Source organism: Pinus tabuliformis, chromosome 1_1, assembly GCF_031772625.1.
Source record: "Pinus tabuliformis cultivar Carrire ecotype Pingquan chromosome 1_1, CPIR1, whole genome shotgun sequence".
Taxonomy (NCBI): Eukaryota; Viridiplantae; Streptophyta; class Pinopsida; order Pinales; family Pinaceae; genus Pinus; species Pinus tabuliformis.
Window position 1 is genome coordinate 179,541,381 of NC_142297.1, and position 144,179 is coordinate 179,685,559.

At 35.2% G+C, this 144,179-nt stretch overlaps 1 protein-coding gene across 2 annotated transcripts; it reads right to left on the reverse strand.

Annotated features, from left to right (window-relative positions):
- Positions 1-33,161: 33,161 nt before the first annotated feature.
- Positions 33,162-91,941, reverse strand: LOC149212138 (homeobox protein knotted-1-like 7). 2 transcript variants are annotated; one of them, XM_089391731.1, is made up of 6 exons: positions 90,844-91,938; positions 86,649-86,769; positions 37,011-37,207; positions 36,779-36,910; positions 33,621-33,757; positions 33,162-33,493 (listed from the first exon to the last, which is right to left on the reverse strand). In XM_089391731.1, the coding sequence occupies exons 1-6, from the start codon at positions 91,441-91,443 to the stop codon at positions 33,490-33,492; spliced, it is 1,191 nt and encodes a 396-aa protein (XP_089247857.1). In that variant the 5' UTR covers positions 91,444-91,938; the 3' UTR covers positions 33,162-33,489. The 2 variants fall into 2 exon arrangements, with proteins under 2 accessions (XP_089247857.1, XP_089247858.1); XM_089391732.1 differs by lacking the exon at positions 33,162-33,493 and having other exon boundaries at positions 33,617-33,757; positions 90,844-91,941.
- Positions 91,942-144,179: the final 52,238 nt, after the last annotated feature.

The window sequence follows — 144,179 nt, forward strand, 5'->3', positions numbered from 1 at the left end:
AAGGTCAGCGTGTTGCAGATTTTCACCTCCAAGATGCCCTATTATGCCACCTCGGTCACCTTTGTGTTCCTTCAAGCGAGCGTGCCAAGATGATTTGGGAAGCACACTACAGTCGGGCTGCTGGGCATTTCGGGGTCGAGAAAACAGTGGCAGTACTGCAAAATTATTTCTATTGGCCGAATCTTCGACGGGATGTTGGGAAGTACATCAGATCATGTACTGTCTGTGCCATTGCCAAACCGACCATTAAGAAGCACGGCCTCTATACCCCATTGCCTACCCCTAGTCGACCTTGGGAATCCATCTCCATGGATTACATGTCAGGCCTTCCTTCCACTAAGCATGGAAATGACTGTGTTTTTTTGGTCATCGACAGGTTCTCGAAGATGGCCATTATGGTGGCCTGCAAGAAGAATATCACAGCAGAAGCCACTGCTAAAATCTTCTTTGAATGAGTGTGGGTGCACTTTGGGATCCCACAGACTATCATCTCAGATCGGGGCAGTCGGTTTCTCAGCGCATTTTGGTCCAGTCTCTGGTCAATGCTGGACACCAAACTCACGAAGTCCACAACCTTCCATCCTCAAACTGATGGCCAGACAAAGGTTGTCAATAGGATGATTGTGCACATTCTGCGCATGTATAACTCAAAGCATCCACGCACATGGGACGAGAGCCTCTCCTATGTTCAGCACAGCTACAACCAAGCTCTTCACAGCTCCACTAGCCATAGCCCTTTTCAGGTGGGTTTGGGATTCCAGCCACTATGCCCCACTGATGTGGCCATGCCACTTGCAGCTACTCACATGAATTCAGCTCATGTCCAGTCCAAAACAGATAAGGCCACTAGCTTCATTGAGTGCATCCAACATATTCGCCAGCAGGTCCACGACATTCTTGAGAAATCAAATGCAAAGTACAAGCAGCGACATGATCAACATCGGGTGCCACACAAGTTTCAGGTGGGCGACAAAGTCTGGTTTCATTTGCAAAAGGAATGCCTTACTGGAGCCTATCGGAAATTGAGACCACTCCGATATGGTCCTTACACCATTACTAAGGCTATGGGAGACAATGCATTTGAGCTCAGCATTCCCCCATTCCTTGGCCTGCACCCAGTGTTCAATGTGGACTGCCTTCGGCCATACTTTCCACCATTGCTAGACACATCCGACATTGCAGAACAGCTCAAACCCACAGAATTAAATCCAGATTTCATGGAACAAGCTGCAACTGATCGGATCATGGACACACAGATCAAGAACACTCGCCAATAGTATATCTGACTGTATCGAGTTGTCAAAGTCGGCCAACTCCTTCAGCAGGGCAAGTGGCTCACCAGGGAACAGGTTCAGCAAAAGTTTCCTCATCTCATGGAGGAGCTCAACGCAATGGGGACCATTGCTTCCTAAGGGGGGAGGAATGATCCAGGTGGATATTGGTGGCCACTTGCCAAGTCCACCTAGACCCCCACCATTGTCTTTCTCAGCATTTTTAGTTTCCTTAATTGTAGCACAACTTACTATTTTTAGCAGTTTTTCGGGTCCTGAACTTCCGGAGCCGTTTTGAGGCCCTAAACGACGTTTTTTGGGGAATCCGGGGGCAACATGGGTTGGACCGATGTTGCCCGTTCCAACAATGGTAGTACTCAGATAGATCTTTCTAATGAGCTGTTGTATGAGTCAAACGGAGATCATATGCCAAAGTTACGACCCCGGGAAGTTGATGTACCAATTTACCCCAAATGGGGCCCACAGTTTGGTGTTTCATCTCCTAGGGTTAGGTTTTGGAATGTTAAGGGTTTTTCATTGTTTCTCAACAATAAATAGGCCTTCGAGCCTCATTGTAACACAGTTCAGAGGCATGTAGCCATCACATCTCTTCTCAGAGATAAGCTACCATCGCCCTAGCTAGTTTATTTCCATTTCTGGTTGTAAGCATATTTCAGTATTTTCCATTAATGAAATGAAGTATTATTTCCGCTGCGTCTTTGTGTATATGGTTATCTTTGTAATTTGTTGCATTCCTGTTTAAATCCGGATCAGCACTGCAGTTCATCCATATATAGGAGAAATCTCAATGATAATATGGTTAGTTCTCTTCATGTGTTGAGGAAGTGTGATAGTGGATAAGAGTGTGAAAATTGTGAGAATTGTGTGACGCATAATTTTTTATTCAGTTTACAGGTGTTCAAAAAAATAACTTGAGTATGTTTCAACTAACATATTATGTAGAGAGAGAGGAGGTGAACTAATGCTTGGTTGCAGTTTTATTGGAGATTGGTAGTAGCTAGTGTTTGTTGCTTGTATGCGGTAGTTGTTTGTGAATATATTGATTATTGCAGAGAGGGTTTTTCTAATGTATTTTAGATATTAATTTATGCATCGTTGTTGTTGTTCATTTTATTTCAGTCTCTTTGTTTGTGTTCTTTGAAGAGATTTTTGATGTGGTATTCATGTTGAGCAGATTGGGAGCCCAGTTTGAAAGCATGTGAAATGGGGTTCACATGGAAGAAGTTAAGGCATGGAGGTTTCAGAGTAGACAATGATTTGGCAGATTCAGTACAAGGAATAGATTTCTTCATCCAAGAGGAGTAGGATAGTCCAATGGGAGTTGGTCGAGGATCATTAGTCGTGGGGGCTTCCAATGGATAGATTCCCATATATTTGTGAGAGAAAAAGAATTCCTAGCTTATAAGTGCCAACATATCGTAAAGGAAGCCAAGCCTTATGTCTTATTGTTGTAAGCTAATCCATGTATAATTTTTTCAACAGGTTAATAAAATATATTAAGCAACGCAACAAGAAGGGTGGTTTTTGACCCAGGAGGAGGGTTTTCCACTAGAAATATTTGGGTCTCTTGTGTTGAATGCTTGCATAGTATTACTTGTGTTTGATGCTCTAATCATTGATTATGTGTTTTAGTTCATGCATGCTTTAAAGAATAATCAATTGGAGAAAAAGTGTAAAATTTTATAAGTGCCTTTACCACTGATTCACCCCCTTCCCCTCTCAGTAGTGATCTAGTTTCCAACAAATTGCTTTTTGTAATTTACAATAGTAATAATACTAATTTAAAATAGAGTTATACTTTAATTAGTTTTTATGATTTTTTTTAATTTAAGCAACATGAGATGTATCAAAAAGTAAGTGTTTTGATGTTTATTATGGGTTGATGCCTATGGGAATTTACCGACTACTTAATTTATATGGTTGCACTAGTGGAATAGGGTTTCCAAAATTTTAATTTATTTATCAATAATTATTATGTGGACGGTATGGATTTAACTTCCATGGAATATTCTAAAATAATCATAATAGTATACACAAAATAATAATTGAAATTTATCTCCAAAGTAGTTATGCCCTTTTTACTCTTTTGATTAAACAAATTAATTTAAAAAAAAATCCATATGAATAAGTGTCATATAAGTGAGCTATCATTTTTAGGGAATGTGGTATTGATAAACCATTGTATTGTAACAAACCTTATTTACAAATGAATAATATCCATGTTAAAGTCGAGCTAAATCTCCATGGTTAAATGTTGTTCCTTGTTTTTCTAAATGTGTATGTGTGTGTTATTTTTATAATTAATAATAGTTTAAAATAAAGTTACAATTTAGTTAGTTTTATGATTTCCTTAATTTTAGTAACATGAGATATATCATGAAGTAAGTGTTTCGATATTATTATGAATTGTTGTATATCCACATTTACTAACCATTTAATTTATATAATTGCAGTACTCATAGATTTAGTCTATATTTGACTCATGGTATCAACAAAGAAGACTACACGTCATAAGTTGAAGATTATATGCTATGAAATATACAAATCAATAAGCATATTGGTATACATCATTTATCTTGGATCTTTCTTTATAAGTAATCATTATATAATATGGATTTGAACGAGTTAACTTAACTTATTGTTATCAATGTTTCTAGGCATTTGATTAGTTTTGTATCTATAAGTATCTAATTTAAATCCCCTTAATTAGACATACTAATCCAATCTAATCTATGCCAATTAATTTACTAAATATTTCACCCATAGTACTTTTATTGAAACACTATTGATAATACGATCAATACAATTTTTCTCTAATCATAAACATACTCTACTTTAAAATATTAAAATTCAATATCCAATATTTTTTTTACGACTAGCAAGAACCCTTAGAATTCAATATAATGATTGATGTCTATAATTTCCATTCAAAGATATCATTTCTCTCTATATTCAGTTTCCAAGTTGACTAATAGCTACATACAACAAACAAATTAAATAGCCTTCATTTTAGTAAAAAAAATTAGATTTGTAAAATGAAATGGAATCTTTAAGTTTATTATCGTATAATGAATGATAAGTCCTTAAATATAATTAAATAAATATTTTGATAAAATTAATTAAATTTTATTTATATATGAAAATAAAATAAATAAATAATTTGATATTTTATTATAATGTTTTCTTTAAGTTAGGTATTTTGTATTACATCAAATGAGGATTATATAGACCAATTTTTTTGTCATTGGTTTACCTGAAGGGAAACTACACCAGTAACATAAGTTCATAGTCTTAAGGTTGCTAAAACCTTGTCTAACTAAAGCATCTTGTCCATATAAACTAAGACCTTTTTTAACTAGAGTATCTTGTGCATAAAAACTTATAAAAACAGGGTAGTTGTGTCAGACCGTGACATACATTGAATTGAGAAGACCAAAGAACCAAATAGTGTTGCAAGAAAAAACTAGTGTGTTATATTCTTTCCATGACTAGTCCACGTAGTTAACCAGGGGGTTAGAGAGGGTGTGGAGGCCCCCCCTTCCTTGCGCCGATTGCAAAGTAGGGGGGTCATAGGGGGTTTGAGGGGTGCAGGTAACCCCCCTCTATGGGGTTCGGGGCAGTGCCCTGAAAAATTTTGTTTTTTGGACCCTATATTAGGTTGGGCGAACCTACCTATGGTTTTGTGCATGTTTTTCACACATGGTTTTGGATGCGATGGTTTTCGGTCCATGATTTTGGACGCGATGGTTTTCGGTCCATGGTATTGGATGCTTTGGCATGTATAAATATGTATTATAACATTAAAAGGAACATAATGAAAAATCAAGGTGGTAGTCCTGGTTTTGGGATCCACGGGAAAATCTCTGTGTATATGTGTTTTATGTGTTATGCTCTCGCCTTCTTTATTTTTTGTGTTTTAGAATTCGTATGCAGGTAATTTCTGTACATGGTTAAAACCTACATTTGGTATCATAGTTGTTTTTGACTTCAAGGGGACGCCTTTGTTGCTGAGGGGTTTCATTCAGGCTTGTGGTAGACCCTGTTCAGTGGGATATTTGCGAGATCGATTCTGGTGGTGAAAGAAGATGGCAAGCAGTGCAAAGATAGAGATCAATGAATTTAATGGTCAGAGTTTTGAGTTGTGGAAACTAAAGATGGAGGATATATAAAGATCAATCGATCGCGGTAGATCCTGGTACTAAACCAACAGGAGTGTCCAAAGAATGGAAGAAGTTGGATCAAAAGGCAAAGAGCACAATACGATTGTGTATCTTAGATTCAGTATTACTGAATGTATCAAGGGAAGCTACGGCGAAGGCTTTGTGGGACAGGTTAGGGACTTTGTACCAATCTAAGTCTCTAGTGAATAAACTGTTCCTGTGGAAAAAGTTGTATAACCTGAGGATGAAAGATGGAGACTTGGTGACAAAGCATCTAAACGTATTTAATATTGTGGTAAGTCAGTTATTATCTATTAATATTAAAATTTCAGATGAAGAAAAGTGCATCAATTTGTTGTGTTCTCTACCCAATTCATGGGATAGCCTGGTTATTGCAATAGGTAGCAATACAACTGCCTTGCAGTTTGATGAAATAGTCTCATCCTTGCTAATGGAAGAGATGAGATGGAAAAATATGGAAAGCCAGTATGGTGATGCCTTGTTTGTACGATGACGATCCAAGAACAGAAACAAAAATAAGTCATCGAGAGGGAGATCTAAATCTAGAGGGATATCTAAATCTCTAAGAAAACTTGTAAAGGTGGTGTGCTGGAAATGTGGAAAGGAAGGGCACTACAAAAGGGATTGTAAAACTAAAGCTCCTGATAAAGGAAAGGGATATGATGATGCTCCTTCTACAGAGGCAAAAACCACCTCAGATGAAGGTCAGGATTTGTATTTGGCTTCTTCAAGTACACATGTAGATCATGAGGCATGGTTGATTGACTCAGGCGCATCCTTTCACTTCACTCCCCATAGAGAGTGGTTCTACGAGTATGAGAAATAAAATGGTGATGGTGTCTTCTTAGGGGATGATAGGAAGGCTAGAATCATTGGTCACGAAAAAGTAAAGTTGAAGTTGCAAGGTGGAAGTGTTAAAACACTTTTGGGTGTTCTACATATTCCTGCATTGGCCAGAAACCTGATTTTTGTAATCAAATTGGATGATGCAGGTGTAAAAACAGTGTTCAAGAAGGATACCTGCAAGATGGTTTGGGGAGCACTGGTATTGATGTGGGGAATTTAGATTGGAACTCTGTAGAAGCTGCAAGGTAGCACTGTTATTGATGGGTGCAACAGCGCTGTGGTTCTTCAAAAAGGAGCAGAAAATCTAGTGGTCTCTATAGAAAAGACCATGATGTGGCATCAAAGGCTTGGACATATTGGAGAGAAGGGCCTTCGAATACTTCATGGTAAAGGTATGGTAGAAGGTATGAGTAATAGCTCTCTGGATTTTGATTTCTATGAAAATTGTGTATATGGGAAGCAGAATCAGGTGAGTTTCCCCTCTGGTGGTAAGAGGGCAAAACAAATATTAGAGCTTGTGCACGGTGATGTGTTTGGACTTGTGAAGGTTCCATCACTAGAAAATTCTATGTACTATGTATCATTTATAGATAACTTCTCAAGGAATACATGGATTTATTTCCTTAAGAAGAAATATGAAGTCTTTGATAGGTTTAAATAATTTAAGGCTCTGGTGGAAAACTAGACAGAGAAGAAGATAAAGGTGTTGAGGATAGATAATAGTGGAGAGTTTTGCAGTAAGGAATTTGAAGAATTCTATAAGAAGTGTGGTATAGCACAGCAGAAGAAAACTCCATACACACCTGAGCAAAATGGAGTTGCAGAAACAATGAACAAGACGTTGATGGAAAGGGAAAGAAGTATGCTCAATGGTGCCAGGTTAAGATAGGAATTCTGGGTAGAGGTAGTGGAGATAGCATGTTACCTAGTCAACAGATAACCTTCATTAGCATTGGAGGATAAGACTCCACAAGAGGGTTATAAGATTTGGAACCCAGTAACAAGGAAGGTTATGTACAGCCAAGATGTGGTATTCAGAGAGGCGAAATATGTTATTAAACATGAAGTCCAACCAAAGGAACCTAACAAGGTAGAGTTTCAGCTTAAGGAGGAAGAATCATACTCTGCAGTAGAGGAGGAATTGAGAGACGAAGAGCCACAAACTATGGGTGTGAGAAGATCAGTTCGAGATAGAAGGCAGCCAGAAAGGTATAGTCCATCTGCTTTTTTTTTCAAATTTTGCTTTATCTGTTACTAATGATGATCCTAGAACTGTGAAGGAAGCAATAGATTTAGAGGATGGAAAACTATGGAAAGAGGCCATGGTTGATGAAATGGCATCTTTGCACAAAAATGAGGCATGGGATCTGGTGGAGTTGTCGGCTGGAAGGAAACCCATTGGCACCAAATGGGTGTTCAAGAAGAAGACAAATGTAGAAGGAAAGGTGGAGAAATACAAAGCTTGGTTGGTAGAAAAAGGTTATTCCTGGGTGCCAGGAATTGATTTTGGTGATATTTTTTCTCCTGTTGCCAAGGTAGCTTCTATATATTACTTTTATCTATTGTTGTTGCTTTTGATTTTGAGGTAGAATAGATGGGTGTGAAGGAAATATTTCTTCATGGGGATTTTGAAGACGAGATCAACATGAAGCAACCTGAAGGTTCTAGAGTGAAGAGTAAGAAAGAAATGGTATGCAAGTTAAATAATTCTCTGTATGGGTTAAAACAATCACCAAGGATGTGGTATCAGAAATTTGATACATTTAAACGGGGACTTGGCTTCACCAAAAGCAAAGCAGATCACTGTGTGTATTTTAAATTAATTGGTGACTATGTTATTTATCTGGTCTTGTATGTGGATGATATGTTGTTGGTTGGAAGTGACAAAGAAATTATCCAGGGTTTGAAGACCCAATTTTCCTCCAAATTTGACATGAAAGATCTTAGTGCTGCAAACTTGTTTTGGGCATGGAAATTAAAAGAGAATGGGAAAAGAGGAAGCTCTGGTTAAACCAGAGGAAGTATGTTGAGACAATACTGCAAAGGTTTAATATGCAGGATAGTAAATCGATAAAGGTTCCTATTCCTATAGGTGTGAGGTTATCTGCTAAACAGTGTCCCAAGACACAAGAAGAGGAAGAGGACATGTCCCATGTCCCATATGTAAGTGCAGTCGGTAGCCTGATGTATGAAATGGTCTGTACTAGACCAGACATTGCACATGCAATGGGAGTATTTAGCAGCTTTATGTCAAAACCAGGGAAGGAGCACTGGACAGCAGTGAAGCAGGTTTTCAAGTATTCATGTGGCACTAGTGATAATGGTTTGTGCTACCAAGGAAGACCAGGATTGGATGGAGTGTTGGATATTCGCAGCTTTGTTGATGCAGACTGGGTTGGAGATCTAGATTAGAGAAGATCTACAAGTGGTTATGTGTTTAACCTATTTGGAGGTGCAGTCAGTTGGATGAGTAAGAAACAATCTGTAGTGGCAATATCAACTACAGAGGCAGAATACATGGTAGCCACTCATGTAAGCAAGGAAACAGTTTGGTTGCAAAGATTGTGTTCAAGTATGGGGTTAGTATAGGGAGCTATAAGGATAGACTGTGTTAGCCAAAGTGCAATTTTCTTAGCAAAGAACCCTACATATCATTCAAAGACAAAGCACATTGATGTTTTGTATCACTTTGTGAGGGATATCATAGAAGACCAAAAGGTGTTGCCGGTAAAGGTGGACACTTTGAAGAATATTGCAGATGCATTGACAAAATCTGTGAGCTCTGAGAAGTTCCCTTGGTGTAGAGAAACAATGGGCATTGTGGGGCTGGATAAATGACTAAGCTCTCTTGTGTCCCCCTATGGAAAGAAAATAATAAGTGGGAGAATGTTGGGTTATGTTATATTCTTTCCACGACTAGCCCACGTAGTTAACTGGGGGGTTAGAGGGGGGGTGGAGGCCCCCCTTCGTTGCGCTAATTGTGTAGTGGGGGGGTCAGAGGGGGTTTGAGGGGAGTAGGTAGCCCCCCTCTATGGGGTTCGGGGCAGCGCCCTGGAAAATTTTGTTTTTTGGACCCTATATTAGGTTAGGCAGACCTACCTATGGTTTTGTGCATGTTTTTTTGCTCATGGTTTTGGACGCGATGGTTTTTGGTCCATGGTTTTGGATGATTCAGCATGTATAAATATGTATTGTAACATTGAAAGGAACATAATGAAAAATCAAGTTGGTAGTCCCGGTTTTGGGATCCAGGGGAAAATCTCTGTGTATATGTGTTTTATGTGTAATGCTCTCGCATTGTTTATTTTCTGTGTTTTAGAATTCGTATGCAGGTAATTTCTGTACAGGGTTAAAACCTACAGTGCTCACTACCATATTTTAAGGAGAAGGAGATGTTCATTGATCTCCCAGTTAGAATGGTCAGCTTGTGGTCTATATCGTCAATTTTTTCCTCTAGCTTTGCTAATCTCATAGAATTCTCTTATTGAGTTATCATGTACCTCCTTATGTGGCTTGAAATATTCAAATGACATTGAATCTTATGCCAATTTTTTGTCATCATCGATGAAGTGATGATATTGCATGCAATGTGACAAGTATAATGGAAGTCCTAGCCCCCTTTCATTGGAGATGGCATCATATTAAGCACACTCCTAAGCACTCTCCTTGATAGTGTGTGTGTGTGTGTGTAGTAAGCAGGTGGGACCAACCATGGGGTATTTGAAGGGGTGACCTATGAAAAGGAGTGTCTTAGTAGTGCACCTATTCATACTCAATCCAAATCCCCATGGGTTATTTTATATATTGTATTAATAGCACCTTTACTTATATTAAAAAAGAAGAGCAAACAAATTATTATATTAAAGTTTTAGATCTTTTATTTATTTATTTCTACTACTAAATGGAAACATCTTTTATGTATGATTTTTTTTTGTTATTTTATTCTTTTAATAACAATTATTTATATAATTGAAATCCATTAGGTTTTTTCTTTAATCCATAAAACAATTGTTCTACTTTTTGGAGGTTTTTCTCACACGTTTTTCAATCAAATATCTATATGGTTAAAAATTGTTGGAATCACAAGCTTGATATGTAAACTCTACACAACCCGAGTGTCCCAGATGTTTTTGAAGGTGTTGAATCCATTTATATATCCAAAAATAGATAGTCATATATTCAAAAATGGATTCTAAACAATAAAAAAACTTGATGTGGCCAAAAATTGCTTAACCTGATTGTAGCCATAAACTCTAAAACATAGAATAGGTAGAAAATGTCTTTTTAGTACTCTTATCAATTCATTTTCATGATTTTCTCATTATCAATTTTAAAATAATATAAGATTTTAGATATGAAAGAATAACTTTTGTATTCATTTATTTCAATGCTTTATTATAGTTCAATAAAAAACCATAAAATTAATTAATGTATTATGGGCTTCTCTAAATATAAATATCTTTTTTTCTATTAATTCTTAAATTTATTAAGTTCATTTATATACATAAACATATTTTTTTTAACTATTAACCTTTAAATTTATTAATTATGAAAACCCATTTACACGGTGGTAGGTGTAGGAGGTGTTTTAGACAAATATAATTATGTTAGTCATGGAGTGTGGGCAAAGTTTAAACAACAAGGTGAACTATATAACCTCCTTTTGATGAACCATTTTGGACAAAAACTTTTTCTCAACTCCCCTGTTATAATGAGGTACTCTAAAAATACAATATATAAAAAATTCTTCGAAATTCCCCCTTAGAGTACAAAATAAACTCCCTCTACAAGAGAATTATGGAAAATTTATCCTCCTTTTCAAAAATCCAAGTCAAATGTTTGCTTAGGGAATTAAAATACCCCGATGGATATGTTGGTTAATCATGCAATATCAGCTGACATAATAAGAGTTAATGGAGCCATGAGGGAAGAAATAAACCCCTAATTCAAAGAAATGGAATTTGAAAATAATATTAAATCTATGAAAATCTCTACTTGTTTGAAAGATGGTAAGCAACCATCATGTTAAAGAATTGGTGAGCCACATGAGCCATCATGGAAGTGTCTGTAGTAATAAATTGATCTGAATTGGATAATTGTATTATTTTTCATCCATATCGATGCATTTGGAGTGGAAAAGGTGGAGGAATAAACTCACGAGACTATTTTTACCGACGGGACCCAGTTTGGCAAAACGAGGTCTGAAACATTCCGAGAGCATTTTGAGGCATCTGTTGGGTCCCTATAATACTAGTGATTACCCCATTACTATTATATCTATACCCCTTATTAATATTGTTGTGCCCCTATTGCCTCCATATTGTTATTATTGTGCCCCATAGAATCCCTCTATTGTTATTTTTGTGGCTTTATATTATTATTGTTAAGTCGGCTAGATTATTTTGTGACTCCTTAGACTCCTATATATAGAAAGGAGGTTTTGTCATTTGAATCATCCAAGAATTGTTCAGTTATGTAATTTAAAGGAGGTTGCCCCCTCGAAGAGGCTGAATTCTAAGGCGTTGATCTATCTTTTCTATCTTTTCTTGAGCTCGTTTCATAACATTTGGTGTCAGAGCTTTGGATTCTAGGGTTTCGCTGCTCCAAACAGGTCATCGTCGAATTTTCGCTATAAATTTTTTTCTGTGACGTTTCAGAAGTCGCAAAAACAACCCATTTGAGACGAAATCGCGTTGAACCTTGGGACCAAATTTCAGAGCTTTTTGCCTGATATTTGTGGAGATATGATCTGAGGAAGTTGGTCTTTTTGCAGACTCCTGAATTACATTCAAAACAGGTGACCTGGGGAAAATCGTCATAACTTTCTCTCTGGGGATCGGATTGAAATTTCGTAAGAAGGTACAAAAAGAGGACGGACTTTAGTTTCATGTATGAATTTTTCAGATCCACAGGTCGAAACAGTGACTCGTGGAATGTCGTACAAGTTCGCTCTACTAAACTAGTCTATAATCAAGTCACTGTGGGAGATTTCGCATAATTCTTCCTTGGAGAATCCAATTTGGGTCAGACTTGTGGCATTGGAAAGAGGCCATAGAAGGCTACTATAGGTCACAATTTCAGAATTGTAGGATATTTAATTACAGAGATACATCAGATTCAATATCAGGATTCTACAAAGTGAAAAAAGGTGTGTAGTTTTTTTTTTTTTTTTTGTGTAAGCTGGGTTTGAAGGAATTCAAAGGGCATAGTAAAGAATTATTATCGGTAACTGATGCCCCGAGGAAAGAAAATGCAAACACTTAGTAAGGAACTTGAAAGCTCTAGCATGACTCATGAAGAAGAGGAAGAAATGCTACATGATATATCAAAATTACAAGAACAAGTGCAACAAATGTCACGCTCACAAAAGCTAACAGAAGCTAAGATAAATGGCACGGAATCTAAGATAAAGGGCGTGGAAGCTAAGATGGATGATTGAAAGACAGACATGGAATAATTAAAGATAGATTTGAACACAAACTTGAAGACAGGCATGACAGATATGAAGACAGATTTGACAAATTTTCTACAAGAAATACTTACTAATGGTGAAAAGGTAGTAAAGGAAACTCATGATGCGAACAAAAGAAATGTTAATCATGATATCATAGACTCTAATGTTGGATTGAAGACCCACCATATTCCAAAAATCGATATGAGAAAGTTTGATGGCAAGGATCCTGCAACATGGATATTACAGATGGAGAAATTTTTCGATCTCAATAATGTGCAAAACACACAAAAGGTACGTATGGAAACTTTATATTTGGAACCAAATCAGTTTGTATGGTATCAATGGCTTTGCTCTCATAAACAATTTATCACTTGGGCAATTTTTACGGAAGAATTGATAGCACATTATGAGGATACAAAAAGCAACACTTTTTTTAGCCAATTGATAAGTCTCAAACAAAAGGGTTCAATAATGGAGCACATTGAGGAGTTCCAAAAATTGAACATAAGGGTAAAAGATATTCCAGAGGAGCATAGGATTGATGTGTTCATAGGGTCTTTAAAGGATAATATCCAACATGATGTTCACCTTTGGGAACCTAATTCATTAGAGAAGGCATTCAGGTTAGCAAGAAAAATGGAAAGCAAAATTATGGCAACCAGGAAGCATACCACTCACAACTATAAAGACGGAAGTGTTGTTGCCCATAGTCTTCCACAACATATAAGGTTGACACCACAACAATTGGAAGAAAAAAGAGCAAAAGGGCTTTGTTACAGTTGTAATAGCAAATACACTAAAGGTCATAAGTATGCTCAGAAGAAATTATTCTACATAGATTGTGAAGAGGAAGAAGAAAAGGAGCAAGAAAGGTCAAAAGAAGAGGATATACTCCAGGAACAAAGCCTAGATGAAGAACAAATAAATCTGACCATATCTTGTAATGCATTGGCGGGAATTACCACTCCTCAAACCATCAAGATAGAAGGACAAATCAAGAAGAAAAAGGTAATAGTGTTGATTGATTCAGGAAGCACCCACAATTTTATTCATTGTAAGGTAGCAAAAGAATTGAATTGCTTCCTATATCCAGCACTAGAGTGTCAAGTGATGGTTGCAAATGGAGGAACAATAAATTTCTCTGGAAAGTGCCATAATATCAAGCTATCCATGGGAGAATATGTATTGACTAGCCCAATGCTTTCTATTCCAATGGGAGGTGCTGATGTTGTACTAAGAGTCCAATGGGTACAATAGCTTTTAATTTTCAAGAACTTTTCATCAAATTTTCTATGAAAGGAAAGGAAGTTGAATTAAGGGGTATTGCAGGGAAACCAGGAAAGATAATTAGCTCTAATAGTATGACAAAGCTCCTAAAAAAGGAGCAAAGAGGTGTAATTGCACAATTATGTTCACTAGATGTTTCCACATCGGAATCATCTATTTCTCCAGATCTCCAAAAAGTCCTGGACAATCATTCCAAGGTATTTGAGACTCCCAAAGGTCTCCCACCTATGCGTGATCATGATAATGCTATTCATCTAATTCCAGGAAGTGTTCCTCCAAACATCAGACCATACAGATATCCCTATGTCCAAAAGAGTGAAATTGAACTTATGGTTGCAGAAATGCTAGAGGCGGGTATAATTCAACCAAGTCAAAGTTCTTTCTCTGCTCCAGTAGTATTGGTGCACAAGAAGGATGGATCATGGCGCATGTGTCCAGATTATAGGGAGCTCAACAAGCTCACTATTAAGATAAGTTCCCCATTCCTGTCATTGATGAATTACTAGATGAATTGCATGGATCAATTTACTTCACCAAGTTGGATCTTCGTTCAGGATATCATCAAATCAGAATGAAGATTGAAGACATTCCGAAAACAGCATTTAGAACTCATGAGGGTCATTATGAATTTTTGGTCATGCCTTTTGGCCTTACCAATGCACCTTCAACATTTCAAGGTTTGATGAATTCAATTTTCAAACCATTCCTTAGAAAATTTGTGTTAGTATTTTTTGATGATATACTAATCTACAGCAAGTCTTGGAAGGATCATGTTGAACATGTTGACAGGGTGCTACAACTATTGGAGGAGAAACAATTATATGCAAAAAGATCCAAATGTTTCTTTGGAGTCCAGGAGGTGGAATATTTGGGTCATATTGTATCTCATGAAGGGGTTAAGGTAGACCCTAGCAAAATTAAAGCCATTAAGGAATGGAAAATCCCCACATCCATAAATCATCTATGAGGATTTCTTGGGTTGACAGGGTATTATCGCAAGTTTGTTAAGAATTATGGGAGAATAGCAGCACCTCTAACAACATTATTGAAGAAAGATGCATTTTCATGGACTCCGGAAGCAAAAAAGGCCTTTGAACATCTTAAAGAGGCAATGTGCCAAGCACCGGTCTTAGCTACACCAGACTTCACAAAAACCTTTATTGTGGAATGTGATGCTTCAGGAAATGGAATTGGTGTTGTTCTAATGCAAGATGAAAGACCCGTTGCTTTTGAAATTCGTCCAATGAAGGGAAAGTTTTTAAGCAAAGCTATTTATGAGAAGGAAAAGTTGGCAATACTCCATGCACTTAAGAAATGGCGACCCTACCTAATGGGAAGGCACTTCAAGGTAAAAACAGATCATGATAGCCTTAAATACTTTTTAGAACAAATATTATCCTCTGAAGAGCAACAAAAGTGGGTCACAAAGATGTTGGGTTATGACTTTGAAATCATCTACAAAAAAGGGAAGCAAAATGTGGTGGCAGATGCACTCTCAAGAGAGGATGAGGATGTGGAAGCATTGTTGTGCGCCATTTCTATTATCCAACCAGATTGGATAAACGAAGCAAGGGAGGAATGGAAGAATGACGAAGAAGTGTGGGCACTTATTCGAAAGCTACAACAAGATTCCAGTACGTTTGATACATTTAGCTAGAAAAATGATTCGTTATGGTACAAAGATCGCTTATACCTCTGTAAGAATTCCCAGCTAAAACAAAATATTCTTATGGAATTTCACACTTCTCCCTTAGGAGGGCACTTAGGATTTCTAAAAACTTACCACAGGGTTAAGAAGGAATTTTTTTGGGATGGCCTTAAATCAGATATTCAAAAGTTTGTGGCGGAATGTTTGGTTTGCCAACAAAATAAAGTTGAAACAATTAAGACACCGGGTCTATTACAACCTTTATCCATTCCAAGCCAACGTTGGGAGGAGGTTTCAATGGATTTTATCACAGATTTACCCAAGTCTGAGGGAAAAAGTGTCATCATGGTGGTAGTTGACAGACTTACCAAGTATGCACACTTTTGTGCATTATCACATCCATTTAAATCTAGTACAACTTCTACTGCATTTATGGAAACAATTCAAAAGCTACATGGAAACCCAAAGATTATTGTATGTGACAGAGATCCCATTTTCACTGGAAATTTTTGGACAGAATTATTTTCTTGTCTTGGTACTCAGTTAGCTCATAGCTCATCTTATCATCCTCAATCTGATGGGAAAACTGAGATAGTAAACAAATGTTTGGAAGGATATCTTCGTTGCTTTGTATCTGATAAACAGACACAATGGGTCAAATGGTTGCCTCTGGCTGAATGGTGGTATAACACTTCCTTCCATACAGCAACAAAAATGACCCCATTTATGGCACTTTATGGGTATCAACCACCATCCATCACATCATATTTAAGAGAAAATTCTAAGGTTCAGGCAGTGGAACATCACATCGAACATCAACAACAAGTCCTCCAACTCTTAAAGGATAACCTCGTGTTGGCACAGAATAGAATGAAACAATAGGTAGATCAACATCGCAGTGAAAGAAGTTTTGATGTAGGTGATTGGGTATTCCTACGGCTACAACCATATAAGCAAATGTCCCTCAAGCAAGCTAAGAAGGATAATAAATTATCACCAAAGTATTATGGTCCGTACAAGGTGTTGCAAAAGATTGGTACTATGGCATACAAATTGGAGCTTCCTACAGCCTCTCAATTGCGCCTAGTTTTCCATGTTTCATGTTTAAAGAAGGTTATAGACGACAAGATCCCAGTTCAAACAATATTGCCAGAACTTGATGAGGAAGGAAAAATTATATTGGAATCGGAAGCAGTCATAGAAACAAGAACTCGACAGCTACGAAATCGATCAATTTCAGAGTACCTTATCAAGTGGAAGAACTTATCTGTTGAAGATTCCAGATGGGAGGATGAGAATTTTATGCAGAAGTATCCAGAACTACTCAAGCGTTGAGGACAACACTTTTTTGAAGGTGAGGGGCATGTTGGGTCCCTATAATACTAGTGATTACCCCATTACAATTGTAGTTATACCCCTTATTAATATTGTTGTGCCCCTATTTCCCCCATTTTATTATTATTGTGCCCCATAGAATCCCTCTATTGTTATTTTTGTGGCTTTATATTATTATTGTTAGGTCGGCTAGATTATTTTGTGACTCCTTAGACTCCTATATATAGAAAGGAGGTTTTGTCATTTGAATCATTTAAGAATTGTTCATTATGTAATGTAAAGGAGGTTTCCCCCTCGAAGAGGCTGAATTCTAAGGCGTTGATCTATCTTTTCTATCTTTTCTTGAGTTGGTTTCATAACAGCATCAAACGATGTTTTTTTGGGGTAAATATTTGTCACTCTAATGCCACACATTTTCATGCTTTTCTACACACATATACATTTCCAACGACACAAGAAGCATGTTAATCAAAGTTCGTATGCAAAAGTTATGTCACTTAGAAGTTGACCTTCTTGTTTTCACACCTATAGTTCAAGAGGATGTCGCGTCAGCCCCCATTATTCATGGAAAAGGGGCTCTCAAAGAAAAGTGATCCAGGTGGATGTTGGTGGCCACCCGCCTATCTCACTTGGACCCCCACAACTGTCTCTTTGAGGTTTTTAGTTTCCTTAATTATAGCATAATTTACTAGTTTTGGTAGTTTTTTGGGTCTTGAACTTCCGCAGCTGTTTCGAGGCCCTAAACGATGTTTTTTGGGAAAATCGGGAGCAACATGGGTTTTAGTTTGATGTTTCCCACTCAAAAGTTGTAGTCCTCGAATATATATTTCTAACGAGGTATTGTGCGCATTAAACGAAGATTGTATGCCAAAGTTATGACCTTGGGAAGTTGGTGTACCAATTTACCCAAACAGGGCCCATAGTTTGGCGCTTTATCTCCTAGGGTTACATTTTTGTCTGTTTATGGTTTTCCATTATTTCTCAACAATAAATAGGCCTTTGAGCCTCATTTTAACACAGTTCACAGGCATGTAGCCGCCACATCTATTCTCAAAGATAAGCTACCATCGTCCAACCTAGTTTATTTATATTTTTATTTGTAAGCATATTTTATTGTTTCACGTTAATGAAATGAAGTATTATTTCTACTGCATCTCTGTATTTATGGTTATTTATGTAATTTGTTGCATTCCTGTTTAAATCCAGATCAGTGGTATCAAAACAGTCTGCTCTTTCTTTGTTTTTCTTTGCATGTCCCCTACGAGGTCAAGATATAAGGAGTTAGGGCTTGAACTAGTCAAATCTTTGCAAGACTAGCCTCGCAAATACTAACGGCCTCCCATAGTGGATGAAAAGAAAGACAAGGGGGCAAGATATCCTATCAAAATCTTGCTCGAAGAAGCCCTCAAGTGAAAAAGGAATGCGATGATTGAAAACTTTACCCAGATCCTTCAGCGACTACCCAAGGGTAGCACATCTACTTCTAGCAGCTACTCTGGAAGCACCACACCATTTAAGGTACAAGTTAACTTTGAAATTCCCATATTTGAGGGTCAGATAGATGCAGATGTCGTAGATAAATGGTTAAATTTGCTAGAAGGGTATTTTTTTGTTCATGATTTTTCCAGCAGGAAAAGATTACTTTTGCTCTTCTCAAAATTGCCCCCCACGTCGAGGATTGGTGAGAAACATACTGCGAGCATAAGGATGAGAGTACGGTCTCATTGTTTTCAGCCACACCCACTTGGAATTCATTCCGGGATGCCATCAAGGAGCAGTACTACCTTGTAGGGAGCTATGAGGGCAAATTTATAAAGTGGACCATGCTACGGCAAGGAAGGGACCAAGAAATGCTAGAGTTTACTAATATTTTTCATAACCTTCACACAAAGTTAGGTATCAAGGATTCTGAGCAGCATTTGGTACTCAAATACCACAGCTGCCCACATAGGTACATCCACGATGAGATGGAGTTCCTAGACATCTCCTCGCTCGGCATAGGATATCGATACTCTGTCAAGATCGAGCAGAAGTTTAAAAAGAAGAAGTGAGACTTTGGATCCGCGAATCCGAAGCAAGGTAAAGGCTTCCCCAAAGCGCAAAACCAAGGATAAATCCAAGAAGGTGTGACCCAAGACAACCCATTAAAGCCGCAAGAAAAAAATAACACCACAAAGTCAAAGAATGACACGAGAAAGTGGTGTGAGTTCCATAAGAGCCCCACTCACAACACAAGTGAGTGTCAGACCAAGCAGTCACTGGTGGCTGAGTTGAAGACTTCAGAATTAGATGCATGTTCCGACCTTGAGTCAGAACCCGACAAGAGGAATGACAAAGGCAAGTAGATCATTGATGCAGAGCCCATCGTCATTGTTGCCACCACCAATATCCAAAATAATGAGCCAAAAGATCTAGAGGAGGGGGAGCATCTTTTCCACTCACAAATGTGGGTGAAGGGTTCGCCACTACAATTCATTGTCGACAATGGTAGCCAAAGGAACCTCATTTCAGCAGAGGTCATTGTTATAGCTCCAAATCTCACCCTTGATATTTGTGATGCTGCATTTATGGCCTAAGGCAACCCCTCCTTTTAGACCTAGTCCAAATACTTAAAAAACAGTGTTTTACTCCCTATATACGACATTGCCTTGAGCTAAATGCGTGTGTATGCGGGTCTGAGTATACCCAACCCACGTATCTGTCTTAAAACACTTAAAAAGATTAAATCTCCTTAATTTCGGGCGGAGATCATCGGCTTTACCTGTTGATTACCTATTAGTGCTTGTGGCCCAAATGTTCCCAACGAATTCCCAACTAAAAAGCTACTTTTGTAGAAGTATAAAAAGGTTTCAATGGGAAGGCCAAAGGGAGGAGAGAATAGAGAGAATTACTCTGCTGAGATTATCCCTGATTAGGTCTGAAGATCCTTGTGCTTCAAGCGCTGCCCCCACTACAGGAAACCGTTGTTTCCTTGAGTTATGATGTCAGTTCACTTGTTGAGATATCCTTGTGTGAGTCATGGAAGGAGCTTTTTGAAGACTTGGGGTTAGACGGACTCGAAGGATGGCTCCGCTTGCAGCCAGCAAGAGGAAGATTCAGGTGATATCATTCCTTGCTTTATTTTAGTTATCTACAATAAAGAAACATTTGTCTTGTTCCCGAAATCAATCTTCTTCATGCTTATGATGTTATTGTTATGGTTTTTTTATGTATAGTTATTTCAATATATAACTAACCACCTTTCAATAAGTTATGAAGTTGATTTCTATATGATACTTTGTCTATTCTATGGCTATGCTCCTTTGAATTGGTTTTTTTGTAGGTTCAAAGATCGAGAGGAACTCTAAGAGGGTTTGGACCCCGGCTGGATCTACCCGAACGAAGGACCCCCAGGTGCACCTCTCTTCATGTAGTTTGCTTATTTAAGTATCATGGTTGTGTGGAATGCTTGCTTTTTACTGTAGATAACCCCCACTCTGCTAGGGTATTGACCCAAAACCCTAGCGGAATTTGTCCCTCAATAGTCATGAAGCAGTTGGGCCTATCGACTACACCACACCCACAACCATACAGTATTAGGTGGCTTCACCAAGGATGAGATCTCCAAGTCCACCAGCAGTCTCGCCTTCTCTACAGCATCAAGCCCTTCACAGATGAGGTATTATGTGACGTTGCACCTCTTGATGTTTGTGATGTATTATTAGGCCAACCATACTTGTGGAAGCGACATGCTATGTATGATTCAAGGCCTCGCATTGTTATTATTTCTTTGTGTAATACATTATACAGGATACCGGAGGTAGCCCCATCTAGTGCCACTTCTTTGATCACTGCTAAGAAAGGCAATAAGATCATCTCCTAGACTAGGAAATTTATTTTCTTTCTAGTTCGCTCTCAAAGTAAGGAGAAGATCGTAGCCACATCCATGGCCCTTGGGAAGGGTTCCTCCATGCAACAGAAGCAGGTGGATATGGTCATGAAAGAATACAGGGACATCTTCTCCTCACCCACAGAGGTACCATTGCACTGTTAGGTCAATCATTAATTCTATCTGACTCCCGGAGCACCTCTGCCCAACGGGCCGATATATCGTCGCTCCATTGTGGAAAATTCCAAGTACAAGTAGTAAAATGATAGACATTAGCTGCCACACAAGTTTCTGGTGGGCGATAAAGTCTAGTTACATTTGCATAAAGAACGCCTTACAGGAGTCCATCGAAAACTCAGACAACTCTAATATGGTCCTTACACCATTACCAAGGCTATGGGAAACAATGATTTGGAGAACATAATACCCCCATTCCTTGGCTTGCACTGAGTGTTCAATGTGGATCACCCTCGACCATGATTCCCACCATTACTAGACACATCAGAGATTGCAAAACAGCTCACTAGGGACCAAGTTCAATAGAAGTTTCCCCATCTCATGGAGGCACTCAACACAATGGGGACCATTGCTTCCTAAGGGGGGAGGAATGCTCTAGGTGGATGTTGGTGGCCCTCCACCTAGCCCACTTGGACCCCCACAACTATCTCTTTCAGTTTTTCAGTTTCCTTAATTGTAGCACAATTTACTATTTTTGGCAGTTTTTTGGGTCTTGAACTTCTGGAGCCGTTTTGAGGCCCTAAACAACGTTTTTTGGGAAAACCAGGAGAAATATGGGTCGTTTGCTGATGTTTCTCACTCAAAAGTTGTATTCCTTGTATAGATCTTTCAACAAGGTATTGTGCGCATCAAACAGAAATCGTATGCCAAAGTTATGACCCCAGGAAGTTGATGTACCAATTTACTCAAACAAGACCCATAGTTTGGCGCTTCATCTCCTAAGGTTAGGTTTTTTTATGTTTAGGGTTTTCCATTATTTCTCAACAATAAATAGGTCTTTGAGCTTCATTGTAACACAGTTCAAAGGCATGTAGCCGCTACATCTGTTCTCAGAGATAAGCTACCATCGCCCGAGCTAGTTTATTTCCATTTTTGTTTGTAAGCATATTTCAGTATTTTTCATTAATGAAATGAAGTATTATTTCTATTGATCTATGTATTTATGGTTATTTCTGTAATTTGTTGCATTCATGTTTAAATTTGAATCACAAAGATAGCTAAGAGAGATAGGAGGTAGAGCACACATAGAGGATTTGTGCACTATAGTAGCCCACTGGCCACAAACATTACTTCTTTGTACTTGCAGCCATATTTCCAGACAGAGAAAGAGAGCGAAGCGACCTCACCTTCCAACTTGGTTTTCTCCCAAAAGGGTTTCACAAAGAGCATATCTTGTGTCTTGTGTGTGTGTGTGTGCTTATTTTTTCATTCTCTACTTTTCTGTATAATTTCCATGTTACTACAATCTCTATCTTATTATACTTTCATAATCTCTTTCTTATTTTGTCTTTCTCTACTTTTCTATATAATTACAATGTTATTACAATCTCCATCTTATTACAATCTCTATCTTATTATACCTGTTCATCATTTTATAGTCAAAATACTTTGATTTCTGAAAATTTTAAAAATGTTTTATTAAGTTTGAAAAAAGTAATTATTAAACTAAATATTTTGAAAATAAAAAATAATTTTTGAAATTTGAATTTTTATTTTCTTATTCGTTCATATAGATGAATGACTTAGTTTACGGGGTTATAAATATAATTTGTAAATAAAAATTATTTTAAAAATCAAAAATCAAAAAAATTATATATGTCATAAGTGTCATAATAGTACACACATCAAATCTCAATATTTACGAAAAATAGTACACACATCAAATCTCAATATTTATGAAAAATAGTACACACATCAAATATCAACATTTGTGAAAATTTTATTTCTAAGTAAGAGTGTCAAACTCATGTTTGACTTTTAGTTAATGTATACCTTTTGAAAATAAAGTTTTTGAACAATTTTAACAATCACATTTTACTTATATATAATATTAACATATATAATCTCTTAATATAAGAAAAATATCTAAAATTATTATTTCGCTACATGAATAAAGTATTCCTAAGTTGTAATGGGAAATCTTTAACCAAATCTCTTTTACACATTTGTGATTTTCTATCACTTCCTATATCAATATAAATATGTCTTTGAAAATGCAATCTAAGCTTTTCCTCTAAACTCTAGCTGCATTTGAGTCTCTTCTTACATTAATACAACCTCTTTAAAGAGATGATTGAAATTTGAGTTGAAATATATATATATATATATATATATATATATATATATGAAAAATTATTGTTTACCTTCATAAATTGATTTCTAATTGGAAATGATATTATAGTCTCAATTTTAGTGGGAATTTGGGTAAAGTTGTTATTGTAAGATGGGTCATTTTATGAGCTGGCATTATAAATGTGATTATACACCAATGGTCTTGGCATCTGTTCATAAACTAAAATAAATCCATTCACAGCATTAACTCTTGGCATTTGCCTATCTAATCTATTAATAAGTCAAAGTCTCTCAATATTTATAAATATATTTTTATTGTTTTTTCATAAAAATATAAAATGCGGAAAACTTAACTATTGATTTACTAACAACATATTTCAGAATAATATAATGTATTGAGAAGAAAAACAATGTCCCCTCCATTATAAATCTTTATATCTCTTTGGTACGCCCCTAAGTCAACATGCATTTTCATAATTAATTATGTGTTCCTTTAATATTATATAATGTTTTTCTTTCAAACATTTTTACCTATCTTTAAGAGCTAGATTGATTTTATGATATTAATTTTTTTTTCTTTCAAACAATTTTAGTTACCTTTTGTTATCACTGAATATTCCGTTGCCAAAATTTTTTTAGCCTAGCTTAAAGGACAAGGCGTTTTCGCAGCGCATAAATCCTTTTGGCAGTTTCGCAGCGCAACATGTTTTAGGTGATTTCGTAGCGCATAATTCATACTTTGCACTGGCTGCGCTACGAAATTGGGGATTTGCTCTAATCCATAGTCATTCTTTCCCAGCTGTCATGTTTATCAAAATCCATTGGGTTTGCATCAACAGTTGTCAGTTTATAAGGTTTTTTAGTACCCCAGCAGATGGTGTTTCATTGGGTTTATCTGGAGCACTCTTTCCTTGGAAGAAGCCTTCTGTGGTAATCAGTGGATAAACAAGGGATCAGACTGTGGATATTACATCATTTATTTTGGCACTGTTGCAAGTGCAAGGGAAGCTCTCATGTCAGAGGTTAGAACAGGGGTTCCTTTAAAGGTTTCCTGCAAAGACTTGCATGTGAAGAAAAGAATTGGAAGTGGAAGCTTTGGTGAAGTCAAAAAGATTATCTGGATGGGAGAGAATTTTGCAATGATACATATGTTTACCAATGTGGAAATATTTCTGCATGAGGTCTCTGCAATGTCTAAGCTTCTGCACCCAAATCTTTTGTAGGCATTAAGCTCGTTTGTACATAAAGATAGGCATATTTCTCTGTTTTAAGCAGTCAACTTCCAGGAGGTTTTTAGCGCGGCTGAAAGAATATTTTCGAAAACTGAAAAAGGTTTTTATTCCTAACAGACTGAACTAGAAAGACCTCCTTCAGTTTCCTCAAATCCATTACGAGCTGAGAGAAACGAGTGGCTAAAGGTTGCGCTACGAAACTGCTGTAGATGCAGTTTTTAATTTCCTGTTTTATACATCTTTTTCAAGGATCGATTCTGGGCAGCTGGAGTAGTTTTTCAAAAAACCAAAAGAGGTTTTTGTTAAGAACGGGTTGGTTCACAAAAACCTCCTTTAGTTTTGCCAAATACATTTTCTGTGAGAAGCTATAAGCTCTGTCCCGAGACCCATTTTTCAGGCAGAACAACAGTTTCGTAGCAGCTGGAGCTAAATAATTCAATCTCAAACTAGAATTGAAAACAAAAGATTCAGTGTCTGATGCATATTTGTGGACAGTACCAACCCTTAAGCAAGCAAAGATCATGAGAAAGCTGAACACAAGCCTAAGAGCAGAAAACAAGGCTTTGAAGAAAGAGGTTAGTAGTTTGAAGAAAAAGCTAGGTAAACTAGCTCATTGATCCAAGGAGAAAGTTGCTTTTCAAGTTTTGGTAAATTTTGATTTCCATCATTTTTTAACATTTTAGATCTCTAACACCTGTACAAAGTAGCTGAAGAAATCATGAAGTTAAGTCAACAGTACTTTAAGATTCATATGTTCTGTTTTGATTATCTACAGCAGTTTCGTAGCGCGCTACGAAACTGCTGTAGATGACTGTTTTATGAGAAAAAATGAAATTGATGCTGAGGTCAGAAAATCTTGAAAAGGATGACTCGAGGCCAGTAAGGAGACTATATAAAGCTATCCAGGTATTCAAAGGGTGACAGGTGTGAGTGTTGAAGAAAAAGGTGAAACTTTTTGTTTTTTGCTAAAAGTTTTCCTAAAGTTACTTTATGACCGAATTGTTAGGGTTCTGGTAGGGTTACCGAAATTTTGGGTGGTACACCTGTTCAGTTCACAAAGCGTCCAGATCATGAGGCATATTGGATTATGTGTGGTTATTAAAGGTATTAAATGGCTTGGAGCATAGTCTTTTAGTGCATGAAGACTAATGGGAGGCAGAGACCGTGAAAATAGGGCACAGATCCTTATCAATTGATGAGTCATCCACACAGCAAGTATCCGAAGCTGCTCATTCAGTGAATGTTCCTCCAGCATGTCTTGGCTATTACTGAAATAGTACAGGTGTCAAAGTTCAAGAAAGCATCAATGCACACGACGAGATAAACTTAGAGTTTCAATGGGAATGGGACTCTATGTATTCACAGCGCAATACCTTTGTAATTAATTAGTTTGTTTAGATATGGATAAGGCAATTAATGATAGGATTTCGAGCTCCCTTCATGCTTGTTGAGGAGACTCAAGATAGTAGTAGTTTTGTTTTCCTATATATAGAAATGACTCTGATGTAAAAAAGGGTTGGAGATTTTATACAAAAACAGAGTTTTATTGGGGCCAATGTAAAGACTTATTACAGTAATAGTAAAACAGCTGTTGTTTCTTCTCAAGATTCTCAATGGATTATATTGTTCAAATGTGATGGTGGTTTATTTTCTTAATGTTCTTTTACAGCCTTGTTATAGCATAATCACTCAGAATTCATGTTTAATGCTCTGACTTCCTGTATGCTTGGCAAGTTGTGGTTTATGTAAAGTATGTTTGAACATCTGATGCAAAGAGCCTTGACTTCCATGGAATGACTGTGCTTTTGTTTACTAAATGTGTGAGACTCCATAGCCCAATGAAGACTAATTTGATATGTGTTCAACCAGCTTTGTTTTCATAAATGTGTGAAGAGTTAGCCATCTGTTGTTGTGATTGATTTCTATCAAAAGTCTGTGAGAGAGCCCTCTCTGACTAAGGAGGCTAATCCTTAGTCTAAAGTCTGGTTGAAAGAGTTACATGAAATCTTTCTTGGCTGCAGCCCTTAGTACTGATTTTGTGATAACATTTTGGTGCGTCTGTCGGGAGCCTGATGATTACTCATTCCCGAAGTTTTAAGATTGAATTTTTGAAGGTAGCAGGAGTTCAAAGTGGTTTTCGAGGCTGCAAACCTACCTTGGCGACTCCATTGTTGAAGAATTCAAAGTTCATACATTCATGGTGATTCCACTGGAGTTATGAAGGACCCAGAAGCTGCCATTCTTAGTTCAAGGTATGCATGCATAGATTTCTCAAGAATTCATGGTTTCCCAAATCATTTTCCTAAGGATGCATATTGTCTAAGGAATGGTCCCAAATTCAACGGAGAAGATTTGAGTTTAACCTTGAAGCATATATCAGATTTTTGTGAATTTTTAGAGCTTCTTAGAGTTAAACATGAGGATGTTTGTATAAGGTTATTCTATGATTCACTTCAAGGGAAGTGCAAACAGTGGGTTGAATGCTTTCCTGCCAAATCCATTAAGTCATTTCAAGACCTTTGGCTCATGTTTTTGGAAGAATGGATAGATAGGTCAGAGTTGGTGACAGACTCTCCCTCAGTTGAAGATTTTAAGCAATGGAATAATGATTATATCAAAGAAGAAACAAATGAATATTTCTCTTTGTCCTTGTCCTCATATCTAAAATCCTTTGACTGCAAGGCAGAGGATAAGATGAAATTGTTTGATGAATTTGTCAAAGACATTGAGAAAGATATTGAAGGTTTAGAAGGTCAAATTCAGGCATATAATTTTCATGATCATGATCATTATTTTCAGAAGTTTTCTATGGCAGAACGCAAGGAGAGAATGCTGGTCCCTTTCTCTTTCACGATTGAGGAACTGAACACTGTTGTTGAAGATCAGTTTGCACAGCTGGAAGGATACAAGAAAAATCTAGCTGATCAGATGTTCTGGGATCCTATAGCTGATTACATGGAAGAGTTTTACTCTCCAGTGTTTCAGTTTACTTATAAAGATCAGAGACAATTTCAGTGGCAGCGGTCATCACACCATCATATTGGCTCTGAATTCCGATGCAGTCAAAGGACTCAAATGTCAGATAAGGTAGATGATTGGCTACATTGGAAATTTCATATTGATTGAGCAGAAAGAAGTTGAAATTGTTAGGGTAGGTAGGTATAGGTAAATGCAAATAAGATCAAGGTCAACTGAGCATTTTTTTTTAGTAGATGTAGCTTTCTTTCTCCTACAGTCATGCTTGTCAAGCAAATTTCTGTTTGTCACAAATGGATAAGGCACTGGAGCTGCATGTTCTTAGTGTACCACAAGGGCACACTATCCCAAGTGGAGCCACTGTTATCACTGAATATTCCGTTGCCAAAAAAATTTTAGCCTAGCTTAAAGGACAAGGCGTTTTCGCAGCGCATAAATCCTTTTGGCAGTTTCGCAGCGCAACATGTTTTAGGTGATTTCGTAGCGCATAATTCATACTTTGCACTGGTTGCGCTACGAAATTAGGGATTTGCTCTAATCCATAGTCATTCTTTCCCAGCTGTCATGTTTATCAAAATCCATTGGGTTTGCATCAACAGTTGTCAGTTTATAAGGTTTTTTAGTACCCCAGCAGATGGTGTTTCATTGGGTTTATCTGGAGCACTCTTTCCTTGGAAGAAGCCTTCTGTGGTAATCAGTGGATAAACAAGGGATCAGACTGTGGATATTACATCATTTATTTTGGCACTGTTGCAAGTGCAAGGGAAGCTCTCATGTCAGAGGTTAGAACAGGGGTTCCTTTAAAGGTTTCCTGCAAAGACTTGCATGTGAAGAAAAGAATTGGAAGTGGAAGCTTTGGTGAAGTCAAAAAGATTATCTGGATGGGAGAGAATTTTGCAATGATACATATGTTTACCAATGTGGAAATATTTCTGCATGAGGTCTCTGCAATGTCTAAGCTTCTGCACCCAAATCTTTTGCAGGCATTAAGCTCGTTTGTAGATAAAGACAGGCATATTTCTCTGTTTTAAGCAGTCAGCTTCCAGGAGGTTTTTAGCGCGGCTGAAAGAATATTTTCGAAAACTGAAAAAGGTTTTTATTCCTAACAGACTGAACTAGAAAAACCTCCTTCAGTTTCCTCAAATCCGTTACGAGCTGAGAGAAACGAGTGGCTAAAGGTTGCGCTACGAAACTGCTGTAGATGCAGTTTTTAATTTCCTGTTTTACACATCTTTTTCAAGGATCGACTCTGGGCAGCTGGAGTAGTTTTTCAAAAACCCAAAAGAGGTTTTTGTTAAGAACGGGTTGGTTCACAAAAACCTCCTTTAGTTTTGCCAAATACGTTTTCTGTGAGAAGCTATGAGCTCTGTCCCGAGACCCATTTTTCAGGCAGAACAACAGTTTCGTAGCAGCTGGAGCTAAATAATTCAATCTCAAACTAGAATTGAAAACAAAAGATTCAGTGTCTGATGCATATTTGTGGACAGTACCAGCCCTTAAGCAAGCAAAGATCATGAGAAAGCTGAACACAAGCCTAAGAGCAGAAAACAAGGCTTTGAAGAAAGAGGTTAGTAGTTTGAAGAAAAAGCTAGGTAAACTAGCTCATTGATCCAAGGAGAAAGTTGCTTTTCAAGTTTTGGTAAATTTTGATTTCCATCATTTTGTAACCTTTTAGATCTCTAACACCTGTACAAAGTAGCTGAAGAAATCATGAAGTTAAGTCAACAGTACTTTAAGATTCATATGTTCTGTTTTGATTATCTACAGCAGTTTCGTAGCGCGCTACGAAACTGCTGTAGATGACTGTTTTATGAGAAAAAATGAAATTGATGCTGAGGTCAGCAAATCTTGAAAAGGATGACTCGAGGCCAGTAAGGAGACTATATAAAGCTATCCAGGTATTCAAAGGGTGACAGGTGTGAGTGTTGAAGAAAAAGGTGAAACTTTTTGTTTTTTGCTAAAAGTTTTCCTAAAGTTACTTTATGACCGAATTGTTAGGGTTCTGGTAGGGTTACCGAAATTTTGGGTGGTACACCTGTTCAGTTCACAAAGCGTCCAGATCATGAGGCATATTGGATTATGTGTGGTTATTAAAGGTATTAAATGGCTTGGAGCATAGTCTTTTAGTGCATGAAGACTAATGGGAGGCAGAGACCGTGAAAATAGGGCACAGATCCTTATCAATTGATGAGTCATCCACACAGCAAGTATCCGAAGCTGCTCATTCAGTGAATGTTCCTCCAGCATGTCTTGGCTATTACTGAAATAGTACATGTGTCAAAGTTCAAGAAAGCATCAATGCACACAAGGAGATAAACTTAGAGTTTCAATGGGAATGGGACTCTATGTATTCACAGGCAATACCTTTGTAATTAATTAGTTTGTTTAGATATGGATAAGGCAATTAATGATAGGATTTCGAGCTCCCTTCATGCTTGTTGAGGAGACTCAAGATAGTAGTAGTTTTGTTTTCCTATATATAGAAATGACTCTGATGTAAAAAAGGGTTGGAGATTTTATACAAAAACAGAGTTTTATTGGGGCCAATGTAAAGACTTATTATAGTAATAGTAAAACAGTTGTTGTTTCTTCTCAAGATTCTCAATGGATTATATTGTTCAAATGTGATGGTGGTTTATTTTCTTAATGTTCTTTTACAGCCTTGTTATAGCATAATCACTCAGAATTCATGTTTAATGCTCTGACTTCCTGTATGCTTGGCAAGTTTTGGTTTATGTAAAGTATGTTTGAACATCTGATGTAAAGAGCCTTGACTTCCATGAAATGACTGTGCTTTTGTTTACTAAATGTGTGAGACTCCATAGCCCAATGAAGACTAATTTGATATGTGTCCAACCAGCTTTGTTTTCATAAATGTGTGAAGAGTTAGCCATCTGTTGTTGTGATTGATTTCTATCAAAAGTCTGTGAGAGAGCCCTCTCTGACTAAGGAGGCTAATCCTTAGTCTAAAGTCTGGTTGAAAGAGTTACATGAAATCTTGCTTGGCTGCAGCCCTTAGTACTGATTTTGTGATAACACCTTTAATAGCTAGCTTGATTTTATGGGCAACTTGTGTAAGAGTCATAGAAGGCCTTGATATATCAAGTTGTCAAATGATAAGGTAAAGTCTTATAAGTATTTGTAGATGCATTAGTTATTTAAGAATATAGACAACAAACAAAAGTTAATTGATGCCATTTTTTTGTATAGATTTTTGTTATAAATGATTTTAATGCAAAATAGAAATTTCATTGTTTTAACTAAACACTTACTGAATCTTAACTTGTGTATTCAACTATAAAAATCTCCCTCCTTAAAAACTTTAACAATTTTATTTGTTTTAATATTCTAAAGTAGAAACCTAAATTCAAAAGTTGAAGAAGATCTAAACTATTATAATGTAGCTTACAAAATGGGACTTTGCAAATCATAAGTTTTAATAATTAAAAAACTTTAAGATCTTTATGTATATGCATGGCAAGAATTTTTATACTTCTGTTGTGAATTACTTTACTTTTTGCATAAGAGATAGGTACTAAGCAACAACCCTACATATTATTACTTTACTTTTTGCATAAGAGGTACTTGTTATTTTTATACTAAATTTTTATATTATTTTATAATATATTTTTTCCAAATCTCTTTATTAAATATATATTTATATAAATATCACTTAAATTGCATAGTTTCTTTTTTGTAGGTAAGGCACCCACGGGGATTTGAACCAGTGACCTATGGCAAGGAGTGTCTTAACAGTGCACCAGTGACCTATAGCAAGGAGTGCCTTAACAGTACACCCATTCACCATCAATCCAAAGCCACGTAGGCCACTTAAATTACATAGTTAATTAAGCAAATTATTTCAATTATTAATTAAATAATTAATATTAAAAAAACTTTATTAATTATAAAATAATATGTAATAATGTAATTCAACATATATCTCATATATCAACTAAAAAACCCTTTTATAGAGTAGTAATATTTCAAAGTAAATACTTCCATTTTAACATATCAATTTTCTAGATAACTACTTATCACATTTTAAATAAATCATTATAAAATTTTAAAAACCTTTATTTTAAAGAAAGAAAAAAAATATTTAAAAAAAAGTAATCTTAAAAATTATATACTTATTCAACATATAAAATGCTATTTTTCTTAATCAAACAATATAGATATTTTTTTAAATTAATATTAATAATATTTTATCAACATTATAAATATTTCATTTAATTAATAATATTTTCACCAACATTATAAATATTTCATTAAATTAATAATATTTTTATAGAAAAAATAATTGGAAAAAAAATATAAATAACCATAAAAAAAACCTATCATTTAGGTTATTGATTAATACTTCAACAAAACATATAAAGAAGTGTGAAAAAAACCACTATTCCTAAGATAAGTTCAAATGAAGAAGGTAAATGCCTCTTTCAAAAGGAAGTAAAAGGTTAAAGAACTTAATAAAGTGACAAAGAAATAAGCTTGAACATAATATATACCATGCAGGTTGGCAATTCATCGGACACATGGCTCTTTCAAAGGAGTTCAAAGATAAATGAGTTTAAATAATAATTTCTAAATGCACAAGGAAATGCTTATACATAATATTGTGCATAGGGTGTATTCATTAATCATTATTACATCATTACCCATTATTACATAGATAGCATGATTTGATTCAGGAAACAAAGCCACACTTTTAATAAAATGGTAGGACACAATACATATTATCATTGATATAATCTATTTATTCATTTATTTATGGTTTAATTCACAAAATAAAAATACAATAATTATTAAAAAAATAATTTATATATATAAAATAATTTATTAAGACTATAATTAATTTTTTATATTTATAAATTTTAATATTTTAGAGAATTTTTATTATTATATAAAATATTTAATTTAATTATTTTAAATTAAAACTAAGAGTTTGTTTTTTTCGGAAGTAAAGATATAGGTTAACGAAGTAAAGATTTCAATGTGTATTTGGTAATAGTGAAAATTTATTTCACCTATTTCTTACACGTTAATGTGTAATTGATAAAAATAGAAATCTATCTCACCTATTTCTTTAAGGACCACCAAAAAGTTATTACATGTAATATCAATCTACATTTACAATAACAATCAATAATAATTATCTTCACGATCTCTATTGGTAATATTCATATTATAAAATATTATATAAAACATTAAATCAAAATTCAAATCCCTTATAAATCAAACCAACAAAAAAATATAATAATAAAAAATATTAGAATAATATTTAAATATAAGTATATCAAAATTAATTTATTTTTATATATCAAAAAACTTATTATAAAATTAAAATTAAAATAATATAAATTTAATGATATTTTTTTTATAAAATTTTAACACAAAAATAAAAAAATAAAAGTTTTCATACATATTTTCCTTTTCCTCTGTCCACAGTTATTTTTCCATCGAAATGTTTTATAAATAATAATGAGGGACAAAATTTTTTTGACTCTTCTGCTTGCCAAACTAAAATGTGGAGAAAATTTAGATCTACTCAGATTCTCCATGTGTCACACAGATTGGTTATAGACCAGTATGAAATTCATATGATTAATCAAAAATTATGCATCTGTAAACGAAAATTCACTCATGGAATAAATATATGACTATATACCAAATTTGAAAAAAAACAAAAAAAAGAGACTGAGAATATCAATTGTTACAGGGAAAAAGACTTGGCAGCGAATAAAATAGATGATAAATGCATTGAGGAAGAGCTCAAAATAACTAAAGTCAAGCATTTTCATACTCTTTTATGTATACATCTCAGCTATCTCCTATACTCAGTGCGAATCTCTAAACTTCTCCACGGTTGCAGCGGTGTAATTCTTATAAATCACCTGATCTCTAAGCTGTGAGGTATTAAGAAAGTTTGTGCTGTAGACCTACGATTGGTTAATAATTTGTACAGTAAGCATTATTCCAAATCTGCTATCAGATCTCGCTCTACTTTGTGTGGGGTGTAAGTATATTTATATATCATGTATATCGATTCGATCGCCATTACCTGCACCACAAATCATAATGTTGCGCAGACCTTATTAACCCAAAAAATAAAAGAACAAAAAATTTGATATCATTAACGTAAATCAATTAAATTTTAGAGTGACTGTTCATTTATTAGATTATTTTACCTCTTGCGTTTGGCATTAGAAGCAGAAGATGATGAAGGATTGCTGTGCCAGTTACGTTTCCTTTGATTGATAAACCAATTATTGATTTGCTTCAGCTGAAGGCCTGTTTCCTGGACCAATCTCGTCTTCTCGTCTTCCTGCACATAAACAATATTACACACAACGTTATTTCTCGTGCTCAGAGTGGCATCCATCAGCCTTTTAATTATTGGAAACTGTAATCACTCCAGCGTGTAAGATTTGGTTAAATTTTCACAGTCAGTTAATTGAATCAACTCTAGTGAGTTCAAACTAAGTTATATTTTGAGAAAAATCGAATCAAATTTTTATATGATCAATTTAACAGCAACAACTTGTATTATTGTATGTAAATTAACTTATATTAGTATATGTAAATTGTTTATGTTATTTTATGTATTTTCTTTCTTGATCTTTCCAACATGATCAGGCATCCATGGATTTGGATTTTACCTAAGAAGTGAAGTGCTCTGCAACAATGGTGAAGGAGTCAAACAGCTGAAAGGTGTTTATATAAACATATGCTTTTAAGCGTCTGAGTTGTGCTTTCAAGGTTTTAAATTAATCTAAGTGTAGTGCTCTGCAACGCTGGTGGAGGAGTCAAAGAGATGAAAGGTGTTTATATAAACATATGGGTGTCACCAGTATCACCCTTTTAAGCGTCTCAGTAGTGTTTTCGACGTTTTAAATTAATCTATCTGTGTTTTTTTAAACCAAAAAAACACTGTAGGTATGTTAAGATAAATTTTTCACAGTTAAATTGTGCATTGCCACCACTATTACTAAATTTTTAGGTGCATCATACGTATCACATATGAATTAACTTAATTTCGAGGTGCGACATACAATTTCAAGTATGACATATGGATCATCTCTAGCATATCACACCTGTTATATCTAATGATATCACAGAGCCCAATTATGGCATAAGAGCTGAGGCAGATTTAAACTGGTGATCCACCTTAACCGTATATTTTATTTCCAATTAATCTACACTTCTTAATTATTTTAGAAAAAGAAGACCAACTTTTTCCATTTGTGTTTAAATTTTTATATGAAATTAAGCTTCTTACATTGTAAAGTTGATATAATAAATATAATAAATACTTATATAATATTAATATGTATATAATAAAAAAATATATATAATAAAAAATATGTTGTAAAGTTGATATAATAAATATAATGAATAGTTATATTAATATGTATATAATAAAAATATATATATAAAAAAATATGTTGTCCTGAAATATAAATAAAATTGTTTTTTTGGCTAAGAGTTAGTCTTTTTAGGATATAAAGAAATAAGTTAATTGCTCAAGACCCAAGATCCAGAGGCATTTGGGAGCTAGAGGTGATTACAGGTGTGATGAGTCAACATGCATCTGTGGATAGCAACAAGTCACTGAGTTATGATAGGTTTCCCCATTGTTAATAGACAAAAAAAAATTAAAAAATATTGAAAAATATGTGGACTGGGAGTATGTGCTAAAATTGGTTTTGCTTTTTCAGACATAAGCAAACAGGTTATCTGCCCAAGACCTAACAGCATCTAGCAGGAGTGAAAGTTTACCCCTTTATGGACTACCAGTGAGATAATTCAAGGTGAAACTTTACCCCTTTATGGACTACCAGTGAGATAATTCAAGGTGGTGTAGTTTCTCTTGAATATCAATAATGAATCAACCTCGGATTCATGGATAGCAACCAATAATAATTCTTCCCGCTGCTAATTTTAACAACTGAGTTATAAAAAAAATCCAGTTTTAAAAAATATATAAATAATGTCTCTCAAAAAAAATCTGGAAAAATAATAAAGTTATATTAAACTTTGATTAAGAAATTTCATTTAAAACAGATAGACCAAAGATGAAGAGGCAGAAAATCAAAATGTCCTCAGTAAATGATCCAAATATTTACTTGAAAAAACTAATTATCATCAAAACTGATTGGAAAATAATAACGGTGTTTATCATATTAAATAAAAAGCTAATTATCATCCAAACTGATTGGAAAATAATAACGGTGTTTATCATATTAAATGGAAAAATAAATAATGGTACGTTTTTCTATCCCTGTAACCCTTGAACATATTAAATTTCATATAGATAATAAAAGGCAGAATTCCATGTTAATATGTAAAATTATTGGCATGCTTTACAATGAACTTACCTGCAATTTAAATGCTGAAGTTAGTAAGATTCAGAACGATAATACTGAGGTTGGTAATTCAATCATTTGTTTAATTTTTATTTCTGGCTTATAAGAAATTTGGAATTTTATGAAAATACTGATCTGGATTTCAATTTGCACTGTAAACGGATTTGTTTTGTGGTGTTCTCCTGACTAAATTAAATGCCGTTTAACATATTCAAATTTTAAAGGTTTACCATTTCATCAAAATCCCTAAATTAATTTCAGTAAACATTCCAACAATATTTTAAATGGATGGAGTTTTAGTTTAGTATTTTTTAGGACTGGATTTTCAGAGATGTGGTTTTTCTAACATTTTTTTATTTAAAAGTCTGTTATCATAATAAATTTAGTAATAAATTTCCAATTCAATAACAACATTTTGTTTGATTTTAAATTGTTTGTACTTTATATTGATTTGATAATGTTTTTAAGATTAATTACATCATTATTGGTAAACATTTCCAATCATTTAATATAAAAAATAACCTCATTATATAATTCTAAATACCAATTAACCACTTATATAATGTGATTAATTAGAAAAACTATCGAAAATAACATAGTATTTTAATTAACTAAATAGTCCCCAGCTCCTAAAATAGAATAAATTCCCCAAATGCAATTAAATAGATAATCCCATATTCCCAAAATGCTTATTCCAGAAATGTGGCAGTTAGTCTAACAAAACAATCTATAAATAACAAATAATAAATTTCGATAAAGAATATATCAGTTTTTCCAAAAAAAAATTGAGATATTTTTCATGCTCAAGCTATGAGGGTGGACGCTTTCTCTCTTGAGGTGTTCGAATTGTTTATGTTCAAAGCATTACGAACAAAGCAACACCTACTAGAAATATGATACTGTTTTCCATAAGAATAGAAATTAAGCACAGCAGTGTAAATTGAATATAGAAACTGAAAGCAACCTCCTTCAGAACTTACCGTTGGGTAGGGCCATTTTGAATGTGCCTGCCACCAATTCTTCAATACGGAGGTTGTATCACCAGGTAGTTTGCCTGCCCTGCGCTTTCTAAGGATTTCTTCCCTTATATCTTCGATTCTTGATCTATATCCCTTCATAACAAATCTCCCAACATTCAATATTTCAATTTGTTACGTGTGATTGAACCAACTATACTTGTTCTAACCGTATTAATTTGGAATGAAATCTCACCTGCTTCAGCTCATGTTTGAGCTCTTGCCTCACGCGCTCCATTAAAGAACGTTCATTCTCAGTTGGAATCAATGGCCCAAATGATCCTACAGCGTCCTGTCCATCTAAACCCAAGTCGAATAAATTTGTGTCACTATCTGCTTGGTCATCTTCATCGTCTGACATGGTTGCCCCTGTGCCTTCTCCCGGAGACACTCCTGCAACAATCAATGTTATCAGCCCATTGTGCTACGCAAATAAAATGTATGCATATATGCATCAGGGTGGGAGAAATACCCTGGTATGAAAATAACTGTGAAAAAAGATCATTAAAAGAAACAAAATACTGTTAGAGAAATTTCCATATAAATAGCTCTGAAGTTTATAGAATAAAATTAAAAAATAGAAAAAGTAATTTTTCAGTTTTTTCTTAATCCTTTTTTTAATTGTTATTCAATGTAGGTTAATACACCTACAACTATAAATCAAGTAAAATAACTTTATTTAGATATCAAGAAAACAATTTTTCTTGATCTTTTTTATGTCATTCCATGTAGGTTAATTCAACTACAACTATAAATCAAGTAAAATAATTTTATTTAAATATCAAGAAAACAGTTTTTTCTTAATATTTTTTTTATTGTTATTCAATGTATGTAATTCAACTACACTACAAATCAAGTAAAATAATTTTATTTAAATATGAAGAAAAGAAATTGCATGCTAAAATGTAATGATTTCCCATTGTGAATGAATTTAATGGCATTGTTCAATTTGTCTTTTTACTACAAAGTAACTATTTAAAATCTTTACTTTTGTATTCTAAATACTTGCAAGTCCAATTACACAACACATTCAACAATTTCAAAAATTGAGTATGAAGGTATTTTAAAAGTTGAGTATCAGGGTAAAGAACATTCAAACAAAAATTTATTAGACCTTTCTATGGGAACTTTGAACCTAAGTCCCTAAAGTATGTTTTCAGTTTGGCAAGGAAAGTTGAAAATAAAAATACAGCTACTAAAAGAGTGATCCCTATAGAGAACATCATGTTCTTTCTTCTAACCTCACTAAAAGGACAAGTTTGACATCTTAGCATATGGTTGAAGGAAGAGCAAAAGTACTATGTTTCAATTGTGATAGAAAAATATGTTAAGAAGAAATTATTCTACATAGATCAAGGAGAGGAAGAAGATCGAAATTGGAGTCATCACAAGATCTAGAGCTAGAAGAGATAACTCCAACATTATATTGTCATTCATTGGTTGGAATTAGTACTCCACAAACCCTCGAGATAGAAGGATATACCAAAAAGAAAAAGGAAAAATGTTAATTGGTTCTAATAGTACTCATAATTGTAGAATTTCTTGCAAATTCTCTAGAAATCTACCTCTAAGATCTATGTAGAAAATTTGGCTGTAGATTAACTCGATAATGCAATATACCAAAGCAAAATACAATAATATACTTCTACTATCAAACTTGCGAAAGCTTAATAGATTTGAGCAAGATCAATTGGAACACATATAACCAGAAGAAGAATCAATACACATGAAACATAGAAGAATACTCAGGGGAAAGCCTCAGCTAAAAACCTCGCTATCTGTATTATCATACAAGTGGAAATATCTCAAGATTACTCAAAGCTTTAGCTCTCAAGCTATCCAGCTTTCAATACAATCCCTCACTACTGCTCATAGATAGAATAGACAACACATATGCCTTCCTTCAATCCTCCAAGCTTCCTATTTCCTTGTGCAGGTACCTCAGGATGATCACCTTCACCCAGTATAACACTACTCTCACACACTACTCTAACGCACTATCAGAACTGCACAATCCTCAAGGAACATTTCCTTGACTGCATGGATGAGTTTCCTTTATAGGAAAACTCATGCAACTGATAGTACAATGTCCTTGTCTTTAATCTCAACTGGGTCTTTCTTAGAATAGACATGCACGAGCCATTTATGAGAGAATCTTCAGTTATATGGACTACACTAGTTTGATGCATGCATGCATTAACTGACTGAACTCACAATTAGTGCCTTCAACTGTTTGGAAGTAATTTAACTGGACTTAACTCAGTTAACTGAGCTAACCAATTACAACTCAAATAAAACTCATCCTTATCTCCTTAATTAAGGGATAACTTTCTCAATCAAAGGGATAATTGTTGCATGTCTTCAGAAAGACTTCATGTTTGATTTTCTCCAGCTACTTAACTCAAGATGAATTAATTAATTATTTTTCAAACAGCTGTTGAGACCAAATTCGAATTTTAATTCAGGGACTAATTAAAATTGGAATCTATCCTGAAATGCTATTTATAAGAATGCTATTTTTAGCATTTCTATTTTTTGCTATTTCGAACAGAGTTGGAGTATATCCTAAAATACTATTTATAGCAATCCTACTTTTAGCATTTCTATTTTCATCAGTCCCTCTCAACAAGAAAGGTATTCAACACAAACTCGATCTTGAACCTTTGGAATGTTTTGCATGCAACACTTCTCTCAAGTGTTGTTGCTCCAACAACTCCAAAAACAAAAAAAAATATCCAACCTGAATCAGAATGATGCCTCTGTCATCAAAGTCTCTGACTGTTATTACCTCTGTTGACTAAAAACTCTGCACCTCTGTGCCCTTCAATATTTGACTACTCTAGCCTTTGTCACTTTGATCTCTCACTGCATCAATCACACTTATTCCTCTTGCTGCATCTGTTTTTTTGCTGGTCCTTTCTCCCAGCACTGCATACGCACTGCACCTCATCTCATCATGTTGCATCGTGCTACCCACTGCTACACTACAACTCAGTTACTGAGAAGTAAGTAACTAACCTCCCTATTCGGCTAGAAACACCCTGTCATGCTGAAGCTCCCTCTGCTGCTGACAAGTGCTCCCCGTCTGACCTTTGCGTCGCTGCAACAACTCCCTGCATCTCACATTGTTGCACACCTCTATGTGCCATCTTGCATTGGTGTAACACTCCTGTGCCTCTTGCATTGTTGCAGCTTACTAGCTCTACGTTGTCTTGGGACTCCTACACTGTAGCTCTCTCTGCTACTCCATCTACATCCATCTCTACCCACTCACCCAGTCCTACTACTCCTCGTCGGGGCTCCCATAGCAAGGTCTAATCAAAGAGGCTAGGTACCTCAAGGATCCTGCCCCTATTTCAGCCTTCTTGGGACTATCACTTCACATCGCCCCACCTCACACCTGGAGGTATGGATGCATGTGATCCTTCTGCCCACTTGGCTCGAAATTTCCCCCTACTAGAGGTGCATGAGTGGATGCCTCCACTCGGTTTCCTCTTGGCTTCTCCAATTGTGGTTGCTCCACAACCTCCTGAAGCTGCTTCACCAATTGTGGCTCCTCCACAATTGTCTGAGACTTCTTCTAGCACTACATGTTGAGAGGTAATGTACTCTCCCTCTCAACCACCAAGTCTCCAATAGTTGCCTTGCTCCTCAAGGCTTTGCATGCATCTTGAACCTCAAGAGCATACAGGTTCTTGACTCGTGAACCGATCTGCTTCACTTGTCTCATGGTGATGTGTCTAAGGAAAACCTTTCCCTTACTAAAGACTACATCATAGCCTTTGTCCTCCAACATTGCGATCGATACCAAGTTCTTCTTCTGTCCTGGCACATACCTCACATCTGTCAAGGTGATGTGACCTCCATGCTCCCTCTGAAAAACAACTGTACCTTCACCTGAAACATGGTACTTTCCATCATCACCCATCTCTATGTGCATCTAGAGGTCTTTCTCCTCTAAGGTACTGAACAAATTCTTATTGTCGGCCATGTGGAATGAGGCTCCATTGTCAAGAAACCAACCACAACCCATCATCGATGAAACCATGCATGCGATGAGGGTAAAATCCAATTCGATCTGAGAGGCCAATGCCTCACCTTCAAATCCTTCTAAGGATCCCTTCTTGGATTTCTTTAATGGACAACTAGTTGCATAATGGCCCACCTCATGACAATTAAAGCATCTCACTTTAGATTTGTCAATCTTCTTCCCACCATGAGAAGAACTCAATTTGGGATGAGAATCCTTCTCCTTCCTTTTCCTTGCCTTACTGGCTAAGGCTATATTTTCTTCATCATCCTTGGATGAAGAACCATCTCTGGTGCTCCTCCTGATCTCCTCCTGCATCAGATCCGACCATAGTCATTCCCAATCTAGCAGTTTCTCTCTTCCATTCACTCAGTCCTGGTAGCTATGTCAGCTCTTAGGAAGACTGAGGAGAGAAAGACTCACCATTGCTCCGATATTATGTAGAACTTTTTCTACAAAACCTCGCCTTGATACCATGTAGAATTTCCTGCGCTTTCTCTACAAATCTACCTCTGAGATCTATGTAGAAAAACTGACTATATATCAACTCGATAATGCAATATACAAAAGTAAAATACAATAATCTACTTCTACTATCAAACTTGCTGAAACTTAATAGATTTGAGCAAGATCAAGCAGAACACATATAACCAGAAGAAGAATCAAAGCACATGAAACATAGAAGAATACTTAGGGGAAAGCCTTAGCTAAAAACCTCACTATCTGTATTATCATACAAGTGGAAATATCTCAGGATTACACAAAGCTTTAGCTTTCAAGCTATCCAGATCTCAGTACAATCCCTCACTACTGCTCATAGACAGAATAGAAAACACATATGCCTTCCTTCAGTCCTCTAAGCCTCCTATTTCCTTACGCAGTTACCTCTTGGATGATCACCTTCACCCAGTGTAACATTGCTCTAACACTGTTAGAACTACACAATCCTCAAGGAACCTTTCCTTGACCACATGGATGAGTTTCCTTTATAGGAAAACTCATGCAACTGATAGTACAATGTCCCTGTCTTTAATCTCAACTGGGTCTTTCTCAAAATAGACATGCATGAGTTATTTAGGAGAGAATCTTCAGTTATCTGGAGTACACTAGTTTGATGCATGCATGCATTAACTAACTGAACTCACAATTAGTTCCTCCAACTGTTTGGAACTAATTTAACTGGACTTAACTCAGTTAACTGAGCTAGCTAATTACAACTCATCCTTATCTCCTTAATTAAATGATAACTTCCTCAATCAAAGGGATAACTGTTGCATGTCTTCACAAAGACTTCATGTTTGATTTTCTCCAACTAATTAACTCAAGATGAATTAATTAATTATTTTTCAAACAATTGCTGAGACCAGATTTGATTTTAATTCTCAATTTTAAGGGACTAATTAAAATTGGAATCTATCTCGAAATGCTATTTATAGCAATGCTATTTTTAGAATTTCTATTTTTTGCTATTTTCAACAGAGTTGGATTATATCTTGAAATGCTATTTTTAGCATTTCTATTTTTAACATTTCTTATTGCTATTTTCAACAATAACTCCATCAATTACATATTAGCAAAACTTTTTAGTTGCTTTGTATTTCTAACACAAGAATTTCAAATAATGATTGTAGATTGAGGTATCATAAATTGTTCATAGTATTAAGCTAAATATGGGGGATTATTTATTAGATAGTCCCATGATTGCAATCTAGATGGGTAGTGTTCATTTCGTGTTAGTGGTCGAATGGTTACAATCATTAGAAATAGTTATCCTTAATTTTCAAGATGTTTTCATGGTATTTTCCTTAGAAAGAAATGAAATTGAGCTTAGAGGTATCCAAAGGAAACCATCTAAATTGATAAGTTTTAATAGCATAACAAAAGTATCGAAAAATGGATATCACTGATCCAGGGGATCAAAAATATGCTCAAAAATCAAAGTACTCAAAATTGCTTGAAACCAGTGCCAAATCATATATCTTGTCATTCTAATTCTAACAATGCTTAAATTGCCTCAATCTGACACCATATGTGAAATTTATCTCATACTGAAGTTTTTAGCAAATAACTAAAAAGTCAACTTGCAGGGTTGACTAGGCTGCTAACTAGGCAAGTTGTACATGTGACGTACCACTGAGAGCAACATGTAACTATGTAGCTACAGTAGACAGATGGGCTAATCACGTGTTGACACGTGGCATGACCGTACAGGAATAAATGGCAGAATTTTATTGGATGTTGAGTTTTGTGGTGGACCAATCATGAGGTGTGATGTGGCCTAATGGGAGGGCACCACGTGGCCCTCATTTTTCATGAAAAAGTTTGTTGGGGTCCGACCGACCCAGTAGGGAACCAAACCCATGACCTCACGTCCAAGAACCAACTGTTGAACCATCCAACCAAACATATTGTGCATTATTACTATATGGAAAATTTATATTTAAATTAATACAGTTCACATGTTAGTGGAGAGGGCAGGGCACATGGTCCCAATCCCAAGACATATGGCGTGCAGTGTGACCAAGTGTCGAAGCGAAGGGATCGGGTTGCTATCCTTGGCCCCACGTCTTATTTATATGTCGTGACCACCGGTGGAGGGCTCGAAGGTTGGGGTGGGCGTGGCCCATCTTCATGCCATATGGCACACAACATGAACAGGGATAGAGTGTCGGCGGCCGCATGGCCTCTAGCATGTGCCCCTAGACACATGGACTGCCATATAACCGACACTAAGAGCTAAAGAATCAGCACTTAAGCCTTATTGGCACATTTAACTATCTGACAATTTGCAGCGTTTGTGGTAGAATCAGCTCTTATCCCGAGTGAATTTGTCTCCTAGCGCACTCGCCAAAGGTGAGTTTCATTGCCTGGTTAACCTGTTTGGTCATTTTGCAAGACAAACAATAGAGAAATGGAAAAGGAGGCCTAACTTGGTCATGGTTTAGCCTTTTTGAGCCTAAGAAGAGCCTATACCGGATTTTTTGGGTGTTCTAGACACAATGGCAACATTATTTTTGTGATTTGAGAATTGTATGTTGATTTAATTTACATTTTGAGCTTGTAATATAAAGGGCCAACACTGGAAGTTGGACCTGAAGACATAGGCCAGGAGAAGCAGATTCCATCATCAAATTGTTATTTGTGTGATGTTGCATATTGTTTATTTTTATCTAGTTATTTATGCAAAACTTAAATAAAAACACTAAGTTTACGAGCTTTTGCAACTTGATCCCTTGCCCACAAGACATAATCCAGCTTGCAAAATTTTTCAAGAAACCTTCAATTTTTAATTTCAGATTAGTTTGACATCAGAGAATGGTTGTTTTGAAAGTTTACTATTTTTGCAAGTGTTTTTGAATGTTAACAAGATATAAATTGAAGAGAGAAGGAGTGCTTGAAGAACTAAATCATCAAATTGGTTCAAGGAGGTCACAAACTCCAAGAACTCTACCTCCACTAGTCATGGCACATTAAGAACAACATGAACTGATGTTTGAGGATGAGAGAGATTTTAGAAAGGCTTTCTATGATATGTATGAGATGGCGAAAGTGTTGTAAAATGAAAGGGAAACAATGTTACAAGGAGAAAGTTCAAACCATATAAAAGGTAATGGTGGTGATGGAAGAAAGCCTCTATTCCCTCCACCACCTCCTCATTCACCTCCATCTTCACCCTCATCCTCATCTCCTTCTTCACCTCCTTCTTCACCTAGACATACTCCTCCTAGATCTCCAAAAGGACATGCTAAGTCTCATTTTCTTAAGCTCGATGTCAAGTTTGACTTGCCTATGTATAATGGGGAAGTAAATTATGAAAAGTTGGATAACTGGGTTCATCAAATTGAAGTATATTGCAGGATTAAGGATGATGTTACAAAGATTCATCTTGCTTCTCTTCATTTGGAATGTGCAGCCCTCATCTGGTGGGAGGCCAGAACTCGAGAAGATCTGAAGAAAAGTGGTAAAATTATCTCTTCTTGGAATGATTTAGTAGCTTCATTAAGAAGGAAATTTCATCCATTAGCTTATATGAAAAAATAAATTATGGATTGACAAAATTTTAGACAAGCAAAAGTTTAGAGTGTTCAAAGTTACACACAAGAATTTAGAAAAAAAGCTTTAATCTTGGGTGTAGATTTGTCTTCACAAGACACTCTCCTTAAATACATAGGTATATTACATAGTTATTTGAGACTACTATACTTATGTTTAATCCCACCAATCTAGATGAAGTATGTGTTCAAGCAACTAATTTAGAAGCTAGACGCAAGAATGTTCCTCAAGAGACTAGCAAGAAGCCATTCAAATTTGGAGACAAAGGAAAGGGGAAGTTTAAAAGAAAAATAAAAAAGAATGTTGTAGTCAAGAAAGAGGGAAACAAACTTACCTGTAAACATTGTTGAAAAGAAGGCCATGATGAAGATCATTGTTGGAAACTACATCCAAAAATGAAACCAAAGAAGTTCAATAACAAGGGGAAACAAAAGATTGTTGCAACAACTCAACAAGCTCTAGGATCTGATTCAAATAATGAAACCAAAATCACAACCATAGGAATGAAAGGTAAAGCTTCTAATGCAAGTACTATTTCTTCTAGTAATCCTATTGAGTCTCAAAATGATAAAGAAAGAATCGAGATTTTCCATATCAAGGTCATTACAAAACATACAAAAGTTGATACCTTGTTTGATAGTGGATCCCAAGTTAACCTCAACTTTGAAAAAATTGTCAAGAAACTAAACTTAGAAACTACACCTCATCATAAACCTTACCCTTTGGGTTGGGTATGTGAAAATTCCAAATTGCAAGTGACAAGAAAATGTTAACTTAACTTCACCATGACTGCAAACTTTATTAATCAGGTAGATCTTGATGTTGTACCACTTTATGTGGAATTGTTTGAGCGAGTCCATACTTGTATAACTAAAAATCCATACTCTATCGAAATGGGAACAAATATCATCAATTTAAAGATGGAGTTGAGTATATTGTTAGAGCACATCTTAAGAAGATGAACTTATCTCTTGTAAGTGCTGATCAAATGAAAAGGCTTGTAAATGCTAGTAATAATTTTGTATTGTTGATGATCAAAGCTAAATATATTCTTGAATCTAAAGCTTTCAAAGTATGTGATTCAAAACTCAAGCATGATTTGGTTGAATTTGTTAACACTTATGACAAGATGTTTCAGGAACCTGAAGGGTTTCCTCCTAAAAGAGGAATCCAACATTAGATTCAATTGTAGCAGGATGCACCACTTCCAAACATTGGCATGTATAGAATGTCAGTTTTGGAGAATGCGGAAATCAAGAAACAAATTCAAGAGCTACTTGAAAAATGGGTCATCATGCTTAGTACATCTCCTTCTAGGTCTCCTATTATTTTGGTTCCAAATAATGATTGTACATGGCACATCTGTGTGGATTTTAGAGCCTTGAACAAGATCGCAGTAAAGAATTGCTATCCTCTTCCTTGCATTGATGGTTTGCTAGATTAGTTAAAGGATGTTGTTTACTTCACTAAGTTATATTTGAGAAGAAGTTATCATTAGATAAGGATTGTTGAAGATGATATTTGGAAAACTACTTTCAAGACAAAACAAGGTTTGTTTGAATGGTTAGTTATGTCGTTTGGGCTTTGCAATGCACCTGCAACATTCATGAGAGTTATGAATGATGTGTTGAGACCATTCCTTGATGATTTTGTCGTAGTCCAATTAAATGATATTCTCGTTTTCAATAAGACTTGTGAAGAGCATGTCAAGCATGTGAAACAAGTTTTAGATGTCGTGAAAGGAGAGGAATTGTATTTGAATATGTCAAAGTGTGAATTTGGGAAAACCTCTTTGGTTTATTTGGGTCATATTGTAGGAGGTGGTGAATTGAAGATTGATCCCTCAAAAGTTGAAGTCAATGTAAATTGGCCTAAACCCAACAATTATCAGAAGTTAGGAGCTTTTTGGGAGTAGCCCAATATTGGAGAAAAATTATAGCTAACTTCTCACTCATTGCAACACCATTACACGCGTTGACAAGTGTGAAACAAGGCTTTCAGTGGGGAGGAAAGAAACAAAAAGCATTCGACACATTGAAAGAGAAAATCAGTTTAGCACCAGTTCTAGCACTTCCAAATCTTAAGCAACCATTTGAGATTCAAACTGATGCAAGTGATTATACCATGGGAGCAGTTTTGACGCAACATGGTAGGCTTGTTTTTTATCATTCTAAAAACTTTACCAATGCAGTAATTAACTATCCAACTTATGATAAAGATTTGTATGATTTTGTACAAAGCATGAAGAAATGGAAGCATTATTTGATGGGTAAAGAAATTATTATTCATATTGACCATCAACCTTTGCAATATTTACAAAGGTGGGTGGGATTCCTACAACAATTTCTTTTGGTAATGAGGTACAAGAAAGGTATATACAACAAAGTTGTTGATATGTTATCAAGGCCTATTTTTAATGCATTTGTCATTCTTAAGCATAAATCAATCATGCATGAAAGTTATATTGAACATTATGCTCAAGATGATGAGTTTAAAGACATTTATACAACTTTGATTCAAGGAAATCATGTTGAAGAGTTGGATTATCATGTTCATAACAAGTTGTTGTGTCATCTTGGCAAGTTATGTGTTCCACAAGGTGAAAGACTTAATGTCATAAGGAAATCCCACACTTCTCTTATTTTTGGTCACTTTGTTGTAGGAAAAGAAGTTGAACAAATTCAGAGGTATTGTTATTGGCCTCACATGAATGAAAGTGTTTCAAGATATGTAAGAGGATTTTCCATGTGTGCTACTAGCAAGCCTAGAAATAGGAAATTGGGTTTGTACACTCCACTTCCTATTCCCTATCATCCTTGGGAAAGTATTTCTATGGATTTTGTAGGGGGGCTACCAATGTCAAAGAAAGGCCATGATTATTTATATGTTGTTGTGGATCATTTCAGCAAAATGTGTGTGTTGATGCCATGTAAGAAACATATTACAATTGAACAAACCGCAAATATGTTCTTCCAAAATATATGGGTTCACTATGGGTTTCCCACTTCTATTATTTTTTATCAGGATTCTTCATTTATTGGGAAAATTTGGTCAAGCTTTTGGGAACTAATGGACACCAAGTTTAAGAAGAGCATCGCATTTCATCCACAACCTAATGGCCAGAAAGAAGTGGTAAATAGAATAGTAGTGCATCTCCTTCGTGGATACTATGGTGAGCATCTTAAACTTTGGGATGAGCATTCTCGTTACATCCAGCATGCCTACAATCATGCCAAGCACTCATCTATGCAAGTATCTCCATTTGAAGCTTGTTTTGGTTATTTGCCAAAGTCTCCTTTGGATTTCATCTTTGGTAGAGATATTGTAGTAGATGGATATAGTGATGTGAACAAAGCCAAACATTTCATTGAACAAATTCATCTAGTGCATCAAAGAGTACAACAACAGCATGAGGAAAGCAAAGCAAAGTACAAATTGAGGCATGATAAGCATCAAGTTGATCATGATTTCCAAGTGGTAGATCAATTTTTGTTGTATATTAGCAAGGAAATACTTCAAGGTGAAGGTAAAAAGTTCAAGCCAATCATATATGGTCCTTTCAAAGTTTTGGAGAAGATTAGTAACAATGCTTTCCGATTAGATTTTCGACCTTATATGCAAATTTATTCTATTGTGAATGTCGAAAACATGAGATTGTATGAGCCTCCGATGATTGATGATTATGAAGAGAATGTTTAGATTCCATCTATTGAATATTTTTCTCCTGAATATTGAGATGAGTTGCAGAAAGACATAATTCTTGACAGGAGAATCAAGACTTAACGTAGAGGTAATGTGGAGTATCTTTGAGTGGGGAACAAAGGTACCAACCTAAGTAAAGCAAGGTGGATTGAGATTAGGAAAGTAAGGGAGTTGTACCCTCACTTACTTGCTGAGTAAAAACAAAATGTTGGTGGTCCAAAAGCTTCTAGTGGGGAGGAATGATCTAGGGGATAAAAAATATGTTCAAAAATAAAATTGCTCAAAATTGCTCGAGACCATTTCCAAATCATAGATCTCATCATTATGATTCCAACGATGTTTGAATCACCTCAATCTAACACCGTATGTGAAAGTTATCGTGTTTTGAAATTTTTGGTAAACAACTAAAAAATCAACTTGCAGAGTTGATTGGGCCGCTGACTAGGCAGGATGTATAGATGATGTGGTGTTGATGTTAGTAGGTGATTATGCAAGTATGGTGGATAGATGGCCCAATCATGTTTTGACACGTGGCAAGACAGTACTGGGACAAATGGCAAAAATTTATTGGTTGTTGAGTTTTGTGGTGGACCAATCATGAGGCGCCACATGGCCCAATGGGAGGGTGCCATGTGGATCTTGGTTTTCATGCAAAAGATATTTGTGGTCCACCGACCCGGTGGGCAATTGAACCCATGACCTCACGTCCAACAACTGACTGCAAAAACCATCTCACCAAACATATTGCTCATTATAACTATATGGCGGATTTATATTTAAATTAATATGGTTGGCACGTTGGTGAATAGGGCAGGGCATATGGCCGCAACCCTAGGACATGGCATGCAACATGACCAAGTGTGGAAACGAAGGGGTCGGGCGGTTAGCCCTCACCTCGGGTCTTATTTATATGTTGTGACCACAGGCAGAGGGCTTGGAGGCTAAGGCAGGTGCGTAGCCCAAACCCAGGCCACATGGCACACAACGCAACTAAGGGTAGAGTGCTAGTTGATGCATGGCCTCTGGCTCATGCCCCTGACAACATGGACTACCATATAACCGACGCCAGGAGCTAAAGAATCAACGCTTAAGCCTTATTGTCGCATTTAACTATCCGACAGTTTTCATTGTTTGCTATAGAATCAGCGTCAATCCCGTGTGAATTTGTCACCTCGCAGACCTGCCAAAGGAAAATTTCATTGCCTAGTTAGCTAGTTTGGTCATTTTCTAGGACAAATAATAGAGAAATGAAAAAGAGGCCTAACTTGGTCATTTTTCAGCCTTTTTGAGACCAAGAAGAACCTATATAGGGGCTTTTGGGTGTTTTGGACATAGTGACAGCATTATTTTTGTGATTTAAGCATTTTATGTTGATATAATTCCATTTTGAGCACATAATACAAAGGGCCAACATTGGAAGTTGGACCCAGAGATATAGCCCAAGAGGCATGAATTCCATAACAAAATTGTTGTTTATGTGAAGCTGCATATTGTCTATTTTTGTTTGGTTATTTATGCAAAACTTAACTAAAAAAACTAAGTTTATGTGCTTTTATAACTTGATCCATTGCCCACAAGACATAAACTAGCTTGCAAACGTTTTCAAGAAATCTTCAATTTGTAATTTCAGATCAATCATGATGTAATTGCATAAGTGTGGTGATTAGATGTTCAAACATATATATGCTATACTCCAATGGATCTCTGAAAAGTTATCAATGATCATTCCAAGGTATTTGGATAGATACCAAAGGCTCTTCCATTTGCTTAATACCATGACCAAGTTATTCATTTGATACCTAGAACTATACCACTTAAAATTCAACCTTATAGATATCAATATGCATAGAAGAGTGAGATTGAGGGTTTAATGTAAGAAGTGTTAGAGGTTGGCATCATTGAACCTTTCCAAAATGCTTTCTCTTCACTAATAATGATCATTACAAAAAACCACTATTCATGGGATATATGTCTAGATAAATTAACACTGAGGCATTGTGGCCCTTATAAGGTGGTGTAGAGAATTGGAAGTATGGATTACAAATTGGAGTTTCCTCTATATTCACGTGTACATCTAGCCTTCCATGCTTCCTATTTAAAGAAGGTTATTGGAAACAAGATCATTGTCCAAACTATTGTACCAAAGATTAATGAAGAAGGGAAAATCATACTGGAACTAGAAAATATCCTTGAAACAAGGACTAAGCACCTAAGAAATCAAGCAATTACTAAGTACCTCATCAAATGGAAGAACCTACCAATAGAATAGGTGACATGGGAAGATGGGTTATTCATGTAGAAGCACCTATTGTTAGCTAAGTGTTGAGGACAACACTTGTTTGAAGGGGAGGGGAATGTTAATCCCTATATAAGCTCCATGTTAACCCTCAAATTGGATTCTATTCATTGACTTCTTATCAATTTTAAGGCATAAGATTCATAACATAGTTGAGCCTTGGGTAACAAAACACCAAAATCAAGCTTGGGGTGGGAGCAAGGCATTTATTTCTCATTTGAGATACTTTGGTTGTGATTCTTATCCATTTACCTAAGGAAAACATAAAAAGGTTGAACAAAAGATCCAAAAATGTGTGCTCACTGGATATGGAAAACTTGTTGGAATCAAGGGATATGAGTTTTTGATTCTATGTTAGTATAGAAGTAATTATAGTCAAGATGTAACCCTCAAAGAAAAGAAACCTAGAGAAATTGAAAAAGAAAGGGGAAACTTGGTGAAAGAGTGGTGTTGTAAAGAGAGATGGAGAATCAAATTCTGTCACCGATGGAGTATGATCAACTTGAGTAATACAAAAAAAATCAGCATAGGTGATAATGACACTGAGCAAAAAAAAACTCCACACACTTTCAAGCCAAGAGCTCACAACATGCGATCTAAACCTATTGGAGAAACTAGAGTCTAGTTCAACACCAATATAATACGAAATTGCATTCAAGGAACTCATATTGCAAAATATGGCCATAGTAATGGAGGTAAGTATAGGAGAGTTGAATAGAATGACATAATAGCCTAAGAGAAGCCAAAGATGTGGGAAAAAACCTAAAATGTATGGTTAGAGTATTGAAGACTTTTATGATCTTTGTGTATTATCAGCCATTGATGAGAATCCTAAAACAGTTGAAGAGTATTTAAATTATCTTGAAAGTGCACAGTGGGAAAAGGAAATGAAGAAAAAATGGAATTTTTAAAACAAAACAAGGCAATGGTGATGGGCCCTTGAATTGTAAATCTAAAGGCCCATCCATAATCTATAAAACGTAGGAATGAATGTACTCTTGAACTTGATTATTGTGCATTTTGCTAATTTCCATGTCATTCCTTATGTTGAAGTGTGTTCCTATAGGAATTTTCCATAGTAATGATTTTTGTGACCTTTGGAAACCTTAACATCCTAATATGGATAGGTTTGTGAAGCTCAATGAGTTCCCCAAGCATCCCACCAACAACCTACCATGAAGATAGCTGCCATGTCCACTTCACTATTAATACCTACCTATAGTATCACTAAAAACTTAGGGATACCAACAATTAAAGGCAAGGTGGTTGTGCAGTAAGCTCTAGGGAGGTGTTGAGAAATCTAAGGCAATAAGATGAGATGATTTCTCTTACTTGATAATTGTTTGTGATGTATTTTAACTTCTTTCACTTTTTATTTTACTTCCTTATTATTATGTGTTCTCTTCATCAAATAGATACCAAACACATAATAACAATGAGACAAAGGACACAAGATATAGGGCCAAAACCTCTCTAATCTTGAGAGGAATACCCATAAAATTATTCTTCTTATAGATTCTTCAATTGACGAATTCCAAGACCTAGGCCCTTGACTTGCAACCCCTCCAAGACCAAGTCAATGCTTGCTTCAAGTCAAAGCCAACTTCTTCTTAATATTGTTGTAATCTCTCCTTTGTTCTTGACCCTTAGCATTGCAACCCTACTATGATATTTTCAACCTTCCTTCCTGCAATTTTTTTGCTTCCTGTAGTTGACTGCACTTTTCCCACATGTAACAAAATTAGGGCTACTTTAACCCTCCTTCTCCTTCGCTTGGATTGAGCTATAGTCTTTGTGACTCCGGCCTTCAAGAAAGATCCTTTCCTTGTTTTGTTTTGACTCCTTTGAGATGACTATACTTAGGATTTACTATAATGAGATAAACCCTAGTTCCCTCGCATGTGTGAACAAAAATGGCCCAAAAATATATCCAAAACTATTTGGACTTCTCTCTTCTTCGTTGATCTAAGAGAATTCTTATTCATACCTTTTCTCCTTGATTTCCTTGCTTGATCAAATACCATCTTAAGTGAGGTTGAGTTCTCCTTTTATAGGCTTCTCACCCAAGAAATTAGGCCGACATCTCCTCTTAATTAGGTTGACAACTCCTTTTGAACGCTGACTTGATCATTAGCATTTGAAAAGGTCTTGGAGGGTTAATTTACTTGACTTTGGCTCAAATGATTTTCTCACAATATGTAACATGCCCACATAGTCTCTCATACATGACAATTACTTTTTAATGACTTGATGACTCAATGACAAATCCTAAGAGTTCTCAATGGGAGCTTGACCTAAAAATAAATCTACTTGAGTATGAAACCCATTCCTCAAGATCAACAATAATAAATTTATTCTTCTCTTTTCATTAAATACATAAAATATGATTACATTTGTCATTATGAAGACTGGACCTAGTTACATTTTTCAACAGGGGAATCACCATAATTTTAGGGATTTGTGGAGGGAAACACAACCCTCCTATTGACGATATTGTTCCATAACATTTTGTATAAAAAGAGTAGGGCTCAAGCCAGTAGAGACTATTGATTTGTAGAGAAAAGCATATAGTTACTATGTAGATTTTTGGTTACTATACTTTCATCTTTTTTAATGATGTTTTGTTATAAATGAAAAAACAAGTTTTTTTGCAAGTATTTTGAGTTAGTTTTGTTTGAGGTTACTAAGAATCCTGGGGAGGGCACACCCACAAGAACTTTAAAACCCTTGTTGTATCTTTTTGTATCATAATTTTTATATGTTTCTTCAAGTCGTTATAACATATTTCTGTTGTGCGGTGATATTTACATAACCGCGTGTTCTTATATATACTTGTAGAGAGCATTTTTGAATTGTTGAATATTCATCTTGTTTTCCATAAGCTATTATTACTCTCACATGTATAATAGCAACTTTCCTTCACTTATTTGTTGCATTTAAATCATCTCAATGGTTTCCTATAAAATTACAAGACTTCTTATAGAAATGTAAAGTTACATGTAGAACAAACTCGAAATCATTAGTTTTGCTTGGTTCTTCATGATTTCATCATGGTTATTTGCAGAACATATTATTTAGCTAGTTGGCATGGTTAACGTAATGAAGAGGGACTAGCAATGAATTTGTTATAGCTATAAGGTTGCCTCCAATATTTTCTTATTTCAATTCGATAAGTCGATTATTTTTCTTTGTTTTTCACAGTTGTATAGTTTGGTTTCCTTTGCAACATAGAATGGTTTTTTGAATGCCAGTAGTTTAGTTTGAATTCTTGCATCTTTACTTTCTTGTTCTTTCATTCCTGTAGTTATATTTTCTTTGATTTCCTATAACATTTATTTTTGCAATAAGATATTTTTCATCTCCTACCTAGATAATCCTGATAAAGTAGCAATTGATTGCAACTTTATTCACTTAATCATGTAGTCAATATTCCATATATCAATATGCATCAAAGAAGAGAAAAAAAACTATAAATTGTATATATAGTGCACGATATCTCTAAAGTTTGTACAAAACTTGGGTTGACATGTTAAAGTTGAGGCCCTCAAGGCTACAATTTTGTTGCTCAAGATTGAGGGAAACCACTTTTTGGAAGTGTTTCTAGGTAGGTGTCAAAGTGACATTTTTTTCCTTTTCTTTCATATAAAGCAACAAAAAAAAAACTTTATTTTCAAGAGAGAGAGAGAGAGATAAAATAGCATGCATGCCTTGTAGACTCAAAGATAAGCTGAGAAATGTTTTACCAAACATCCCCACTTTTTAGCCTCCATGTAGCAATGGATAGTAGTCAACAAATTGTGAAACATTATCTTTTATAAGACTACAAAAGGGAGCTTTGGCACTTATCTAAAGAATAGGCTAGAGCATTTGAAAACAATTTAGGAGGTAGCTCTACATATTATTGTATAATGGTTGAAAATGGAAATCTACTTGAGGTATTTGAGTTTCCTATCAAAGAGATCAAGGTATAAGATAGAATGAAGAACATTAATCCATTTGTACTACCCCGTTTCCATGAACTAACAGTTGAGGACCCTAACACTTTTTTTAGTTTGTTGTGGTGTGTAGGAGTTATGATTATCTTATAAATGGATAGAAAATCAAGCTCTTCCCCTCTACCTTAAAGAACACATCTTGAATATGGTTCATGAACCTTGAAGGAAACAAAATTATCACCGGGGAATAAATGAGCCAAGCATTCAACAACAAATATAGGGATTATTATCAAGATAAGTATATAAGGAATGAGATTTGTTGAATGATCTAGGGAGATAATGAGTCCTTAGAAGAGTTTGAGGAAATATTTCAAATGATATACAAGGGAACACACAATTGCACCCTGGATGATGATTCTTTGAAACTGGAGGAAGATTCAATGGAATCATTGAATCCCCTAAGAGGGGTCAAGGAAGACTTGATGGAACCATTGAATCTTCTAGCCAATGGGGACATCTACCAACTTGATTTGGTAAGTCCTTCTACTCCTACCCCTATTGTTACAAGAAATGAAATTAGAAGAATATTAGAAGACAAAAATATTGCACTCCCTAGCCCTGCATATGGATACATTGCAAGCTAAGAAAAAGAAAGAGGAAGAAGAAAGGGTGTTAGCTTTCTTTTGTACTAAGTGCACTAAAAGGCACCCTCGAAATGAGTGTCCACTGAATAACATAGATATATGTGTACTTTTTGAACAAAATTGTTCTATTAACAAAGTTTCTTCTTTGCTAGGATTGAAAGTTATCTATCAAAGAGTTGAATAAAGCATGGAGTTAGTTTGTTTCCTCTAATAGAAGACGCTAGCAACACTAGGGCCTTATCAGCAAGGTATGAGTTATAAATCTCCTTAGTGTTTCAATTAATGCCTTGTTCGACCTCAATCATGGTTCCCACCTAGTCCTACACCTTCGTCAATGTCTACCCATTGGAAATACCAATCTAGTATTACTACCAACCATTTCAAAATTTGTTTAGTTAATGGAATAGTTATACTAGAGGGTGGTGTTGTCATTCACTGCATTATGGGTTTCAGTTGGTCAAGGTTGCCCAAGAGCAGTGAAGTTTGAAGTCACCTTCCCAGGCCAAAAAAGTATTTTAGATCTAAATCATACCCTCCCCATTGCATAGTGCCCGAAAAGAGCTTTCCAACAGTATATGGAAGTCTGCAAATGGACTTCTAGATCATAAGATATGGCCTATTGAAGTTACCTTTGGAAATCCCAGAAAACAAAGAAAATGACCAAGTATAAAGTAAAATTGCATATCGGGGAACCGAGAGCTTATCACAATCACAAATCAGCCATCATTGGATTCTAGTACGCTGGAAGTATCGGTGGGGTTAGAAGATTAACTATCGGCAATCAGTGTGATTGGCAAGGTTGTAACTTGTAAACCTCACAGTGTTGGATTCTGCGATATAGTGTAAGATCATCGAGGAGGCTGAAAAGGATTAACAAAGGAAATGCATTGAAAAACCAAGGTCAAGTCGTCCCCTCTCTATCCTCCACATGGAAGAATACGGTAAATCCTGCACTCCCGCATATCAAGCATCCTGCATTCTCGCATTACCGAGTCCCACATGTCGTAGTCCCACATCTCGTATTCCCACATTCTCGCAGTCCTGCATCCTGCAGTCTCGCATCTCACAATCCCCCGCATCAACAATCAGTGGAGTCAAGGGGCTACCACTTTAAAAACCCTGCGAACTGCCGATTTTGTGACCTAGTGTAAAAGCATCGGGGGAGGCCAAGATCAGTTTACAAAGGAATTTCATGGAAAAACCAAGGCTAGGTGGACCCTTTCTCTCTCCTCCACATGATAGTACGGAAGGTGGCATGGTAATATGGGTGATGCATGGCACTCAAATTCAGAATTTTCAAGGATCCTATGTGGGTATTTTTGGGTGATGCATGTCACCAATGACAAGGTGACACATGGCAGTAATGACGTCACCCACTACAGATCGGTAATCGACGATCACATAGGTTAAGGCACTCCTTCACCTCCATCTCTCCTGGCCTACGATTGCGATATGCGGGAAATCCTCCCGGATGCGATGTTTTATTTGTTCTACCTCATGAGGATTTCGTGTTCGCAAAAGTTGGCCCGCGCTATGAAAAGAAAGGTAATGGACCTTTCCCCTCCCACATTGCGAATGCAATATCTCCGATGGGCCCGACCCCGCAGATACACGATCGCAAAGTTCAAAGGGAAGTCTTAGGGGCAAGCACTGTAAACCATTGGGATGTGGGATTTTGTGTTACAAAGGAAACAAATCCCCAGACACAAGTCTAAAGGTATCAATGCCCGAAGGCTAAGCCCTTAGTTCCAGTCAATCATATGAAGAAAGTTATGAAAAGGGGGGCTAAAGTGAAAAGGGCTAAGGGAGATGGGCATTCGTCTATTTCGTGGCATTTTTATAGCCAGGGGCTAGTATGAGAAAGTCCCCCATATTTCCACCAAGAGAGCATCACCATGTACATCAACGCATCGATAGTGCAGGACAAGGATTTAAAGTCGTGATGGGTCGGCAATTGTGGCTTCAAGGGAAACAGGTGGTGCATTCAAAGCCAAGCATGGACAGACCTAAAAAGGCCTATTGTGACATAAATATGGAGGTCGACACCAAATCCAATAAAGACATAAATGACAGAAGTCAACTAAGCAATAGAGGAAGCCATACCATGAGCAGACTAGCTCCTAAAGCAGAGAAGATCACAGGATGGGCAAGGAGAGATTTCATTTATTTTCATCTTAGCGCTTACTTATTTATTGTACTATAGTGTGCCTCCTTTCAATGAGGCATTTAAATCTATAATGTTTCTTGGGCCATAGAGCCATCTATGACTGAGACAGCTAGTCGACCTGACAGCTGAGACTAGGCCTGAGATATTTTTTGTAATGAATGTTCTTGCTCCCCTCTCTAGATAAATAGGGGAAAGCAAGACTTAACAATGGTTCAAAAATCTACAAGAAAGACTACATGTTGTTTCAGATTGTATAATTTTAAGATACAGATCATTCAGAATATGAAGAAATGGTGGTGATTCCCCCTTTGAGTATTACAGTATGTTTTTCTCTCTGTTAAAACCCATTATGTTCATGTTTATTCTGAATTCATGCAATTATAGATGCTAGAAATGTTTCTTACTTCCTTACAAATTCACGTATATTGGTTGGTTGATGCATGTCCCTGTGAGGATTGTTGAAACCACCTCTTTAAACTACGCTACATGAATCATAGCACCCATTTTCCCTTCAGTCCATTATATCTTCTTGTAACTCAAATAAGTATAGGATTTCTTACCTGCTTCAAGCTCTATGTGTCAAATATAGAATTCTTGATGTCATGAGCTCTATATAATGAGTTATCATTTCTCCTTATCCTCTTTCATTTTCTTTATAAATATTATTGAACTGTAACTCCTCTAACTACTCAGCCTCCACTCTTTTATGTTATATTTCTGTGAGCTGTGTACGAGAAGAAACACCTGAAATACATAACTCATATCTTTGGATGAATGAACCAGCCCAATTCCTATATATATCTATATATATATATATATATATATATATATATATATATATATATATATATATATATATATATATATATATATATATATATATATATATAGATAGATATATATATATATATATATATATATATATATATAACATAAGTGATGTCTCCAGTTTCCTGCAAATCATTTGAGACACACAAATCTAGATGTGCCCAGGCACTGGTCTTGTAAGCAATCCAGGGGTGTCTCTGGGAGCTACAATAGGTGGATACCTCCCATGACTCAACCCAACCTTAATGCCTCATCCTCAATAGCCTATCCTACCCCAAAATGATACTCCTACAAAGCATCCTTAGCATCCTTCACATCCTAATCCAAATCCCAACAATAAATAGGCACAACCCATTTATAATGGTGAGACTACTTACTAGAATTATTCCTTGAAAGCTGAAGAAATAAACCTCAAATCAAGTAAGTTCCTATAGGAACCTTCTCAACCTTCCCCATAGGAAGATTATGAAAAGGAAGAGAAGGACCCTATGCCTTAACAATTTCATCCTTTCCCTGAAATATTGACCATTAAAAAAACACATACTCCTGAAGAAGTTGAACTCATAGGGGAATTAAAAAAAATTTGTGTTAAGATAGCATTGTTAAATTCCATCAAATATGTTCCTATATATAAAAAAAAATTCAAAGAATAATTTATTAGAAAGCCTGGAATAAAGAAAAGGGATGCCCCCACAATCAATGTAATAGGATAGCTAGTTGATCTAATGCTTGGGAGAATGATTATTCCTACATAGTTGGATCCTTGTATCCCACTTGTAGAAATGCATATCAATAAAATAGTATTTATAAACACCTTGATTGACTTAGGATTTTCCATCAATAGCATGGCTAGGACACCATGATCAAGCTTAATGTTCAGCACTCCCTAAGAGAAGCCTCTATTGTGCTCCAACTAGCTGATAGATCTAGAATCAAGCTAGAGCATATAATAGAAGATATCATGGTTCCATAGAATCATGGGAGTATCCCACTAACTTCCTAGTTCTAAAACCAAATACTAAGTTCAATAAATACCCTTTGATTTTAGGGAGACCCTAGTTAGTTACAATAGATGCTTATATCAATTGCAGGGTTGGTAATATGACTATCACCAACGGGCAATGCCATAAGCAACCTTTATTATGTCCTCATACTCAACCTCTGGTTGAGGAAGATTTTCCTCCCTAGGTGGAAGATGAAGAAGAATACAATTTTATACTCTCCTCATTCTATCCAAGATGTACCATTGAAAAATCTCTCTATGGTAAACAAGTTGGTGAGGATGATTTAATTGATTGTTTTCTACAAAATCAGTACCCTACTGTTATGCAAATCAATAACCTAAATTGTGATCAACCTATAGGACATCCATTTAGTTCAAAAGACCATGATTTGGAAGCATTACTTACTAATGAATATAACAAATAGAACTCTAAAAATATTGAAAATTTCCCCTCTAAAATACTCAAAATCAGCACCTCTATTACTATTGATCAAGAACACAAATTGGTCACTATTTTGGGAAGACACATTGATGCTTTTTCTTGGGATTACAAGAGGATGAAGAGGATTAACTCATCCATCTGTACGCATCACGTTAATATTAAATAAGGTCAAAATCCCATTCGCCAACCCTAGATAATGATGAAACATGCAGTAAATGACATTATCAAAGAAGAACTACAAAAATTCTTGAATATTGGGTTCATTTATCCTATTTCTAACAAGTATTGGATGTTTTCTGTAGTTATTGTTCCCACAAAAAATGGAAATTGGAGAATATGTGTGGACCATCTAGAATTAAACAAAGCCACTAAAAAGGATCGTGTCCCCTTACCTATCATTGACCATGTCCTAGATGTTTGGAAATGGAATGTATTCTTCTTATTTCAAGATGGTTTTCATTGGTATAACCAAATAAAAACTAGTCCAGAATACTACGATAATACCACATTCACTTCCCCTAAAGGACATTTTCTTATAAATTTCTTCCCTTCAACTTACGCAATGGCCCAACCACATTCCAAATGGAAATACTTGGCATAGTTTCTGATCTTCTCCATGATACAATAGAGATTTATTTGGATGACTTCAGATCCTATGGAAACACTTTTCAAGAATTTCTCACCAATATTACTAAAGTACTTCAAAGGTGTGAAGAAATGAATCTATCACTAAGTCATGAAAAATGCCCCTATATTTCCCTACTAACCAAAGATTCAAACTTTTGTTGGTCAACCAAATGTCAAGGATTCATTAAAAGTATCAAGGAAAAAATTGCATTTGCACCTATTCTACAAAGACCCAATTGGATTTTTTCTTTTCAAATTCACGAAGATGCCTTATAAAAATCAATTGATTTGGTGCTTGGGTAGAAAATAGATAAGATTATTTATGTAATCTAATTCATTAGCTAAAATTTATCTCAAACAAACTAAACTACACTGTACTTGAAAGTGTTTATTGATGTTGTTAATGCTCTAAATAAGTTTAAGCATTGTGTCACTAGTTAACAAGTATTTGTATATAATAGCAATGTTGCAATCAAGTGTTTGATGAATAAGCTCAATGTTAATTCTATAATTATTAGATGGTTATTTTTGTTGCAAAAAAATGATCTAACAATCATTAATAAACCTGGAAAGGAGCATGTTGTTGCATATCTTTTGTCTAGGAAAAAATTTCCTACAAATGAAGGCATGGTAGATGACCACTTCCCTTATGAGCACCTATTTGCCATATTAGCATACATTCCTTGGTTTGATAGCATATAAATTTTTTTGGCTACAAGAAACTACTTCATCATCTATATATAGGGAAAGATGCAAAATTATCAGGCAAAGTGCCTCTTATAAATGGATTAATGGATGCTTATTCAAATTAGGGATCAAACAGGTCCTAAGTAGATGTGTAAGAGAATATGAAGTACATGAAATTCTTAAAGCCTACCATGATGGACCATATGGAGCAAAATTTGTAGCCAGAAGAACAACCTACAAGATCCTGCAGATTGGGTATTTTTCTCATACCTTTCATAAGGATTCCCATCAAGACACTTATTAGTGTGATGTATGTTAAAGGATGGGAATACCTATTAAAAGAATTGAAATTCCTCTGTAGCTTCAAATGTCTATTGAACCATTTGAGAAATAGGGAATGGACTTCATAGGACCCATCGATCCTCCATAAAGGTAGAAACTATACATTCTTATATGCACTGATTATCTAACTAAGTGGGTTGAAACAAGAGCAGTGAAAATGGCCCTAAAACAAAAGGTAGTAGGAATTTTAAAGAGAACATTTCCTATAAGTGTTGATTCCCAATAGAAATAGTCATAGTTCAAGGAACTCAGTGTACTTCAAATTCATCAGAAGGATTATGGTGATGCATCACATCCATTAGAGGAAGAATACTTCATATATAAAAGGAAATGTTTCTTCCATCCTTAGGCCTTCCAAAAAGAAAAATCCTAGAATGGAGCCAATATATAGGGAAAATGTAGCTACCCTAGTTGAAATGGGGATTCCTCCAAAGTAAGCAACTCTTCCCAACTAAAATGACCACATAAACAAAGAAATCCAATCATCTAGTGGGAGAACCAAATCTTTAGAGGGCACAAACCAATTAGAAGGGTACCTACTCAAAAGAAGGAATCCTCTCCAATAATGATTCATATAGAAGAAACATTTAATCTCAAGGAGTAGTATGATAAATCCCCTAATAAGTAAGTAGAGCTACAAATAGAGGATTTTTAAGAAGAATTAGAAGGGAAGAAATCAATTGAAGAAGAAGAAGGTGGCATTGTGCAAACAATGGATCCACTACAAAAAATAGTGTAGCTATTACAAGAAGTAGTGCAACTATTGTGGGAAATAGTACAAGAATATTTATAAGAAAATGCACCACAAATGTTTAATATGCCTCACACCTAGAAACAACAAGATCTTCTCCCACAATAGGTTGAAGAAACAATAACATAGGGGAGAATCAAACCCTATAGAGAAGGTTTGTCCTTCTACATGAATTTGGGTGCAACTAGAGTCCTTAAGACTCTCTCCTAATGGAAAAATCATACCACATCACCTCTTGCCCCATGCCATGCTAGAAATTAAAAAGCAAAAACTAAAATCACGCTGATGGAAGAGGATAGAAATAGAGAAAGGGGCGTAATATGTGAGTAATGTAGAGGATGAGGTTAGCCAACTTAGGAAGGAAATGGAACTCTCAAGCATCAAGAAGCCTACAGGAGAGAAAACTTAGAAATCAAGTGAAGAAGAATCACAAGAAGAAGAAGAAGAACACAATGTGAAAATAATGGATCCACTACATGAAATAATGCGACTACTGCAGGAAATAGTATGAGTTACAAGAAAATGCATGACAAACATTTAAGAGGCCTCACATGCAAGAATCACAAGCTCTTCTCCCACAATAGGTTGAAGAAACAAAAACAAAGGGGCAACAACCAAACCTTTTAGAGAAGGTTGGTCCTTCTAAATAATTTGGGTGAAATCATAGTCCTTAAGACTCCCTCCTAATGGAAAACCCATACTACATCACCTCTTGCCCCATGTCATGCTAGAAATTTAAAAGGAAAAAATAGAAGCCCACATATGGAAGAGGATATAAATAGAGAAAGGGGTGCAATATGTGGGTAAAATAGAATATAAGGTTAGAAAACTTAGGAAGGTAATGGCACACCCTAAACATTAAGAAGCCTACAAGAGGGAAAACTTAGAAGAATGAAAAAACAACCAAGGCAACAACTACAACAATTAGAATCAACCAGGTCAGTTGGTAGCAATCAGTTGACAAGAATGGAGACCAAGCTAGTGATCATGGTCTATTAGTCATTAGATATGATTAACTATATAGAACCAATGAAGACCTATAACCTATTTTTAAAGGAGCAATGATGTAAGTTCCAAATCTCATATTTAGCACAATAAGGAAAATTCCAGCTACAAATACCCAAGGAATTCATTTATATTTTCAAAACTATAGCATGGAGGAAAAGGAAAAATTGTGTAAGTTTTACTTACACAGTATTGTACTACATGACTCCCCAGCATGGGATCCAAACCCCTATGTGGTAGATGTCTAGCTTCTAACACTTTCCTCCTAGCTAAGGCATGAAGAACAAAGGGCTAAGGAAGTAAAGAAAACACTGGAAGAGGAATTGACCACACTATTATCGATAAGGGTAGAAATACCAAACCCATTAATAATCATCTTGGCCCACAACATCCTCATGGAATACCAGTAGGTGGCTCTAATTTGGAAACAAAGATAGGACAAGGCTATCATCCACTTTGAAGACATGGCTAGGCTACTCAAAGATGAGGCCATACAAGCATGCCAAAGGAAATGGAAAGTCCTACCATACAATCTATAGCTAAGGGAAGTCTACACACCTACTAGGTTGCACAATATTTTAGGTAGAGCCCCACTTTACAAAATAATAATCCATATATTGGGTATACAGTGGATTTGATTGAAATTCAACCCCCATTTATGTTGAGGATGACAAAATAAAATAGTCAAGATGAAGGCTCAAGGTAATGGAAGGAACAAAAAGTGCAGCTAGATTCTACCTAACAAGAGAAATACATAAGTTTGTACCATGGATGCTAGGTAAGTTGTTAAGGAGAAAATGGAGTAGTAGCTCAAAGATCAAGAGATTGAGAATCATAATTTTTACCATGAATGGGAAAACATATAAGCAATGGGTATGATGGGCCCTTGAATTGTATATCTAAAGGGTCATCCATAGCCTCTAAGACCTGGGAATGCATGTACTATTGTCCTTGATTATAGTTCATTTTCTTAATTTAAATGACATTTCTTATGTTCAAGTGTGTTCCTACAACATGTTTCCATAATAATGATTTTTATGACCTCTAGCAGCCTTAGCATCTTAATGTTGACATGTTTTTGAAGATAAAGAACTTCCTCTAGTAACTCAACAATAGTTGACCATGAAGATAAGGGCCCTGTCACCTTAATTTTTAATACCTACCTACAGGATCACTAAAAACTCAGGAATACTGTTGTTAAAAGAAGGTGGTTGTGGAGAAAACCCTAGAGAGAAAATCACCATAATTTCAAGGTCTTTTGGAGGGAAATGAACCCTCCTTTTGAGGAGGCTACTCCCTTACATTTTTTAATAAAAATAGGAGGGCTCATGCTAGTAGTGACAACTGAGTTGTAGACAAAATGATATTGTTGTTACATAGTTGTTGTTAATGAAAGAAAAGGTTGTTTTGCAAGTGGTGAGTTAATTTTTTTTAGACTCTTGAGTACATTGGGGAGGGAACACCTACAAGCACTCTAGAACCCTTGGTTCATCTTATGTACCTTAATTTTTACATTTTTCTTCAAATTGTCATAATTTCTATTTGTTGTGTCATTTATCCAAGTCCGAGTGTGAAGAAGGACCCTTCCAAGACCTTTTACTTTCGTGATGTGTTAAAATTGCATTTTAAAAGAACATTAACGAATACTTCTGCATACTGTAAAGAAGAGGAACATATCAATCATCAAAACATGAAAACATAAGTGTTGATAACAGAGTTCGTCCAGGAGGGACTACATCTCTGGGCCTTGGTGTTAATATGGTGTAGGCTGCTGCATTAAATGTTGTCAATAATGGTGATGTATAGAAGAGATGATGTCTCGATCATACAAGAAGAATGCCCTCTCACAGGAGCGACTCTAAGAGATGTTCCACAACTAGAAATCTCAATCTAAAGCCTCCTATCAGTATGACACAAAAACATGCATGGTGCACATCCCGCCAACATGGCACGAAAGGGATGTCAAAGCAAAACACATGCATGACGACAACAAGAGTATCCCATCAACATACAACAAGGGATCTCAAAACATAACATGATGAGTTATGACAACAAGTACATCACATAAAATATTTTGCATCAAATCAAGCAAGGAATCATGACAACATATAATAAAGCATATCCTGCATCGACATCAATCAAGGATCTGTACAACATAATGCAGAAAGAAGAAGTACATGAACACATCATATACCTCACAACCAAGGGCCATATGAAGAAGTGGATGTCTCACTGCTGAAGTTGCCCGTACCATTGCTCTCAAGGCATTGATCTCATGAAGATGGTTGCTTGCACAAGAATGTGGACATCTGCACTGGCACTTAGAAAAGTGACTAGAAGAAGAAATGAGAGAATAATAAATATGAAGCCACCATCAGATTTTGGCATTGAGTAGTGCTGAATCAATTGTCCAAAATCCGAATTCTGAGAAGTTGAGAATTCTGGGCTCAAGGAATCTTTTAGATTCCCCTGGTATCCTCAAAGATTCTGTTGCATGGATGGACTGTAAATTTGTAACTCATATGGCGAATCTGATCTCTCCATTTGCAATCCTTGCGAAAAACCATGAAAAACAAGTATAAACCTGACTATATTCTGAAATGTCAAAATTTTACCTCCTTGGGAAAATTTCATGGCTCATGGTTCCACTCCCTATTCTCGCTGAAATCATGGTTCCACGTGCATTCTAGAAATGACTAGAAAATTCAAACCTCTGATGAAGAAACAAACATCACCATTGTGTTTGTGGCGATGAGAGGTGTAAAAACCATATAAAATTTGTCAAATTCTAACAAAGTGAAAATTCTGCCCTCCTGTAAAATTCATGGTTCCTGCATTAAAATATTAATTGATTCACTGCCTTGAAATCCATGCCTACATTCTACCTTGAAATTTGTGCCAATCGTCTCTCTCTGTCTCAAATTGTGTGTAGAGGCAAAATTCTGAGTTTATATAAAACTCATCAGCGGATTTACCAATGTCAAGTGGTTGGCTTGCTAGTTAAAAACGGTAAATGGTTAAAGAGAGGTCTGGGGATCAAATCCCACCTCTCCCATATATAAACCTTTTAGAACCAAAAACCTGGAAATCCCTGCGCTGTTACCTTAATATCAGCGATTGGCAGTAGTAATGGACGTTGGTGCATATATTGGCGCCCAATATAGGGTTTCAACAATATATGATATCAAGTGGCAACAAAATCGATGATTGGATCGATGCATTAATCGATGCGATATCCGAGATGTCGCCGATATTCATATCGGCGATCACACTTATCGGCGGTCGGCGCTACGGAGGTATCGGTGCCTTTATGCGGGTTATGTGGATGAGGGTTCGGCAGAGGTTATTGCCGCCGATCTCAATCCCATATAGAAATGTTTATTGTTGCGATAAGGTTGTTCAAAGGGTTCGGCGGGGTTTGTTGCCGCCGATCCTGAAACCATGTGTTTGGATGGTTTTATATAGTTATTTTAATAACTATTGAAACATTTCATTATATGGTTATTTATTTAACCATTTCCCATGATTTTTGTCTCTTATGCCAGTTTTAGGAGACAAATGAGAAAATACCAAGTGTCAATGGCTGATGGGCTGCCATGTGGGTCCCATTTGCTTACTGGGATGCCATGTGGCATACTGTGGGCCCCACTTTCTCCTGTCATGTCAAACTTTGAAGAGCTCTATTTCACATACAAGCTCGGTTTAACGAACCATTTGCACCACCACGATCAGGAGCCTTAAGCGACAAGCCGACACCTGCTACTTCTGCAACCTGTAGTACATTGTTTGCAAATTACATGCTTTGAATGACATGACCAACTAAAGACCCAAATGTCCCACACTTTCCACAAGTTTATAATACATATTCGATGGTCAAGTGTACAACAAGATGGACGCAATACCCTAGCTATGATAACAAGGCCAACCCATCATGGTTGCTTCAAAAAGTTTGGAAAACACATCATCATTGCAACACATGATTTACATACATAAGGCCAAACACTATTGTTTGACATAACATCACTTTTAGAGTGTAAAATATGACTCAAAACATGACCAGACATCATTGTTGCTGACCAAGTGATGGAAAACACATCATCACTTTTACACTTTAAAATGCAACAAATGATTTACAAAAGAATGACCATGAAATGACAACAAGTCAAAAAAACCATTTTTCACTTATCAATGTGAATGGGTCACCTCCTTGAGGTGGTTTTGCTTGTCGAACAACTACTCTTCCTGGTTCACACACCGACGCTTTGTCTTTAAGGCGCTGCTCTGGATGGAGCTTCCAACAAGTGGCTCTTTGATGGCCATTTATGTTGCAATGATTGCAGTAGGATTTCTTCCTCCATATCTGCTTAACCTATTTCTTTTCATGTTGTTGAGAGGGTCTTTCATGCCTCATGGGTGCTGCCATTCTTTTCCAACACTTTGAAAAGGTATGGTTAGGTAAACCACAAAAAGTACATATTTTGCGATGCCTTAATTTTCGTTCATTATTAAAAACATGATCATAATCACAATGAACATTCGAAGATCGAAAATGGTTATACCTTCCTTTGTTGTTTCTGATGTCAGTATGGCGATGAGAGCTTGCCTCAGCTCTCTCCCTACAATGGAAATTTCCATGGGATGATGGGGATGTTTTCCCATCATACTCTTTCCTCGACGATGTCTCGGACAAATCTAACACCTTTGAGCACTCTCCTTTAGTGTATCTCGAGCCTGTGAATAAATTTTCATGCACAACCTCCAAAGGTTGAGTGATGCCTTGGTTATTAGCACCACGTTCTTCTTTATCCTCATTCCTTGTCTTTGTAAGGAGCCTCATATTTGTCCCTATAATTGGGATATCCAAATCTCCAACAGACATCATACTATGAGAAGATGAAATCGAAAGGAGATCAACATCTTTTACCTTCTCTTTCGATTTGGAAGAAACTGATGAGGGTTTCTCATCATCTGCCATTGGTGGTTCGCTAATTGTCTTAGCGCATTCCCTAACTTTGTTCCTGACATACCCAAGTCCTGCTCGACACTGTAATTCCTCTACTTGGATGGGATTGACAATGCCTTGGCCATTAACGCCCAAGCCTTTTCCTTCATACCCCATTCTCTTCAACAGTTTGGAGCCAATTCCTATGGTGTGATTTTCAAACACAACGAAATCATCATCAGGAAACATACATGAAGATGGAGAACTACTTTTTACCTCACATGGGTCTCGCTGCAGCTTTTCCAAGGCCTCGTCCTTTGCTTGCAGTTGTCGTAGCAAACTTTGTTTCTCCTCTTCCTCTTCATGTAGACGCATCTTCAAGTCATCATTTTCTGCTTGAAGATTATGTTTGTTTTGCTTCAGTTCATCCATGGCCTCTTCCATGGCTTGCAACTGACGTTGTAATCCCTCCTTTTCCTCTGTCTCTTTCTGCAAAGTTTCATAAATAATTTCCATTTTCTTGGAAATGTTAAGCATGGTCTCGTACATTGCTCTTTCATCCTCTGTCATTGCACGTTCCATTGTTCACACTACAATTCACATCAACGCAAAGACCGCTCTGATACCAGTCATGATATTTATATAATATTTTGTTCTTGTAGATACATGTAGATAACATTTTTTAATTGTTGAGTATTCATATTAGTCTCCATGGAATATTATTAGTAACACATGTATGATTTCATATTTCCTTCATTTATATATTGCATTTAGTTCATTTCTACAGTTTCCTATAGAATTACAAGACTTATTGTAGAAATATAGGGCTTCCTATTGAACAAACCCACGAGCATTTTTTGTACCTGGTTCTTCATGATTTCATCTTTGTTATTTCCATAATATCTTAGTTAGCTATTTTGTATGGCTGAGTGAGTGAAGAGGGACTAAGACTGAAGTCATAACAACTACAAGGTGTTGGGTGTGGAGCCTAATTATCTTCTTGATTGTTCAAAGGATTTTTTTCTTTCGGTTGCATTGGATCCATGTTCCTAATGGCACGGAAATGCTGCCCTTTTAATCATCATCAGGGGGGACAACAATGACTTTTATGAGCTCCCCCCTTGGCGGGGGTTTAGCACCAGCACCCTTGGAGCTAAGAATAGATGAAATTTTACCTTGTAAAATATTGTAATTTCGTAGTCAATCTGGGTCATTCATTAGGTGGATGATCTGATGGTAGAAGTTATGTTAATTTAGGGTTTTTAGCCCTAGAAGGCAACCCTTGGTTTACATGGGGGAATTGTATTGTTGTTGCGTATGATTATTCTGAGTGAGAAAGAGAGAGGAGACTGTGTGAGAGAAAAGAGGAAATTATCGCAGATCTGTTGTAGGTTGTATCTCTTCATTTTGTTGGATAATATAAAAGGAAGGATTAATTGTTTCTTCATGGACATAGCCCAAATTGGTTGAGCCATGTATATATGTGTCTTTCTTATTTTATGCGTTTTTGTATTTGTGTTTCCACAATATTTTGTGTATTTTTTTGCTCCGTTAATTAATTTCTAACGTAAGGTTGTCTGCAAGATTGTCTTATTTCAGTCTACTGAGTGGATTATTTTGTTTTGTCTTGTAAATTAGTGTAGCATGGTTTCCTTTGTAGCATATAATAGGTTCGTGAATGCCAATAGTATATTTTGAAAGCTTGTAGCTTTACTTTCCAATACTTTCATTCATGTAGTTTTGTTTTCCTTGATTTCCTACAACTTTCATTTTAGCACTGAGATATTTTACATCTCCTGTCTCACTAAATTTGATAAAGTAGCAATTGTTGGACATTGTCACTTTGTTCATCTAATCAAGCAATCAAGATTTCATAGATTAGTGTACATAGAAGAAGAGAAAAAAAATGTAAATTGTACATATGGTGCATGATACCTCTTACGCTTGTACGAACCATGGGTTGACATAATAAAGTTGGGACCCTCGGGGCTACATCATTGTTGCTTAATACTAAGGGCCATCAATTGTCTATGGAAGAATTTCCACAAAGTAGAAGATTCTTGATTACAAATGGGTAATAAAAAAGCAGTTTAAGGTTGATGAAACACTAAGGAGGTATAAAGCAAGATTAATCACAAAGGAATATTCTTAGGTTTAAGGAATACATTACCAAGACACTTTCTCACATATAGAAAAAATGATCTCTATTACATTATTGTAGGATTTAATGGCAACATGTGATTTGGAAGTGCAACAAATGGATGTCAAAATAGCATTTTTTGATGGAGACTTGAAGGGGTAGATATTCATTAAGAAACCAAAAAGCTTTGTTGGAGGAGGCCAAAACTTGGTGTGTAAGATTAAGAAATCATTTTCGAGATAGAAATAATTATAGATATGTGCCTAATTTATTTTTTTCTAAAAATATTTCTAATCATTTCATTTATTACAAAACTCTATGGATAAATTTATTATGTAGTCCTATATATATGTTGGTTGGTAATGGTGTGGAGTTATTAAAAGACACAAAAGAGAGAAAAAAACATAGAGATGTGGCTTAGTAAAAAAAGGTATATTAAAAACACTCAATGAATACTCTTAATGAAATGAATTTGGGATGGAAATTTGTAAAGCAATAAAATCCCTTTGTTATGAAGGAGTCAAGCTATATATATCTAAATGTCTAATAACATTTATGAGAAAAAGAAATACAAAGCTATGCTATCTTTGGTCAGAGATTTAGGGTTTCTTATGTATGCCACTATATGCATAAGATTATATTTAAAACATATAGTTGGAGCATTGGCATATTTATGGCTCATTTGTTAAAGAAACATTGGGTGGTTATTAAAATAATATCCAATTATTCACCAGCACCAAAAACTATGTCTTATGTTACTAGGACCATGATAATGAGAACATAGGTGTCTTTAATAGGTTTATAGCCCACTAATTGTAATGTTCATCATATATTTATAAAACCAAAATATGTTGACCCAATATATTATTTTATATAAAACTAAAAGTAGAATAATAATTAAGAATCTAATGTGAACAAAATAATAATTACGCACATTTTATCATTATAAAAAAAAATCATGTCATTTATTCACGGTGATTTACATGATATAAGTATTCTCCTTGTGATTAGCATTTACGCTTGTTGTTGAGAGTGATTCTTAAGAGATAGAATGTTGGAAATGCATGGAAATCTCTTAGAACATTTTCTTATCGTATATCATCTTAATATTATTGTGAGCCAAAAGAAATTCCAACCCGGAAAAAAAGAGGTATTCCACTTGATAATTGGTGGTTTTTTAAAAGAAAAGTGAAAGGAATGAATTTAATTAAAAAAAAAAAAGACAAAGCTAAATAATAAGTATATTGATATTACAATTTATTAAGTCTGACATGAATAAAAAACACCTTTATTTCCACTGACGAAAATCAATTATATCATCATAATAATAATTTAATAGATTACATTAAATCTTTTTCATTAAAGGTAAATAAAATAAAATATAACACAGTTACTTCATTCATTCAAATGAATTTTTTCACATGGTCAAAGGTCATCGTGTTCTTTTAGTATTTTAAATAGAAAATTTTCAGTTTTTCCAATCATAATTAACTTTGTTTAGACATTAAGTTATTTATCAATAATTACTGTGAGTGAGCGGTGGAGATTTAATTTGCAATAAATATCATGTTGAAATTTATCGAGCAGTAATTATGTTATTTTGACTTTTTAAAATGCAATATTCAAAAATATTATATTTTATTTTAATTTTTTATTTATTTATGACATTACAATTTTATAATTAATAATAGTTATTATAATTATAATTATAATTGAATTGATTATTATGAATTTTTAATTAGGTAAATATCATATGTTTAATGAAATATATGTTTTAATATTGATTATATATTGTTTATTAGTTATTTATATTATATACCCATATTTTAACTAAAATATATATGTGAATTATAATCAGAAATATATTTTTAAATTTGTTTATAAAAAATCTGGAACTAGTTTTATAATTATAATCAGAAATATATTTTTAAAACTGTTCCTTGACTAAGAACTAGTTTTTATTGGAAATAGAAAAACAAGTAAAACTTACCCCTTAAAAACCAGCATCAAATAATTCCACATAACTTAGTTTTCAAATAATAAAAATGATAAATGAGTGCATTAGCCGTGCCAATAATGACCCTGATAAATTTTCCCTATTATAAAAATAATATACTAACCATTATAATATATTCTTCTAAACACAATGATGACCTTTTATCGATCAACTCGCTTGAGCCACTAATTCTCTACTAATTGACATAATTAAGAAGCTACAACGCGTATCGATTAGATCCTATATAAGTAAATTATAAGAAATTATACCACCTTCCTTCTAAGCAATTATACCACGTTCTTAAAGCAATAGCTGACAGTAGATATGTATATAGTGGGATGTTGATCACCTTCCTTGCAGGGCGGTGTTATGCAGCCATGGAGACTTACAGGACGCCTCATGTTGTTTGGATGAAAGGCAAGTTGTAATTGACACAAGGTCTGATGGAAGAAGAGTAAATTCCAACTTTGATTTGCTGATCGTCCAACTGGAAGACTGATAATTGGAATTTTGTCCTCTGCTTGCCAATTAGGTCCAATACAGGATCACAAGACGAAACAGTAGATGGTTTCTATTCTGTTATTGTACACTGATTTCGGAGGAGATGCCATAGCTCAACAAACTGGACCACCAAACTCCAAGATCGTGCAGTATCATGTTACCGACGGTTGCAGGCTTCTAAACATGTGCGACCTAAGATGGAGGCTTAACTGCTATCCTCCTTTCAAAGTTATCTCTCTCCGGACAATATCCTAGCATCGACTTTCTGAGTTGCAGTGTTCGAATACAGGTTTTGGTTTACGTGCATGTTAAATCTACATGTCATGTTAAACCTTACATTGTATGAACTATTATACAATCATAATAATACACTGTTTTTTTTAACCACATGGTGAATCGGTAACTGCCAAGTCCACTATAATAATACACTAAATCTAGTGTAAAATGTTCTATAAAGTTCTACCGGAGTAGGGAGGCAGGTGCAAGGTCATCAGTTTCTGAAGAACAACTGAATTGTAGTAATCAATAAGATATTTAAGAAATCTCTACAAGTTTATTATTCTCTAGCATCCATTTTATATTAAGATTTTAAATTAAAATTTTAATGAGATATTAATTAATGAGGCAACAAAATATTAAACCATCTAATTAACTTTTCATTAATGTATCTAGAATAGAGAGGCCGTGGTTTTAATTTCAACATGTCTTTTTAATTTCAAGATGCCTCAATATTATGGGTCTCAAATTGCACAAATAGGCCTTAACATCAGTGGAGCAAGAAAATATCAAGCCTTGCCCTAGCCTTTTGTTAACGTATTCAAAAGAGAGAAAGTGTTATCCTATGGATTTTTGGTAACGTATCTCAAAGAGAGATGGTGTTTTTAATCCGAACGTGCTTCATCATTATGTGCTTCAGATTGCACACAAGGTTTGTGGATATGAAAGAACCTTCGACCCACTTAATGGACTTATAGATTATTTCATCGAATTTTTGTTCACAGCAGTTGAATTCAATTTGAGATAGTGCATTGATTCCCTTGATTCTCAAAACTTGAACTTGGGATAAATACTTTGGTTTTTCATTCTGTCTGCTGGTATTGCTCATTTACTTGGTCTCTTCTGGACCTGTTGATTGTTGCATAGTTAATTTGTGGGTCTCTTCGTGAATTTTTTGTTAAAAAAATCTCTTTGAGGATTCAATTTTTCACATTTATTTATGTGTTTATTAGTGAGGTTTTGGTTTGATTTATTTTAGTTTGTGGATGCCAAGATCCAGTCAACAGTCAAAAGTTATTTTAATTACACAAATAGCATCATCTATGGATAACAAGTGGGTTCCAGAAATTCAAAGGGCTTTTAGGTAACATGAAGAAACCATACAATGAAATTTAACAGCTATATATTTAATTAAAATTAAGGTTTACTAGAATAAGAATCAATTTAAAATTAAGGTTCACTGGAATAAGAATCATTGTAATACAAAAAATATCACAACTATGGATTTTATAACTTAGGAATAAAATATATATATATATATTGGAAATCTAGTTTAAAGCTTAAGCAAAGATTCTAAGTTGATAGCATGGAGTCTTGTGTCTACCAACTATGTACATCCTTAATTCAAAGAGGTTAATATAATACACCAAATGCTTGAAGATATAGACACTTGGAATTAAAAAAACTCAAACCTTTACAACCAACTAGGTGCTAGATGAGGCAACTAGTCATCATATCATCTAAATACATCTTATATTTAGTAAAGCTATTAAGATTCAATGCGCTATTTTGGGATGGAACTTTGATTCCCTTGGTTCTTGAAACCTATGTAAAGTACTTGGGCTTTTCATTCTAGTTCTTGGTATTAATGGCTCAATGTCTTCTAGACCTAATAATGTTTTCATTGGTTATTTGTGGGTTTCTAGAACTCTAGGTTGGATTGTGAGTCTATTTGAGGTTTTTTTGGGCTTCATAGAAAGGTATTTTGATTTTCAAATCCCAAAGCTCCTTGTTAGTAGTTGAAAGTGATTTTTATTAAAGCAAAGCAAAAGCATCCCATCATGAAATAAGAATATTGCATAAAAGGTAGGTTCAAGAAATTTTTAGGGCTCTTAAGGGACATAAGGAAACCATAGAGTGCAACTTGACCTTGATAAATTCATTTACAACTAATTTTAACTATAATGAGTATTATTATAATGCAAAGAATGCCACAATCATGGATGTTATAATTCAACTAAATTATAATTGATCTCTTAGAATTAGAATTCCACTATCTAAGAAATATAGTTTTAAGTCTCCAACATTATGTCTACTAATTTTTTATATCCTAAGTTCAAGGAGAATAGTATAGCACACCAAACACTAAAATATATGATTATTAAGAATCACAAAACTTTTAGCCAAAGAGGACAGAGGCAACCAATCTTTGCATCTTTTGAATAAATTTTATAATGAGTAAGTCTCTTTAGATTCTAATAATATTTTATAAAACATATACATGTAAGAATACCTAGGATCTATTTGTGAATACATTTTGTGTTTTTAATAATAATAAAAAATAGATATTTTGAAATTTTAATACCAACAACTATAATTCTACTATCTAACTTAAATAATTTTTTTAATTTAAAAAAATCATTGATAAATTATATTAACATTCAACTCTTAATAAAAATTGTTTATATTTTACCATTGAAATTATTAAAACTATAATAAGAAAACATATTTTTAAAAGAAATAAAATATTTAGAATTGACCATTATATTTTTCTATATATAATAGGGACTTTTAATTTTATACATTAAAATTTGATTGATTTATTTTCCAAATTTCATATAAAAAAAAAAAAAAATCCTCAAATAACCTCTAACTATTATCATCTAAAATTCCTTCTAACTAAATTATCATCTCTAATCCCAATTAAAAATATCATCTCTAATCCCAATTAAAAATACACATATTATTGAACATATTGTGAACTTTTATCTATTTAAACCATACCCATAAAATTTCCCATAAAAATTTAAATTATTATAAAATCTATATTTTTTAGTTGATAATAAAAAATTTAATGCTGAAATTCTATATTTAATATGAAATATTATCATCACATTCCTTGTCATCTCATTTCTATCTTAAATTTATATGCATAAATTTCATGAAATAATAATAATAGAAAAAGTTTAATCTATCTCTTTTTCTTTAACCATTTTCTCTTCTTTTTTAAAAATCTTACTAATTATGAAATTTCATTAGGGAAAACTCTTCTCCTTGTAAATTTTAAGTTTCCCATATGAACTTATGCTATGTGAGAAATAAAGATTAAAAGTGAAGAAAAGTATAAAAAATGATAAAAATGGAAAAGCAATATATATTAAAATCACAAAAGTACTAGGGAAATGAAATTATAAAGGAATCTAGGCTCTTTGTAATGTTTATTGAATAAATAATATACTTAGATTTGTAATTATATAAACTAATTTTAGAAAATCTATATATAAATGGTGGGAAGAGAAATGAGAGAAGTTAGGGATAAAGATTTGGTTCAGAGAGTTATAAGAAAATTAGTGAAAATTAGTGAAGAGAAATAAAAAAATAAAAAAATAAGGATGAAAATTTGGTTTAAAAAACTATAAAAAATTTAGGAGATATTATTAGAAAAATTTAAAGCAACAATAAATCTAAAGATTTGATTTTAATATTGAATATAACACATAAAATTATTTTAAAAAAAAATTTCTCCTAAAACTATTATATAAATAAATTTTAAAATCTTCCATTTATTTCAACAAATGTCAATGTCAAGTTATGCTCTTCTCTAATAAAGACGATAACACAAATTTTGGCCAGCTTAGATATTTTTAATCATGCATTATTCTATTCAAATAATTTATGTGCAAATTACTAACTTATTTTAAAAAATTAATAATATGTTTGAAAAAGATTATTTAGAATTGAAAATAAATTTTAATTAACTTATTACGTAGAAAAGATATTATTCAATAATCTATAGAACTGTAAATTTATATGTTAAAATTTTAAAACTAATTATTTTAATATAAGGAGGATAGTATTCTAAAGAGAGCTCTGTTATAACTAAAAGTTTACATAGGGTTAATAGCAGTGAATGTGATTTTGAGTTGCAGGAAGAACATGGATGATGATCAAAGAAAGTTCTCTTTTAACATTATTTTGTAGAAGTTTATAATGAAAATGTCTACATATATTAATGAAAGTTTTTTGACATTTAATCTTCAATAAATATTATATTATTAGAAATTTAATCTTTCAATAGACATTATATTATTTGAAATTTAGTTGTGAGTTGCATGTTGGTTAGAAATAGATATTTAAAATCGTAAATTTAGTTGATATATGTTTAATGGTGAATTGAATGTTAATTATATCATATATTTTTAAAAATGAATTATTGAAATTACAAACTCAATTGATATGTATTTACTAGTAAGTTGAATGCTAATTATAAATTGATTATTGAAATAATAATTTCATATGTTTTTAAAATAGTTAATTAATAATTTGTGATGGTAGTTTAAGTTAACAATAATCATGTTAATTATATTATTTATTTAGATTTCTAATTTTAATTAAATTTCTCGAGTAAAAAAGTTATATTTATATCAATTTTCTTTCCGAAAATGAAATAAAATAATCAATTATTATTTCACTATAAACTTGAGAATAAATTTGAAATGATACTTTATTTTAAATTTTATAATTTATATGTTTAAATAAAAATAAAAACATCCTGACGAGAGATTAATTGAGATTTTTTAACATTTTATTTCTATGCTCGAAAAGAAGTGAGAGTAGAGATTACTATAGTTATGTTGATTTAACAAGTAAAGAAGGTTGGTGACATGACAAATATTTGGAAATTTAGAAAGGGTGTGAGGAAAAGGTGGACAATCCAAGAGAAAATAATCTTCATCTTCAACCCTCTTAGTATCTCATAGGTGAGAGACTCTTTCATCCATCCCATGGCATTCTCGGAATTAACCGATGTCCAGTTTCACTTTAAAGATCATGAGAATTAGTTATTATCTTGGCAATATTCATTTTCTTCTGGATAAGATATAAATCTAGTTTCAAAATTGGAGTTGATCACCTCCTTATAATGATCCTAAGAGTAACAATATGGCCCACAATTGAGTGACATCTCCTAAACTAGCTTTCCCTTTAGCCCTTTTACTATGACTTTCAAGCCAAAGGTTAATATTCTTTTCCAAAATAATCTCATACAACATGGCTAAAATGTGGTTAATCATAATGGTATAATAGTTGGAGGGAATGTATTTATCCCCACTTTTAAAGATAAGCACTATAAGGCTTTGTGTCCAAGTCGTAGGGAGGGCTTCCTTCATTGCCGAATAGTTATTTATATGTTTTATAATTTCCTTTTATTTGAGTATTAATAATTTATATGTATCCCCTAGATCTAGGTGTTATTAATCCACCACTGACCACTAGATCATGTTAGAGCATATATGATAGATCCCATGCTCATAATTAACCACTTGTCCTATCAACGGTTATCCAAAGCAGAGTATCTTCAATGTGATTCAGTAGACATTATTATGGTTTCTCCAAGACAGTCTTTGTGGTCTTTACTCTTCCTCCAACAGATGAATTTCCTCCTAAATTTCCTCATGCAAGCTACAAATTTAGGTAAGCGAAGTCTAGCTCTTGTGCACAGAACCACTGGTTACCGTTGTTCCAAGAATCTCAGTCCCAAGCAATTAGTTATGGTCAACGAGATAGGAAAAACAAGACATGGAGGAAGAGGATGTGGTCATCGGCCCCTCTCTCATTTGCATGGTTACCCAGAGAAGTTTTTCAATCCAGAAATCCCACCACGCAGTTGCAATCTCGTCATTGCAATGGAAATGGAGAATTGTTGTCATCTTGGTGATGGGAATTGGGTTGTGTGAAATCTATTGGTATTCCATCTTTGGTCCATGGAAGGAGCTCGAGTTGGAACCACCGGCAGAATGGTGGGGTCTGCTCTAATCTGAACAATACTTGATTCTCTTTTCAATCTCTCAAGGTCAATGGGTATCGACTTCCCCCTTCTCCCACTCACTCAGGCATCCATGAGCTCTCAGGAAATTTCTGCATTATCTCATCATTTATCCTTGAATGGTCTAGCCAAGACTAGACATCTTTATGCTATCATTGTTTGAGTGGAAGGTGGGGATTTTAGCTAGAGTTAGAAGCAATTTTAAGAAACCTCTTGACTTCCATGTTGAACAACTTCTTCTTGTACATGAGATAAATAGTCATAGTCATGCTTTTAATGGGGGGAAGGCTAGCTTTGATCAAGAGGATAGGGTAGGGAGTATTTCCTTTGATCTTGAGGTATAGGTTATAAAAAAAAATTGGATTTGCTCAATCTTCCTCCACAACTCTCTAGATATACCACAACTCTAAACCTCATACCCATATACAATAGTAGTGGTGATGAGAGTATCAAAGGGGAGTTTTTTTTTATTCCAAATCCAATGATTTGTTAACTTACAATTGTTTTGAAGCCCATAGTAAGTTTTTCATCCTCCATTTATCCTTTTCTCAATGTTGTAATTCCAATTGAGTTAATGATGGATGTCAATTCCCACATATTTGTATGCAAGAAATTTCTCCAAGTAGTTATTATCATAAATGAAATTATCATTGGTGATATTTTTGGATTTAATTATCATGGGTTTATTCTTGTCAGTATTGAAAGCCACACCCATCTTTGAGTACAAATCTTGGAGGATTCTTAGTTTCTTGGTGAGATCGTCATGGATCCTTGCCAAAGAACAATATCGTCATCATAAAGGAGAAGAGTTATGACCATATCAGTAAGCATGGGGCCATCAAACTCTACATCTTCCAAACACTCTTCTAGCTTATCAATGTATATGCCAAAAAGGGTAGGGGATAAGTGACATCCTTTCTTGACTCTGATATTGCATTTAATTTATTTTGGCTAAGCCTTAGTGGTCCTAAAATTTGGAATAACATTCTTATATAGCCTAGTCATGACAACCCTCAACTTGGGAGGAACCATTACATATTCTATCATCTTCCATTTTTTTCCTTACGAATGGTGTCAAAATATTTTCTAAAGTTTAAAAAACAATGTCAGAGATCAATCTTATTATTGAAACATTGCTCTGCAATGATCCTAAGAGTAACAAGATGGCCCACAATTGAGTGATGTCTCGTAAACCCAGCTTTCCCTTTAGCCCTTTTACTATGACTTTCAAGCCAAAGGCTAATATTCTTTTCCAAAATAAGCTCATACAACATGGCTAAAATGTGGTTAGTCATAATGGTATTATAGTTGGAGGGAATGTATTTATCCCCACTTTTAAAGATAGGCACTAAAAGGATTTGTGTCCAAGTCGTAGGAAGGGATTCCTTCATTGCCAAATAATTATTTATATGTTTTATAATTTCTTTTTAATTGAGTATTAATTATTTATATGTATCACCCAGATTGAGGTGTTATTAATCCACCACCGATCACTAGACCATGTTAGAGCGTATATGATAGATCCCATGCTCATAATTAACCACTTGTCTTATTAGTGATTATGCAAATAAGAGTATCTTCAATGTGATTCAGTTGACATTACTATGGTCTCTCCAAGATATTCTCTGTGGGCTTTATTCTTCCTCCAAAAAATGCATTTTCTCCTAAATTTCCTCATACAAGCCACAAATTTAGGTAAGCGTAGTCTAGCTCTTGTGCACAAAACCACCAATTATTGTTTCCAAGAGTCTCAATCCCAAGCAATTATTTATGGTCCATGAGATAGCAAAGCAACACATGGAGGAAGAGGATGTGGTCGTTTGCCCCTCTCTCCTTAACATGGCTAATCAGAGGAGCTTTTCAATCTAGAAATTTCACCATACAATTGCAATCTAGTCGTTGCAATGGAAATGGAGGAATGGTGTCATATTGGTGATGGGAATTGGGTTGTGTGAAATCTATTGGTATTCCATCTTTGGTGCATGGAAGGAGCCCGAGCTGGAACCACCAACAGAATGGTAGAGATCTGCTCCAATCTAAACAATACTTGACTCTCTTTTCAACCTCTCAAGGTCAATGGGTATCGACTTCCCCTTTGTCCTACTCACTCAGGCATCCATGAGCTCTCGGGAAATTTTAGCAACATTGGATTCTTGCACTCAGCAAGTCATTCCTCATAGCCCTGGCCCTCCTATGGCGCAAGATCATGTCAAAGGTCCTGCAGATGGAGGCAACTCTCCATCTTGCAAGAAAACTAAACCTAAGAGTGACAACCAGCCTCAATGCCCTAACAATTTTTCCCAAGTTTCCAAGGGAGATTCACCTCATCTAGCAAGTTCATATGGTTGCATAATCAAATGGGAGCACCCTGTCTAATTTCTTGAAGCATATGACAACAATTTCGCCTACCTGCACATGCTCAAGAAGGAGAAAAAAGCCAAGGTAAAATAGTGTCAACACCAAGAATTTTCAATGTCAAACATTCATCATGAAAGGGTCTCTCAATATGCCTTACATGCCTTTGTTTTTTTCTCTATTTGCATAGTGTCCTTAGTCTTTTCAGCACTTCTAAATAACACCCCTTTGTACTAAACATGTTTAAAATTGTCTTAGTTTTTCTCATGTTGTCTCTAAAGGACAATCTAGTTTCCCTTCTACAAGAAGATGGTCCCTCAACCCTACTTCTCAATATAGAAAAAGCATCGTATAGACATCTTTTTATGTGAAAACAAACTCTCACATTTTTCATATATATATATATATATATATTTTATATTTATTTTTACATATAAATTACAAAATTATTCTTATAATTAAAATACTTTTTCATAGTAATTAATTAGAAATATATAATGTTTTATTATATAAATTAAATTAAACATATTTAAAAATATATATATTCTAAAATTTAAAACCGTTTTGTTGTTTAGTAAACACGTGATAATTATTAATTTAATAATAATTTAGTTTTAATACTTATATTTTAAATTTATTTTTTATTATAATTTTAAAATCAAAACTAAAATTTTATAATATATATTTACTATTTCAAAAAAAATTATTATTTAAAATATCAGACATATTTAAAAGTAATCACATAAACTAATTAAATTGTGACTTTGTCCTCAATTATATGGAAGGGAAAAGTGTACGTACACTTTTTTCTTGGCATGATGTATAGTTGCATTTATGTTATTTTCTATAATAAATAATATTTATGGATATCTAAAAACTTAATATTGTTTAAATATTACTTTAAAGTTTTTATATTTTTTTCAAGTGTACTCCGTTGTTATAAGGGACTTGCTAATTTTATGTTTAAATTTCTTTAAATAAGATTTATTGATTTATGTTTTTATATCTATTAACAATAATATCCATGTAGTATATGAAGAAATAACAATTAAATTTCTATAAAAATATATTTCTAAAAATTAATTATATTTTAATTTATCAGATATTAATTACTATTTATAAAATTACTATAATTATTTAGTATTTCTAAAATTATTATATATAAAATATTAAATATATTATTTCATTTTTAATAATGTATATTTACTCTAAATAATAGTATTCATTTATAAATATTGAAGAACAAATAATAGTATTCACTTATAAATATTGGAGAACAAATAATACGATATTTCTAATTTATTCCTAGTATGTATATATTAAATTTGTATTTTAAAGTGGATATCTTAGATTTTAGTAAATATTATATTTAGATTAATTTTTAAACAATTCAATTATTAAATAGTATTTATTAAATAAGAAATTTTAGATTAATTTATATTAAAAAAAGTGTATTGTTCATATATTTAAATTTTTTATCTCTTTTTAAATAATTGATATTTATTTTAAAAAGAATATATATGATGGAGTTTTAATTTTTAATTTTTTTTATATATACTTTGCTTCTTGAATTTGTTTCCTCTCTAATTTCTAATTATTTTTCATAACTTATAAAGAATTAATATCTAAAAAATCAATTAGTTTGTTATAAATACACTTGGAATGCACTTGTATAAAACAAACTCATATGACTATATTTAGGAGATCGCATATTTTAGATAGATAATTCATTTACTGAAAAGAACCATTCCCTATGCATAGATTAATGACACCACCTCCTCCTTTGTTAGTGAAACAAATTTTCCAATTTAACAAATAAAATTATTCTTCTCTTTAAAGATACACTACAGAGATGATGATATAATAATTATAGTCCCACTATAAGTTGTAACTAATTGTTTCTAACCAGTGAATATTAAGCATGGAAAACTACAACAACTTGTTGCAAAGTTCGTGGCAAAACTTGTAACTGAATGTTTCTAACTAGTGAATATTAAGCATGGAAAACTACAAAAACTTGTTGCAAAGTTGGTAGCAAATTTCTATTGAAAGGTTTAAGATTCAATTTAGTTAGTTAGCTTTTATTTTATGTGTTATATAACTAACTCTTAAATATCTTTATGGGAAGCTTCTTACATAAGGGGTTCACTATGTGCACATGTGAAATAACTTATTCATTAATGAGATGATAAAGAATAGTCCTAATTCATTTTCTCTCTCTTAAAACTCTTTTGGTTCACATTTTGGTTGACCACCTCCCAATACATAAGCTTTCACATATTCACTAGGTATTCTAGGTATTCATATTTTTCATTAGTTTTTCCATATTTATTTTTATTTTCATTCTAATGTGTTGATCCCAATAAATTATCTATTTTTCACTTATTCAATTTCATCATGTCTCCTCTTTCCTCTATCTTCAAAAGACTTTGTGATTTTCTTGCTAATGATGCACTTAGGTTGGCTCAATTTTTTTTTCATCTTCTTTCAAAAATACATATATCCATATCTACTTAGGTTGGCTCAATTTTTTTTTCATCTTCTTTCAAAAATACATATATCCATATCTACATGTAAATTAAAATATATCCCCTTAATATATATTTATAGATATATTAAATTACCCTTCATCTTCTTATTACTAAATATATTACTTTAATCTATATATGATTAAAAAATCCTCAACTAACGATTGAAACTTAAAAGTTCGAGTAACTAAATCTATATCTATTTCATCTTCTCTAATTAATCCAAGTTTTAGGTTGAAATTCATGGTAACAGGCCATTTTTTCCCATTAAATGTTGAAGCTTAAGGCCAAGCAAAGAGTGTGTAATGATTCAAGGGCATTCCCATATGTGATGCCATGTTTATGAACATGAAGAATGAGAATTAACAAAGTGTTTATAAGTAAGTTTGGCTATTTTTTTTTAATGTTCGAGTGAAATATCAAAATCAATCATATAATTTTATTTTTTAAATATATTTAAAAGTAATCTTTCTTATATATATAATTGTAAAAAATATTATTTATATATATATCAATAGAAAGATTTAACAGCTAAAAGAAAATTAAGATATTATAAGGAGGTTATTAACCCCAGCCTAGAAGATCAAAAGTTCTCTCTCTTTTAACTAGCTCAAAGAAGAAAATTAATATAGCCAAGATTAGAACGAACTCTCATGAGCTCGATAGTGAAACGGGTTGGGCAGTTCCTAAAACACCATGGATGGAAAGGTTCTGCCATCTCTGTGAGAATAAAAACATTGAGGATAAAAATCACTTCCTCTTAGAGTGACAAACATTGAGGATGAAAATCACTTCCTCTTAGAGTGCCCCATGTACAACTACATTAGATCTTAGTTTCAAAATCTTTGTTGCAATACTCACCTTCCTAGCCATTTACATTGTCAAAATTACAGTGAGCTAGGGAGGCTTCTCTCCAAGCTTTTTGAGCATAGGAATAAAATCTTAAATCAAACTAAATAATTCGTTTCTTTAGGTCCGATAAACCAAACTTTAGTCTGAATGGACGCTAATATATATATATATATCTATATATATATATATATATATATATATATATATATATATATATAGATAGATAGATAGATAGATAGATAACATTAATATTAAATTAAATATCTTATTTTTCAAAAATAATTTTTTATAATCTTTATATATATATATATATACAAATTGATTTTTTCTCAGTAAAAGATAATAATACCAAGAATTTTATTTATAATTTAAAAGTGATTTCCTTAAATATAAAAGAATGAGAAATAATTTGTTTTGTTTGATTTGTTTTTATGTTTTTATTTTTTAAGGAAATCATCTTGTTTTAGTCTTCTCATTATCTTGTTATTTATAGGGAATTAAATTTAGGTGGAAGAAATAATAATATTTTCGCCTATTCACCCAAAATAACCCCAATTAACATATAAATGATGTTATATACCTTAAAAATAAATAACGTTAAAGTGATTTATTTTCAATTAATTTAATTTAAATTTCAATAAATTAAATTATGACTTTAAAAAAATTATAATTTTTTTAATAAAAAATATAATCTTTTCATAATAATATAAATTAGTATTTATGTTTTAACTTTGTTTTATAATTTAAAATTTTAATTTTTTTATTTTGTAAGTTTGGTAGGACTACATCTTCATCATGTTTAATACATCATTTTGCTTGGAACAAGGAATTGAACCCATGACTTCACATCAAAGATTGTCTTAATAGAACACTTTTATCACCATCTATTCAAGACCCAATAAACTAAAATTTGACATTTAAAAAAAAACATTAATATAAAATTTTTTATAAATGAAAACTTATAAATTCAAATATTCAATAGTTTTATTTAAATTAATAAAACATTAAAAGTTTTATATAAATAAAACCTTATGAATTCAAATATTCAATTGTTTTATTTAAATAAATAAAACTTTTAAAGTTTTATATAAATAAAAATTTATGAATTCAAATATTCAATTATTTTATATAGATATAGATATATATATATAATTTTACTAACCACATCACATAAAACAATAAACTAAAAGCCACATTATTAGTATATTTATTTCATTTCATTACTTGGGAGATCATTTCTAACCCATTTATTTCATTTGGTCACATGAGGATTATTTCTAACACATTTATTTCTTTTGCTCACATGAGGATCATGTTATTTCTTTTGCTCACATGAGGATCATTCCTAATATGTTTATTTGATTTGGTCTGTTGACATGAAAGATCATGTGTAACACATTTATTTCGTTTGCTCACAAGAAGATCATTTCTAACATATTTATTTCATTGGGTCACATTCATCACGTTGTTGGGGATAAAAATCTAGCAATAGAAGTTACTTTTATAATAATTAATTATTCATGAAAATTCTATTCATTGATGTTTAAATAAATGTAAATAGTTATTTGATTTACAAATAATATATTATTAAATAAAAATGAATAAATATACTCTTTAATAAATTTAAATAGGAAAGAAAAGGCTGTGGCAATCCACATTTCTACAATAAATTATTAAAGGGACCCTTATGAAAAGGGGGCATTTAGTATGGCGTTGTTTTGACTCCTAGCTCACAAGAAACGCAAAAAAACCTAATCCAAAAACGCGAAAAACCTAATCCATATCTCCACGTCAGCTCAGTAATAATGTGGCATTCCCTTTCCCTTTCATTTCAGTTCACATAATTTTTATTGCAAAAAGAAATGATCGTTTAACATTCATGCATAATAAATTATCTATCACGTTCAAGTGCAACCAACCAGTCACGTTAATATTCATCACGATGAGCTTATTCTACCATTCCCGTACCTGTAAGAGTGTGGAGAGACTGCTCAAGCTCCCAACAGGCCATCACAGCTTCCATTGCATGAACGCGAACGTGCTGCTGCAGCTGCTCTTTAAAAGAGGATAACAGCAACACATACTGTGCCTGCAGCACCAAACCAGAAATGGATTTATTAGTTTCACAGTTAAACTTCATCACACCGAACCAACATCTTACTTACATTTTACATGTTAGAATAATGTAGAAATAGAGTGTTCTAGAATTGTCTAAATAAAAATCAATTCAACATCAATTCAACAACTTCCGAGTAGAATTCATGTTACAACAATTAAATGAGAATCAGATTAAATAAAAGAAATATGTTCATAACCCACAACAACCAAATCTGAATCACTCCTGCATACTAAAATAATGTAGAAATAGAATATTCTAGAATTAAAAATTGTCTAAATGAAACCAACTCAACAACCTACTGGTACAACTCATCATACAACAATTAAATGAGAATCAGATTGAATGAAAGAAATATTGTCATAATCAAATATTTTCATAACCAGAACAAAACGATAGATTAAAAAAGAAAAAAAACTCAGTATATGTAATCTGGAGGCCTGAGTTTTCTCGTTCCTTAAATAATGTTCTACCGAAGGGCAGAAAATCGAGAAAAACTTGGATCACAGAAATAAAAACAAGGGCATTTGGGATGTGGATATATAAAATGTATATATGTTCTAACCAGGGATTGGTGAGGAGTTCAATACTCTTGGCTACATCGAGGGTCGAGTAACTCACTCATAATTCTGCTCGCTTTCAGTGTCCTGTCAGCTTCCTAAACGAATGCAGACGCCGTGACAGAGGCAAGATGGTGGCAGTGTGCAGTAGAGGACAGCAGCTCTATAAAGCCGCCGTCCATCGATCACGACAACGCCCAACTTGTTGGGCTCCCTTTCTCCAAATTTTACCGAGCCCCCTCTTTATGTAAGTACGGGCTCTGCGACAGTACAATGGAATTCATTGTACTGCTGCTGGAATTCACATTAAGATGGTCCAGACACCGTTTACAGTACTGTCTGTGCTTAACATTATTTATTACCATCGTTGTTAGTCGGACGTGAAAGGAATCTAAATGAGCTTTCATGGAAATATCCATTGGACAGATCCCTCAAATATGGCCGATGGCAGGCCCTTTTCGAGCTGTGTCTGCTTGATAAGGACTTGTCAACACGCTACCCGATGAGTACTTGTGTGAGCAACGAGGTCATATGAACCTATAGGAAGTTTCTGTGCAGTAAGACAGCAAGTACCCAATGGCTCAGACTTCGATAAGCTGAGTGGTAAAATTCCTTTTGAATACCCATCTTTACTGTTTTCTTGTACATTCAAATTTCTGTAATCCAATGATCACTCCGCTGGGCTGTAGTTAGGGTGAGGATAATAATATAATAATCCATTGACCAGTGGGCTAGGTTGGGTGTATTCTATGGCGGGAGTTTAACAGATTTATTTTTGGCAATTTTTTTTGGGTTGGGTTTCATAAAAGGGATATTTGAATTTTGAATTTCAGAGTTTATATAATATTTTATAATACAATTGTTTTTTGGGGTGAGGTTAAATCATAATTATGTTCGAGAATAATATTGGAATAGGGTAGAGAATTAAATAGATGTTTTAGTATTTAAGAATAAACAGTATATTCAATCACTATCTATCTAAGATTTTTTTTAGATTTTTTCTATACAATTTTTAGATATTGATACAATCCAAAACTCAGTGAACAATCTTTAATATTGATACTAAGTTTATTTGAACTTTCAATATCATAATTTACATAATACTTCAATAATACATTGATCTTGATCTAAAAAATATTTAAAGTTTAACTCTCACTATTTACAAATATTTTATAATACAACAATAATTAAAGTGATAATTAATCAAACTACTTCAAATAAGTTTTACTATTTTAAATATTATTCTTAATACACCTTTATTTAAACTTGAAAATTCCAGCTAAAAAATTTGATTAAACATATTTAGAATCCTATATAGTTTCTGAAAAACAAATGATGCTGATAATCAAATGACCCTATTGACTGAATATGTTTTCTCCTTTTGTAGGCCATGGTTAATGTTGAGTCAATAATTGTGAAGGGTTAATATTGAGTTAATAATTGTGAATGTAAATAATTTTCAAAAGAAACACTAAGTTTATATTTGTAAAATATATTTATAATAAATAATAAAAATTCTAAGTGATTGAAAAAAATGAATAAGATCTTTTTCACCTAAATTAATTCTAGTTTACAAACATTGATGTTATATATATATATATATATACTCTTTTTACGCACAAATATGACTTCAACTTAAATTTATGCAAAAGGTTTCCGCATTTATGTCTTTGTTCCATAGGTATTACAATATCTGTGAGCATATGAGTAGGTTAGAATGTTGACTAGAAGGGTGGTTATAGCTAACTGTCTGATACGTATGGCAATTTATAGGAGTATGAATACAACTAGGCCAGAATGTTGCTGTGGGGACTAAGAGAATTAAGGATTTAATGAAGTAAAAAGATAAAAACGAATCAAATATATATGTGTAATCTTAGAGAATTGGCTATAGAAAGTTGCAGTAAGTATGAAGTGTCATTGTAGCTAACTGTTTGACAGTTAATGCAAGCATAGGAATAAGAATATAAGTAGGCCAGAATTTTGCAACAGAAGTTCGTTATGATTAATAGAATCATAGGAGTAAGAATATGAGTAGGCCAGAATGTTGCAACAGAAGTTTGGTGATAGAGAACATTGTGAATTTAATCATGTAAAACGATCAAATGAATCAATATGCATAAGATGATAGAGTAAGCTTAATATGTTGTCTCTGAATACAAGTAAGACCTTCTTTCATCTATGACAGTCTCAATACTGATAATAACAATCATCAGATTAATTATTTTTATCATGTATTGCAGTCCCAATACTGATATTAACAATCATTTTTCAGATATATCAATGGGAACTTCAAGGTTTCTTGGGGGTAAAAGCAGTCTTGCTGGGTAACCTCATGCTGGATTGGCCTGCTTGTCAATAGGTGTTTACCTATAAAGGATGTAAACTTGTTCGAATAATTAGACGAGATGAAATGCCTATATGTAAAATTTTTCCATGTTGGTTTTAAATGGCATCCATACTGATATTGACAATCTTTTTCCAGCATGTCAATTGCCACTTCCAGGTTTATTTGCAAGAGTAGTGTCGCTGCCTAATCTCATGCTGGAGTAGGATGCCTGCTAGGTGGTTTTGCTAGTATGTTTTGACTTACAAAGATGTAACACAGTTTGAATAATTGAACCTATGTATGTTTGTGAGAGTTTTATATTTACTATTCTGGCAGCAGGTTGTTTACTCCCCTTTAATATTAAACTAATCACCCTAATTAAGCTAACTTGAAATGTTTGAAGCTTGAAGTTCAGATGACAGATAGCAAATAATCAATCAGCTGGAAAAGCCAAAGTCAAATTGCATGATCGAAGGGGAGTTTACATTATTTTAAGGATAATACCCTTGACTGTTTGAACCATGTCGGTCATATCTGAAATCCATGTCATGGACAAAACCCTGAAATTACGCCTAATGGAGGGGTGCTATCGACCAATCTCGTTGGTGGCCATGTGACGTACAGGAATTTGAAAGGAAGCAACCCACCCACTTGACTGTCATTCATTTCCATCCATCCCAGTCAAATGCGTCCCGCATGATGTTCCCGCAGTGTTCCTGAAATTTACCATCACGTTACAGTTTGTGGGGAGTGGGCTCAGCAACTGTCGACATCGAATGGGACAATTATGGTGCCTGGTCTTCGATTGAACAAACCAGACAAGCTGTCCTATGTATTTACCAAAGATCTATTATAAACCCAATGTCAAGTTATTCATACTGCCATAATTTATCCAATATCCAGGGTTTGGTTGTGCAAACCTAAATTTTGATGGTATGCATTTATTCAGAAACATGAAAATAATGGATTCCAAACAAGAAGCAACCAAGGATGGGGTTTTGAGAATGGACTGACCATGGAAAAATGAATAAGGTCTGAGGTCTATCTATACTTGTTGGCAGCCATGAAAAGCAATGTAGAGGACACCAGTTAGGAATGAAAATCCATACATAATAGTTTTTGATTATATTGAGGGATGCAAGAATGGAAATTACTAACCAGGAACCTGTCAAGCTCCTCCTTCTCCTCTCCAGTCAAGAGCTGGTTCCTTCCTAGGACTGAGTACTTGGCCACAACATGGTGCTGCTGAGCCAACTGAGCATCTATTTTTGGAAGCTGATCCACAGGAGTTGCAATCCTCAAGCAGGCAACATGAGCAGCCAACAACTGGTCATACAGTGGATGTTGGAGAACATCTGCCTTGAGCCTTGAATTCTGCCACACCATATGATTGTCCTGCTGCTGCTGCTGCTGATCATGGTGGCCATGATGTGGGTGATCTCCATCTGATCTGCTGCTGCCCAGAAGCTCACTGCTATTAGCTGTATCTGAGTGCAGATCCAACATACCCCTTCCCTGACCCCCTCCGCCTCCTCCTCCTCCTCCCCCTCCTCCTCCTCCTGCTGCAGCTGCTGCCGCTGAGGCCGAGTGATCTATAATTGTAGATCCATGAGAGTGCTGCTGCTGAGCAGAGAAACCCATCATGCCAGATTGGTCACCCTCCACGTGGGAATTTGGATGGTGGTGGTGATGGTGGTGACTCAAACTGTTAAGCCAAGTTGCAGTCGCTCCCACCTTGAGGCCACTCCCTTCGTTCATGTCTATCACAGCCTTAATGTCAAATCTATTCCCGCTTCCCTAAAAGCCCTTTATACCCTCTTATAAATACATATACACCACCAATTTTCTTTTGTACAACACACACCGCACTCTCTTCTCCTGTACTGATAATGATCTCCTCTCAATTTTTCATGTTATCACTGTTGGGTTTTTGCCCTTTTCCCCCTTATATCAGACCTGCAAACTCCAAACTCCCAATACTGTACTCAACAACCGCCTCCCATGGCCGCTGCAAGCCAAAAATCGATTAAAAAAAGCACTATAGATGGGCCACTGAAGAGGAAAAACCACAACCAAACTCAGAAAAAGCACAAAACAGTACAGATTAGCGCTTGGTAGATGCTTTCCATATCATAATCTCAAAATGCAAGGATTTTGCAATACAGCAACCATGAAAAACCCAAACGCGAAAGAATTTTTAAAATCCAACAACTGGGCGATTGAGATTGAAAATCATGAATTTTATATACCACAGAAATTATATAATATAACATAGAAAGGGAGAGATATTCACAGAATCGTTGATTAGTTCAGTCGTAATTATGAGTGATTACTGAAATATTTGTCTTCGTTTATTTTTCATCTTAACTTGATCGTGAAGCGTTGACCGTCTGTTTTTTAGGGTTTGGGGGGCTTGGCGGGGCCCGCCGCCACCCCGTGGGCCCGCCCAGACCCGCGTGACTGCCGTCCAGCGAGAAGGATGACACGCGTCGAATGCACGTCCACCACGTCGACTCCAGGGCAGGGGACCATCCATCCAACAGCTGTTGCCAAGTGCGTGCACGTGAAACTTTTGGAAAATTAAAAATTATATATTATTGTCCGACGAGAGGAAGGAATTATTAATAACAATAATTTCTACCTTTCTAGGACCACACAACTACCCCGTCCCCACCCCTTGTGTATTAACTTTAACCTTTGTGCTATTCATGGTAAATTGGAAGAGACATATGGATAATGCTGGCTTCTAAATGAAGCATTTAATATCAATTTTTAACACAGTTAATATTTCAGATTCTACTTAAAGTACATTTTTAACATAGGGTATTAGTCATTTTTTTAATTAGGTCATTGTGATGTATTATTTTTTTTAAGATAATTTTATTTATTTATTTTAGTCAGTAATATTTCTATATCAACTAAAAAAATTTATAGATATATTTTATATAGATATTTTGAATAAAACACTATTAGAATTGAATATATTTTATTTATAAATATTTTGAATGAAATGTCACTAGAATTGAATATATTACTACGAATCAGTATTGATGCTGAACCCAAATATTGTTTGAAATGTCGACATGAACTTGACTACGATTCAAAAACATCAATATCAAGATTCAATGTATCACCTATATATTTAATGATGATAAAAAAAAGCTAATTGAACTTTAATTTCATAATGAGGATTGAATATATTACTATGAATTAGTATTGATGATGAACCCAAATATTGTTTGAAATGTTGACATGAACTTGAATGATATTCAAAACATCAATATCAAGATTCAAAGTATCACCTATATATTTAATGATGATAAAAAAGTAAATTGCAATTCAAAATGTCCATATAGAAAAGTCTAACACTATTAATCATCGAACATTACTCTTACATATCTCTTATTTCTCTTATTACAAAAGCTAAAATTCTCAAAGACATTTCTTCCCAACTTTTCCCCTAGATTTATGGTAATTTTGTATCTTTGTATCCCTTATATCCTTATATTTTGTGGTGTAACTTTTTCATTAAGTTTTAATGTGTGTATTTTCACATTCATATAAATACCTTATAATGAATTTATGTTATAGTTAAGATTTTGAATCACATTCAAAATATAAGTTCAATATGGTGCAACTAAGTTTAATATCATCCATCACTCATATTTTTTCAAACATTAAGTCACACGTCTCCTTCCAACTTTCTTTATAAATCTTTAGTCATATTTAGTTTTATATTTTTATATCTTTATATCTCTTCTTTCTTTATATTTTACCTTCTACTTCATTGAATTTTGATGTATGCATTTCCCTCTTTTAGATATTGGTCTTTTTTAATAAATTTTTGATTAAGTTGAATTTTATAGCTTGTTATATTGATATATATACTTATTTTGAATTTTTAAATATAATTTATGAGTAAATATAGTATTTGCAGTTTCATAAATCAAAATGTTATATAAATTTTATGACATTTTAGTAAATGTGTAAAAAAACATTTGTTAAAAAATTAAATACACTAATCATAAATTAATTAATTAATCATCTTTTACTTTTAATTTTTTTATTTACATTGAAATTATTTTTTTGATTTTCATTTCTTATTTAATATTTTAATTATTGTTCTTAACCTTTAATATATGCATATTTATGTATATATCAAACCATTTTTATGATTTTGTAATTTCATTATTCCTTTTAATTTCTTTTAACAACTTCTCGTATTAAATTTTAATATTTTGTTTCAATTTTTTTTTCATGACTTTTTTTTTAATAGCCACACATACTAACTAAACTTTATCACTCATAAACAGCAATATTAGCTATTAAATATATCTACCCTGTACCCCACTACTCAATATTATTAATATAAAAAAATGATGAAACTTTTGGATTTAGTTTCTTTCTAAAAACCCCACCCAACTCCTACCCACCCCGATGTGGCCCTAACACACCTAATAATGTTAGTTCACCGCAACTTTAAGCAATAAGCAATTCCACCCTTCCTACCCCACTTTCTTGGCACAGATGAGGACCCTAACACTTCATGCATCCTCATGTCGCTGAGGACATCTACATGTCTCTTCGCTGGGAGCAAAGTGTCGGTCGCTATGCAAGTTTCATGGAAGGTGTGGAAACTCTGAAGAACCAACCCCCCAAGAAAGTGAAAAATAAAATAAGCACCCCACACCTTTTTTAAATCCCAATTCACCTCTTACACCACCTTATGGAAGAACTGTCCCAAAGGTAAAGTGTGATGAGACAATGCACAATAAAATGAGGTTAATGGGTTCTTTGTTTGGTATTTGAAACAAATATATTATATATAAATGGTTTTTAGCATTTACAAGGTGGAATGACTTTTTAAATTTGATATTTTCCTTAATTTTTTAATTTTAAAGAGTTTTTTATATTATGAAATGTTGATTTTTTTATTATATCTATATATTTTAAATATAAGATATAATAATCTCAATTAGATGTGATGTGATGAGTAGTTGTGGTAAAAATTATTATTTTTAACTTGAATTCAAATTATGTTTTTTTTTCTAGTTTAAGACTAACCTAAATACCCACGGGGGATTTGAACCGGTGACCTATAGCAAGGAGTGCCTTAACAGCGCACCCATTCACCGTCAATCCAAAGCCCCGTGGGCGAATTCAAATTATGTTTTGCAGTATGTTTTTTTTAATTAAATTTGTTAGTTAATTAATTATTGAAAAAATTAGATGATTTATTTTTGAATTATTAGTTAAGTCATGTATGTTGGAAAATTTAAAGTTTATTCGAGGTATCATCTATAAAATAAGGGTAAGTGTTTGGAAAGTTTCTTTGAAGATATATCTGGAAAAATATTTTGCATATAAGTCTAAAATTTTATATATGGGGTACCCCAAACAATATACTATTTTTTGTCATTTGAATGTGCCCAATATAAATAGATTTTCTATATAACACATATAATATGAGAAGTCTAAATATCATATGATTTGAAATTTCTTATGAAATCATCACTCTTATCTAATTGTATAATTTCGGTTAAATTACAATTTGCATTTGTTGCAATTTCATATTTGATGGATTTAATGCCCTCAAAAATCCTTCTTGCATCCATATTTTGCAATCTCAATAATTCATATTTTCTATTCCAACAATTCTTCTACATTTTTAACTCAATTTTGGGGAAAAATTGTGAGAAAAATATAACCATAAAAAACTCCTTGCATCAATATTTTGCAATCTCAATAATTGATATTTTCTATTCCAACAATTCTTCTACATTTTTAACTCAATTTTGGGGAAAAATTGTGAGAAAAATATAACCATAAAAAACTCAAATCGTAACATATTTAGATTATTTATTTGGATATACTAGACAAGTTATATAAAAAAATTCTTTTTTCTTTTTTCTTTTTTCTTTTTTTATACATTTGGGGAAATCTATCCTAACTCAGTTGTCAATCTAGTAGTGGCGACAACCATTATTGTTTATTATCCGTCAATGTAGGTTGAATCATCACTTTTATTCAAGAAAAACCATGCCACCTAGAACTACTCGTTGATGATCTATAAGGGGGCGGACTTTTAGCCCCACCAAATGCCTCTTGACCTTGAGTCGTTAACATGTTTCCTTACTTCCGAAAAAGACAAGCTCTTAGCCAGAAAAAAGAAACTTTAAAACATACAAACTCGTAGCCAAACAAAAGAAAATTTAAAACATACTCTAAACCTTACATATAAGATATTACATACACTAAAACTACATTTTTATTTAAATATTGATTTTCGATACAAATATTTAAAAAAATATTAAATATTTATAATTTTAACTATTTCCAAACTATCATTATAATCTAATTATAAAATTAGAATTTCAAATTATGGAAACTATTAATTTTAATATTAAAATAACTTCAACATCCTTTAATCCTCTTATTCTATATTTAAAAATCTATCAATTCAAAATAATTCTTATCGAATTTGAAATTGAAAAAAAAAAAACTAATTTCCCTTCCCATTATTTTAAATGGTCCCAAAATAAACCAATTCATATAACATTTACACTGCAACCAAATGTTTAGATTGATGTGATGGCACCCAATCTCACTTTATTCTAAACATTGCAAACAATTTAAATATCATACCTTATAAACTCTCTTTTAACTCATATAATAAATTATAATTATTTAGGTAATAGCCCTAATAATTATAATTATACATCAACATCGGATTCCGTGCCATATTAATACTCTCCCCCTACCTATGCTAAAGTGATGTGGTCCATGTGGTCCTAAAACACTATGTGTCGAACGAAGGCTCGTTTCCACCTTCCCACCATGTTCCCCTACGATAAGACCACTCATTGAAATAATACTCATCAATAAACACAAATGTTTACTCATGTCTTAATCGGCATTCTAGAGATGACATTAGTTTATACATCATTTTCCAAGGTCACTGTAAGGTCTTAAGTTACCATTTTAAATTTTTCTAAGGTTATCATCAACATGTACATTCTTTGAGTAACACAAAGTGATCATTAAAATACAATAGCTTTTTGTCGCAGACTACAACCATTTTATGATAGCCTCTAACTTATATGAAAAAGACCATAATGGTGGGCATTAATTTACTAATTTAAAATGTATATAGAGTACAAAAATGTATGAGAAACCAGAGATTAGCCAACACTATAAGCACTTATTTAATCAGATAAGGATCCTTGTCCTTAGCGTGTTCTTTTTAATCTTTTCTGTCACCTTTTCCTAAGCTTTTCATAGTTTTTTAATCCCATGGTTCCCAAGTTGTCCTAATGGCATGTTGGTACTACATTAATTCACTTGATTGGGTACTGGGACTAATGGACTAATTCACTTGATTGGGTATTGGGACTAATGGACTAATTCACTTGATTGGGGACTAGGACTATCACTAACTATGGACTTTTTGGGATTGGGGAGTAATCCACTCGATTAGGTACTAGTGAGATTTTGGGATTGGGGACTATCACTACGAATGTTAGGGAACTAAGACTAGGTGACACCTAATTGACACTATTGGTGACAAATTTGACTATTTACTATGAATCTAATAAAGGTTAAAATAATATGATTTTTTATTTTATTACATAATGGCATTGATTTTGCTAAACGAAATATTTGAGAATGATGAGAAAAAAAAGATATCAATTTTTGTGTAAGAATGCTAGTAAGGAAGAGAATGCATGTTTTTGAATGGAGTATAAAGTTTTAGGATATTTATTTTTTAATTAATATCTTATATTAATATTTTTGTTGGGTGTTAATCATAGGATTAAGATTCGGTAATGAGATTTGATGAGCATTTTATACCAAATACATCATCATGTAATAATGTATAACAACTACATTTTTATATTGATATATTTTTATCTATTTTTAATTAATCATAAAGTTAATAATATATTTTTATCTATTTTTAATTAATCATAAAGTTAATAAGAATATTAAAATATATTTTTTATTATTATTAAATATATATTTTTAAATAAATTGGTATTATTTAAATTTGATTTTGCAAACTGTTTTATTATAATGGTTACTTTTATCAATTTATTTTATATTAAGAATTTTTAACACATGAATTTGAAAGACTATAAATATTAATTTTATATTAAGGTAAATTTAAAAGATAAGGGTTACTAAACGGGGTCTAAAGGTTAGACATAGTGCTATTATCATAATGATCTAGGTTTAAAACTTAATGTAAAGAGAACCTTAATTGTGTATATAAGCTTACTAAGTTTAGCAACCTTATGTTAAAGTGAATTTTATTACAATAATAAAAAGTTAATGTTCAATTTATTAAATTTATTATCATTTAGATAGATATTGTTTTAAATAAAAGAATGACATAAAATTCTAACTCCATCATTACAAATCTTATTAATGTTTATTTAACTCGGAGTTTTAAATATGTTTATACTAACTAATCTTACAGACATTTATTTCAAAGTTTAATATATTAACATCCAATTACAAAAATACAATCAACTTAGCACGATATTTTATATTTTTATTCATAAGATCTCAAAGTTAGTGCATGTGGCATCCTCCCTCGACAAGGTATTGTAAAATAAACCTTAGTTCCCTTGATACCAACTTCCACTTTAGTGGGTATTGTGAATCATTTTCTCCCTTAGTTGAACTCCTGCATGCTTCACCAAGTTTGACATCTCTTTCCTTTGTGAGAAGCAAAATTTGCTAATTGACTCTCAATCTTTATTTATTTAAAAAGACTTCTTTTGACTAAACTTCTCATTCTAGATTCTCTGAAGACAATTTGATAAATATGTTTCGATATTATTTTTTAAATATGTTTGTTAATTCCATCTCTCATTGTTTCTTACAACAATTATTTTTTTGTCATTACAGAAGTTACAACAAAATTTGCAACTTGCACTTTCCTTGTCCTTTATTTTTCTTTCATGCATCGACATTGACACATTACCCAAAAAAATTTGTTATGTAGCAACTAACTATAAAGTATTAAAATGAATACAAAAAACATTTCTAAACATGTCACCATATCCAAATAGCAAGAGAAAATATAGGTAATTTAACAAAATGAAATTTCACCGAAATGATATTTAAATATGTAGATAAAAGCATAAGCATCTTCCAACATTGCATAAATACCAAGAATCACTCTCCCTATCCATAAAAAATAGGAATACATCATTTCAAGATAATTTTCACTCATGATTCAAACTTATGGAAAGAATTCTCATACAAAGTTTATTTTAATTTACCTTAATCTTTTTAATACTAATTCCATAAAACATAATCATAAAATTTAGAATTCTCCTTACTCTAATACCATGTTATTCTTTTTAGATTCACAACAAATATACATAACATAAAACATACTGAAATAATTACGTAAAATAAAATTGTATTTATGCTCTTATCATTTGAATGTTATGAATTTTGTGTTGAAAATATCAACAAGAAATGCTAAAAATAACATTTCTATAGATAGCATTTCAGGATATATTCCAATTTTAATTTTTTCTTGAATTAAAATTTGAATTTAGTCTCACCAGGTGTTTAAAAAATAATTAATTAATTCATCTTGAGTTAATTAGTTGGTGAAAATAAAACATGAAGTCTTTGTGAAGACATGCAACAATTATCTTTTGATTGAGGAAGTTATCCCTTCATTAAGGAGATAAGGATGAGTTGTATTTGAGTTGTAATTAGTTAGCTTAGTTAACTGAGTTAAGTCCAGTTAAATTAGTTACAAACAATTTGCGAAACTAATTGTGAGTTCAGTCAGTTAATGCATGCATGCATGCAACTAGTTTTCTCCAGATAACCAAATATTCTCTCATAAATAACTCATGCATGTCAGTTCAGACAAAGACCCAGTTGAGTTTAAAGGCAGGGATAGTGTACTATCAGTTGCTAGAATATTCTCATGCGAATATCTCTTGCATGCAGAAGGAATTCATTCCTTGAGGATTGCATAGTTACTACAGAGGTCAAAGCAGTGTGTGAGGTGAAAATCACATAGGTGGCAGCTAGAGGACCTAGGAGAAACTGCACAAGAAAATAGGAGGCTTGGAGGACTGAAGGAAGACATATGTGTTGTCTATTATGTCTATGAGAAGTAGCAAGGGATTGTACTGAGAGTTGGATAGCTTGTGAGCTAAAGCTTTGTGTAATCCTGAGATATTTCCACTTGTATGATAACACAGATATCGGGCCTTTTAGTTGAGGCTTTCCCCAGAGTATTCTTCTGTGTTTGATGTGTGATTGAATCGTCTTCTCTATTATATGTGTTTTGATTGATCTTTCTCAAAATCGATTAAGCTTTCGCAAGTTTGATTGTAGAAGTAGATTAAGTATTTTGCTTTAGTACATTGCATAATTAGTTAATCTACAGTGAGAGTTTCGACATGGTATCAGAGCAAAGGTGATCAAAGCAGACAATAGTATACAAATAAGGGAGAAGTTCGATGTTCGAAGTTCTTGATTGTAGGTACAAAATTGATTTCTTATCACATCTCAAAGTTCACCAATGGCATCCAATGGCTTGAGACTCGAGTATGCCCTAGATGGCAGCTTGAATTACATAGCATGGAAGCGGTATTAGAGGACAATGGTTTGAATGACTTCATTGATCAAGAAGTCCCCAAGCTAGCAACAGCTAATGCCCAAGAATTGGCAGAATGGAAGAAATGTGTGGTGAGAGTGAGGAGAATTCTTCTGGAGGGAGTTCAAGACCATATTGTCTCAAGTCTCCATGGGATGGAGACTCCGTTTTCAATGTGGAAGACATTGAAGGATCTATATCAGAACAACAACGACTAGAGGAAGCTGGTGCTGAAGGACAAGCTTTGGAAAATCAAGTGTGAAAAGGGCAACACGATCTCTACATATCTGAACAAGCTCACCACCTGCAGAGATGAGCTTGGAAGTGTCGGAATCATGACAGCTGATGATGACATGGTGAGTCTTGCTTTCCTTGGTCTTCCTAAGAGCTAGCATAACTACCAGGACTCAGTGAATGGAAGAGAGAAACTGCCAGATTGGGAACAACTGTGGTTGGATTTGATGTAGGAGGAGATCAAGAGGAGCACCAGAGATGCTTCTTCATCCAAGGAGGATGAAGAAAATCTAGCCTTAGCGACTAAGGCAAGGAAAGGGAAGGAGAAGGATTCTCATTCCAAATCGAGTTTTTCCCATGGTGGGAAGAAGATTGACAAATCTAAAGTGAGATGCTTTAATTGTCATGAGGTGGGCCATTATGAAACTTATTTTCCATTGAAGAAATCCAAGAAGGGATCCTCGGAAGGATCTGAAGGTGAGGCCCTAGCCTCTTAGTTTGAAATGGATTTTACCCTCATCGCATGCATGGTTTCATAGATGATGGGTTGTGGTTGGTTTCTTGACAGTGGAGCCTCATTCCACATGACCGATGATAAGAGTTTGTCCAGTACCTTGGAGGAGAAGGACCTCCAAATGCGCATAGAGATGGGTAATGATGAAAAGTATAGTGTTTCAAGAGTGGGCACAGTTGCTTTTCAGAGGAAGCATGGAGCTCTCATTACCTTGACATATGTGAAGTATGTGCCTAGACTGAAGAAGAACTTGGTATCAATCGCGATGCTGGAGGACAAAGGCCACGATGTTGTCTTCATTAAGGGAAAGGTTTTCCTTAGACACATCACCACGAGACAGGTGAAGTAGATCGGTTCACGATTTAAGAACTTGTATGCTCTTGAGGTTCAAGATGCATGCAAAGCCTTGAGGAGCAAGGCAAATGTTGGAGACGTGGTGGTTGATAGGGAGAGTAAATTACCTCTCAATATGCAGCCCCAGAAGAAGTATCAGACAATTGTGGAGGAGCCATAATTGGAGATGTTGAGAGGAGACCGAGTGGAGCCATCCACTCATGTAGAGACCTCTAGTAGGGGGAAATTTTGAGCCAAGTGGTAAGAAGGATCACATGCAGCCATATCTCCAGGTGTGAGGTGGGGCAATGTAAAGTGATAGTCCTAAGAAGGCTGAAATAGGGGCAAGATCCTTGAGGTACTCAACCTCTTTGATTAGGCCTTGTTACGGGAGCCCTGACGAGGAGTAGCAGGACTGACTAAGTGGGTAGAGACAGATGCAGATGGAGTGGCAGAGGGAGCTTCAGCATCAGAGGGTGTTTCTACCCCAACAGGGAGGTTAGTTGGGAGATCAATTACTTACTTCTCAATAACTGAGTTGTAGTGTAGTAGTGGGTAGCACGATGCAACATGATGAGAGGAGGTGCAATGTGGATGCATGCTGGGAGATAGGACCAGCAGCAGCATGGATGCAGTAGGAAGAATCAGTGTGATTGATACAGTCAGAGATCAAAGTGATAGAGGCTAGAGCAATCAGATATTGAAGGGCACAAAGGTGTAGAGTTTTCAGTCGACAGAGGCAATAGCAGTCAGAGACTTTGATGACAAATGCATCATTCTGATTCAGGTTGGATATTTTTTTTGTTTTTGAAGTTGTTGGAGCAACAACACTTGAGAGAAGTGTTGCATGCAGAACATTCCAAAGGTTAAGGATCGGGTTCGAGTTGAATTCCTTTCTTGTTGAGAGGGAGTGTTGAAAATAGCAACAAGAAATGCTAAAAATACAAATGCTAAAAATAGCATTGCTATAGATATCATTTCAGGATATATTCCAATTTTAATTTGTCCTTGAATTAAAATTTGAATTTAATTTCACCAGCTTTTTGAAAAATAATTAATTAATTCATCTTGAGTTAATTAGTTGGTGAAAATCAAACATGAAGTCTTTGTGAAGACATGTAATAGTTATCCCTTTGATTGAGGAAGTTATCCCTTAATTAAGGAGATAAGGATGAATTGTATTTGAGTTGTAATTAGTTAGCTCAGTTAACTGAGTTAAGTCCAATTAAATTAGTTCCAAATAGTTTGTGGAACTAATTGTGAGTTCAGTCAATTAATGCATGTATGCATGCAACTAGTGTTCTCCAAATAACTGAATATTCTCTCATAAATAACTCATGCATGTCAGTTCAGAAAAAGACCCAGTTGAGATTAAAGGCAGGGACAATGTACTATTAGTTGCTAGAATATTCCCATGTGAATATCTCTTGCATGTAGAAGGAATTCATTCCTTGAGGATTGTGCAGTTACTACAGAGGTCAGAGCAGTGTGTGAGGTGAGAATCACACAGGTGGCAGCTGGAGGACCCAGGAGAAACTGCGCAAGAAAATAGGAGGCTTGGAGGACTGAAGGAAGGCATATGTGTTGTCTATTATGTCTATGAGTAGTAGTGAGGGATTGTACTAAGAGCTGGATAGCTTGTGAGCTAAAGCTTTGTGTAATCCTGAGATATTTCCACTTGTATGATAATACAGATAGTGGGGTTTTTAGCTAAGGTTTTCCCCAGAGTATTCTTCTGTGTTTCATGTGTGATTGAATCTTCTTCTTTGTTATATGTGTTTTGGTTGATCTTGCTCAAAATCGATTAAGCTTCCGCAAGTTTGATTGTTGAAGTAGATTAAGCATTTTGCTTTAGTACATTGCATAATCAGTTTAATCTACAGTGAGAATTTCTACATTTTTTCAATATAATTCTTTTACAACAGATTTTTACACATAATATTTAAAAATTGTATTTACACTCTTATCATTTGAATGTTATGAATTTTGTCAAAATATATATATATATATATATATATATATATATATTATGACAGATTTTTACATTTAATATTTAGTTAACTAGTTATTTTAATATGTTTGTATTGATTAATAAAGCTAACAAATACTTATTAACATTTAGAATTCATTCACAGTCAACTATACAAAATATATTTGATTTATAAGAACTTAATAACCATGTGTAACCAGGCTTTAAAAAAAATTAATTTTATATTACTATAATTTGTTTTTACTTAAAATAAGATTAATATTTAAAACAAAACATTTTTATCATGTTAAGGATTACTAAATCTTGAGATGGTTTGTCATTATGATGATGGCTTAAGTTAAAAAATTTAATGGGAATACTTTTATTTTGTTGCATATGAATTTGTTGAAGTTGGTACATTAAAATGTTTTTTTATTATAATAATATAGTGCAAGGTTACCACTATTAAACAACATTTACATGATTGATCCTTTAAAGTCTTTCTCAAGTTCAAAGGGAAAATGTTAATATTATTGAAGATCACTTGACTATCTTTCAGGACTACCCAAATAACTTTGACGTTGAAGAGGGTGATGTTTTCTATAGGATATTTGAGATGGTTTGTCATTATGATGATGGCTTAAGTTAAAAAATTTAATGGGAATACTTTTATTTTGTTGCATATGAATTTGTTGAAGTTGGTACATTAAAATGTTTTTTTATTATAATAATATAGTGCAAGGTTACCACTATTAAACAACATTTACATGATTGATCCTTTAAAGTCTTTCTCAAGTTCAAAGGGGAAAATGTTAATATTATTGAAGATCACTTGACTATCTTTCAGGACTACCCAAATAACTTTGACGTTGAAGAGGGTGATGTTTTCTATAGGATATTTGCTCATTCCTAAGAGGGGAAAGTAAGGAGATGGTTTACGAATTTTCATAAGAGCTCTACTGCATATTGGGGAAAATTACTTGAAAAGTTTATAAAGAAATGGGGTGTTAAGAAGGATAATAGATACTTTCTAACATAATTTAACACCCTAAAGTTAAATAATGGGGATATTGTCCTAGAATTTACAATTAGATTATATAAATTGTATCATTGTATTTCAGAGATTGGAAGGTCATTTAAAGGTATTTCAATGGTAAATTGTGCAGTCTCTTTCGAGAGTCTATGAGTAAATATTATCTAAGGTTTGTTGGTAATCAAGGCCTCTTCTACAACTAGTCCTGGATGATAGTTAGGCACACTAACCACTAAGGCATATTTTGTACGCAAAACATGGTAGGTGGTGGATGGCATGCTCTCATATCTCTGCTATTATTGGAACTACTTAGCACAAACCACCTCATGTGAATATTTCTTAGGTAGTCTCTCTTTTTGTGCAATGACTTCGACACTCTTTGAGATTTTGAGAATAACATGGTGGAGATGTTACACATTGTTGGTTTTTGGTGAAATGGCATCTTGGAATGATAGAAAACACATTTTCTATTAATCATTAACTTTGTTTGATAGGATATATGTCTTTTGTCTACAAGAAGTCAAAATCACGAGTTTCATGCTTTGTACTACCTCATCAGTCATTCACTAAGTTTTAAGCTTTTTTATTCACGCGATTGAAAAGAAAACAAAGAAAATTACTTGTCGTACCTCATGTGGCTATTAATGTTGTGGGATGTGGTGTGGACCCCACTCAAATACCTGTGTGGGTTCCTCTTAACTTGGATAATTGACTTGTTGATTTGGCCAATATATATGCTTCTAATGATGCAAAAGAGCATGCAACCTTTTGGTATTAAATGAAATATCACCACCCTAATGTGTCATGGTTCATTTGCAGTGACTTGAACATGGCATAATCTCAAGAGCATTAAGAATGATTGTTCCTTATGTTCTTACCAATGGGGTTAAATGAAGAAAAACTAAATTTGTAAGAGATCCATGGTAATATTGACCCCAACTTTGATAGGAAAAAGGATTCTTAAGAGGTTTGGTTCATTTGAAATAATTTTTGAAAAGCACCTCCATAGATTTACCAGAGATTGGAATAATATTTATTCTTTGACATAATTGAATGGCATCTAGTTCATGTAGAAGGAATTGCCACTATATCTTACCATCACCCCAATTGGTTTTCTATCACTTGGGGGGCGAGGTGGGGGAGGGGGATGCATGTGGCTCTATACCTACTAAATTATGAATTTTTTGCATATTAAAATCCCAAACTACTTAGAATGTATTCAAATGACGTGGAACCTTTTCCCTCACTATGTGGTGACCCTAGTTGGTTTATCTAATGGGAGAATGCCATTTTCATAAACATGAACTTCTTGTTAGGGTATGGGTAGAAAAATTCAAAATTTTGTTGGCATTTCAATTATGTTGTGCAAAAGGAGTTGGAGAGAATCATGCATGACTACACTAAGTCAAATTAGGGGATGATCCCACTAAATTTTCCTTCAAATCCATAGCCACTAATAATTTAAGGGAATATCTTTGTCCCCTCATTCAAATGACTAATTAAGGAGACATTGAAAATGAATTTGTGGAGCACTAGTAGATGTTATTCCGGCTTCAAGGCCCTTCACTATATAATCATGAGGTTATCTATAAATGCTTAAATGTTATGCCATGTAAGAACTTATAAGATAAAAGGTGAGTGTATGACCTAACATTATCTTTGATGAGCTAGTCATGGTTGTTTATGAAACAATGGATGATAAAAGCCTTAAGCCTAAATGGTTTCCCTTGTGAGTTTTACAAGGATACTTGGGACTTTGTTGGGACTAACCTACTATTTTTCTATAAGGAGACTATGTGCTAATGGTATTTGGTTATGGAAATTAACGAAGGGCTTATCATATTTATCTCCAAATATAGGGACTTTAATCTCATTACGAACTAATGATCCACTACCTTTCTCAACACATCCTACAAGATCCAAGTCAAAGCCTAGCTCTATGAATTCATCATATTCTTCCTAAGCTCATTCAACTTGAGAAGGATAACTTCATTAGTAGTTAATACATCTTGCATAATTTTATCATTGTCTAGGAGGATGCAGAATGATCTTAGATATCTAGATTAGACAATTTTTTGATCAAGTTGGATTTTGGAAAATATTATGATAGAGGTGAGGGGTGATTCATTATGGCCCTACTTAAGGCCATAGTGTTTGGTCACTCTTTCATAAAAAAATTTGATACCATATTTGAAGATGCCTAAGCTTGTCTCTTTGTCAATACTTGCAAGTCAATTGACACCAATCTTTTCCATTCCATTCACCAAGGATGTTAGGCTAGGTCCATCCCTATATGTCATGTCATTTTTAACCTTGTGCTATGTATTTAATTCCATAGCCACTTCAATGAATATTGGATATATTTCCTTTCCTGAGGCCAAGATTGGCTAGTTTTTCAATGGAAATTTTCCAAATGACTTATTCTCAACTATATTTGAGGATAATCCTATAACCACACTATGTATTGTAGGGAAATATTTTAATCTAGTTCATAGTTTAATATTAAACTAGAAAATACTTAATGCTATGGGAAAAGTTTTTCAATGATCCTTGATTGGATTGAAACCTAATTAGTCTTAGATTCAATCAAGACAATTTCAAATTTCTAGTCATCAATTTTCCTTCCAAGCCTCTCCCTAGGAGCTTTAAAATGTTGCTTTTAATAGGGTGGAATTTTTTTATAAATGGGTTACCAAATCTATAATATCAGCTTCTAAGTTTGCAAAATATATAAAAAAATTTGGTTCCCACCCATGTTCACTACTCTTCCTATTGAGCGTTATCCAAGATAACAAATGTAAATGTACAAAACGAAATCCACATTTTTTTATTGCATGATTCTAGGAAGTGATTCAACTTCAATAGAGTTGGTTGATTTACTTGTTGTACCCTAAGCTTTTGGATGTTTGGGGATCATTAAAACTTGATCACAAGCATGGGATCCACACAGTGAATGGGTGGTCAAGGTGATCAAAGGTAAAGAGGCCTTGGAATTCCTCCTTATTGGTGATATAATGTATGGATGGGTTGGAAGAAAAGCTTGGTAAGCAATTTCCTTTCAAGTTTTCCTACTAACCCCTCTAAAAGTAAATATTTTGGGTACCTTCATTTTTCATACTATAGGGAAGGCTCAAGAAGCACTTATCACTTTCCTTTCCAAAAAATATAAATCTGTCAAGAATCAACTTTTGTTATTTGATCACTTCATATGGTGAAATTTATTGATCCCTTTTTACAGAAAACCTTTAGTTGAATCTTTGGGATGCTTGAAATTGAAGCTTTTCCATTATATCAATCTTTAATTGACCTATTCAAAAAAATTATTAGGTTTAGCTTCCATGGGTTGACCTGAAGAAAAAGTACGCACTCAATAACATTGATAGGCTTATTGTGGACCAAATCTAGCACCTTATTACAAACCATCTATAATTTGAGCTTGGCCTCTCCTCACCTTACACTTGATAGTAGGTATAGAAATGGGATAAGGCCAGAAATTTCACTCATTATAATATGACCATGGGTTATAAACAATTATGTCCCAAACCCTACCTAGATGTAAACCTTAGGAGATATGACACTTACATCCAAACCAAAAAACTTGGTTATTCCACCTTAGGAGTAGTTGGAAACTTATTTTTGAACTTAAAATGATTTATTTACCTAGAGCTTTGATGGTAGGGTGTCTACTTGTTTATAATGTATTATTCTACATGGGGGTCATAATTTGTAGTGTCCTCACTATTTGTGCACTGAAATTGTGAAGGACATATCTTGGCTTTATATTCTTGTTAATAAGGCTTAGGTAATGGGCACAAATCAATTCTATGTACCAATAATATTTTCCTACTAACTTATCCTAGTACATTTCCTTGTTAGGTGATTGCATTCTCTAAACCAAAAGTTTTCAACCACTTAGATGATTACTAAAGTGAAAGTTATCTTTTGGATCTATAAATATTCTAATAATGTTGTATTATCTCATCAATTTTTGTGATACAATGTTATTTCATATCAAATGATGATGAAAATTGAGGTATGGTCTTGAAAGGTATTAGTATCAATGGAAAATGTTTAGTAGTTGTTGGATTATTGGCATGGGTATCCATAAAGCATAAATGTAGCACTACCATACCCACTAGTTTGTTCCCCCTAAGTGTTTATCTACATAGACCTACAATAATTTCAATAGGGAATGACTTGCTCCATGCCTCTTAGGTTCATTAGGTCAACTTGATACTAGGTCTACCATATGTCATTTTATGAGTTCAAGAGAGATAGGAAAGACAACACAAAATGACACCTATACTTCTATAGTTGGACAAGAAGTTCTCCACTTTGGCTTTAGCAACCTCAAAGGGACCCAAGACCATGAAACCACCTACTAATGGAGGGGAGGCATTGCACGTATACATTTTGATCTTGAATCTATAAGTTGGGGTAAGGAATTTGATGATAATGGCCAATTCCATCCATTAACCCAAGCATGCTTATTATTCAAGGTTATCTTATGTAGGCCTATTTTTGTGTTTATTTATGTGGCATCAACTATCCTAAGTTTTTGGGCTTTTAAGCCAAGCTCTTTTTTTCTATAGAGTATGCTCATGACTATGACTATATGAAGGGATTTTTTGATGTTAACCAACACCATCTTTTGTTTTTTTAACTTTATTTTTGATGTTACTTGGACAACCCTTTTTCTATATTAAAGCTTGTATATATGCATACTAATAGAGTTTGAAGGAATATTTACTATCATTTTTGTAATCTATGGTGGCCCTCGATCTCCTTATCATTGCTAAAAAGCCAAAGGAATCAAGTTATGGGCATTGAATAATTTTTTATAACAAAACATAGAGAGACCTTCACTTCATTGGTGAATAACTTTGTTTTTAATAGAAACAATTCGCATTTATATTGAAAAAGGGGATATAGCCACATTGTATAATAGTGATTACATATAATCTTCAATTAAAAAACATGTACAAAATTAAAGGGACATAGTTATCCTCCACTAAAGAAAGAGGAAGCCCAGAGAGAGAAGTAATTCCTAAAGTGCTTATAAGTGTACACCTTAAAAAAAATTCCCTAAAACTAAACTTTGTAAAACATTGTAAAGAGGAGTGGAATTATAAAGTTATATTTACTGGAATTTGAGAATTTACTTTCGTTGTTTGATTCAATTAGGGTCACAGTTGTAAGAAATAATCCTATTTAAATACATTGGATTTGAATGCCTAAATCCTTAGATAAGTAGCCATGAATTCATCCATGCAATGCTTTAGCCGCTAGTTGTCTTGCCTAAATTAGGTTACTTCTTTACCACGTGCCATTGAGGTCTAAAAAGAAAGCCCAATTTTTTCATCCTTTACTTCAATCTACATGGTTTATATGTTATTGATATCACCTATCTCTTTCCCGTGTTGGATAATTGTTGTTTTAAAGTAAAGTAGCCTTGGTCTCCATTAATGGGGTGAGGCACTACACCACATGTTCAAAAGAGAAACTAATGTAAGAGAGACCCATAGAAAGATGAAATGGATAGATGAGTGGTATGATACAATTCTAAATTGATAAAAAAGACTAAAGCAAGGATCAGAGAGAGAGGGAAAATACATCTCAAATCAAATGTGTCTAGAAGAGATAAAGAAAAATCAAAATGGAGACACAGAGGAGAACCATTGAGACTAATCAATAGTTCACTACAAATAGATTTCCAAAATAATTAATTACAAAATCCCATCTAATTCATGAAATAACTTAATCAAGGTATCATAACAGAGTTTAGTAGGTACACCTTATTCACACTTAGTAAAAAAATATATGATTAAAAAATCATCGCAAAAGGAGGTTGAGTAAATATGGATGTGGTATAAACAAAAGATTTTTTTATTAGTGAAATGATCTGGACTTATGAAGGAATGCAACAAAAAACAGATATATGCATAAAAATATAGATGCAACAGAAATAAAACTTCATTTCATTAATATCAAAGAACTGAAATATGCTTACATACAAAAATGGCAATAAACTAGGTCAGGTGATAGTAGCTTATCTCTGAGAAGAGATGTGTCGGCTACATGCCTCTAAATTGTTTTACAATGAGGCTCAAAGGCCTTCCTATTATTGAAAAACAAGGGAAAAACCGAAAAAACTAAAACCGTAACACTAGGAGATGGAACACCAAGAGTTTATGGGCCCGATTCATATTAGTTAGGCAACCAACTTCCCAGGGTCATAACTTAGTCATGCTATCTTTGTTTGGCGCATATGATACCTCGTTGGAAATATCTCTCCGAGTACTATATTTTTTTTGGGCCTACTATGGACCTCAAAAAATCGTCATTTAGGGGGTCAAAACTGCTTTGGAATTTCAGGACTTGAAAAAATGCTAAAAATAGTAAATGTTGCTATAAACAAGTAAACTGATGAAACCGACTAGAGGTATATGTGGAATAGGTGGGTGGCCACCAATATACACCTAGATCAGTCCTCCCCCCTTAGGAATTAATAGTCCCCATTGCGTACAGAGCCTCCATGAGGTGAGGAAATTTTTGTTGAACCTAGTTCCTGGTGAACCACTTGCCCTGGTGAAGGCATTGGCCTGCTTTGACAACTTGATATAGTTGGATACATTTTTGGTGAGTATTATTGATCTACATGTCCATGATCTGATCAATTGTGGCCTTTTACATGTAATATGAGCTTAAGTTATTCTACGATGTCGAATGTATCCATCAATGGTGGAAAATATGGCTGAAGGCGGTTCACATTGAATATTGGGTGCAGGCCAAGGAACGATGGAATGTTGAGCTCGAAGGAATTGTCCCCTACAACCTTGGTGATGGTGTATAGCCCATATCTAAGTAAGCGAAGCTTATGGTGGGGCCCAACAAGGTGTTCCTTCTACAAATGTAGCCAAACTTTATCAACCACCTGGAACTTGTGTGGCACATGATGTTGATCATCTCGCTACTTGTACTTAGCATTAGCTCTATCCAATATGTCATGGACTTGCTGGCAGATGTGACGAATGCACTCAATGAGATTGTTAGCCCCATCAGCTTCAGACTCAACATGAGCCGAGTCTGCCTGAGTAGATGCAAATGCTATGGCCACATAAATGGGACATAGTGGCTAGAATTCCAATCCCACGTAAAATGGGTTGTGGCTAGTTGAGCTATGGAGAGCTCTGTTGTAGTTGTGTTGTACATAAGGGAGGCTTTCATCCCATGTGTGTGGATGCTTCAAGTTGTACATGCACATAATGTGTATGATCGTCTTATTGATTACCTCTGTTTAGCCATTAGTTTGGGGTGGAAAGCAATGGACTTAGTGAGCTTGGTATCCAACATTGACCAGAGTCTTGACAAAAATGTACTTAGGAACCTACTGTTTTGGTCTGAGATAATGCACTGTGGGATCCCAAACTGTACCCACACTTGTTCAAGGAAGAGCTTAATGGTGGCTTCTGCTGTGATACTCTTCTTGCAGGTCCCCAGAATAGCCATCTTAGAGAATCTATCGACGACCATGAAAACTCAATCATTGCCATGCTTAGTAGAAGGAATGTCCAACATGTAATCCATGGAGATGGATTCCCAAGGTCGATTTGGAGTAGGGAGAGGAGTATATAAGCCTTACTTCTTGATGGTCAGTTTGTCAATGACAAAGGCAGTGCAGGATCATATGTACTTCCCAACATCCTATTGAAGGTTCAACTAATAAAAATACTTTTGCATCGCTGCCACTATTTTCTCTACCTCAAAATGTCAAGCGAACTGAATGTAGTGTGCCTCCCAAATCATCTTTTCACGCCCACTTGAAGGAACACAGAGGTATCCCAAGTGGCATAATAGTGCATCTTGGAGGTGAAAATTTGGAACTTGTGTGCCTTCCAGGAGCATTTGGTATGTGTTTCCAAATTTTAGATCACTCTTGTAAAGATGTGGTTGCCCTGTAGTCTCGTGCCCATAAGAGTCGAGCATAGTGTCCAGCACCGCGACTAGAGGTTGGCTAAGGAATTCTGCAAGATTGTTGGTGTTTCCCTTCTTGTACTTAATGTTAAAATGGAACTATTGAAATTATGTGGACCATTTATAATCGCAATCGTTCTACAACTTCCCCTGTGTCTGTATGAATTGCAGGGGTAAGTGTTTTATGTGGATGACTGTTTCCTTCCCCGGAATGTAATGATTCTATTGTCGACAGGTCTGCACAATGGAATACATCTCTTTTTCATAGGTGGAATAATTTTGGATTGTGTCTGAAAGTGTCTCACTGTGATATGCCACTAGATTCCCTTACTGAGTAAGAAATGCACCAATGACATAGAGGGAGGCACCTTCTTTGATATCAAATGGTTGTTGCAGGTTTGGTAATGTGAGCACTGGTGTAGAGTAGAGGTGATGCTTCAACTCAGCAAGTGCCTTATGTTGGGATTCAGACCAAAAGAACTTTGTTTTCGCTCCTCCCTTAGTGACTTCACTCAAAGGCCAAGTGATATGAGAGAACCCCAACATGAACTTGGGTAGAAGTTCGCAAGATCCAGAAAAAAGTGAAGCTTTGTTAGAGTGGTTGGGATTGGCCAATCCTGAATGACTTGTATCTTGGTTGGGTCCACTTTCATACCCTACTCATCAATGATGTACCCCGGATATTGAACCTGGGTCATACCAAATGACAATTTCTCCAAATTGTCACACAACTTGTGTTGCCGCATGGTTTGGAGGACCTATCTAATATGGTGGAGGTGCTCTCCCCAACTCTGGCTAAAGATCAGAATGTCATCCAAATACACCACCATGAATGAGTTGGTGAAGGGTCGCAAGATGTCATCCATCAACCTCATGAAGGTTGTGGGGGCATTCATCAACCTGAAAAGAATGACCATCCATTCGAAAAGGCCCTCCTTGGATTTGAAGGCAACTTTCCACACATTGGAGGGTTTGATCAGTACCTAGTGATATTTGAACTTCAAGTAAATCTTGCTGAAATATTTCACCCCCTTAAGTTGGTCCAGAAGGTCATCAATTTGTGGGATTAGATATCTGTTCTGGAAAGTGATATTTTTGAGCTTCCGATAGTCAATACAGAGTCTTGAAGTCCTGTCCTCGTTCTGTACCAACACGATCAATCTCCCACAAGTTGATGAACTTGGCATGATTTGTTGGCATTATGATTCAAGTGTTGTCCTTGATGGCAACTCACTCAGAGGTTGGTACAGATACTCAGAAGTTGGTTCAGGTGATGGCAACTTACTCAGAAGACAGATCCTAGTACAGCTTGCCAAGGAAGTTCATACACGCAGGTTTGTTAAGCCCAAGTCGCGTGTACACGCAGGTTGGCTTCAGAAAAAGCGCGTGTATGTGGAAAAGCACCTTTGGTCCATGGCGGTTAGTCCTTGGAAGTTGTGCCTATGGTTTCGGACCATTGTATCTCGACGGGCGTGTCGATCCCTAGTTTTGAAGTTGATGGTATTGTGTTTCTATGGTTTTGGCTCTTGGTATTGAACAAGGCCTAAGGCTATATAAGGAGAAGATCACTAGGCAAAGAGGAAGTGTGTGTGGGTGTCTGACGCAGTGAGAGGATCTGGTATTGCTGGTTATCTGTTCGGGACGCTTGGCAAGGGTCGGATCTGATAGCAAAGGCAGAAGTAATCATTTCTAGATCTGCACGCGGGTTGCCTTTGGAGAAAGCGCGTATACACGCGGGTTTGGTACAGTGAAGTAGCGTATGCATGATAAGGGTTGATATTTCAGGTTGTTGCTGATTCTGGTGGTTTTTGCAGAGTTCTAGATTCTGGTTTGGGTTCTGTGTTCTTGATGACAGGGTTTCAGTGATTCGGTATTGGGTTGTTTAATGAATTATGATGCAAGTATAAGTTGATGATTGTATTGCGGTAATGTTTGCTTTGTACTCTTGGATCCAGTCTGAAAATTGATGAAACGTGGTCCCTGAAGGTTGTAGGGTCAGCACCTACGTACTAGTAAATGGATCAGCTAGTACAAGAGCTGAGGGGGTTGTAGCTCCCTTCCAAAAGTAGTTGGAAAACGAGAGAGAGGGTTGTAGCCCTCTGCAGGTTGTAGCCTGCATACTGGTAAAGGACTGCACCGGTATATTGTAAAAGAAGTTTCTCATTAAAGAAGAAAGAGACGAATTGCAGCAGGTGGTTTTCACCCACATTGGGTTTCCACCTTATATCATGGTGTTCATGTGTGTGGCTCTTGTGTGATGTTCTGTTCTGTTATACTGCACCTGTTTACTGCTAAATTGCTTAATAATGTTCTGATGCATTTACTGAAGATAAGATTAACTGAATCATAAGATATCTGCATATACGCTAGTTGCTTTAGACACAGTCGCGTGTACACGCGGGTTCACTTAACTGAAGTCGCGTATATGTTTCTGAGTATGAAATTGAAAAGGTTTTATTGATCTGATAATACTGATTCACCCCCCCTCTCAGTATTATTTCCAACAATTGGTATCAGAGCAGGTCCTTCAGAGGAAGCTTGATCGCTTGAAGGAAAAGATCCATCAAAATGGCTAATCCAGAAAGAGAGGCACACATCAGGCCACCAGTCTTTGACGGGAACAATTTTACTCACTGGAAGATAAGAACCACTGCATATCTACAGTCTCTTGGAGCAGAAGTTTGGGGACTCATAGAAGGAGGATACAAATTCCCATCAGCAACTCCTACAGATCCAGCAGAGAAAAAGCAATATGAGCTCAATGCCAAAGTAGTTAATGTCCTATTGAGTACTTTGACTCAATCAGAATTTATGAAGATCATGCATCTCAAATCAGCTAAGGAAATATGGGACAAAATCGTTACAAGCTACGAAGGAGATGATCAGGTAAAAATAGCGAAGCTTCAAACTCTCAGAATCCGGTATGAAACTCTTAAGATGCGAAGTAATGAAAGCGTAGCTAATTATTTCCTGCGTATGGATGAGATTGTGAATTGTATGAGGGATCTGGGTGAAGAATTTGAGGAAGTTGTCTTAGTTCAAAAGGTTTTGAGATCTCTGTCTACTAAATTTGATTCTAAAGTATCTGCCATAGAAGAAAAGGAGAATGTGCGAAAAATTACCATGTCACAGCTTCACGGGATCTTAACTGCTTTTGAAATGCGACTAGAGGTACCACCAGAGGCCGCATTCGAAGTGTCAGAGGAAGAAGATGAGGTAAATTTTGTCAAGAATCTTGAACGGGGAACTGGACGGTTCAAAGATAAGCTGCCTTTCAAATGTTTTCTATGTGGTAGAGTTGGTCACTATGCTGCTAGATGTCCTCATAACAAAGAAAGGATATATGAAGAAGATGGTAGAAGCTATTATTCCCATATTAAAAGTTCATTAAATGATAGTGAAGATATTAGAAGTCTCATGGCGCACAAGAAGAAGAATGCTTCATCCAATAATAGCGAGGATATTAAAAGTCTCATGGCACATGAAGAGAAGAATGCAGAAACTGAAGAAGCTGCCAAATTAAAAGAACTATTGAAAACAGAAACCAGGGTAAGGGAGAGATTGCAGGATATAGCAAAAGATCAGAGCACAACTATTCAGAGACTTGAATCAAAGATCCTCTCTCTAAAAGAAGATCTTGAAGATCAAGAACATGAAGTGATCAAACTAAAGCGACAAGTGGAAGAAGGGAGAAAAGTTGAAGAAGACCTAAGGAAGCAGTATCTGAAAAAGGAAGAACAACATCAGGTTGAGGTAAATATCTTGAAAGGTAAACTAGAAGAAAAGGATAAGCTCTTACGATTTCAAGATAGTTCTAAAGTCTTGGATGATATTCTTAATAGTCAAAGATCTCCTGCTATCAAGACTGGTCTTGGTTTTCATGAATATGGTGAAGGTGAATCTAGTTCACAAGGTGAGGCAAGAAACTCTAATGAGAAATCTGAAATGCTCAAGGAACAACCAAGGAAAGAAATTCCTCAAGGAAGATCCTTTACTCCTAACTATGGACGTGATAGACGATTATTTCCTCCGCTGAATAATGTTGAATGTTATGTATGTCATAATCTTGGACATGTTGCAGCCAGATGCAGAAGTAGAATGGTTCAAGAAAGATCATCGCATCCCAAGTATTTCAGAGGGTATTGCTTTGCCTGTAATGCATATGGACACAAAGCAATTGATTGTGATAGAAGGAACATGAAAAATATAAGGTGTTATACATGCAACAACTATGGGCATAAAGCAAGGGAATGCAGAAGCAGATTTCAAAATTCAAGACAAGGGGACCATACATCATCACAGTTGCAGGAATTGAAGAAGACAGAGACAGAAAGGTGTGGGACAACTCAGTCAGCTGACATAACAGACACAGGGGAATCTGAAAGTGATGAGATTCAGTATTCCATCCTGCATACGCTGAGATAATGAAGACAAGTCGCGTATATACGCGAGTTACATGCTGCAAAGTCGCGTATATGGAGAAAGGGCAGCAGAACAGACCCAGGTTCAGTCATGGTTGGCTCAGGCTCAGGGGGAGCAGAACAGACTCAGGAAATGGTTCAGACATGGTTGGCTCACACTCAGGGGGAGAATATTCTTCAAATAATGCATTGTTGGCATTATGGTTAGAAGTTGTTGATAAAGTCTATGAAGATAAATGATACATCTTACTGTTTAGGAATGGTATTGCAGGCTGATGCTTATATCATGATGCTGTTGGTGGCTTTCATAAGTCTTGGTCTAGATATTTCGTCTCTATGTCATGTATCTCTTGTGATATCTCTCTTATGGTGTCAAGGTCATGTAACGGCCTATGTTGGTTTCCCCACTATGCCTGGGATGAATGATGAATGTATGTTGAGTCTTTTGGTGATAGGAAGGTCTTCTATAATGTATACGTCCTTGTTCTTCTTGAAGAACATCTTTTGCAGATCTTGCCTACAGTCAAGGGGAGCATGAACAGCACAATTCAGCAAGAGCAGGATGGATAGATTGGTACACTTTGGCATACACAAAGGGGGAGCATAGTTGGAGATTTCAGCAAGTACTCAGGGGGAGTATGGACAGCAGAAGGTATACCAAAGAAGAGAATATCTTGGTCCGCCCTTTGCCCTTGATGTCAAAGGGGGAGAGTGACTTGGTGTAGTGGTTGCCATCAAGTCCAAAGGGGGAGATTGTTGGCATTATGATTCAAGTGTTGTCCTTGATGGCAACTCACTCAGAGGTTGGTACAGATACTCAGAAGTTGGTTCAGGTGATGGCAACTTACTCAGAAGACAGATCCTAGTACAGCTTGCCAAGGAAGTTCATACACGCAGGTTTGTTAAGCCCAAGTCGCGTGTACACGCAGGTTGGCTTCAGAAAAAGCGCGTGTATGTGGAAAAGCACCTTTGGTCCATGGCGGTTAGTCCTTGGAAGTTGTGCCTATGGTTTCGGACCATTGTATCTCGACGGGCGTGTCGATCCCTAGTTTTGAAGTTGATGGTATTGTGTTTCTATGGTTTTGGCTCTTGGTATTGAACAAGGCCTAAGGCTATATAAGGAGAAGATCACTAGGCAAAGAGGAAGTGTGTGTGGGTGTCTGACGCAGTGAGAGGATCTGGTATTGCTGGTTATCTGTTCGGGACGCTTGGCAAGGGTCGGATCTGACAGCAAAGGCAGAAGTAATCATTTCTAGATCTGCACGCGGGTTGCCTTTGGAGAAAGCGCGTATACACGCGGGTTTGGTACAGTGAAGTAGCGTATGCATGATAAGGGTTGATATTTCAGGTTGTTGCTGATTCTGGTGGTTGTTGCAGAGTTCTAGATTCTGGTTTGGGTTCTGTGTTCTTGATGACAGGGTTTCAGTGATTCGGTATTGGGTTGTTTAATGAATTATGATGCAAGTATAAGTTGATGATTGTATTGCGGTAATGTTTGCTTTGTACTCTTGGATCCAGTCTGAAAATTGATGAAACGTGGTCCCTGAAGGTTGTAGGGTCAGCACCTACGTACTAGTAAATGGATCAGCTAGTACAAGAGCTGAGGGGGTTGTAGCTCCCTTCCAAAAGTAGTTGGAAAACGAGAGAGAGGGTTGTAGCCCTCTGCAGGTTGTAGCCTGCATACTGGTAAAGGACTGCACCAGTATATTGTAAAAGAAGTTTCTCATTAAAGAAGAAAGAGACGAATTGCAGCAGGTGGTTTTCACCCACATTGGGTTTCCACCTTATATCATGGTGTTCATGTGTGTGGCTCTTGTGTGATGTTCTGTTCTGTTATACTGCACCTGTTTACTGCTAAATTGCTTAATAATGTTCTGATGCATTTACTGAAGATAAGATTAACTGAATCATAAGATATCTGCATATACGCTAGTTGCTTTAGACACAGTCGCGTGTACACGCGGGTTCACTTAACTGAAGTCGCGTATATGTTTCTGAGTATGAAATTGAAAAGGTTTTATTGATCTGATAATACTGATTCACCCCCCCTCTCAGTATTATTTCCAACATGATTTTCCTTTTCTGCAACAACTCCTGAACCTGCCTCTTGATTTCATCGTTCTCTAGAACAGAGCATTGATAGATCAGTCCTTTGGGTAGTGTCATGCCCTAGGTCAGATTGATGGAGTGCTTGACCTGACAGTGTAGAGGTACCCCTGTGGGTGAGGTGAAGATGTCCATTTACTCCTCCATAACCTTTTCAATCTGTTGTTGCCATGCAGAGGAGCCCTGTTTGGAGGCAGTGGCCACAATCTTCTTCTTTCCCTCAGGGCGGATCATATGGAAAACAAATTTCCCAGTCCGGGAAATGATTTTACTACATTTCTTCGTAGTGATTAAAGCAATGATGGTAGATGGTGCTATCTCCAGTATCCTATACAACTTATTTCCCAAAGTAATAATAACAATCTGAGGCCTAGACTCATACATAACATGTCACTTCCACAAGTGTGGTTGGCCTAATAATACATCACAAACTCAAAGAGGAGAAACATCACACAATACCTAATATATGTAGGGCTTGATGTTGTAGGGAAGAAGAAACTGTTGGCTAACGCAAAGATATTTCCCTTGGTGAAGCCACCCAATGGTGTACAACCGCATGTGTTGTGGTCGGTAGGCTCAACTGCTTCGCGACCTCTACTAAAATGATGTTATTTTGGCTCCCGCTATCAACAATGAACTATAGCAGAGAACCCTTCACCCACATATGTAGTGGAAGATTCACTCCCCCTCCTTTGGATTTTCGAGCTCATCCTTCTAGATCTTGGTGGTGGCAACAATGGCACTAGGCTCTGCATTGACAATATTCTTCCCCTTATCATTCCCCTTATCGAATTTTGACTTAGAGTCACAACATGTATTTGATTCAAAAGCTTTCAACTCAACCACTAGTGACTGGTTGGCTCGGCACTCACTTGTGTTGTGAGTGGGGCCCTTATGGAACTCACATCATTTCCCCGTGTCCTTCTTTGTCTTTGTGGTGATGTTCTTTGCTTGCGGCTTCAACGGGTTGTCCTAGGTTGCCCAACCTTGTCTTTGATCCAAGTGGATATTGGTGGCCACCCGCCTATTCCACCTAGCCCCCTAGTCATTTTCATATATTTCCTTGTTCATTTTAGCTTTTACTGTTTTTAGCAGTTTTTCAGGTCCTGAACTTCTGGAGTTGTTTTGACCCCCTAAACGACATTTTTTGGGGTCTGCAGTAGGCCTAGAGCCATAGGCATGGGCTTGTGGCAAAACTTGTAGTACTCAGAGAGACCTTTCCAACAAGGTATCATATGCACCAAACGGAGATAATATGACCAAGTTACGACCCCAGGAAGTTGGTTGCCCAACTAACCCCAACGGGGCCCACAATGCTTGGTGTTACATCTCCTGGGGTTAGGGTTTTGGTTGTTTAAGGTTTTCTCATGTTTTCCAATAATAAATAGGCCCTTGAGCCTCACTGTAACACAGTTCAAAGGTATGTAGCTGCCACATATCTTCTTAGAGATAAGCTACAATCACCCAAGCTATCTTATTTCCATTCTGTTTGTAAGCATTGTTAGCTCTGCTACAGGTTGTTGATGTTCGAGGAGCCTACGTTAGCTCATTCCTTGGTTTTTGCTCAGAAAAGGTCTACACCGGTTATCCTCGCCCTTTCTCCATTTCCTCACCCATTCTCCTCTCATCTCCTTTACACATGCTTCTATTTAAAATCACATAAAGTGCTTCTCCTTAAGCCCCAGGTGTCAAAACCCCAAAACCCCATATAACCGCACGCCTTCACAAACGCCGCTCTCCACCACCCCCGACCCAAACGTGTCCCTGTCACATCAAATGAAAATCGTACGATCAAATCCAATCCTTCCAATCATCCCTACCACGATCGGACGATGATCGCTTCCCCTGCACCTATGAAGTGATGGCACAATAACCTGCAATAAAAAGTGGTTTTCACCCGTTCCCCGCTGCCATGCATCATGCATTGAATGGAATCCCTTGCCCTTGTATGTTTACCGCCGACGATCCACAATGGTGCAATCAATACCACTCGATGTCGAAACCGCTTTCCCCGGCCGTTAATCCCCGCGTGTCTCCTCAGCCCGATGGCTGTCAGATCTACTCACCTGAGATCCGACGGCTCACGATCACCTTGTTCCTGATACCTCCTGCCGAACAATCTCCACCATTTATTCGCTAGATCCAATGGCTGCTTTCCTCATTCCGTCCCCCTCGTACATCTGCCATACACTCCCCTTGCCCTGATCCTTCTGTGCATTCGAAGGACGAAGATGACTGTCTACCTATACTTGGTGCATTTCTTCCTCAACCACTGCATTCAACAAATTTTATACCCGAGAAGGACAAGGTCAGAGCCAAGCAGGTGAACGCATTTAATAGTTATGGGACTTCATCCCATATGACACTCCACCTGCCCGAGAAGGACAACAGAGCACCTGAGAAGATCGGATTTGTTCACTGAAGCAAGCAAATTGCACCAGAGACTCCATCAGATAGTTAAAGCGGTTGGTGGTCAATTATGACCTCCTCATACTTAGAATGGTCGAGTGCCTTTGTATTCAAACTCTATATATACCTAGAAACAAGATGTAATCAGGGTTGATGGTTTTTGTTTTGATGTAAGGTTCAACTTCTGGAGACTGTAACTGCTTTGATACTTGCAGTGTCTCGTCTTCATTTTCAGCTAATACAAGCTTCTTTTGTTGTTAATTGCTCACTTTCCATTTCTATTCTATTCCAGGTTGTGCCTGATATGCAGTCTTCCTGAACTCTTGATGTATAGCATTAGAGGAGCTGTCATCCTACCTCTCTGTTTAAATCTTGCATGTATCAGTGAATGTGTTAATCAGGTTTCTTTTCACTTAGTGACAGAGAGCTGTCATCCTATCTGTGCACTAGGGAATTGGATTTGCAAACCTCTTTACTAGTTGCAGCAGGCCATCACAGGGTCTTGTGCATATGTTGGTGTGGTCAGTATTCTCCATATTCACTAAATCCTTAAACTGTGAGTAATTGGTGGTCTAAAGCCTTGTAGTCTGGGGGTGTTCATGCATGTCTGGAGTCAAGCAAAGTAGAAGTGTTTATCTAGATTGAATAAGAATCATTCCTTCCATTCATCCATTTCAAACATTAAGTTGAGTTTGTAATGTTCCCGAGCATCTCTGAGCCACAACCTAGGAGAGTTTCTTGGGGTGATAACATTAATTGGCGCTGTTGCCGGGGATCGAATATTGAAGCTCAGCTTCCCTGGGAGAACGACGGAGATCCAGCTTTGATGATAGACAAAGTCTGGACACATTTCTGGTTGTAATCATCTATCTAGCGACTCTATTGGAGAACCAACCTAGTGGCGACTCCACATTACAGTTCTGGCTCAATTTGTGAGGCATACCCAGAGAAATCCTCAGAAATCACCAGCTAACCCAGTGCTTGACACTGAGAAGATTGCTAAGCGTGGGAAAACATCATAGAAAGGAGCATCAAGATCAGGTAAGCCTAAGAAATCTTATTCTTCTCTGAAAGAGAAGGTTATAGCTGAGGATATACAGTTTGAAAATATAGAGCCTAGTATTGTTAGTAAAGAAATACCTTCAGAGACACATAAAGCTCCTTGTTCAGTCAGTTCCCCTTTGGATCTCAGTCCAAAGAAAGCTTCCCATACAGTCCATCATATTCCTTGGTGCCTGTCATGTATTTCATTACTTCCTACCATTCAATCTACCAGTATCCTTCCACCTATCCCAGTCATGGTAGGCCAGCAAGCTCCCATAAAGATGGAAAGAATCATAGCTACTAGGTATGGACCCCTGGTCTTGCCTGTTCCTTTAAATGCCATGCCTGCAAGAAAATATCAGAAATATATGCCCAAATTCACTGGTACAGAGGGAGTAACAACTGAAGAACACCTTGAATCTTTTTATAGCTATGCTGATAACTAGATATCGGTGAAGATGATGTGTGGATGAGAGTATTTTTCTAGAGCCCTGATGGAGAAGCTAGAAAATGGTTCAGAGAATTGCCCCATAGGTCCATAGTAGACATTGAAGCATTGGATGATGCATTCCTGAAGCAATGGGGGGATTGGAAAGATCTGCTCTATTACCATACAGAGTTTGGAAACCTAAAGAGGGAAAATGGGGAATCATTCCCTCATTTTAATAAAAGATTCAATCGTATATATAGCAAGATACCAGCTGAAGTAAAGCCCACCCCCACCTCTACCAAACTCACTTATGCCAATGCTTTTGACTCTGATTTCTGCCTACTTTTGAGAGAAAGAAGATGTGCCACTCTAGCTGATATGCAAGATGCAGCACTGGAGGTAGAATCAAATATTATGGCTACAGAAAAGCTTAAAAGTCATGCTGACAGAAGGAGGTAGAGAGGTGAGGCTTCTTCTTCCTCTGCTTCATCTTCAGAACCCAAATTAGATAAAATGACTAAGATGATAGAGTCATTGGCTGCCGAGATATCTAAGCTAAAAGTTGAGCAGAGCTCTAGAAAAGCAAGGTTTCAAAACACATTTGCTCCAAGAAATCCAAATCCATTCAGAAGAGCAAATGAACAGTTGCAAATCATTCAAAGGGGTAAAGAAGCAAATGAAGAACAAAAGGTTAAGGCTCCTTTCCAGAATGTAGTTATGGAGGAAGAGCAGTTTGAAGAAGAGGATGAAATTCATTGCATGGAAGACAAAGGCAGTGCTACCTTTTTGACATTGGCCGCATATGAAGAATCATTACTACAGGACCAAACTAGTCAAGAGTGGGACAGAGAGGTTGTTCTGCAGACTGGTGAACAACAAAGATATAATCTGAGGTCAAAAGCAAACAATTTCAATGAGAATCCTACCCAAAGAGATGTTGTCCAAATAGAGCAACAGAATACCAGACTGAAGAAGCCAACAGTTGATCCGGTCATCCTCAAAGCACCAGCTCAAGAGGTAAGAGGTCCTGATAAGTCCCCTTCCCCTTTCAGCTTTGAATTAGAAGTCCAAAAGTTAAAAATATCTGTGCCTTTGATAGAACTTGAAAAGAGTGAAGTTTTTAGGAAGCCTATCCTTGATGCCCTTGAGCTGCAAGCCTCACAAACCTCCACCGACTGTGTCAATTTTCAAGATTATAAACCCACAATTGTGCTTAGCCCAATCACTGAACCTGCTGATGATAATTCTCCATCATTTTATGTCTCGTTGACCATTCATGACAAAATCCTCCACAATTTCCTGCTAGACACAGGGGTCAGCCACAATTTGATGCCTAAAGTTGTCATGGAAGAGTTAGGCCTTGATATCACTAGACCATATCATGATTTATTCTCATTTGATTCAAGAAAGGTAAAATTCCTAGGATTAATCAAAGACCTGGCCATTACCCTAACTCAGCTGCCCATGAAGAGTATGATGATGGATATTGTGGTAGCAGATGTCCCTCCCAAGTTTGGCATGCTATTGTCAAGAGGGTGGATTAAGAGATTAGGTGGGACATTACAGAATGACTTATCTTATGCCACTGCCCCAGTCTTTGGAGGGGAAAGCAGGAGATTGTACAGAGAAGCACAACTGACCTACATCATCAATGATGAGAGGAATCCTTCTAATCATCCCATATATATGGTGGACACTGACTTTGGATATTGTATTCTCTAAATTGAAGAATCCCAGAAGGCCTCAATACAGATCAAGAAACTGGTGAATCAAGTCGAGGGAGAGCAAGGAAGCCATGGTTGGGAAATGTTCTTTGATGGAGCATGTTCTAGGGAGACCGCAAGAGCAGGGGTGGTGTTGATATCTCCAGAACAAGAAAGCATAAATCTGTCCTTTAAGATGGCTTTTCAAGTTACCAAAAACATAGAAGAGTATGAGGCTCTGATACTGGGTATCAATGCAGCTAAAGATAGAGTAATCAGGAACCTAAAGGTGTTTGGAGATGCCGATCTTATCTTCAACAAGTGAATAAATCATTTCAAGTAAAGCACCCAAGGCTGAAAGCATACAGAGATGAGGTATGGAGACTCAAATATTCTTTTGATAATTTCTGTATCTCATATATCCCCAAAGTAAAAAATCAACTTGCTGATTCCCTTGCTGTGTCTTCTAGCATGTTTATCCCTCCCATGCCTCCCAAACTAGTTTATGAAGTCCAGATGAAATACAGACCATCCTTGCCTGATAATGTCCAGCATTGGAAAGTTTTTGAAGATGATGATGAAGTAAATAGGTTTCCGCAAGTCATTGATGAATTTTCTGAAATGCAAATTGACCAAGAAAATGAAGCCTTGGAAGAAAATCCCTAGTCCCAGCTTAGAAGCAGAATTGGTAAAGATGGTATTGTCCAACTGCCCAACAATCATATACCTAAGGGTTTGGTTCGATTAGAAAAGTTGTTTGACCAAAATGATGTGCCTTATAAGGCTGCCCAAAAAGAAGACCAATATGGAGTATGTAGGCATAGCATAGGGAGTCTAGATAAGCCAAGATATATAAATCTGTCCACTCATCTGTCTGCTGCCCATAGTGCTGAATACTACAATTTAATGAAGCAATTTGCTGACGTCTTTGCCTGGGAATATGGTGACCTAAAAACTTATGACAAAAAGATCATCCAGCATAAAATCCCTTTAGAGAAAGACACCATCCCTTTAAAGCAGAAGTTGAGACTCATAAATCCTTTGCTCCTTCCTCTAATTGAAAAAGAAATAAAGAATTTACTGGCCGCCAAAATCATAGTTCCTCTCAGATATTCCAAATGGGTAGCCAACTTAGTGGTAGTGAGGAAGAAAAGTGGAGAAATCAGACTCTGTGTTGATTTCAGAAACTTAAACAAGTGCTTCAAGAAAGACAATTATCCTCTACCCAAGATGGAGCATTTGCTGCAGAGGGTCTCAGGAGCCAAAGTGATGTCTTTCCTTGATGGATTTTCATGGTACAATCAGGTTGATGCACATCCAGATGACCAAGAGAAGACTGCATTCACCACTCCTTGGGGCACTTTTATGTATTCCAAGATGCCTTTTGGGCTGATGAATGCTGGAGCCACCTTTCAGAGAGCTATGGATATATAATTTGTGGGAGAGAAGGATAAGTTTGTCCTTATCTACCTAGATGATATAACAGTGTACTCCAGCAGCCATCATGACCATTTACAACATTTGAAGAAAGTGTTCCTAAAGTGCAGAAGGTTCGGGATTTCAGTCAATCCTAAAAAGTCACAATTTGCTTTGGAAGAGGGAAAGTTGTTATGACATATTATTTCTGCTACAGGTGTCACAATTGACCCAGAAAGAGTAAGAGCAATACAGACTTTGTCTGTCCCGAGATCAAAGAAAGACATCCAGTCCTTTCTGGGAAAAATTAATTTTGTAAGGAGGTTCATCCCAAATTTTGCAGAACTTGCAAAACATATTACATCCATGTTGAGAAAGGGGTCCAAGGTCAAATGGATTGATACAACAAGAAGATCCTTTGAGTCCATTAGGAAAGCTATTATGGAAGCTCCCACTTTAAGAAGTCCAGATTACAACAAGGAGTTCCATATATTCTCATTTGTCTCTGATGACACCCTTGCAGCAGTGTTATTGCAAGCAGATGAAGAAGGCTCAGAGCATCCAGTGGCATTTTTAAGCAAAACATTAAGGGATGCTGAGCTGAACTATGATATCATTGAAAAATAGGCATATGCTCTTATCAAGTCTTTGAAAGCTTTTAGAATTTACATTCTGCATTCCAAGATAATTGCATATGTACCCTCTACTTCAATAAAAGATGTTCTAACGCAGCCTGATGTTGATGGAAGAAAGGATAAATGGATTGCAAAACTGATTGAATTTAACATAGAATTAAAGCCCACCAAACTGGTCAGAGGTCAGGGCCTTGCCAAACTGATGGCTGAAGATAATTGCAGGACGCTGGACATAAACCTCATTAGCATGATTTCAGAGAATGGTCAGACAGAAGAAGAAGCAGCTGAACCAGGGAAAATCAGTCATTGGCAGGAAATCTAGCTTCTTGTGATTGGTACTATGCAATAGCTCAATTTTTGCTGAAGCTAGAAATTCCTCCAGACCTTAGTTCAAGCCAAGCCAGAATGGTTAAACTTAGGGCAGCCAAATATTGTATTCATGGAAATCTGCTCTACTAGAGGGATACCTCTGGAATTTTGCTAAGGTGTCTAGACAAAGAACAATCCATTGAAGTCATGCAGCAGTTTCATTCCAGCATGTGTGGAGGGCATCATTATTGGAGAACTACGACCCACAAGATTTTCAGAGTTAGGTACTATTGGCCCACCTTGTTTTCTGATGTCTTTTCATCTGTTATATCTTGTGACAGGTGCCAAATATTTGAAGGAAAGCAGCAATTAAAGTCCTTTCCCTTAAAACCCATACATGCTAGTGGCCCTTTTCAGCAGTGGGGCTTGGATTTCATTGGAGAAATCAATCGGCATTCTAGTGGCCAGAACAGATGGATATTAGTAGCCACAGATTACTTCACTAAATGGATTGAAGCAATCCCCACCAGAAAGGTTGATCATAATGTGCTCATGAGGTTCTTGACAGAGAATATCTTCACTAGATTTTGGTGTCCACATAAAATAATCACAGACAATGCAGCAGCTTTCAGGGCAAAAGAATTGGTGGACATGTGTGATTCAATGGGCATTAAGCTAGTTCATTCCACCTCATATTACCCTCAAGGAAATGGTCTAGCAGAATCTTCCAACAAAAGCCTGATGAGAATAATTAAAAAGCTACTGGAAGACAACAAAAAGAATTGGGATTCTAAACTCAAATATGCACTGTAGGCTGATAGAGTGACCACAAGAAGTCCATAGGGAATTCTCCATTCAAGTTGGTATATGGCACTGAAGCTGTATTCCCAATTAGTTAACCCTCCCTGTGGCAAAATTCTTGCTAGAAGAGCAGGATGAGGAAGAAGACATGGCAAAAAGGATCACTGATTTAGTAGAGGTACATCAAATCAGAGAACAGTTGATTGAGAAGCCTGCAGCACATCAAAATAAGATCAAGGAAGCTTTTGATAGAAGGGCCAAAACAGATAATTTTCAGATTGGAGATTTGGTCCTGAAGTGGGATGCACTAAAAGAGAAGGAAGGTAATCATGGGAAGTTTGATGCTTTTTGGACAGGGCCTTTTATCATTTCTCAGATCCAGGGGAACAATACCTTCATACTGCAAAGTATGGGAGGGAAGAAAATTTTTGATGGCCAAGTAAATGGGCAGTTTTTGAAAACTTATGTTATTTAAGGTCTTTTGGCCTTAAAGTTGTAAATATGTTATTTGATCAGTTTTTAGTGTAAGCTCAGTTAGACTCCATGCCCAATGGAACACTAGGAAATTCTACTAATTGGTTTTCATAGGAAAGACATTGATTTGCAAGTTCTTGAGACCTCACAGGGAGGATCTCATCCCCAGAAGGAGCCAGTGTTAGCTCTGCTACAGGTTGTTGATGTTCGAGGAGCCTAAGTTAGCTCATTCCTCAGTTTTTGCTCAGAAAAGGTCTACACCGGTTATCCTCGCCATTTCTCCATTTCCTCACCCATTCTCCTCTCATCTCCTTTGCACATGCTTCTGTTTAAAATCACATAAAGCACTTCTCCTTAAGCCCCGGGTGTCAAAACCCCAAAACCCCATATAACCGCATGCCTTCACAAATGCCACTCTCTGCCACCCCCGACCCAAATGTTTCCTTGTCACATCAAACAAAAACCGTACGATCAAATCCACACCGTCCGATCATCCCTGCCACGATCGGAGGATGATTGCTTCCCCCGCACCTGTGAAGTGATAGCACAATAACCCATGATAAAAGGTGGTTTTTTCCCATTCCCCACCTCCACGCATCATGCGTTGAATGGAATCGCTCGCCTTTGTATGTTTACCGCCCGATGATCCACAACGATGTGATCAATACCACCCGATGCTGAAACCACTTTCCCCGGCCGTTAACCCCCGAACGTCTCCTCCCCCCGATGGTCATCAGATCTGCTCACCCGAGATCCGATGGTTCACGATCACCTTGTTCCCGATACCTACCACCAAACAATCTCCACCATTTATCCGTTGGATCTGATGGCTGCTTTCCTCCTTCCGTCCCGCTGATACATCCGCCATACACTCCCCTTGCCCTAATCTTTCCGTGCGTCCGAAGGACGAAGATGACCGTCTACCTGTACCTAGTGCATTCTTTCCTCAACCACCGCATTCAATAGATTGTATACTGGAGAAGGAAAAGGACAGAGCCAAGCAGGTGAACGCATTTAACAGTTATGGGAATTCATCCCATATGACACTCCACCTACCCGAGCAGGACATCAGAGCACCTGAGAAGATCGGATTTGTTCACTGAAGTAGGCAAATTTCACCAGAGAATCCATCAGATAGTTAAAGCGGTTGGTGGTCAATTATGACCTCCTCATACTTAGAATGGCTGAGTGCCTTTGTATTCAAACTCTATATATACCCATAAACAAGATGTAATCAGGGTTGATGGTTGTTTTTTGATGTAAGTTTCAACTTCTGGAGACTGTAACTGCTTTGATACTTGTAGTGTCTTGTCTTCATTTTCAGCTAATACAAGCTTCTTTTGCTATTAATTGCTCACTTTCCATTTCTATTCTATTCCAGGCTGTGCCTGATATGTAGTCTTCTTGAACTCTTGATGTATAGCATTAGAGGAGTTGTCATCCTACCTCTGTGTTTAAATCTTGCATGTATCAATGAATGTGTTAATCAGGTTTCTTTTCACTTAGTGACAGAGAGCTGTCATCTTGTCTGTGCACTAGGGAATTATATTTGCAGACCTCTTTACTGGTTGTAGCTGACCATCACAGGGTCCTGTGCATCTGCTGGTGTGGTCAGTATTCTCCATATTCACCCAATCCTTAAACTGTGAGTAATTGGTGGTCTAAAGCCTTGTAGTCTGGGGGTGTTCATGCATGTCTGGAGTCAAGCAAAGTAGAAGTGGTTATCTGGCTTGAACAAGCATCATTCCTTCCATTCATCCATTTCCAACATTAAGTTGAGTTTGTAATGTTCTTGAGCATCTTCGAGCCACAACCTAGGAGAGTTTCTTGGGGTGATAACAAGCATAGTTAAATATTTTTCTATTAATGAAATGAAGTCTTTTTATGTTGCAACATTGTGTTTATGATTATATCTCTAATTTGTTTCATTCCTGTTTAAGTTCAGATTAGTGGTATCAGAGAGGTATGATCTTTCTCTATTTTTTTATTTGCATGTCCCCAACGAGGTTCGAGAATAAGGAGTTAGGGTTTGATTTGGTTGAACCATTACAAGATTAGCCTCACAAAACCTGCTGACCTCCCATGGTGGAAGAAAAGAAAGATGAGGGGATAGGATATCCTTTCAAAAGTTGCTCGAGGAAGCCGTCGAGAAACAGGGGGATGCGATGATGGATAACCTTTCCTAGATCCTTCGATAGTTACCCACAGGTGATAAATCTTCATCCAACAGCCACTCTAGAGGCGCCACTCCTTTTAAGGTACAAGTTAACTTTGATATTCCCATATTCAAAGGCCTGATAGATGTAGATGTTGTAGATAAATGGTTAAATCTATTGGAAGGATATTTTTTAGTTCATGACTTTTCCAATCGAGAAAATATTACTTTTGCACTTCTTAAAGCTGCCCCACATGTCAAGGACTGGTGGGAAACCTACTATGAGCAAAAGGACGAGAGTGAACCCTCACTGTTTTCATAAACACCCACTTGGAATTCTTTTTGAGATGCCATCAAGGAACAATATTACCCTGTCGGGAGCTATTAAGACAAATACATAATTTGGACCATGTTACAGCAGGGGAGGGGCCAAGATGTGTCAGAGTTCAAAAATACTTTCCTTACCCTTCGCACAAAGCTAGGTATCAAGGATACTGAGCGACATTTTGTGCTCAAGTACCGCGACTGTCTGCACAAGTACATACAGGATGAGATGGAGTTCCTAGATATTTCCTCGCTTAGCATGGTGTATCGGTACGCTATCAAGATTGAGCATAAATTTAAACATACGAAGTGGGACTTTGGATTTGTGAATCTAAAGCAAGAAAAAGGCCCCCCCAAACAATAGAAAAAAGGACCAAGCCAAGGCAGGGCTACCCAAGACATCCCGCTGAAGCTGCAAGCAAAGAAAAACACCCTGAAGACGAAGAAGGACATAGGAAAATGGTGTGAGTTCCATAAGATCTCCACTCACAATACAAGTGACTGTCGAGCCAAGCAGCCACTAGTGAGTGAGTTGAAGGCTTCCAAATTAGATGCAGGTTCCACTCTGAATCAGAACTCGATAAGGGAACTGACAAAGGGAAGTAGATCATTTATGTGGAGCCTAGTGCCACTATGGTCACCACCAAGATCCAGAAGATTGAGCTTGAAGATCCACAGGAAGGGGAACACCTCTTCCACTCATAGATGTGGATGAAAGGCTCTCCTTTACTGCTCATTTTCGACAGCCAAGCCAAAAGAACCTCATTTAAGCAGAGGTCATGAAGCGGCTAGGCCTAAAGACTTCAACACATCCACAACTGTACACCATTGGGTGGCTTCACCAAGGATGAGATCTTCGTGTCAGCCAACAGTGTCACTTTCCCTACAACATTAAGCCCTTCATGGATGAGGTATTGTGTGTCGTTGCTCCTCTTGAAGTTTGTGATGTATTGTTAGGACAACCATACTTGTGGAAGCAACATGTTGTATATGAGACTATACCTCACTCTGTGATTATTACGTTTCCTAATAAGTTGTATATGATACCAAAGGTAGCCCCACCTACTGCCATCTCTTTGATCACTCTAAAGTAATGCAGTAAGATCATTTCCCATACCAGCAAATTTGTTTCCTTGTGATTTTCCCCCAAGGGAAAGAAGAATGTTGTGGCCACGACTTCCAGGTAGGGCTCCTCTGCACAGTAGCAACATATGGACAAGGTCACAGAGGAGTAAAGGATATTTTCACCTCATCCACAGGGGTACCTCTGCACTGTCAGGTCAAGCACTCCATCAATCTGACCCTCGGCATGCCGCTGCCCAATGGATTGATCAATTGACACTCGGTTCTGGAGATCGATGAGATCAAGAGGCAAATTCAGGAACTATTGTAGAAAGGGTACATGAGGCCAAGCTCATCACATTGTGGGAGCCCGATTGTATTGGTACAAAAGAAGGATGGGACTTGGAGGCTCTGTATTGACTATCGAGCGTTAAACAAGATCATTGTTTGGAATAGGTACCCAATCCCGTGGATTAATGACCTTCTGGACCAACTCAAGGGGGACAAATATTTTAGCAAGATTGAATTGAAGTCAGGTTATAACCAAGTGCCTATCGAACCCTCCAATGCGTGGAAGACTGACTTCAAATCCAAGGAGGGCCTTTTCTATGGTTGGGCATGCCATTCAGATTGATGAACACCCCTGCAACCTTCATGAGATTGATAGACGACATCTTGCGACCCTTCACTAATGAATTTGTGGTGTTGTATTTAGATGACATCTTGATCTTCAACTACAGTTGGGAAGAGCACCTCCACCATATTCGACAAGTCCTTCAAACCCTACGATGACACAAGTTGTGTGCTAACTTGCAAAAATGCACTTTGGCATGACTCAAGTTCAATATCTAGGGTACATCATTGATGATCTGTACATGTGGACCCATCCAAGATACAAGTCATTCAAGATTGGCCAGCCCCAACCACTCTAACTGAGCTCCACAACTTTTTGTGTCTTACCAATTTCTTAAGTAGGTTCGTGTTGGGGTTCTCTCATATCACTTAGCCTTTAAGTCAAATCACCAAGGGAGGAGCAAAATAACAGTTTTTTTGGTTGAAAACCCAACAACAAGTGTTCTCTAAGTTAAAGAATTACCCCTTTTTTCCACCTGTGCTCACATGACCAGACCTACAACAACCATTTGAGATTGAGAAAAATGCTTTCGACTATGTTATTGGTGTAGTTCTTACTCAGCATAGGCATCTAGTGGCTTACCATAGTGAGACACTTTCAGGCACGGTCTGAAAGTACCCCACTTATGACAAAGAAATGTATTCCATTTTGCAAGCCTGCCATCAATGGAAGAATTACCTTCTAGGGAAAGAAACTATCATCCACACAGACCACTAACCTCTACAGTTTATACATACACAAGGGAAGTTGTAGAATGATCGCCATCAGAAATAGTCCACCTATTTGCAACAGTTCCATTTGAACATTAAGTATAAGAAGGGAAGCACCAATAATGTCGTTGATTGCCTTAGCCGATCACTAGTCATGGCATTGTTCACTGTGCTCGACTCTTGTGGGAAAGAGACATCAGGGTGGCTGCATCTTTACAAGAGAAATCCAAAATTCGGCAGCATATACCAAAAACTCCTGGAAGGGAAGCAAGTTCCAAATTTTCACCTTCAGGATGCACTGTTATGCCACCTGGGACACATTTGTTTTCCTTCAAGTGAGCATGCTAAGATGATTTGGGAGGTGCACTACAGTCGGTCGCTAGACATTTCGGAGTAGAGAAAATAGCGGCAGTATTGTAGAAGTATTTTTATTGGCCAAAGATTTTTCAGGATGTTGGGAAGTACATTAGATCCTGCACTACCTGCACCATTTCCAAACCAAGCATCAAAAAGCAAGGCCTGTGTACTCCTCTACCTACTCCTAGCTAGCTTTGGGAATTTTTCTCCATGGATTACATGTTGGGCCTTCCTTCTACTAAGCACGGAGACGATTGCATTTTCATGGTCATCGACAGATTCTCTAAGATGGCCATCATGGCAGACTATAAGAAGAGTATGACAACATAGGCCACTGCTAAGATCTTCTTTGAGTGAGTATGGGTACACTTTGGGATCCCATAGTCCATTGTCTCAGATCGGGACAACAGACTCCTGAGTGAATTTTGGTCAAGTCTCTGGTCGATGCTAGATACAAAACTTACTAATTCCATGGCTTTCCATCTCCAAACTGATGGCCAAACAGAGGCTGTCAACAAGATTATCGTACACATTCTGCACATGTACAACTCGAAGAATCCATGCATGTGGGATGAAAGTCTCCCCTATGTCCAATACAGCTACAATAGAGCTCCCCACAACTCAACATGCCACAACCCCTTTCAAGTAGGGCTAGGATTTTAGCCATTATACCCCATTGATGTGGCCATACCATTTCTAGCCCCTCAGGTAAATTTGACTCACATTCAGTTCAAGGCTGAAAGGACTAACAACTTCTTTGAGCGCATTCAACGCATCCACTGGTAGGTCCATGATATATTGTATAGAGCCAATGCTAAGTAAAAGCATTTCCATGATCAACATTGAGTGCCACACAAGTTCCAGGTGGGTAACAAAGTTTGGCTATATTTGTAGAAGGAGCACCTTGTTGGACCCCACTTCAAGCTTCGCTCGCTCTGATATGGGCCATACACCATCACCAAGGTTGTCGGTAACAATGCCTTCGAGCTCAACATTCCATCGTTCCTTGGTCTACACTCGGTATTCAATGTAGATTGCCTTCGGCCATACTTTCTACCATTATTGGACACATCTGACATTGCAGAACAACTCACAAAAACAACGCTCAACCTAGACTACATGGAATAAAGAAAAAATGATTAGATCATGGACACACAGATTAAGAACACTTGCCAATAGAGGATAGAGCTATATCGAGTTGTCAAAGTAGGCCAACTCCTTCACTAGGGCAAGTGGTTCACCAGAGACCAGGTCAACAGAAATTTCCTCACCTCATGGAGGCTCTGCACGCAATGGGGACCATTGCTTCAGAAGGGGGGAGGATGATCCAGGTGGATATTGGTGGCTACTCGCCTATTCCAACTAGACCCCCCAGTCAGTTTCATCTGTTTCCTTATTCATTTCAACATTTACTATTTTTAGCAGTTTTTTGGGTCCTAAACTTTTGGAGCAGTTATGACCCCCTAAACGACATTTTTTTGGGGTCCACAGTAGGCCCATAGCCATAGGTAGGGTCTTGCAGTGAAACTTGTAGTACTTAGAGAGACATTTCCAACAAGGTATTGTACGCACCAAATGGAGATAATATGACCAATTTACGACCCTAGGAAGTTGGCTGCCCAACTAACCCCAATAGGGCCCACAAACTCTTACTATTACATCTCCTGGGGTTAGGGTTTTGGTTTTTAAGGGTTTTCTCATGTTTTCCAATAATAAATAGGCCCTTGAGCCTCGTTGTAACACAGTCCAAAGGCATGTAGCTGCCACATCTCTTCTCAGAGATAAGCTAACATCGCTCGAGCTATCTTATTTCCGTTATGTTTGTGTGCATGGTTCAATATCTTTTTATTAATGAAATGAAGTGTTTTTCTGCTGCATCTCTATGTTTATGATTATATCTGTAAGTTGTTGTCTTCTAGTTTAATTTTGAATCAGGCTTTGTCCTTTTTTCAATGGTTTGGGGGCACCTTTCCCTTGCTTTCAATTTTCATATCCAAAGTCTTGCTTCTTCTGTTTAAATTTCTACTCGATCTTGACATTGTATCAATAGGTGACGCCAAGCAAGGAGATGTCTAGGAACTCCATCTCATCCTGGATGTACTTGTGTAGAAAGTCGTGATACTTAAGTACCAAATGCTTCTCAGAATCCTTGATACCTTACTTCGTTTGAAGGGTTTGGAAATTTTTTTTGAACTCTAGCACATCTTGGTACCTTCCCTACAGTAGTGTGGTCAACTTTATGTATTTATCTTCATAGCTCCCGACTAGGTGGTATTGTTCCTTGATGGCATCTCAGAAATAATTCCAAGTGGGTGCGACTGAAAACAATGAGGATTCCCTCTCGTGCTTTTGTTCACAGTAGGTTTCACACCAGTCCTTGACATGTTTGCTGGCTTTGAGGAGTACAAAAGTAATATTTTCATGATTGAAAAAGTCATGAACTAAAAAATATCCTTCCAACAAATTTAACCATCTATCTAAGATGTTTGCATCTATCTGACCTTCAAATGGGAATGTCAAAGTTAACGTGTACCTTAAAAGGAGTGGTGCCTCCAGAGTGGCTACTGGATGAAGATGCGTCGCTTGTTGGTAGCCGTCGAAGGATCTGGTCAAAGTTATCCATCGTCACATTCTTTTTTCACACGAGGGCTTCCTTGAGCAATATTTTGACAGGATCTCCAGACCCATTGTCTTTCTTTTCTTTCGCCATGGGAGGCCAGCATTTGTGATGCTAGTCTTGCAAAGGTTAAACTAGTTTGAGCCCTAACTCCTTATACCTTGACCTTGTTGGGTACATGCAAAGAAAACAAAGAAAGAGAAGACCGCTCTGATACCACTAATCCGTACTTATGAAGGAATGCAAAAAAAATTAGATATATTCATAAACATAGAGATGCAGCCGAAATAAAACTTTATTTCATTAATATCAAAGAATTGAAATATGCTTACATATATAAATGGAAATAAACTAGCTCTGACAATGGTAGGTTATCTATGAGAAGAGGTGTGTCAACTACATGCCTCTGAACTATGTTACAATGAGGCTCAAGGGCCTTTTTATTATTGAATAACAAGGGAAAAAACTAAACAACCAAAACCTTAACCCGAAAAGATGGAACACCAAGAGTTTGTGGGCCCCGTTGGGGTTAGTTGGGCAACCAACTTCCTTGGGTCATAACTTGATCATATTATCTTCGTTTGGTGCTTGTGATACCTCGTTTGGAAGATCTCTATGAGAAATATAGGATTTGTCACAGGCCCTACCTATAACTACGAGCCTGCTGCGAACCTCAAAAGACATAGTTTAGGGGGTCAAAATTGCTCCGGAAGTTCAGTGCCTGAAAAAATTCTAAAAATAGTAAATGCTGCTATAAATAAGGAAATTGATGAAATTGACTAGAGGTCTAGGTGGAATAGCCAGGTGACCACCAATATCGACCTGGATCATGAAATTTCACCAACTGGTTATTTTTTGGACATTTTTTAAAAGAACATATTTTCCCATTTGTTTAAAAATTTGCCTATTTTTTACATAGATATGATTAAACTGATAATATTCACCAAAAAATTACAAATTTTAATAGTAAATTTTTTGCATATTCACCTACATTATATATGCGTGATTTCTTGAACTACAATAGTTGCCTAAAATACTCTACATATGCATAATATCTGAATCCTTAAAAAATATCTTGGTACAAGCTTTTGTGTGATGGAAACTCACATGTTGTGAGGGAGGTGCTATGAAATGAAGGTTGATTATTAAAATATATGGATTGGGGTTCCAAAGAACCCATTGTTTAATATTAAAGTGCATTTTAATCATAAGGGGGGAGTTTAGGGAAAGAAATTCATTTTCTTTGAAGTTGGAACACGAAGTGTCTTTCTTCAAGGACTATGCCTTTTTAGTGAGTCCATCTAATTTACAATTATTATATTTAAGCACGTGGAATAATGCTACCTCTAAAAAATTATTAATCCCTTGCCAAAATTTTAGGGGATTTTCATTTAAATTCATGCATCCCTTCTTTCTATAGTATCTTTTGTTTTTTTTTTTTTTTCTTTGAATTCACTAAAAACCCCATTTTTAAATCTTTTGTCCGTCTTAATCCCACATAAAAGACCATATACTCTACTATATTATTGAAAACATGCCCTAATCACTATGAAAAAGAAATCTCTTTCTTTTATCAAAATATATCTATACCCCTCCCATCTCATTCTTACTACCCTTCCCATCCCATCATTCTTGCTACCCTTCCCCTCCCATTCTTGCTACCCTTAGTAAATACTTTATAAAATAAAATCTTATTAATAATATCCTCAGAAACCCATAACCAATGGGGACAACAATAAACTCTTTATATCCTTATCAACACCTAATTAGTGAAAATATGTCAAATCATACAAATACAATAATAAAGGAAATGAAAACCCTATTTAGGTTAGGTGACTTTACATATCTTTATAAACATCTAGTTAACCACCTCTAGTTAACTAGGGGAAGAATTCAAACACCTTTAGAAAAATACATCAAACGTGGTTGATGAATACTTTGTTATGGCTAAAAGAGACAACGAAAGATATTAATTTGTCGATGGTAAATACATTGCTATTGTAAGAGTTGAAAGACCCTTATATCTATCTTAAATACGTTGAAAAATAAAATAAAATAACTTTATGAAACATCTCTTTAAAAACTTTAATGAATAAAACAAAAAGTCAACCCTTGAGCTCTATGAGTACAAGGCCCAAATCAAATGCATATTTCGCTACATTAAAAAATGGAAAGCTCCAAAAGAGGAGAACCTGAATTATTTAGTTAAAAAAAATAAAAAAAATCCATGGAAATTAATGGGTACATGGATTTCTCAAAAGTGGGCTCCATATATGTTGTTGAAAGTTTTCTATAGAGGTGAAAGGTGATTCCCATGATGTTCTTTACAATCATACATTACCAACTAATTTACCAAAGCAATATAGTAAAACAAATTATATTTTATAGTAAAACAAATTGTTATATTAAAATAGTCCAAAATTTAGAAGTTACTTCTTTCCACATCCAATCATACGAAAATGGACCCAACAAGTTATTGTCATTGTCAAGGTGGTTACAAGTGGCTGCTGATCCATGAAGATTTACGTTTAATATGTTAGTTAGCTGACCCACTCCTGAAAGGATTGTGTAATTACTTTAGCATCTTCCACACCTAAGTCACTTTTTTATTTTTAATCTATATAAAATAAAATACATTTTTATTGAAATTGAAATCTTGATTAATATTAAAATAACTCTGCATTGAGCATGAAACCTAAACTAATTGTAGATTCCTAACAACCTAACCTATGGACAACAACTCATGGGGCATTTAATGAATATGTTTAAGCTTCTTTATTTGCATCACCAACATGGATAACTACAAATTATATTATTCAATGGAAGGGATCACAATAATTTAATCTTATGTACTATGATGAATTGCTCTTATGACAAAGTCATGATTATATATATTATTCAAAGGAGGCAACCATATAAATACAAAATTATTATCCTATCTTTCCATAGTACCAAAAATATATTGGTGCATTCTTGATACCTTGATTCACAAGTCTTGCTATTCCTATATGGTACCATGATGGCGATGTGATTACTAAGTCTTGTCACAAAGAAACTACGAGTATGCCATGCTTGACAATAAAGGCAATGTCTAAGTTCAATGTTCAATTATCAAGTAAGTTTTTCTAAGGCCTTGAAGGGGTAAATATTATCGAAGGTACATGTGACTTTCTCATGGTGGGGTGATGTTACTTGTTAGGGCGGGGCCACTTAGAGTAGGGTTGGTTTGACTTTGTTTTGTTAGAGAGGAGTAAAAATATATATGGTTGACTTTATGGGCGTTTTAAGTTGAAGTTTATTTTTTATATATATTTTTAATAATAAGTAATAATGAGAGAGAGATATTTTTTTAATAATTGAAGATTGATAATGAGGTGAAGAGTTGACTTTGATTTCTTCGTAATATTTTAATTTAATTAAAAATATAATCAAATTATTAAGTTAAATAACATTTAATATTAAATGTAATTAAAAATGAAAAAAAAATATAAATTTAAAAATTATATATATATATATATATATATATATATATATATTTTAAGGAATTTTTTGAAGGGTGGTTAACAAACATTGAGTGATTGCCAGATCCACAGGAAATTTAGGGAAATTAATCGGGAGGGATCTACCTATCAGCTAAACTAGAAAGGCCTAACCCCAAAGGCGTTGAGGAGATTTGACCTCGTGACCTCCTCATAAGCAAGGTACTTAGCAACATAAACTTGACCAACTAACTTATCCCTTGGGGCTTAAGGAACTCTCTTTTATTTCATCATAAAAAATGTTTTTCTAGAAATTTCTCTAAGTATTTCATCATATTCTATAAAAGAGGACTAATGTAAATGTATTTCATCATATTCTATGAAAGAAGACTAATGTAAATGGATTTCATCATATTCTATGAAAAAGGACTAATGTAAATGTTATTAGAGTACCACATCTACTCTTAATTTAAAGGGATTTTATGAAAGTTAAATTTATGATCTATATATAATTTATTGCTATGAGATCAGATAATTCAATTTAATTAACTCATTTGACATAAAATAAAGCTTTATTTTCAAAACATTTTTAAATATGTCATTTTTCAACTCAAATTTTTTAAGCAAACTCTTATGAATTTTATAATAAAACATGACATTAATTGATTCTTAAAGCACCACAATATGAAACAATTTGTCATCTTTACTATACTAAGAAGGTGGAAGATAATTTTTTTTCCTCTTAAATGTCCTACACACTTATATTAAATTTCAATTTACAACTTTTTGTAATAAAATTCAACTTTTACTATAAAAACTTTAATAAAATTAAAGAAGGTTTTCTCTAATAAATTTTTAAAACAATTTAATCAATTCTTTACCCTTTTTAATCCCAAATTCATATACCAAAATTAATCTTAATTCACATTATAAAAATAACTATTATAATATAAATTAATATATTATTTAAATATAATAATAATAAAATGAATATCATATTTTAATATTATAATAATTAACATCCCATGGGCTTTAGATTGATTGTGAATAATTGTCCTATTAAGGCATTCCATGGTAAGATTTGTTCATATAAAAAATAAAGAAAATCTCAACTATTCCTTCATCACAATAGCTAACGAGCAATAATTATACTTTTTAATTATAATGAATTCCGTTATATTTAAAAATATTATATATGTTTTTACTTATATAAAATTTTATATTTATATATAGGGTGATTGTATGAAGATAGGTTATACAAGCTAAATGTGGCGATGAAATTTCATTTTTTTCCTCTTTTAACGAATTGTAGCTCTCAAAATTTATATAAGCATTGTAGCATTGTGAATTTTGATTCAGAGTAAAAAAAGGACAATATGTGGAGAATTATGTTACTGCACTAATAATATTTTTGGCAAAAAAATTAGTGTCATATAAGCCCTCAATTTTCCATTAAATGCAATATATGTCCTTGCAATTTTTCACAAAACTGAAGAGGTATGTGTAGCATAATTTAGTCTAAAATGTGTAATTTAATGTATATATATATATATAAAAACTAAGTTTTTCTTATTATTATTATTATTATTATTATTGGAAGTTAGCGAAGTAATATTTCAATTACATTTTGGAGACACGTGTAAGTTTTTTTTCAACTCGTTAAATGAATTTAAAAACCAAGAATGCCCTTTTGAAGAGGACTTGTAAACGAAGGTAGTGGTATTTTTTGAAATTTTTTCATTGTGTATATTTTATGTTATTGATTTTTATTCAACCCTTTTGAAAGTGTCCAAAAAATTTCAAGCATTATGTTTAGAATAAATAAGATAAAAAATATCATATGAATTCAAAAATGTCAAACTCATATGCCATTGGATACAAGGTTCCTTCCCGAATCCAACATGATCAACTTTGCCACTTAAGAACACATTATGCTTGCAGTCCAGTAGTTGGGTACAAAATGGTGTTGTAGATAAATATGTAGAAGAGGAGCTAAAACTATTTATTTTAGGCCCTCAATAGCTCTCGATCAAGTGTTTGAAATTCAAATTTCAAATAGCTTCATCGAGAGTTTAAGAAATCCTCGATTGACCCTTAACTTGGTTAAACAAAGGCTCGATTGAGCTATCATAATTATAAAAAAAAAGAAAAGAAAAATGAATTCTCTCAATACTTGTCTTTAAGTGAATTATTAAAAAGAAATTGTTTCATAAAATAATTTTTATAAATATTCAAATGTATTCCAAACTTTAATTTTCTTTAATTATAAATAAATATAATAATATATAGATAAGTTTAGATAATTTTTTTACTTTGTTTTTCAATTTTTAAATCCTTAAAAATGATTATTTGTTTTATTTTATTTTATTTTAAATATAACATATTTTTATACTTAATCAATTTGTAAAAAATTTACGTAAATTTTTTTAATAAAAATAATTTAAATTATAATAAATAAATAAATAAAAATAACAAACTAAATTTTACAATATTATTATTTTAGAAATAATTTTATAGGCACATTTAAATCTAGATTACTCAAATTCAAATTAGTCAAATAATGTTTTAAAATTTATGATTTCCTTATGTTTTTATTATTTGAAAAATATATATCTCAAAACTAAGTCATGAGTAAAAAATTATACATATACTTTTCACTTGTGCATACTGAGGACATAATTGAGTGCAATTACATTCTACAAATCGAGAGAGATTTATAACCACATATACCATTGCATCCATTACAACTATATTAATTATAACTTACAACTATTACAACTACGTTAATTATTACTACACTCATTTCTTTTCGTGAACAAGTGGATATATATATATATATATATATATATATATATATATATCTTTCCGGTAGTGTCAAATTCATATTTTTGAGTTACACTTATTGATATAAAAAATTATCCTTTTTCAAATTTATACATCAAAAGCCTAGAAATATAATGAGAAATTAATCCACACCATTGTTAATTACCTATTCAAATGTAATTAGTAATTAAATTTGGTTTTATTTATTTATTTATTTTTTATTTTTTAACTAAATACTTACAATTTTAAAGTTTTCATATCATTTTTTTTATATATAATACTACCTAAGCACCCATGGGGGATTTGAATCAGTGACCTATCGCAAGGACTGCCTCAATAGTGCGCTCATTCACCATCAATCCAAAGCCCCATGGGCAGTTTGCATATCATTATTGATATTTATATAAAAATTAAAATTTTTAGCTTTAAGGTGCAACTGAGCTCCTAACCTAGGGTTACATAGGAGCTCGATCGAGAATTAGTTTTAATGCTCAATCGAGCTATTTTTTTAATGCTTGAGGAGATTGATTGAGCACTTAAAAATGGGTCGATGGAGTGCTTAAAATTGCTCGATCAAACATCATTTTTTCACCAAAATGCGCCATGGTTTCACCAAAAAATGTAACCCAACTCCATGCTACCACCCTATACAATTTTAATATTACTGTGTCAAGTTTATTTTCATTTTATTAGGTTATTTATGAAGTAATCCTTATCTTATCTTCCTAATCAAAGTAAGTCCCTCTCCATTAAAAGCATGACTGTGACTATATATCTTATGTTCCTAATCAAAGTAAGTCTTCCTTCATTAAAATGATGGCTATGACTATATATCTTATGCATAATAAGAAGTTAAACAACACAAAATATATGAGGTTTCCTAAAATCTCTTCAAATTTAACCAAAACTATCATCTTTAGCTCGAGTGAGGTTGTCATAAGGATGCTAAGTTTTGGCTAAACCATTGGGATAGAGGAGGAGACCATTTTGCAAAATAAAAATAATATTAAAATTATTATTAAATCAAAATTTAAGGAGAAATTATGGGTTGACAAAGAGTTAGAGGGAAAATGAAAATTAAGATATTCTAAGAAAATGATTAAACCATATCTCAAAATGAAAAAAATCTAGTGTAAAGAATAAAATAAGCATTGCTATTACACGGGGTCTTGGATAGATGGTGAGCGGGTGCATTGTTAAGGCACTCCTAGATGTTAATTCATTGGTTCAATTTTGCACCCTATTCAGGTGTTATTCTTGGACATGGCCATGATGTAGCCTCACCAATACTGAACTTACATAAAAATAGAAAAAATCATTGCTAGAATAAGAAAATATTTATGGTTGTGACTATGTACCTTATGTATAAGAAGAAGCTAAACAACATGAAATACATTTTGTTTTCTGAAATTGTTTCTATTAACTCTAACCAAAACTATTACCTTGAACTCAAGTTGGGATGTCATAAGCATGCCCAATTTTGGCTAAACCAATGGGGGAGAGAGGATGAGATCATTAGCATTTAGGGATAGAGGATGATATCATTTTGCAAAATAAAGATAATATTAAAAATATTATTAAATCAAAATTCAATGAGAAATTTTGGATTGATAAAGAGATAGAGAAAAAAAAAAACAAGATATTATAAGGAGCCCAATAATTTAAATCTCAAAAATAAAAAAAATCTAGTGTAAAGAAGAAAATAATCATTGTTAAAATAAGAACAATTTCTCAAGGGTTTAGTAGTTGATTTCCAAAGCACCATGGGATGAAAGAATTTGTCATCTTTGCAACACTAAGAGGGTTAAAGATGAAAAATACTTTATCTTAAATTGTCTAGCTTATACTCGCCATAAATGTAAAGTTCAAAATATTCATCACACTACCAACAT

Bases quoted from the DNA above. Each gene is read 5' to 3' on its own strand.
- LOC149212138 (XM_089391731.1), bottom strand. From the start codon at position 91,443: ATGAACGAAGGGAGTGGCCTCAAGGTGGGAGCGACTGCAACTTGGCTT. The intron at 37,208-86,648 runs GTACGGGAATGG...TGATTGTTGCAG, and splicing joins GTCTCTCCACACTCTTACAG to GAGTGTCTCCGGGAGAAGGC. The intron at 33,758-36,778 runs GTAAGTTCTGAA...GTTTATGTGCAG, and splicing joins CAAAATGGCCCTACCCAACG to GAAGACGAGAAGACGAGATT.